General features: G+C 40.6%; 4 protein-coding genes and 1 long non-coding RNA gene across 15 annotated transcripts; 3 read left to right on the top strand and 2 right to left on the bottom strand.

The window, feature by feature from the left end:
• Positions 1-19,410: 19,410 nt before the first annotated feature.
• On the bottom strand, positions 19,411-26,056 carry LOC132001290 (uncharacterized). The gene is made up of 3 exons (XR_009399572.1): positions 25,828-26,056; positions 20,837-21,001; positions 19,411-19,864 (listed from the first exon to the last, which is right to left on the bottom strand). It is a non-coding gene; the product is annotated as an uncharacterized LOC132001290 (long non-coding RNA).
• DENND2D (DENN domain containing 2D) lies at positions 22,293-42,266 on the top strand. 3 transcript variants are annotated; one of them, XM_059375725.1, is made up of 12 exons: positions 22,293-22,666; positions 27,252-27,427; positions 28,321-28,433; positions 29,137-29,206; positions 29,926-30,003; positions 31,053-31,193; positions 32,281-32,429; positions 36,830-37,007; positions 40,243-40,284; positions 40,693-40,777; positions 41,096-41,335; positions 41,741-42,266. In XM_059375725.1, the coding sequence occupies exons 1-12, from the start codon at positions 22,609-22,611 to the stop codon at positions 41,815-41,817; spliced, it is 1,407 nt and encodes a 468-aa protein (XP_059231708.1). In that variant the 5' UTR covers positions 22,293-22,608; the 3' UTR covers positions 41,818-42,266. The 3 variants fall into 3 exon arrangements, with proteins under 3 accessions (XP_059231708.1, XP_059231706.1, XP_059231707.1); XM_059375723.1 differs by lacking the exon at positions 22,293-22,666 and adding an exon at positions 26,197-26,669; XM_059375724.1 differs by lacking the exons at positions 22,293-22,666; positions 29,926-30,003 and adding an exon at positions 26,197-26,669.
• Positions 42,267-44,275: 2,009 nt separating this feature from the next.
• Positions 44,276-80,648, bottom strand: CEPT1 (choline/ethanolamine phosphotransferase 1). Of its 3 annotated transcripts, none has more exons than XM_059375713.1 (9): positions 80,545-80,648; positions 74,043-74,451; positions 68,286-68,433; positions 66,761-66,902; positions 60,833-60,917; positions 47,240-47,371; positions 46,403-46,561; positions 45,771-45,896; positions 44,276-45,171 (listed from the first exon to the last, which is right to left on the bottom strand). In XM_059375713.1, exons 2-9 carry the CDS (start codon positions 74,379-74,381, stop codon positions 45,052-45,054), a joined length of 1,251 nt encoding a protein of 416 aa, XP_059231696.1. In that variant the 5' UTR covers positions 74,382-74,451; positions 80,545-80,648; the 3' UTR covers positions 44,276-45,051. The 3 variants fall into 3 exon arrangements, with proteins under 3 accessions (XP_059231696.1, XP_059231695.1, XP_059231697.1); XM_059375712.1 differs by lacking the exon at positions 60,833-60,917 and adding an exon at positions 54,056-54,140; XM_059375714.1 differs by lacking the exons at positions 60,833-60,917; positions 80,545-80,648 and adding exons at positions 54,056-54,140; positions 80,424-80,538.
• A 68-nt stretch (positions 80,649-80,716) lies between these two features.
• On the top strand, positions 80,717-101,891 carry DRAM2 (DNA damage regulated autophagy modulator 2). 7 transcript variants are annotated; one of them, XM_059375715.1, is made up of 11 exons: positions 80,718-80,820; positions 81,919-82,043; positions 83,109-83,178; positions 85,848-85,942; positions 87,170-87,314; positions 91,664-91,731; positions 93,044-93,183; positions 98,791-98,968; positions 99,480-99,562; positions 100,910-101,002; positions 101,519-101,891. In XM_059375715.1, exons 5-11 carry the CDS (start codon positions 87,184-87,186, stop codon positions 101,624-101,626), a joined length of 801 nt encoding a protein of 266 aa, XP_059231698.1. In that variant the 5' UTR covers positions 80,718-80,820; positions 81,919-82,043; positions 83,109-83,178; positions 85,848-85,942; positions 87,170-87,183; the 3' UTR covers positions 101,627-101,891. The 7 variants fall into 7 exon arrangements, with proteins under 7 accessions (XP_059231701.1, XP_059231698.1, XP_059231700.1 ...); XM_059375717.1 differs by having other exon boundaries at positions 80,722-80,820; positions 81,922-82,043; XM_059375720.1 differs by having other exon boundaries at positions 80,724-80,820; positions 87,230-87,314.
• An 18,802-nt stretch (positions 101,892-120,693) lies between these two features.
• Positions 120,694-121,617, top strand: LOC132000635 (cell division control protein 42 homolog). The gene has a single exon (XM_059374262.1). The coding sequence runs from the start codon at positions 120,790-120,792 to the stop codon at positions 121,411-121,413; it is 624 nt and encodes a 207-aa protein (XP_059230245.1). The 5' UTR covers positions 120,694-120,789; the 3' UTR covers positions 121,414-121,617.
• The last annotated feature ends 6,441 nt before the right edge of the window (positions 121,618-128,058 follow it).

Below are 128,058 nucleotides of genomic sequence, written 5' to 3'. Positions count from 1 at the left end.
CTTTCTTGTTTCTTGAGAAAGGCAGTCCTGAGAGGAAAATATATAGCAGTACAAGCCTTTCTCAAGAAACAAGAAAGGTCTCAGGTACACAACCTAACCCTACACCTAAAGGAGCTGGAGAAAGAACAAGAGAGAAACCCTAAACCCAGCAGGAGAAGAGAAATCATAATGATCAAAGCAGAAATCAATGAAATAGAAACAACAACAACAACAACAACAAACAATAGAACAAATAAATGAAACTAGGAGCTGGTTCTTTGAAAGAATTAATAAAATTGATAAACCCAAGGACCCAAATAAATAAAATCATGAATGAAAGAGGAGAGATCACAACTAACACCAAAGAAATACAGACAATTATAAGAACATACTATGAGCAACACTACGCCAACAAATTTGATTATCTGGAAGAAATGGATGCATTCCTAGAGAAATATGAACTACCACAACTGAGCCAGGAAGAAATAGAAAACCTGAACAGACCCATAACCAGTAAGGATATTGAAACGGTCATCAAAAATCTCTAAACAAACAAAAGCCCAGGGCCAGACGGCTTCCCGGGGGAATTCTACCAAACATTTAAAGAAGAACTAATTCCTATTCTCCTGAAACTTCCAAAAAATAGAAAAGGAAGGAAAACTTCCAAACTCATTTTATGAGGCCAGCATCACCTTGATCCCCAAATCAGACAAGGATCCCATCAAAAAAGAGAACTACAGACCAATATCTTAGATGAACACAGATGTGAAAATTCTCTCCAAAATACTAGCCAATAGGATTCAACAGTACATTAAAAGGATTATTTACCACGACCAAGTGGGATTTATGCCAGGGCTGCAAGGTTGGTTCAACATCCGCAAATCAATCAATGTGATACAACACTTTAATAAAGAACAAGAACCATATGATACTCTCAATAGATGCTGGAAAAGAATTTGACAAAGTACAGCATCCCTTCCTGATCAAAACTTATCAAAGTGTAGGGAGAGAGGGCACATACCTCAATATTATCAAAGCCATCTATGAAAAACCCACTGCAAATATCATTCTCAATGGAGAAAAACTGAAAGCTTTTCCACTAAGGTCAGGAACACGGCAGGGATATCCATTATCACCTCTGCTATTCAACATAGTACTAGAAGTCCTAGCCTCAGCAATCAGACAACAAAAGGAAATTAAATTGGCAAAGAAAAAGTCAAACTATCACTCTTTGCAGATGATATGATAGTATATGAGTAAAACCCAAAAGACTCCACTCCAAAACTGCTAGAACTTTTACAGGAATTCAGTAAAGTGTCAGGATATAAAATCAATGCACAGAAATCAGTTGCATTTCTCTACACCAACAACAAGACAGAAGAAAGAGAAATTAAGGAGTCCATCCCATTTACAATTGCACCCAAAACCACAAGATACCTAGGAATAAACCTAACCAAAGAGGCAAAGAATCTATACTCAGAAAACTATAAAGTACTCATGAAAGAAATTGAGGAAGACACAAAGAAATGAAAAAATGTTCCATGCTTCTGGATTGGAAGAATAAATATTGTGAAAATGTCTATGCTATCTAAAGTAATCTACACATTTAATGCAATTCCTATCAAAATACCATCCATTTTTTTCAAAGAAATGGAACAAAAAAATCCTAAAATTTATATGGAACCAGAAAAGACCTCGAATAGCCAAAGGAATATTGAAAAAGAAAGCCAAAGTGGGTGGCATCACAATTCCGGACTTCAAGCTCTATTACAAAGCTGTCATCATCAAGACAGCATGGTACTGGCACAAATACAGACACATGGATCAATGGAATAGAATAGAGAGCCCAGAAATAGACCCTCAACTCTATGGTCAACTAATCTTCGACAAAGCAGAAAAGAATGTCCAATTTAAAAAAGACAGCCTCTTCAACAAATGGTGTTGGCAAAATTGGACAGCCACATGCAGAAGAATGAAATTGGACCATTTCCTTACACCATACACAAAAATAGACTCAAAATGGATGAAAGACCTCAATGTGAGAAAGGAATCCATCAAAATCCTTGAGGAGAACACAGGCAGCAACCTCTTCGACCTCAGCCACAGCAACATCTTCCTAAGACCATCACCAAAGGCAAGGGAAGCAAGGGCAAAAATGAACTATTGGGATTTCATCCAGATCAAAAGCTTTTGCACAGCAAAGGAAACAGTTAACAAAATCAAAAGACAACTGACAGAATGGGAGAAGATATTTGCAAACGACATATCAGATAAAAGGCTAGTGTCCAAAATCTATAAAGAACTTAGCAAACTCAACACCCAAAGAATAATCCAATCAAGAAATGGGCAGAAGACATGAACAGACATTTCTTCAAAGAAGACATCCAGATGGCCAACAGACACATGAAAAAGTGCTCCATATCACTCGGCATCATGGATATACAAATCAAAACCACAATGAGATATCACCTCACACCAGTCAGAATGGCTAAAATTAACAAGTCAGGAAATGACAGATGCTAGCGAGGATGCAGAGAAAGGGGAACCCTCCTACACTGTTGGTGGGAATGCAAGCTGGTGCAACCACTCTGGAAAACAGCATGGAGGTTCCTCAAAATGTTGAAAATAGAACTACCCTATGACCCAGCAATTGCACTACTGGGAATTTTTCCTAAAGATACAAACGTAGTGATCCGAAGGGGCATGTGCACCCAAATGTTTATAGCAGCAATGTCCACAATAGCCAAACTATGAAAAGAACCTAGATGTCCATCAACAGATGAATGGATAAAGAAGATGTGGTATATATACACAATGGAATACTATGCAGCCATCAAAAGAAATGAAACCTTACCATTTGCAATGATGTGGATGGAACTAGAGGGTATCATGCGAAATTAGTCAATCAGAGAAAGACAACTATCATATGATCTCCCTGATATGAGGAAGTGGAGATGCAACATGCGGGGTTAAGGGGGTAAGAGAAGAATAAATGAAAGAAGATGGGAATGGGAGGGAGACAAACCATAAGTGACTCTTAATCTTACAAAACAAACTGAGGGTTGCTGGGGGAAGGGGGGTTGAGAGAAGGGGGGTGGGGTTATGGACATTGGGGAGGGTATGTGCTATGGTGAGTGCTGTGAAGTGTGTAAACCTGGCAATTCACAGACCTGTACCCCTGGGGATAAAAATATATGTTTATAAAAATAAATAAAAAATGAAAAAAAATAAAGTTTAACTTATATTAAAACTTAAGTTTGAGCAGTTAAAGTGTGTATTTTTGGCCAATACTATTGCTACTCTCAGTGGCCCGCCCATTCCTATCAGATTGTCCATCTTTTTTTATTACTTTTTAGGAATTATCTCTGTATTACATGTATTGATCTTTTTCTCTCATGTTTCTTTCACTTTTTCCCATTTTTTCCCTTCATATTTTGTTTATATTGTGTTTGTGCAGTTACAAAAATATTTTTATCAAGTCCAAACTGTCAGTCTTCATGTATGACTTCTGATGGAACCTGGAAAGGACAGGGGCAGGAGCCATGCAAGATGCAAGAGGAAGGGGTCCCCTGGGTGGCTTAAATGGTTAAGCATCTGCCTCTGGCTCAGGTCATGATCTCAGACTTCACAGATGGCTGAGTGCTGAGTGTGTTTCTAACTTTTCTTCTGCACCCTGGCAATGTCCAGACCCTCTTTCCAATCCTATCTCAAAGCTTTCTTTCTTTCTTCCTTTTTTTAAAGTTTTAATTAAAATTCCAGTTAGTGAACATACAGTGTATAATTAATTTCAGGGGAACAATATAGTGATTCAACACTTCCATACAACACCTGGTGCTCATCAGAAGTATATTTCTTAGTCCTCATCACCTGTTTCACCCCCACCCCCCTACATCTCCTCTGGTAACCAGTTTGTTCTCTATAGTGTTGGGGTCGATTCCACGTTAAAACATGTTAACCCCCTAGGGCCTGCCTGGGCCTACTTAGGCATAGTGACTCCATGTTGCCTAGATAGACATTTTGTTGTCTAGAAAAGTTACTGCTCTCCGTTCCAGGTAACTGTTACTAAAACACAACACATAAAACAAGGTAACTGTTACTAAAACACACACCTAAAACAAAGCCATTTTGTTGTTTAATAAACGCCTCAACAGTTACTAGTATTGGTTCCAGGTAACCGTTACTAAAACACACAGGTAGGAGACATCCAATCAGCCAAAGCCACATATGCAGATGTCTGCGATTGTGCCCTATAAAAACTAGCCTGGAAGACCAAGGGGCGTCACTCTCTTCGGAGGCGGCCCTGGCTGGTCAGTCTGACTTCTAATGCTTGGCATAGAATAAAGCTTTACATAACTTTCACTTTGTCTCAGCCTCATTTCCCTGGCCAGTCAGCCTAACTTCTAATGCTTGGCATAGGCTTTGTGTAACTTTGTCTCAGTCTCGTTCCTTTGATAACGGACCCAACAATATAGCTAAGTCTGTTTCTTGGTTTGCCCCTCTATTTCTTCTCCCCTTTGCTTTTTTGTTTCTTAAATTCCACATATATGTGAAATCATATGAGAGAGAGGGGGGAGGCAGGCTCCCTGCTGAGCAGAGAGCCTGATGCAGGGCTCGATCCTAGGACCCTGAGATCCTGACCTGAGCTGAAGGCAGAGGCTTAACCCACTGAGCCACCCAGGTGCCCCTGACATTTTAATTTAAATATCCACATGTGGCAAGAGGATACTGTTTTGAAACCTTGGGTTACTCTGAGGTCTCAGAATCAGAATTTAGGGATGCCTGGGTGGTTCAGTGGGTTAAGCCTCTGCCTTCAGCTCAGTCATGAGCCTTTCTGCCTGTCTCTCTGCCTACTTGTGATCTCTGTCTGTCAAATAAATAAATAAAATCTGTAAGAAAAAGAAAAAGAAAAAAAAACACAGAAGAAAGGAGCAGAGGATTGAATCCCAGCCACAGCACAGTCCCAATGGGATGAGACTGGTGAATGGAATGAGGGGGCCCTCTGGCAGGGATCAGACCCCATTCCTCTGGAAAGTGAGCTTTGGTAAGAGAAATAAGTCAGCTGAAGAAAGACAAATCCCACAGATTTCACTTATATGTGGATTTTAAGAAACAAAAGAGCAAAGGGGAAAAGAAATAGAGAGGCAAACCAAGAAACAGACTTGACTATAGAAAACAAACTGTGGTTACCAGAGGGGACGTGGGTGAGGGGCTGGGTGAAACAGGTGATGGGGGCTAAGGAATGTTGTATGGAAGTGTCAAATCACTATATTGTTCCCCTGAAATTAACCATACACTGTATGCTCACTAACTAGAATTTTAATTAAAACTTCAAAAAAGAAAGAAAGAAAGCTAGCTTTGAGATAGGATTGGAAAGAGGGTCTGGGCATTGCCAGGGTGCAGAAGAAAAGTTAGAAACATACTCAGCACTCAACCATCTGTGAAGTCTTGGGGGCGGGAATGGTCTCCCTGGGCAGACACGGGGAGCAAGAGTGGCCAACAGGCCTTTAGGGGCATCACAGCAACTGAGAAATGTCAGATGGCCAGAAATGTGAGGATATCCATTTTTTGTTAATAAGGTCAGATTTAAATGCCAGTTCTGAATCACCTTGATTTACAGGGGCCTCAGAAGGCAAGATCTAGCTCTGAAACACCAGGGAAGACTTGGATCCCTAAAAGTGGGGGAAAATTTACTTATTAACCCAAGATTTGGTCAGAAACCATATGCTTTAATGATTTGCTTGAGGAGGAAATTCAGAAGTTTGTTCTGTCAAAGCAGCGAATAAAAATGGAAGATGGCAGTTTATTAGTCAGTGAGGCAACAGAGGCACTTCCACTGTCCAGACAGAAACCTGGCTGGAGGGACCCTCCCACCCCTACCCCCCAGCCTGTGAACCAACCCCTGCCAGAACTGGGAGACAGCCTCCCCTACCAGAGGCCAGGGGAAGCATCGCCCTCTAGTGGTGGCTGGCAGGTGCTCAACACCTGGTAGGCTCCTGTGAGGGTACTGTCACCCCCAGCCTCTCAGTCTTTTCTTGGGACAGGGATTGTCTCCGAAAGGTTGGAAGGATTAATAGGGAGAGAGGAATGAATATATTACCTGGCTCACTGCGGAAATACGTACCCAAAAGAAGGAGGGCGTAGGGGAAGAACAACAGGAAAAGTTGAAGGGGAAAATGCAGAAAAAAGAGGAAGGAACACTCTGTTCTAAATATGGCAAGATGGGTTTTCCTTGCTTGACCCAACACGCATGCATTCCTAAGGCTTGGCACCTCCCCGTGTTGCTTCCTGGGACCTGTTTCAGGCCTAAATTTGGTATAACAGAAAGGGGCATATTGTTTATGTGCCTCTAGGCAGAGGAAGGGATGGGCTTTTTCCACATATGTCAGCCTTGGAAACACATGGGAAGCATGCTGAGAAAGGCTGGTCTACAAGACAGAGTACTGGGAGGAAGAGAGGAGAGAGCAGCTTCTGAAAGAAGTATCTGTTCCTTGGTGAGAAGAATGTACTTGCGAGGCCCCCAGATAGCCCAACTGAAAGACCCCACCCAAATAGAACTATGGAGGAACCAACCAAAGGAGATGCCCACCTTGTCTGAGAACCCCTTCTGCATAAGAAGTCACTATCCCACCTGAACTAAAAATCTCTTGTACATCCTTCTGGACACTATGTGTGGGAATGAGCTATACAGTAAAGTAGTTGAATAATGGACAATAACCTTTCTCCCTTCCCGAGGATTTCAAGGTCAAGGCTGCTTCTTGCACCCACCATTTTGTCAGTACGTGTGCTACAGACAAAATAGGATCTCAGTAGGTCATTGTTAAATAAACAAGCATATGAACAAATGAATAGGTGCTTCATCTGTGCTCTTCCAGCCAGCTGGCCCCTGGGCCCCAGTAGGGCCATCACTGCTGGTAGTTCATTGTTGATGAATGGATAAATGAATGAGTGACCTCTTGGGACCCCAGATTTGGTGGTTGCCAGATTGGCGGTAAGCTGAAAGATGTTGCATAAAGTCTTGTTTAGGTTGAACCACCTGTGAGAACTTCGCTCAGATACAGGATGTGGGCTGAAAGTTTCTCATGTTCCTACTTTCAAGGTGGGGGTTGGGCACTGAAAGTGCCGCTGCTTTGCCAGTGGGGCCAGTGCAGGGGCTGCCAGATGGGCAGAACTGAGAGCTGGGGGAGGAAGGAGAAAAGGGTGGATGTAAACAGCAGCTAGAGATGAGAAGGAGGCCACTGGCAGGGGCTCATGCTGTGGAAAAAGGGGCCAGGACCCTGGAAGGACCCTGAGATTTTTGCTCATCACCTACCCACACACCACCTGCCCCGACACCTCACAGACAGAGGCTAGGGAAGGTCTTTACAGAATGGGGGTGATAGGGTTACCTTTTTCTGTGGGATCTTTTGTGGAGATCAAATGTGATCACATGTGGGCAGCATAGTGTTTTGGCTCAGAATGTACACTCAATACATATCTGATATTTTTTTCCAGTACATTCTGGAGGTTCACTTCAATTTTCCATCACATTCATAAAGAAGGAAGGTGGAAAGTTATGAGGAGCCCACACCTGTTGAATCAGGGTGAAGGTCCTAGGGTGTTACCACCCATCACCTAACCTTGAGGCCATGGCTGCAGGAAATGTGGACTGTATGGCACACCGGTGGTTCCTGGAGTCATGGGTTGGGTTCTCTGGAAACAGATGTGGAGCCAGAACTTGGGTGCAGATCATTCACCTGGAATTGTCACCTGGGAATGGCTGGAGAGGAGGCAGAAGTGGGCAGAGGGAGAAGCTAAGTCATGATGCAGCCCTGACAAAGCTTTGGCCCACCTGGCCAGGAGCTCTGGAACAAGCGCTGCCCATCAGAGTGGTCCTGCTTTAGACTAAAATGCCTGAGGCTTATACGTCCACCTCATTCAGTCCTCTAGTAAGTGTATGACCTTTGGAAAAAGGATGTCTGCCTCAGAGAGGACCCTGAGGAAACCAGCAGCCAAGGCACCCCTGCGGCTGGGCAGCAAGTCCCTGGAACAAGTCTTTTGGGAGAAAAAAGACCTTTTGTGACCCTTATCCCCTCCTCGCCTGACACACAGAAGCAGATGTCTTCTACTCTAATTTTTTTTTTTTTACTTTAATTATTTTTTGATGAATCCTATTTGCTTAAGTGTTGCTGGTCACAACACAATTTCACAGACATGGTCTCATCTTGTTGCAAGCTGGTAAGAGGGGCCTTGGGGAGAAATCTGAGGCAGATGTCAAAGTGGGGAGAATCAGAAAGCTCATCCCACTGGCTCGAGATGGAGTGGGTCTCGGTATTTTTAAATGGTCTGATGCGGTGAGCTTGAAAGACCTTTCCTAGCTAGTCTGAAAGAAGGTAGGGGAAGGTGTTGGAGGGGAGTCAGTATAGCAAATGTTAGAACACAGGAATTGGGGGGGAGGGGGTACTCAGAGGAGCTAAGCCGGGAAAAGGTGATATGGTTTGAGCATAAAGGTCAGTCTAAGAGCACAAAACACCTGGGCCCTACTCCTAGCTCCTGCAACAGCTTTGTCTTTAGGCAAATTATTTCCCTACTCTGAGTTTCACTTCCTCTGCAACATGCCCATGGACTCACACTCAACTTGGTATCCTAGAAACTAGCACAGAGGCCGAAATATTCATTTAATGCACACTTAAGAAGTTTTTGTGGTCATATGGAAGTTCCTCAAAGAGTTAAAAATAGAACTACCCTACAACCCAGCAATTATTCTACTAGGTATTTACCCAGAGGACACAAAAATACAAATTCTGAGGGATACATGCATTCTGATGTTTATATTTATAGCAGGATTATCAACCATAGCCAAACGAGTGAAAGAGCCCAAGTGTGCGTTGACTGATAAATGGATAGAGAAGATGTGGTGTATATATACGGTGGAATATTAGTCATCAGAAAGAATGAAATCTTGCCATTTGCAATGACGGGGATGGAGCTAGAGAGTATTATGCTATGGGAAATAAGTCAGTCAGAGAAAGACAAATACCATACGATTTCACGTATATGTGGAATTTAAGAAACAAACCAGATGAACATAGGGGAAGGGGTGGGGGGAGAGAATGAGGGAAGCAAACCATAAGAGACTCTTAACTACAAAAAGCAAACTTAGGGGCGCCTGGGTGGCTCAGTGGGTTAAGCCGCTGCCTTCGGCTCAGGTCATGATCTCAGGCTCCTGGGATCGAGTCCCGCATCGGGCTCTCTGCTCGGCAGGGAGCCTGCTTCCCTCTCTTTCTCTCTCTGCCTGCCTCTCCATCTACTTGTGATTTCTCTCTGTCAAATAAATAAATAAAATCTAAAAAAAAAAAAAAAAAAAAAAAAAGCAAACTTAGGATTGATGGAGGTAGGTGGGTGGGGGATGGGCTAAATGGGGGATGGGGATTAAGGAGGGCACTTATGATGAGCATCAGGTGTGATATGGAAGTGAGGAATCCCTAAATCCCACTCCTGAAACTAATGTTAGCATATCATGCTAACTAACTAGAATTTAAGTAAAAACTTGAAGAAACAAAACATGAGATATTCTCTCTTACACAGACTGAACACATATTTGCTTTTGGGGGCTGCTGCACAGGAAGGACCTGGGGACCCCACTCTGGTACTCTGGGTCTCTCTGCTCCTCATAACTTTTTAATTCACTTGAGCTCCATCCATCTCCCAAAGAGCTGTTGCCAGCTTCATCTCCATCTTCAGCATCATTAATCATTTCATCTGATGGCAAAAATGGCAAAATGAAATAAAAAATGAAGAATTTGTTAAAAAAAAAAAGTAGTGTTTTTGGACATTTCCAGTTATGACTGAGTAATTCTCATGCCGTCAACTAGAAATCTAGATTCAATCTATGAAACCGTGTTTTCAGATGTTAGACAACACCTAACGCCAGACTGTGAATTCCGAGCGAGTTCACAGGTGGAGAGTGTTGGTTGGACCGGCTAGGAAATTCAATCGGGATCTCAGAAGGTGCAATGCTTAGTAAAGGACACATTGGCCCTTAAAGAAAGTGCTAGCTCTTCCCCGACAAACTTAAACAAGAGCTGCAAAATGCTTGAGTCAATCAGTAAGTGAAGGAACCATCTGCCCACACACACACTGAACAATTGACAACTTAACAGTGTTCGGCATCTAATGTTGATTATTAGATATGCCAAAAAAAAAACCCAGGAAATGTGACTCAGAACCAAGGGGAAAAGTTCTGTCTAGAAACAGGCCCAGAAGTGACAGAGATTACCACACAAGGACCATGCAGCTGCTATTATAACTACGTTCAGGGATGTAAAGGGAAACATGACTACGATGAAGAGAGAAACCCAAAAAAAAGGAAGCTCAGGAGCTGAAAAATGAAATACTCAAGGTGAAAAACTCACTGGATGGGCATAGAAGTAGATGAGATGCTGAAGAAAAAAACAGCAATAGAATTTCAAAGCAGAATGATGGAAACTAAACAAAATGACAAAAAAGAAAAAAAAACGGAGCTAGATCACACCAGGTCACTTTCAGGATTTTGGCTTCTCCTCTGGGTAACCTGGACACCACTGGACAGTTGTGATGATGGAAGTGATACCATCTGATTTGCTTTTGAATGGGATCTCTCTGCTGCTGTGTGGAGAACAGACTGCAGAAGGGAAGGTTAGTCGGGCCATGGCCTATTGAGTGAATGCTAGTAATATTCTGAGTGAGAAATGATGGCGGTTTAATCCAGGTTAATATCAGTGCAATGAGAAATGGTTGAAATCTGGGATATGTTTTGTAGGATCTGTTGTTTTTGTTGTTGTTTTAAGTAAGCTGTATGCCCCTTGTGGAGCATCCAACTCATGACCCCAAGACCAAGTGTCCCATGCTCTACCGACTGAGCCAGTCAGGCACCCCAGGGATATATTTTGATGGTAGAACAGAAAGGATTTTTTCATGCACTGAATTTATTTCATTTTATTTTATTTTATTTTATTTTTTTTGTATTATGTTCAGTTAGCCACTGTATACTACACCATTAGTTTTTGATGTGGTGGTCAATGATTCATTAGTTGCATATAACACGCAGTGCTCATCACAACATGTGCCCTCCTTAATACCCATCACCGGGCTACCCCATCATGCACTGGATATAGAAAGTAGAGTGACGTTAACTTGTATACACTGAGCCACTAACCATTTCTTAAGAGCAATAACCATGTATCATTTAGGACTGTATTTAGGTATGTATAACACAAATCCCAATGACATAAACAAATGGAGATGTATTCATTTTACATGACTTGTTAGACCAACGTTGGTCCACTACTCAAGGTTACCATCAATATCTCAGGCTCTTGCTATCTTTCTATGAAACCATATTTTGACAGATTGTATCTTTGCCCTTGTTCTTGTGCCTCATGGTTCCAAGGTGGCTGCTGTACTTCCAGGCATAGTATCAGTATTCCAGGAAAGAAGAAATGACAAAGGGACAAAAGGGACACTGCCAGTGGAGTTGGTCTCTTTTTAACCCAAGAAAGAAAAAGCTTTCCTGGAAGCCACATCCAGCAAACTTCCCCTTTTATTTCATTGGGTCATGAGGCCAAACTTTGGAGAATGAGATTCTATTTGTGGTCTAGGCCAATTGCAACTCATTCTTTATGGCCAGAGCAGGAGGTCTTCTTTCCCTAGAGTCAAAAGATTGTCGCTGATAGCTAAACACTTGAGGTTCTGTTAGAGTGAAAGGGGCACACTTCAGGAAGAATGTTAGATTAGTGACTGACAATTTCTATCATTGATGGATTGCTTTTTGCAATTTTGTTACAAAACAACTTTCCCCCCTTCCTGTGTTTGGCAAGTGTGTGTGATAAACATACATGGCTACCATGTATTTCGGCATGATGGCGTAGTGACTTTGAAAGACTTCACAAATAAGCTGCTTGAAAGAAAAACGAGAGAGACGTGTAGAGGGACAAGGTGGGTGTGATTGGTCTCAGATTGTTAAAAAAACAAACCTGTGAGAGGAGCAATGCACCGGAGATCAGGAGATCTGTGAAGTAGAAGAGGGTAGGCCCATTTGGCTGTCAGTTTGTTCATCTCATTCATTGTAGGTTCTCTTGGGAAACTCAGAAGTGCAGAGTGCAGAACTAGTATAGTGTAGTGTAGAACTAGAGGGGACATGAATGTTCTGTTAACACTGGAGGCAGAATCCCTTTTAGAAAACTTCTGCTGTTGTCGTCAACAATGCTCTTACCTAGCACTCAATTCTGAAAAGTTAGGTTCCAGGATCCGGCTTAGAGAGCAGCATATGACACAAAGAAAGCAAAGTTGCTTTGCCATATATAGAAGAGTTTTGAGTTTTGGGTGGCCACAGAAGAGGAGGGTGAAGGGATCTTGGGAATCGAAAAGGGAAGGGGAAAATGGGATGGATGGGAGAGAAAGTTCCATGACCCTCAGCCAGCAGGCATTATACCCTGTCCCCATTTTACAGGGAAGGAGTCCTGTAGCTTTCACGTGGTAGAGCCAGGGTTTCCACACAGAAATTCAAAAGCCTGAAAAAAAAAAAAAAAAAAAAAAAAAAAACCAACCACAGAATCAAACAAAAGCCTGTTTCTGTCTCTACCTGCAGCCCGCCCCAGTCAGCCTGAAGGAGCTCCGGTCTGAGCTGGAGGCAGTTGGCTGGTCATTCACAAACCCTCAGGGGTCTCCATCTAAGGAAAGGCTTTGTGGCAAAGGCTTCAGTCATGAACTCCAGGGTCAGATGCTCTGGCAGGAAGCTCTACGACAACCTTGGGGGAACAGGCAGTTTCCTCTGGTTAGTGCTGTGGGTGATGGTTTCACCTTCTTCCCTAGAGCAAGCTGGTAAACAACCTTGGCCCCACCTTCCACCCCCAGGTCTCCCGGCCTCTGTCACTAGGGCAACTGATACTTTCAATTTCCGGATAAGCCAAGGACTGGTATCTGAGCCCCCCATAAAATAAGTACCAATCTGAATTTGGTTTCCTTTGTTGTTTTTGTTTTTGTTTTTCTTATATATCACAAAAAAAAAATGATAAAGCAAACTAAAGCAGCTTTAGTTTTCATAGCCCTATTCACCCTGGGAACCTGATGCTCATGGTCTCCCACATATTCACACCTTGATTGCGGCTCAGACCTCCCACCTCTCTTGTGGTCCAGTGGGGGCCAAGGTCTGCAACGTTCACTTCCTCTCGGCGGCAACCTCGCTAGTGAGCCCTATTACACACCCCACCAAAGTACGCGGCATAACATTACTGAGATACTCCACTTGTTCGAAACATTTTCACAACTCAAGGCTCCCCTGGGCTTTGCAAGACGCCCATAGGTTATGTTGGGTGTGAAAACTCTCAGAGCTGAGATGGTGCCTCCTTGAAGCCAAGTTCAGGTCTGCAATCCTGGGCCGCATGCCCGGGACACAGGGGATGCTCAGCAAAGGACGTCTGCAGGGAGAGGTGTTAGACTGACAGGTAAAGCGAGCTGAGAAGAGGAGAAATGGTGAAGTGGGCTTGGACCTTCTCAGCTCTCATTGGGTCTGGTAAGGACACCTGTCGATGCTGAGGCTGACCCTGACTATTGAGTCAGCGTCTAATTTCAAGAGCACAAGCTCCCAAGGGCCCCGAGTTTGAGTGGCTGTGTTCAGTAGAGTCTGGTTCCCAAACATGCGTGAACTTGGTGCCTGTAGTTGAACAGACCCGTGGGCACCTGCGTGAGTGTGTCTATCAGTCCATACACACGTCTATGTGCCTCATCTCTTTAACTATGACCAAGACGTAAGATGAGATGATCTTCTCTGCAGGAGCAAAAGGGGAGAAGAGAGCCGTCTCTGAGACGCAGGTGGGGATTCACGCTTGTGACGGTGATGCCGGTCCTGCCCCTAGCCCCTCTACGCAACCAGCTTTCTCTCTTCCCTCCAAGTCCGGCCCACTGTGACTTTCCCCCTCCCTCCCCCCTTTCTTCACATGCTTGTCTTTCAAAGCCTTTCATCATTTCCTTAGCTTCTCCCACAGAGACCACAGTCACGGTTTTTCAGCACAGCTCCTTCCTGGGCTGGGCAGGAGCAGGGGAGGGGAATTGTGGGGACACGGAGGTCATAACTTCCTGGGCTTTGTAATTAGAGTGAACGTGGACGGCTGGGTGTTGATGTCGTTAATAAGTTAAGGAAACGATATTTACTGATTTCCATGTTCTAGAGTTGTACTAAGTGATCGCTGCTCTCTGTTGCCTTTGCTTATTAAGTGAAATAAGAGGAAAAAAAACAGAAGATAGTTATTCATTAGATTGAAGACAGACTTGGATAAAGCCATCTCAGGTTCTGATCCCGACAGCCGCTAACTAATCGTGTGGTGACAAGATTTCCCCACCACCCCCACCACCCCCACACACCACCCTCCACCCCACCCCCTGCCCCTGTCAGGAAGCCCAGGGATGGGCAGACTCTCATTTTATCAAGGCGGGGATTTTCCTATTGTCTCTACTGTGCCCACTGAGGGCCCAGCACAAGACAGGGACAGCCTGGATCATAGGAATGCCTGAGATACTGTCCCTCCCGACATTCTACAATTCTAGGCTTCTTTTGCCAATAAGTGACCAGAATATGGTGGTTAATGAGACAAGTGAGATGCAGGGGGACAGGGACGGTATGGAATTCAAGCTGGCAGTAGAAATATTTCACTGCAATTCAGACAAGGAGAAGAGTTGGTATTCAAATTAGTCCATTAAAATTCATGTAGAAAACTTGGTAAAAGTGTTATAAAAGGTTACCATTCAAGATATCAAAACAGTGATAGGAGATGCACTATATTCTGAGACAGGCATAGGATTGAGAAGACTTTATGACTCTAAGAAGGGTTCAGCTTATCAGGGTAGGGCTTTTCTAGAAGGATCTTGGAATTATTGTGCAAGACTTGTTTCCCCACCCAGAGTCTCAAACCAAACCCTGACTCTGAAATGTCACTTACTGTCCGTGACACTGAGGTGGTTTTTTAGTCAGTCAGATGAGAAAAAAATGTAGCTCTGGGAAATTGTACAAAGAAGCAGAGAGACAATAAAGAAATGAATACAGGATCAGTACCTTCATAAATTGTGTTCATTCAGGTAAAGTAATTTGTCTTTGCGATGCTGCGTTGGTTATGCTCTGTCTGCTAACCACATTTAGCAGGCTGATATGTTTGATTTCTAAGACTTGCCCACCTGCTTGGAAAGATTGTGTTTATTGGGTCAGAAGTTTGGAAGCATTGGAGAACATCAGGTATTTCTCACTTCTAATTGTAGGTGGAAATGTCTAATGATCTTTGATGAATTATAAGCCTTCCCCGATCTTTAAGTCCCCTTCTTTCCTTCTACAGTGGTGGGTGGTGGGCTCATTTCCCCAGCTTTACAGAGCTATATGTCTGCTTTATCTCTGGAGGTATCATGTATATATCAGGACTTCCAGCAGCTGTGACACCTTATGATGAGCCTCTGTCTCATGTAGGAAACAACAACGACAAAACAAAACAAAACAAACAAACAAGCAAGCAAACAAAAAACAAACAAACAAAAAACACACAAAGCCCCTCCTCAAATAGTATGGGGGAATCTGTCAGAGTGGAAGACAGGGCACTTTGGGAGCAGTGAGCAGACTAGCCTGACTGTAATCACACAGGGTATCTGAGAGCATTGTAGAAAACTTTGAGTACTGGACTTTCACAGAAGAGTCCACAGGAACTGCTGATATACTCAAGGCAGACCCCCCCCCACCCCTCCTCTGCCCCTAAGAACCTAGAGATAAGATTTTCATCTGAATGTGAAAGAAAGGTGCACTTTCCCTGCTTTGTGACTTTGGGCAAGTTTCTTAACATCTCTGAGCCTGTTTCTTCATCTATAAAGCAGGGATAGTAAATAAATAAATAAATAAAGCAGGGATAATAATACCTAACACAAAGGATTATTAGTAAAGCTGATTTGAAGTAATGTTTATAAAATGCTTAGCGTAGTGCTTGCACATAGGAAGAGTTCAATCCACAAGAGTTGTCTGTTGCTGTTGAATAAATGGCCAGAAGAACTGAGAAATTCCTAAGTGTAATCAAGTGGTTAACATTATAGCTCAGTTCAACAAATGTGTGTTGTGTGTGTTAATGTTGTAGTCATACAATAATTTATTGGAATTGTTGGAATTTTTATTCCAACAGCTGGAAATTTATTCGTATTTGTTCAGCAAATACTATTGTGCAATTGCTTATAAGAAACCTGAATAGTGCCAGAAAGATACTTTCAAATTCTACTCATTCTATTTGTTCTTTTTCTTCTGAATGTATTCTGCATTTTTAAAAAAAAAAAATGTTTTTTTTAAAGTAAATAGATATTGCAAAGTGAAAGAAGCCAATCTGAAAAGTCTACAGAGTGTATGATTCCAATTCTCTGAAACTCTGGAAAAGGCAAAACTATGGAGACAGTAAAAGGATTGATGGCAGCAAAGGATTTCAAGGGAGGGAAGGAGGAATGAGTAGTAGGTAGGGCACAGGGGAGTTTTAGGCAATGAAAACATTCCACCTGATACTACCCACAGAATGTATGGGACTAACAGTGAATTCCAAAGTAAACTATGGACTTCAGTTAATAATGGTGTATGGATACTGGCTTACCAATTGTAACAAATGTAGCACACAAAGGCAAGATGTTAACAATAGGGAAAATTGTGTGAAGGTGAAGGTGAGGCAATATACAGGAATTCTCTGCCATGTACTTTTCTTTCAATTTTAATATACCTGAAATTTTAAAATGTGCCTATTTTTAAGTAAATAGAAATTTCTGATTTCATTTTATCTCCCAGTCCTAACTCCTCAAGGTTACACTTTATTTCTCTGGCTGGAATGTATGTTTCTCCTTCATTTCCCTAAAATAGCTGTGTGTTTCTCTTAATCCCAGTACCTCTGCATTAATATACCTTTCCCATAGGAATGGAAACTGTAAGGACAGGGACCATGCTTTATTCATCTTTATGAGATCATGTCAGTTTTCTGTTCAGACCTCCTAATGGCTCCCCATTCCAAGTGCTTTACATGTATTGACTCGTTAAATCTTTAAAACAACCCTAGGAAGTAGGTGTGATTCTTATTCCCACCAGATAGGAGATAAACCTCATCACAGAGAGGTTAAGAAACATGTCCAATTTAATAAAGCTAGTCACTGGCAGAGCTGAGATACTACCCTAGGTAGTCTGACTCCAGAATATGCAGGAAAGTACCAGAAAACTCCCCAATTTTTTTTGTACAGTAGACTACACACATTTTTGGGTGGTATAATCATTTTAGGGTGCCTCAATTATGTCTTCTAATTCTAAGAAATTTATCTATTTTAGAGAGAGAAAGAGGGTGGGGGCAGATAGAGGGAGAGACAGAATCTGAAGCAGATTTCCCACTGAGTAAGGAGACTGACAAGGGGCTTGGTGATCCCATGACCCTGAGATCATGACCTGAGCAGAAATCAAGAGCCTGATGCTTAGCCAACCAAACCACCCAGGAGCCCCACTCAATTACATCCTTTTAAAAATGCAATAATAGAATGGTAGGAAAAAAAGAAGAAACACCTTGCACAGTGATTTTTTTTTATAATTTTTGCAAATTACATGCATGTGTCTTTGTGTTAGATGCCATGTTAGATGCATTTAGAAAGCTCACTGCTGTAATCTGTGAGGAGAACTGTTCCTTTGGGTAACAAGAAGCCCAGAGTTGAAGCACCTGCAGGCTCCTGCCAGTTGCACCAGGCACCTGCCCTTTTACTCAGAGAGCATGTTGGCCCCGTTCTGCGCAGGCCCTGGCTTCATTTCAGCCACTCCTGTCATATCCAAACCTAGTGATGTCTAGAAGCAGAAAAACACCATCCCTTCTAGAGGAACCTGTCCCAGACGTCCCCAGCAGATCGCCCCTTGACCAGAATAGATGTCTCCTTACTGGTCAGAGCTGAGTCGCTTGCCCACTATAAATGAAGCTCGAGAAAGGAGACTGGGACTTCTTTGATCAGATTCTGCCCACGTGATACAACTCTGCCAGCAAAGATAAAAGGCAGAATGGATGTTATGCAACCTAAGTGTTCGCCCTGAGTAGAACCCAGAAGAACAAAAATATTTCAAGTAATTCCCTGTCTCTTTAGAGGTGGAAGTTAAGGGCAGACTATCCTTTGATTCATCCATTCATTTATTCCCTCAAATATTTACTGATTACCGTGTGTGCACCTGGGACATGGAGTTAAGCAAAAGCGACACAATTGATGCTTCTTGGGGAAAACTTTAGAAAAGGAGAGAATAGTTGAATAATCTCAGAAATATATGTGTAACTACAAATTGTTACAAGTGCTTGTGCAGAAACAAAGGCAATAGTGTGAACTGAGGCTGTAACAGGATCTGATTTACAAGCGGGAGGGTCAAGGTTTGGTCAAGGTTATGCAAATGGAGAGCGCAAGCTCTTGTCTGAAAGAGAGAGATTGAGAACTTTGGCTCTAGAAGCTCTTTACTATAATATAAAAGGTCATCTTTGTTTCCATTATTCAGATGTCCTTTACAAATCCTGGCCACCATGGCTTTTTCCTGGTAGATGTATCGGTTATTGTCCAAGTCATTTATCACAGGAGATCAGAAGCCCAAACTCCAAGATGGTCTGAAGGCTAGATGGCTAAGCTTCTGTTTACCTCAAGCTCTGAAGAGGAATTGTACAGGACTATCAATAATATTATTCTGTATCAGCCCATCCTTTGGAGTGGTCTTTGATTTTGTTTTTGTTCTGGTGACTTTGTGCCAAGGGGCAAGATCGATCACGTCCTGTGTATGGGCCTGCACTCTCCCCTGAAGGTAATAAACATTGTCATTGTCGGTCATTCTAGAAGAACTGAGTATGAGGCAGGGCTGGACTCCAGAGCATTTCTGTTGCACTCAGGTCATCTGGCCTCTGGAGCATGGGGAGGGGTGGGTGGAGCTGAGGGCAGGCAGAGAAGTATCCAGGAGAGGACCCTGGTGTGGACCCCAAGAGCAGTGATACTTGGCTTCTAAGTTCCCACTTTGGCAATATACTTATCACATCACTAAGCCTTCAGCAAAGTCTTAACAAAACTTCTTTCCTGATCTTAACAGTCACTGTATGGAACTGGAGGTAGGATCAATCTCAATCCCCAGGTTGGGCAAAATGGCACAGGGAGAACAGAGGAAAATGGACATAACTGTGGAAAGAGAGGGCAGTAGTTTGGATCCCTATGACGATGACAAGCAGCTACCAGAATTGGTCTGTAGAACATGTAAATACTTCTTAAGGGTTTCTCAGGACTCCCTGGAAACAGGAGCCTGGTAAAAGATAGTAAGTACTTCTGCCATGAAAGGAGACAGAGTGTAGGCTATGGTGATTTGGGGCATGAGGTTTGGACATTTGGATTACAACGTGTTCTTTCTAGTGCTCGCAACCCCCACGGCAAGGTGATTTTATTATCTCAGAGGAGAGTGAGGCTCAGGGAAATGCCAGCCTCAGGCTTTGGGGCAAGTAAGCGACAGGTAGGGCTGAGTCCAATGTCAGTCCATTCTGCCATGCTACCTCCCTGAATAAAACTCCCTTGGGAACTTCCTTTCAAGACTTCCAAGAAAGGCTCAAGTCATTTTCTTTTTTTTTGTTGTTTTAAGATTTTATTTACTTATTTGACAGACAGACATCACAAGTAGGCAGAGTGGCAGGCAGGGAGAGAGGGGGAGGCAGGCTCCCTGCTGAGCAGAGAGCTGAATGCGGGGCTCGATCCCAGGACCCTGGGATCATGACCTGAGCGAAGGCAGAGGCTTTAAACCCACTGAGCCACCCAGGTGACCCATGTCATTTTCTTTCTGCTCCATGACCAGACTCTGGGAGAGTAACCTGTGGAATAATGTGGGAAATGGCAGCTACAGGAAGAAAAGAAGAGAAAAACTTTTAGCAGAAACTGAGGTGTCTTGTTCTATCCTCTAACTTCTCACTTTCTCATCTACAAAGCAGTCAGCATCCTACCCATTCTCATATCCTGCTTTCCCCTTCACATAAAGTTCTCTTTTCCCTTTTGAAGCCAATCTTGTACCGAGGCCGTCTCCCCTCCTCTTAGACTTTGATCCACCTGCCATTCTCTTTACTTTACTTCCCTGTTTGTTCCCATCCCTAGGCTTATATAAACACCTTCTTATCTTTTCCATTTTAACCCAACATTTCAATTAACTTTCCTAGTGTTGTCTGTACTTCCTCATTCTCACCTGGCTTATCCCTTCATTTATGTCACCCTAGGTCCTCATGAGTATTTTAAGAATCCTTTAAAATTATACTCATATAGGGGCACCTGGGTGGCTCGGTCTGTTGAGTAGCCAACTCTTTCGGCTCAGGTCATGATCTTGAGGTCGTGGGATCCCACCCCATATTGAGTTCTTCGCTCAGTACAGTCTGGTTCAGATCCTTTCTCCCTCTCCCTCCAGCTCAGACACACACACACACACACACACACACACACACACACTCTCAAATAAATAAATAAAATCTTTTAAAAAATGAATAAGATTAAATTAAACTCATATGCGTATAGAAAAACACATAAACATGTACAATGCAAAGAATGATCACATAGTGAACACATCTGTGTATCTGCCACTAGGTAAAGCCTTAGGACATTCCCAGCACCCCAGAAGCCCTATGTTGTTCTTCCAATCATTCCTTCCTCCTTCCTTCATAAATCTACCATCATCCTGGTTTCTCATACCATTAATTTGTTTTGCTTGTTTTTAACTTCATGTAGATGGAACCTTACATTATGTGCTGTTCTGTGTCTGGTCCTCTGGCTCAACATCACGTGTGTGTGATGTAACCATGTTGCAGGCAGCAGGGGTTTTACTTACATTTTCATTGCTGTATAGTACTCCATTGTAAGATTATTCCACAGTCCATACATTTCACTGTTTAGGGACATTCGAGATTATTTCCAGTTTGAGGCTATTTCAGATCAGATTTCCATGAACATCCATGCATGCCTTTTTAGTGTGAACGTGCCCGTATTTCTTCCTCTGTTTTTAAAGGAAGGAAGTAGTTTGGTTAGCACCACCATAAAATAGGTTGGGAAAATTAAGGCACAATAATATTCAACCAACTGGACAAGTTGATCATGAACAATCACAATACTTACACAGAGAAGCACAGGATGCCAGGGAAGCCAAGAGAAGATACTCAGGGAAGAGATGTGTCCTTGCGTGAGGGTGTAACACACAGAGAACAGAGAACAGAAACTGACCATGTAATTAAGTACAAAATTGCATAGGCCCAGAGTACAGACAACTTTTAGAACCTCCTGGCAAAGACTAGACAGTTTAATACCAGGGCTGGATTCTCCACTCCTGCTCACCCACCCTGTCTATGACAGAAGAGGTACCTGGAGGCCACTCATGGGAGAGGGAAAGGAGCTGTAAGTCCGAGGGTCATTTCTATAGATCCCAGACATATTTCTGGCTGTGTCTTCTGCCCTTTGCCTCCCACCCTAAAACTGAGACTAAAACCTCTGTGAATGGAGACACCTCGGATGGACTTTGCATGCATCCCACCCTTCCTACCCTACAGAGGCCCACCTGGGAGGGAGAAGAGAGCCGGCAGATGGCCCACTAGCCAGTGGGGTTTATCAGATGCAAATTTTTATGTCTGACCACGGAAGCCTGAAGTCTCTGTGTGTTTGGAAGCCAATGAATATAAGGGTTGAGGAGGAACTGAAAGGCTGTATGGGATTTGGGATTAGACCCCGAGTGCAGACAGCTGCCACTGACATCATCATTATCATCCATCATCATCATGGTCACCACCACCACCATCATCATCCCTTACATTCCTATCACAGAAGAGTCTACAAAGAACTTTCTGTTCCTCAGCTTTCACATCTCTGTGGGGGCCGCAGGGCAGGAATTACCCCCACTTTGCTGATTTGCCAGAGAACGCTCCGGAGGGAAGGCAGGGTCAGAACTCGCGAAGCGCCTCTCCTGTCCCTTCTTGGGAGCCCAAAGGGCAGCCGTTGGCTCGATGGCTCGCTGCTTCTTACGGAAGTGAAACAGGGAAAAGAGGGAAGGACACGTGCCCTGCGGTGCAAGGACTCAGAACGCAAAAGTGCTGGAACTGGCCAGAGGCTAAAGCGGCTGCAGGGTGGGGAGAGATGAAAGGTGGAAGCCTGTGCTGACTCCGAGAATTCTGTGCGCTCTGAGGTAAGTCCGGAGCCACCTGGAAGAGGCACGGGTGCCCAGAGGGGTGCCCAGTGGGCACTTTCAGCCCGTCCTCGGAGGTAGGGCGCGACCGCGTCGCACCCGCGCGTTTGGGGACTGCGGGCTCCGGCAAGTCGAACTTCCCGGGGTGCCCCACGGAGGGTGGGAGTGCGGTGGCGCCGCCTCCTCGCGGACGCGCGTCGAGCGCCCTCTGTCACCCACGCCACCCCACCCCGCCGGGGGCCCGAAGGCAGAGCCGGCCCGCCCAGGTGCGCCGGGGGTTGGCCCGCAGTCCGGAAGGTGCGCCGCCTCGTCCCGGGCCTGTGCCCTCGGCCTCCCCCCGCGTGAAAGCGAAAGTGCCGGGCCCGCGAAGGGCGAGCTTTGGGGGCGGGGCCGGCGCGGACCCGGGACCGGCGCCGGGCACTCGCCGGGCCATGGACGGGCTCGGCCGCCGCCTCCGAGCCAGCCTGAGACTGAAGCGCGGCCGCGGGGGTTAGTGCTGGGCTGGGGCGCGGGGGCGGCACCGACGTCGGAGGCCCGGCCACTAGGCTGGCGGGGCTGGGGGCGGGGGGAGCTGGGCGCGGGGGGGCGGCTCCGCCGGCAGTCCGAGGGCCACTAGGAGCGCAGCCTTGGCGCCAGGTGAGCGGGAGGGGGGACACAGGTGCAAGGGACGGGGCCAGGTGGCCGCGAGGTCGGAGGTCTGAAGAGCGGCCGGGCCCGTGGGGGCGAGGGGGAGGTGGCGGGCCAAAGGAAGCCTTTGTGGGGCCCCGGGGCCACGTGTCCTTCCAGCCAGGAAGCTTGTGGTGCAACCGCAGTGTGCTCGAGGCGCCCTCCGGGAGCCCCCGCCTCAGTCCCGCCCCGCCCCGCCGCTGGGCTCGACAGGAACTCGGCTCCCCGACGTGAACACCCCCACCTGCGGGTGGCGGCGGGGCCGGGGAGAGCGTGGCCCCCAGCAGACTGGGGACAGACCTGCTTTGCTGCTGCCTTAGAGTGTGTTACCCAGACAGGGCGCACCTCCTGTGGCTCCTGACACCCGCCACCACCCCCCTTCTGCCCCCCCCCCCCCAGGTGAGGGGAAAATAATTACAGGGTTGTGGGGTTTCAATCAGAAGTCACTGTTCGATCCCTTTCTTCTTAGCAGGGGCACTGGCTTTGCAAGAACGCCATTAGTTGTTCATTCATGTTTTTAATTCATTCAACAAACATTTATTTCGATTTGCTAGTAGCCCGTCTTGTGGCTGGGCAGCAGGAACCCTTAGATACTTGCCCAGAGGTCCCACCGACTGAGGAGAAAGTAGCCAACTAGAGAGTAAATTGGGGCCATTCCAAGCTGTCTAACATTGGCAGTCAAAAAGTTGAGTGAGAACCCTTCCTACTCCAGGCCTGGGAAACAGGGAGATCTGGGAATGAGATCAGTGCCCCTTCTACCATCACTCCTGCACCCCCCCCCCCCGCCCCACCCCCACAGACCTTGCTGTTCACCCTAAACACAGGCTTCCAGTATCTGGTCCCTTTCAAGGCAAAGAGGTCAGAGACCAGAGTGGGGACCCACTCTGGCACCCCTAGTTTCCTCTTTTCTATGGAGACTTACTGGTCTGCTCTTACTGGGCACCCTTAACTCTCAAGAAATCCATGTGAATGGAAGAGTTCTGCTTTTTGCAGCCACGAAGAGACATTCCAGTTGTTTCCACACACCTCAGCCCCCAAACTGGGCTGATGATTGCAGCTGAAGCAGCTACCTGGGCATGGGAGTAGCTGTGAGATGAGCAGCCTGTATTACCTGTTCTGAGGTCAGCCACCTGTCAGGCCAGGAGAGTATGCCCTTTTCATCTTCCATACCATCCTCCACCTTTCTAAGGAGTTCCCCGTCTTCTTTTGCCCTTTTGTCCTCAGGGCAATTGTGTGATAAGAGGTGGTGTGTGTGTGTGTGTGTGTGTGTGTGTACATGCATGTGTAAGTCATCCTGGTGGGAAGACGTGGCAGTGGGGGTGGTCCTGAGTTGGGAGCTGCTGAGCTAGAAAAGGAAAAGCCAGCTTTCCAAATAAAAGTTCCAGAAAGTTCCCTCACCTATATTCTAGCTGGTTCTGTAACTTTACTCGGGTGCCTGTGGGAGGAGTTTCCTGGTGCAGGAACAAGTGTAACCAGACTCCTGACTTCCCTGGAAAGGGTGGCTCCCTCCTCAACTGAAAAACTCAGGACAGTAATTTCATTCCAGGGCTCTGGGGATTAAATGAGATGGCCTATATTAATAGGGTAGAGTGTTTTCTTTTCTGCTTTTCTCTTGTGTTGATAAACCTCTTTGAAAGGAAGAAGAAAGCAATCCTTTTCTGGATTTCTTGGGTTGCAGCCCAAAAGTTTAATAACTTCTTTTGTTTGATTTTACGTGTTTTGCTGTTCTCCAGGCTCTCCTGATAATGCAGGAGGAAATGGGCTGAAAATGCAACCCCTAAACCCAGGGTTTAGGGAAAGGAATAATTTCCTGAGGTTCTGGAATGATCAGTGAAAAGATTTGGGTTCTCAAAGACTTTTGCAAACAGGAGGCACCCCACATTGGTGGGATGTTTGGTGTGTACTGCATCCAGAAGGTGGGAACATAGACATGGACCTCTCCTAATTCCTACTCCAAACAGACTCTGTTAATAGTCCCTAAATAGCCCCTGAATTATTCTGTGCCTGAGTTTCCCCATCTGTATCAGGACAATACTTGTTCCTCAGACAGGTGGTGAGGATTGTGAACAAGTCTGCACATTTTGAGTAAGACGTAGCGACAATTCTGAGTGTTCTGGGTCATTGTCCTCACCATTACAGCTTTTGTGACATCCTTATTTACGGTAATTGGGCTTCTCCCCAGGAGTCATGTCTGGATCCCCAAGTATTGGCTCTTACTAGTCCCACAAAAGCCTGGTCTGGAGCTCTTAAGAACGAGACAGCCATCTCCCCATATTCCAGCAACCCACTTTCTGCTGGAAGTCTGCTAATTCTTTGCTGAAGCACAGACAGGGCCACCAAACCCTTTTGCCTCCTGGCTCTTAGCCCACAGATTTGCTCATTCGGAAGTTTATGTGAGACTCCCAGGTGACTTAGTGCTATTTTTCTTTTTTTCCCAGCCTCCAGACACAGCGTTGAGATACCACTAGAGCTCAAGGGGCCAGTTGCTCTGCTCTTAGCTGACCTGACCCAACAGGGAGAAAAGACTGAGCAGGACTGGGGGTGGGGCCAGGATCACCTCGTAGCTTTCCACTGTCAAGGAGTTAGCCTCAGGCTGCTGATGCAACCAGTCCCCTACTGTGGGCCACGGGGTGGGGGTGGGGGGAATGTCCTGACTCAGTGCTTCCTATCTGGGAGGAGGCATTCTTTGCTGGAGCCCTGGAGTGGGTCCCGTGAGAGAAGTCAGTCTTCGGATATATTGCAGGGGGATGCCTGGGCAACTCAGAGGGTTAAGCATCTGCCTTCAGCTCAGGACATGATCCCAGGGTACTGAGATGGAGTCCTTCAGCGGGGAGCCTGCTTCTCCTTCTCCCTCTCCCATTCCCCCTGATTGTGCTCTCTGTCAAATAAATAAAATCTTAAAAAGAAAAAAAAAAGAAAAAGGATATATCATAGGTGGTAAGAGATGCACCATTGTAGATCATCCTGACATACCAGGAACTCACCAGCTCAGAGATGGATTTGCTCTCTTTTTTACGTCCAGGAGAGGAGGGTTTTAAGGTTTGGATCGATTTCCACAACTCTTTTGCTAGAAAAAATTTTCCATGGAAGAAATTAATGAGCCGAGTCTATTTATCTTAATCAGGAGAGGCAGTGGCATGCTGGCTGTGGGAAAGGTTTGGTATCGTGCGCTTGCTTGCAGTCCTGAAGTTCTGGAAGCTTCCATGTGCAGCAGGGGGGCCTCGCAGGGTTTTTTGGCCATAGTGAATCAAGTTGAGATGTGAAAGGTCAGGAATCAAAGTTACAGGAATACAAAAATCCCTGTCCTGGGGCTGGAGAGGTTCCGGTGCCCAGTCTGCTGCTGCTGCGCATTCCTCACTGTCCCGAGGTTGTCCATAAACCCACGGCACAGTCCGCAGCACAGGATTCAAAGCCCTTAGCCCAGAAACAGCTGGGCCTTAGAGGTGTTTGCTCATGACCTTTTTTCTTGCCACACCCCGGGGCTCTTGGGAGGAGCTGAGGTCAGAGCAGCAGTGCCAGGATGCTGCCTCTGTCAACGCGGGCGTTCAGCTGCCTTCCTGGGTCCCGTCACATCCTTCTTGCTCAATCATTGGGTGCTCAGCATGGAAGCCTCTCTCCTCTCTCTGGAAGGCAGCGCCTGGCGTGGCTTCATGGAGTTGTGGCTGGAGACGGAAGCGGCAGCCACTCCTTAGACTTTCTGTAGCCAGCCTGTGTCCTGAGGAAGGGGAGACGCTCCATGCCCCCTGCAGGCTGGAGGAGATGGAAGGACAAGTGATAGGCGGGATGCTCAGGCTCTTCCACAGCCGGCTGCCTCGACTCCGAGCAGGTCTGGACTGGACTGCCCACTTCCTGTTTTCTAGGGTGACCCTCTCCCACGGGGCTGTTTCCTCCTTGAAATGCTTCTTCCTTCTCTTCCACATAAAGTCTCTATAGCCTGACCTCCACTTGGTCCCCCATGTGCGTAGGCCAGGATGCTTCCCCTATTAGATTGCAGAGCCGGTCATGCCAGCCATAGGGGCCAGTGTGGCCACAGACACATGGCCCTAGGACCTGCTCTGATTCAGTTCCATCTCTACCCAGTCTTTCCTGCTTCGGGTCTTGCCCTGGGCGCCTTTGAATGGGCCCAGTCTCTGCCTCCACAGTGGCTCCCCAGTACATTTCCTTGGCTTCCAAATCAGCGGTTTCTGTTCTCCTCTTGGCTCCCTGTGCTTTCAGAAATCTCCCAGGGCAGGCATGAAAACCATCCGGGTGGCTCTCCCCGTGCTCCGGGCACTAAGTCATTGGGCAGGCTCCGGGCATCTCGGCGTCGGCATGGTGGCCTTGAGGGGCGAGGCTCTCTGGAACCACACAGATCCCTTGGGGCACGGGCCACTGAAATACCAAGTGGGCCTTGGTGTCTTGCTTTCAGGATCTCTTCAGGATAATCCAAGGGACCCTGTAAAGGAGCCAGAAAGGCCCCAGGAGCACTGTCTGCCCACCTTCGCTGGAGGGCAACACTTCTTTGAATACCTCCTCGTGGTTTCCCTCAAAAAAAAGAGTTCCGGGCCTGACTATGAGCCCACCATCACCTACCAGTTTCCCAAGGTAAGGATGGAAGGAGGAGGCAGGGTGAGGCAGGATTTGGGTGTTTGGGAGGCGGTGGGGGGAGGGATGCCCTCTTCCCCACTCCACCCTGCCAGGGCTTGAGTCTGGAGCCGCCCTATGCTCGGTGCTCCCGTTTCCTTCAGGCCCTGCCCCGTTTCCTGTTATCACTCACAGAATCTAGGTCTGGCTTCTTTGTGAGGAACTGACCTGGGCTCCCTGGCAGAGAAACGAGGCTGGTTCTTCTGCCCCTTTTGGGGGGCCTCCTCATTCTTCTAAATTCTGTCCTCAGCCACCTTTCTCTGTAGAGAGGCCTGCCTTCCCCCAGACCTCCTGGCCAGCATCCCCTCTCTGGGGTGGGTGGGAAGGAGAGGGTGGGGCCAGCTCTCCGCTGGTGGGCAGGCTCGGTCTGCGGCTGCAGCCCAAACACCAGGCTCCTTCTAGTCTGCTCTGGGGGTAGGGTCAAGGGTGGGGATGGGGCGTCCTTCTTGTGCACCCTGACGGTTCGACAGCTGAACGAGTCACTACTCTGCTCTGCTGTGGTCGCTCTTCCACGTGGCCCTCCCAGGAGGCCAGGCAGCCTCTGGGCCTTTCTGTGTTCAGTGAAGCCCCGGCTCCCTTCCTGCCTATGTGGGTCCTTAGGGTCCTGATATCTAACTTGGGCTCATGTAGATTTGGCCTAGGAGGGGCTGTTTCAGCCTTGGGGTGCATCCAGTGCCAGAATGTAGTTTCTGTGGGGAGGGCTGGTTAGAGGCACACTCTGAGCCACCATGCCAGCAGGAAGGCTTATCGTCAAACTGCCCTAGATCCACAAAAGAAGCCTGCCAGCCATGAGGCCCTCTCTGCTGGCCGGCCATGACCTCCACAATTCCCTGGTCTCTTGCTCTTCCTTCTAGAGGGAGAACCTGCTTCGGGGACAACAGGAAGAGGAGGAGCGGCTGCTCGGGGCCATCCCCTTGTTCTGCTTCCCAGATGGCAATGAGTGGGCCTCACTCACAGAGTATCCCAGGTAACTGCTCAGGCCTCGGACCGAGGAATCTGGGACAGGGGGAGAAGAGAGAGGTGCGAGCTCCCTGGGCCCTGTGGCTCCCTCCCTCGCTGTATACGCCAGTTTCTCACCAGCTTCCCTCCTGAAGGGGAGGGACTGGAGTCGACTCACTTATAAACATCTTGCCTGGAGTCCCCCAGGGCCAACGATCTGGGCCAACCACGTTGACCCATCTGTCACCTGTGTCCAGAGAAGGGCAAGAATGTCTCACCTGTCCTGGGAATGACGGTTGCCACGGTTCACTGCTTCTGGCCAAAGCTGGACTTTATGCAAGGCCTTTGGCTTCTGAGAAGGCAGTGTGGCAAAGTCCTCCTCAGCATCAGCCCTGGGATTTGGCTGCCTGAGTTTGGAGTTTGCCTCAAAACATTTGAGTCGAATGACTTTGGATAAGAACGACCTTCTCAGCCTCGACGCCTTTGTCCTTAAAGTGGGGATAACAACTGAATCCACCTCAACGAATTGTTTTGGGAATGAAATGAGGGGGCATGTTTAGAGCTAGCTACCGATATGCACTTAATAAATTATTGATGTGATTATTACTCTCATGATTCATCAGCAGCTTCCGCTGCCCTCCTGACCCCCCTCAGCATCTGTCTGAGGCCAACCGCCTTCCTCTCTTAGGATCTGGTGAGTAAATGCAAACCATGTGTCTTCTCTTCCTCAGGGAGACCTTCTCCTTCGTCCTGACCAACGTGGATGGGAGCAGGAAGATCGGCTACTGCAGGCGCCTCTTGGTCTGTGCCACTCAGAACTGCCCCCTCCTCTCTGCAGCCCACTGCGCTCCACAGCTGGGCTTGCTCGAGCTTCAGCTGCAAAAGCCTCGGCTCCCTGGCAATGGCGGTTGCCTGGAGAGTCCCGTCCAGCGCCTGCTGTCACGTTAGCGCCCTCTATACCCCTGCAGTACGGGGACGCAGGGCCCTCCTTGCCAACCCACGGGACCTTTGCTGGCCCGTCTGTGGTCTCCGCTGTCCCCAGGCTTCCAATAGCTCATCCTGTGGGAGGTTTCCACCAGATCCTCTCTCTAGCCTCCGTACCCAGGCCTAGCTGCCTTGGCCCCTGGAGCCTCCTGGAGCAGAGACCAGAATTCAATGATACTTGGGTCTCCAGAGGCTTCTCCATGTCCCTTGTACAGTACTGTTGCCTCTAGCCTGTCCCTCATCTCCACAGCATGCTTGCTCCCTCTCTCTGCAGACCCCAAATGGTGCTGGCACTGATGGCAGCAGTGTTTGGCTCCTTCCAAGCCATTAGCTTTTGACTTTGGGGGCTGCTCTGGCCTTCCTGCTGCCCACGCCTTGTACAGAACCTCTGCCCGGCCACGTCTTTCTCCCTCTGACCCCACTTCCCCCTCTGAGTCCCCCAGCCCCCACCTCTGGGCTTGCGCCCCATCAGCCCCAGTAGGGAGAAGCCCTGGGGAAGGCGGTGGCCCTGAGGGAGCCTCTCTGTCCCTCCCCAGCCCACCGGCCGTGGCCCTCGCCTCCCCAAGGTGTACTGCATCATCAGCTGCATTGGCTGCTTCGGCCTGTTCTCCAAGGTACAGGTGCAGCGGGATTCCCCGGGGCCTGCAGGGCCTGTTCGGCTCCAGGGTCTGCCTGGCTGCCTGACCTGTCTGTGCTCCCTGGGCCCCAAGCGGAGCTTTGCCCTCAGCACGGGCGGGCAAACCAAGGCAGAGAGGAGCTTGGGCTCGACTTGATTTCGGAGAAAAGTGGGCACTGAACCCAGGGGACTGTCCCCCCTGCCCTGCAGAGAGCCCAGGCCCCGCCTCGGGTCAGAGAAGAAAGCAGGGGAGCAGGACAGCAGGGAGGGCCCTAGGTTAGGAGGCAGGAGTTTCCCATTCCTCATCTGGCAAAGGTGTGTGACGTCCCTCACTTCCCTGACTCGTGGTCGGGCGTGAGACTCGAATGAAGTGACAGGAGAAACGCGGAACACTGAGCAAATATGAAGACAGTTACTATACGGAGTCATAACATGCTTTTCGGAGACTCGCTCTGACTCCTCCAAGGGCAGAGGTCTCTAGGGCTTCTCCTGCCAGAGTAACTGGAGTGCCTGGACACCTGAGGAGGTCCTGAGAAGGGACAGGGAGTGTCTTGGTGGCCACAAAAGAACTTCAGTGTGCTTTATCTCCAGCAGGCCCTTGGGAGGATGAGTGTGGGACACGGTCGGCCTTTGCTTGCTGGAGTGCTCCTCCATACAGGATTCTGAGGGATGGAGTCTGCCCAGGTTTCCAGGCTCCCACTGCATCCAGCTTGACTGGACATGGTGCTGTCATGGATGACGGCTTACCCTGGGAGGACTCCGGCGGGGGGTGGGGGGGAGGCAGTTTACATGAGGCGCTAGGAGGAATGGGGACTGGTGAAGAGGATAAGAGGAAGAAGGCGGCAGGTCTCTTGCAGCAGGTCAACAGCAGCCTGGGTTCTGCCAGGGAGGAGAGGGGAGCAGTTGGCGGAGGGGTCTGGAAGGTCCTCAAGGATTGGCTGGACCAGGGCAGGGGTGGGGTTGGTGGGGTAGTGGAGGGGGGAAGGCCTCTGCCACCTCCCAGTGGCTGCCTTTGAGCCTTGCCTCCCAAGGTCCCCTGCCTTGCAGATCCTGGATGAGGTGGAGAAGAGGGACCAGATCTCCATGGCGGTGATTTACCCCTTCATGCAGGGCCTCCGAGAGGCGGCCTTCCCTGCTCCTGGGAAGACTGTCACTCTGAAGAGCTTCATCCCCGACTCGGGCACGGAGGTGGGTTACTGAGGGTGTGAGCCCCTCTGTGGCTGGAGAGGGCAGCCTCTGGGGGGTGCCACTCTTTTAGTCCTGCCGTCCAGCCGGTTAGCACAGACAGACTGAGCCAGGCGGGGACAGGGGCCCGACGGGACTTGTTGACAGAGCTGAAAATCAAACCCATGGTTTCTGATCCTCCCAAGCACCTCCTTACTGTTCAAGTCACCGAGACTTGTATTTATAGCGACACACGTAAGCTGAGTTTCCTGGCACTAGAATGGATGCTGCCTGCAGCCCCCAAATTGCCACTTGTCCCCAATCCCCATCATCTTCCCGTGGGTGTCCAGTGTCTCTATCTGATGGCCTCCATCTGTCTTCTTGTCATCCATCCCCACCCCTGCGTCCCTACCCATGCCTCATGGCGATGCTACCGTTGCAGGCACTAAGCCCACTGAGGCCGCAAGTAGGACATTGGTGTAAGCATCCCAGGCCTGACCCTGGGGACTGTGGAAGATCGGTGTGTCCCTCTGAACTTTGGCTCCCCCACATAAAAATAAGGGGCGAGGCTTTTCCCTTTCTCCAAAAATAAGCATAACCCACGTACTGCTTGCCATGCTCCAAGCGGTACTATTTTCTGGATGGAAAGTGGTGAGTACAATGAATGAGATTCCTGACCTCCTGGAGCTGAAAGTCTAGTGGGGGAGACGGATGTTAAATGTTCAACACACAAATGAAGTACAGAATTTATAAAGGTGTGACAGTGGTGAAAGGGAAGAAGCGGGATGCTGCCTGGGTACATGATGGGAAACACGCATCGAATTAGGGGGGCCTCTGAGACGGAGGGGGAGACCAGAAGAGTGACCCGGGGGGCCCAAGCTGGGAAGGCCCTCAAGCAGAAAGTGTGTGCAATGGAGGGGGGCTCACAGCCAGCCTGTGGGCCAGGCTGGGGATGGGTCAGCATAGCCCTGAGCTTGAGGGAAAGGAGGGGAGGGGCAGGATCCGATGTAGGCAGGTGGGGAGAAAGGAGCGGAGGCTGGTGGAGGCCCAGAACTCAAGACCTTGCGATTGTTCAGCGTGGTGATGCCTCCTCTCTCCAATTCCCCTGCAGTTTATCTCTCTGACTCGGCCCCTGGACTCCCACCTAGAACACGTGGATTTTCGTTCTTTGCTGACGTGTCTCAGTGTTGAGCAGATCCTTCAGATCTTTGCATCTGCGGTGTTGGAGAGAAGAATCATCTTTCTGGCAGAAGGTCTCAGGTGGGTCCAGCTGCTGAGCAGCTCTCCTGGGCTGCCTGGCATTCCTGGGTTCAGGGGACAGGCCGAGGGCTCTCTGAGGGAATCAGGCTGTAGGACCTGTGGGTTCACCCTTCTGCCTCCAGGTCTGATTTTGTACTAAGCCTTGTAGAGAAACACCTGTTGCAATTCCCCTGCTTCTGCCTCCAAACTTGACTGCTTCCTGCGCCTGAAGAAAGTTCCAGATTTATCTCTGAGCAGGGCCCGGAGTATTCCTGGGACAGCTGAGCTGGAGACCAGTCAGAGCAGGTGCAGATGTGATGGCTTAGGGAGGGCACAGGACAGGGTGAGAAGGCTTATATGTATGGAGGTAAAGCCTGTCATCCTTAAGGGCAAACACATCTCATCCATCCATTATTCACTCATTCAACAAACATTTATTGTGTGTCAACTGTCTGCCAGATGTCAAACATCAGGGAGATGCAGACAAACTTGACCTGGTCTTTGACCTTAGGGTATGTAGTATTCTATAGTGGTTGAAAGCAGAGGTGTTGAAATCAGCAGAACAGGGTTCCAATCCGATATATTCTTCTACCTTAGCTATGTGCTTCCCCTTAGGTCAGTTTCTTCACTTCTTGAAGTCATGATCTCATCTGTAAAATCAAGATCACGATCGTACCTTCCTCATAAGGCTGTGTCGAGGGTTAAACGAAATAGGGCACACATCAGGTACCTACTACCACACATACTAGTAAGAGCTAGCTGGGATTTTTTTTGGGGGGGGGGGCTGTTCTTTATTTTTACTTATTTCATGTATTTTTATTTTTTAATTACTTTCTATTAAGTATAGTTGACATCCAGTGTTATATTAATTTCAGGTGTATAACATATTGATTCAACAATTCTATACATTGGGGCATCTGGGTGGCTCAGTAGGTTGGGCCTCTGGCTTCAGCTCAGATCATGATCTCAGGGTCCTGGGATCCAGCCCTGCATTGGGCTCTCTGCTCAGTGGGGAGCCTGCTTCTCCCCCTGCCCCTACCTGCCTCTCTGCCTACTTGTGATCCCTCTATCAAATAAATAAATAAATAAAATCTTTTTAAAAAAGCATTTCTAGACATTATGCAATGCTTACCAAGATAAGTGTAGTCAGCACCTGTCACCATACAATATTATTATAATATTATTGACTGTATTTCCCATGCTATACTTTTCATCTCCATGACTTCTTTGTTTCATAACTAGAAGTCTGTACCTCTTAATGCCCATCATGTATTTTGCCTGCCCTTCTTCACACCTCCTTTCTGGAAACCACCAGTTTGTTCCCTGTAGGTATGAGTCGGTTTCTCCTTTTGTTTGTCTTGTTTTGTTTTTTAAATTCCACATAGAAGTGAAATCACATGGCATTTGTCTTTCTCTGTCTGACTTATTTCACTTGGCATGATATCCTGGAGGTCCACCCATGCTGGTATGAATGGCAAGATCTCATTATTTCATATAATGTATAATAGTCACTGTACGTACTTCTTTATCAATTCATCAGTCGGTCGCACTTAGGTTGTTTTCGTATTTTGGCTATTGTGAATAGTGCGGTCATGAACATGGGTGTACATATAGCTTTTCCAAGTAGTGTTTTTGTTTTCTTCAGGTAAGCACCCAGCAGAATTACTGGGTTGTATGGTATTTTAATTTGTAATTTTTTTGAGGAACCTCCATACTGTTTTCCACAGTGGCTGCACCAGTCTGCATTCCCACCAACAGTGCACGAGTGTTCCTTTCCTCCACATCCTCGCCAACACTTGTTATGTCTTGTCTTTTTGAGTCTAGCCATTCTGACTGGAGTGAAGTGATATCTCATTGTAGTTTTGATTTGCATTTCCCTGACTATCTGTGGTGTGGGTCATCTTTTCGTGTTAGGCCATCCGCATGTCTTCTTTAGAAAAATGTCTGCTTAGGTCCTCTGCCCATTTCTTTTTTAGAATTTAGGACTACTACATGAACACTTTTTATTTTTATTTTTATTTTATTTAAATTTTTATTTTATTTTTCATTTCATTTTATTTTATTTTTCAGTGTTCCAAGATTCATTGTTTATGCATCACACCCAGTGCTCCATGCAATACGCGACCTCCTTAATACCCACCACCAGGCTCACCTAACCGCCCACCCCCTTCCTGCCACAAACCCTCAGTTTGTTTCTCAGAGTCCACAGCCTCTCCTGGTTCCTCTCCTCCTCCGATTTCCCCCAATTCACTTTTCCTTTCCTTCTCTTAATGTCCTCCATGTTATTCCTTATGCTCCACAAGTAAGTGAAACCATATGATAATTGACTCACTCTGCTTGATTTATTTCACTCAGCATAATCTCTTCCAATCCTGTCCATGTTGATACAAAAGTTGGGTATTCATCTTTTCTGATGGAGGCGTAATATTCCATTGTATATATGGACCATATATTCTTTATCCAATTGTCTGTTGAAGGGCATCTTGGTTCTTTCCACAGTTTGGCAACTGTGTCCATTGCTGCTATGAACATTGGGGTGCATAAGGCCCTTCTTTTCACTACATCTGTATCTTTGGGGTAAATACCCAGTAGTGCAATTGCAGAGTCATAGGGTAGCTCTATTTTTAATTTCTTAAGGAATCTCCACACTGTACTCTGCCCATTTCTTAATCACCTGATGGTGATGATTCGTGGTGCTGAGTGGTAGGAGTTCATATATTGTGGATATGAACCCTTTATCAGATTAGATCATCTACACATGTTCTCCCATTCAGTAGGCTGCTCTTTCATTTTATTTATGGTTTTCTTTGCTGTGCAAAAGCTAGCTGCTATCCTTAATATTAAGTTCTCTGTTGACTATATCTCTGGGCATAGTCAAAGAAGGATACTGTCATGTCTTGGTCTCTGCCTCTTCGGGGCTTCAAATGTGAGAATCCTTGGGGAGACATGTGACAGAATGGTGGAGAAAAATAACATGGAAAGAGTGGGAGGCTGACCTTCTGTGGCTGTGTGGGAAGGAGAAAGCCAGTGAGATTGGGCTGACATCCCTGGTTCTGTCTTTTAGGGAAGAAGAAGAAAAGGATGTTAGGGACTCAAAAGTTAGGCCAGAGGGTCAGGTGGATATCATGGGTTTTAGAGGAAAGGAAGTCTGGGCAGGGAGTAAGGGCTGTGGGTTGAACCTTTTGCAAAATCAGTGATAACCAAAAAGGCACTAGTTGTGAGCCAAATCCTTAAGGGAAGTGGTGTAATCTTTTGCTCTGGAAACAGTGCTTCCACTTTCAACCCTGTAGAAAAATGAGAAGGTTCTGTTGTGGCTAGAGCTGGGGTTCCTGCCTTTCCCCTGAGATGAGTGTTCAAGAAGTGAAGGTGATTCCAGGTGCCAGCTAATCTGGATCCAGGCCCAGGCCGGCAGGATTTGTCTCTCGGGTGCTCACTTTCTCCAGGGAGATCCCGAGACTCCCCAGTTCCTTCCCACACTGCGTTTGTCAGGGCCCCGAAGCCCAGGCAGGGAGGGGACTTCCAGGCAGCCTCAGCCTTGGCTGGACCCTCAGAAACCCAATCTTTCTAACTCAGGAAGTACGAGCTCCATACCAAGAACTGAAACAGGTTTCAGCATCCGTGTTTTTATTGGCCTTGGTTTGAGGCTTGTTTGGAGGAACGAAGAGCCATCCATGAAGAGGCTGTGGAGAGGACAGAGAGCGGGGCTGGGTGTGTGTGCTGGAGGGCGGGGTGAGGAGTCCGCCTGAGCCATGACCGAGGCCGTAATCACACAGGGAATGCTTTACTGGAAGGGTGGAGGGCTCACCTCTCTGGGACTTTCCGGCGGGCAGTCGCCGGGCAAAGGTTCCTGGAATCTAGGAATTTCCCAGACTAGCTCAGGCACCGACCTGTTCACTTGAAATAACCTCGAGGGGCCAGAGGGAGCTGTGAGACTTACAGGCTGGGGGTGAGGGTGGAGAGCCTCCAGGAGGAAATGGGGCTTGGCCTCTCTGCTCTGCTCCACTGTTTACATGTTTGTCTCCTTAACTACACTGTGAGTTTGTCAAGCCGGGTCAGTGCCTTGGACTTCCTGGTATCCACATCCTTAGCGCCGGGGCGAGCCTATAGATGGGCTCACCCAGTGATCTGCCCGAGTGAAGGCATTTCCTCTTTCCTCCTCTTTGGGGCCACTAGTTTTGTGCTGCGGGGGTGAGAGAGAAGACTAATGGGGAAAAGAAAGATCAGAGAGAGAGAATCCCTGTCTTTGATGAGAGGAGCCTCAGCCTCTTCTGGCTTCTGTCCCTCCCCTCCCAGCTACTCAACAACCTGCACTGCTCCCAGACTCGCTTCTACGGTCTGTGGGGAAGGGGCTGTGGGCGCTGCACAGGGGTGGAGGCGCGGGCAGGCCTCCGTGACTCATGTTCTCTGTGCCCTGTCCCTAGCACCCTGTCTCAGTGCATCCATGCTGCTGCCGCACTACTCTACCCCTTCAGCTGGGCACACACCTACATCCCCGTTGTCCCTGAGAGACTCCTGGACACTGTCTGCTGCCCCACCCCCTTCATGGTCGGAGTCCAAATGCGCTTCCAGCAGCAGGTCATGGAGAGCCCCATGGAAGAGGTACGGTGTGGGAAGGAGGGGGCGTGACTCCAGGACCACTGGCGTTGGACCTGGGCTCTCTGTGGCTAAGGGCGGCGTCACTCGGAGCAAGTTGCTTCACCTCCTTAAGCCTGAGCTGCTTATCTGAGAAATGGGGACAGTGGTTTTCAAGTGCTAGCTAGGGATTAGAGGGGACATAACATACAGAAAGCTCATAGCCTGGAGCCTAACATAATTGATGCTCAGTAAGCGGCTGCTTCCTCCTGCTGAGCGGTTTCCTTTTGGGTGTAAGAGGCAGCTCATGCAAGGGTCATCCAGCTGTCCTAGGTCAGTTACCAAAGGGCAGGGTCTGGGCTGTCCCGTCTCTCATCTGAACGGACAGGCACAGCTGGTCTATACAACACACAGCCCATTAGAATTCATTCGCATTCCTTGCAAGTGAGCTAATGTAGCCCTCCTACAAACTATGAGTCTTGAAAAATGCAGATTTATGTAGCAAGAGTTACCTTTTTTTAATTTTAATTTTAATTTATTTTAGAAGGGGTGTGTGTGCACGCAAGTGGTGGTGGGGCAGGGGATGCACAGAGGGAGAGGGAGAGAATCTTAAGCAGAATGTGTAGTCCAATGTGGGGCTTGATCTCACAAACCTGAGCATGATCTGAACTGAAATCAAGTCAGATGCTTAACAGGCTGCGCCACCCACGTAACCCAGGTTATTTTTCTGACTACCTCAGTGTTCACTCAGCCAATGAGAATATAGGTCCATATCCCACTTGATTTTGTCATCTTATTTCTTTGCAATGCCCTGGACACACCAGAAGTGTCAGTTGTGAAAATGGGCATTGGTAGCATAAAACTATCTCCAGTGTTGGAAAGACAACTCAAAACGTGCACTCTAGTTTCAGTTGTCAGTAGCCACTTTCCGAAGATCAACTTACTATATACTCTCAAGCTAAGAGGATTCCTTAGGTCTATCTGCATCGTTACCCTGTGCAAAGGGCTGACCAAAGGAAGAGGTGGGATCTCGTCTTAAGCTACTGAAGAGGCAGGAACCAGCCCTGGTGGGAGGACTCCTTCTACTTCCATAAGAAATAAGGGAGGTCCAGAGAACTCAGTTGACATATTCTAGGCCCCACAGGCAATGAGGGAACCTAGCACCCCAGGGAGAACCAAAGCCCTTCTTATACAAAATATTGCTGGGAAGTAAAGAAGCAGGCTGTTTCCCTTCCTGCTTCCTTGGCCTTCCCAGCCCTCCTCAGAAGTGCTGAGTAGACGAGCCCTTTGAGGGAGTCTTTGCCATGTGACTAACTGGGTCAGAGTATCAGCCCCATGTTTGGCAATGACTTAGAATGTCCCAACCCTAGGAGTTATGAAACTTGCTGACGATGCAGTTCTAGCTCCTCCCCTGACAGCCAGGCAGGAAGACACCCCAAGGCCAGCCAGACTGCAGCTCCTGCTATCCAAGAGCCTTGGCCCATTTTAGTCCTCAGCAGCCGCTCTGTGAAATGGGCAGGGGATGAGGAACGGGGGAGGGCCAGGGCCCACTGTGGCTGTGGGGGGATTCTCTGCCCACCAAAGCTCTGGAAGGGATTACTCGACAGACAGTAATAACGGCAAATACTAGAAAGATTTGGGGGAACTTCACAAAAAAATTCTTCATGCACATTCTTAGCTCCCTGAAATGAAGAGCCTTCCCTGATTAAAGAAAGGCATCCCAGCCTGTGTATTCAAAGTGGTCTCAGGCCTGAACTAGTTCAGCTTTTCTCCCCTGATGATGAATGATTACACTGCCTGCGCTCTCTTTTGGCACACTTTCCAGTTGCTCTTTTCCTTTATTTGGAAGAAGGGAGCATAGAAGGAGCATTCACCGTACTGACAAGACCAGAGTCTAAAGGAAAAGACAGGATCTGCAGGCATTTAAATGGCCAGCCCAGGCTTTGGGGGATCCTGGTAAACTGTGGAGCACAGACCTTCCTAAGGGAGGCAGCTGCCCTCCGTTCCATCTGAACGCGGTCCTTTAGAAACGTCGTCAACCAACCAGTGTTAGAGCCACTGACTTTTCAGAAGCACCTAAAGCAAACTTGATGTGAAATTTTCCAATTTAAATATTGGAAACCAACTCCAATTATTTAAAAGCACTCTGAGGTTTCGAGAAACAGATCAGCAGGTTGGAATCTAACCAGCAGGATGCCAATTTATAGTGTCAGGTCTAGACGGAGGGCCCCTCGGCAGTGATGAACTCAAAGGCCAGCCCTGTGCTCGCCTTTCGCACAGCCCACAGACACACAGTCTCCTCACTGCCTTTCCTTCCCTGTTCCTGTTGCCCTTGGCACATTTCCTTCTCTTCCTATTTCCTGCGGGAAGGCCCAAAGATCCCAGGGAGTTTTTAAAGTAGGATTCCCAGGCAAGTACATCAAGTTGTTGCAAGCATTAAAAAAAAAAACAAAAATCATGGGGCACCTGGTGGCTCAGTGGGTTAAAGCCTCTGCCTTCAGCTCAGATCATGATCCCAGAGTCCTGGGATTGATGAGCCCCACATCGGGCTCTCTGCTCAGCAGGGAGCCTGCTCCCGCCAACCCCCCCCCCCCCCGCCACTCTCTGTGCTTGCCTCTCTGCCTACTTGTGATCGCTGTCTGTCAAATAAATAAAAACAAAATCTTAAAAAAAAAAAAAATCAAAAAGTGTTCGGTGCTGGCCGAAATCTGACCAAGACGGCAGGGAGCTGAAGGCGTGGGGAGGACAGGGATGCGGTATCTAGAACAGCTCCATCTACGCTCGGAAACCAGTTCTACTATTTGTAGGAACTTGGGCGACTTCTTTGCTTCATCTGCAAGATGGGGATAGTGGGAAGGATTGAACGAGAGAAAATCCTTCCTGTGGGAAGGATTGAACGAGAGAAAATGTGCAAAGCCTATCATGTGTGCCATATGCTAACCGTGCCATATATAGAAGCCATTCCTAGGATCATTAAGGGAGTTTCATTAAGGGAGTGACTGGCTGTGGTTTCCCCAGTTGTATTCCCTCCTACCGTAGCACTCCTCCTCCCCGTTCCTACACCCTCCTACCTTTTCCCAGGAAGGCGACTGGGGGTTTCCAAGGACGGTGAGAAAGGAGGGTATCAGGCGGGAAGGGAGAATTGCTGGTCTTGTTGCCACCTGGGCTGACAGGTGCAGCCACAGGCAAAAATGCAGATGCTAAGTGCTCCTGGGGTCTCTGATGGGAAGAGAGAAAGCCATTCGTTCTGTGTTTATTTCAGGTCCTGTTGGTGAATCTTTGTGAAGGAACCTTCTTAATGTCGGTAAGTGTCTGGGCTCCGGCACCCTGCAGGCCCGCCCCCAACTCCATCGCTCCAGTCCCTCCCATGCTCCACTTACTCGCACAAACTTGAAGTGCTTTTCCTGGGTGAGAACCCGTGCTGACAAGACCTCTCTGGAGGAGTCCTTGGCAAAGACGGCTCTACTACCAGGCAATCGGTTTGGGTGCTTCTAGATCAGGGATGTAAATCGTGTGCCACAGGGATGCAGGGGAAACTTGCTGATGTTTACAGTCCGATGGAAAGCCAAGAAGCAGCTTCTGTTGCTTCTCTCCCACGTGGCCAACTTGGGGTGGAGTTGGGGTGTAAGTTCCATGCCCCCCTCAGGCTTGTACAAACACTGCACCTCCTCCCAGTCTGCTTGACTTCTGAGTCTGAGCTCTTCTCTCCTAGGTTGGGGATGAAAAAGAGATCCTTCCGCCTAAGCTTCAGGATGACATTTTGGACTCCCTTGGTCAGACGACCCATGAGCCATGGAGTAAGTCCTGGGTCCCCCCTATTTTGGGTTTCTCCACAGAACCTGAGGGCGGGATTCCCAACCATCCCAGCCAGAACAAAAATGGACTCACTCAGCAGTCCTGGACTGGTCCCAGGGGCCTAGATTCTAGGGCAAGTATGAGTGTGAGATTTTATTCTTCCCAAGCAATGGCAGAGAACCTGTACCCCGTCTCCCATTTTAATCAGTAATCATGAGCCCGAACCCAGCTGCCTCCCTGGGAGCTTTCTGCCTGCCTTGGAAGCCACCTGGAGGCAGGAGTGGGTGGTTCTTCTGAGACGGCCTCTGTGTGTCCTGCAGCTTCAGAACAGCTCAATGAGCATGTTTCGGGCCCGTTTGTGCAGTTCTTTGTCAAGACGGTGGGACACTATGCTTCCTACATCAAGCGGGAGGCAAATGGGCAAGGCCACTTCCAAGAACGGGCCTTCTATAAGGCTCTGAACTCCAAGGCCATCCGCCGATTTGTGAAGAAGTTTGTGAAGACACAGCTCTTCTCCCTTTTCATCCAGGAAGCGGAGAAGAGCCAGACTCCTTCTGCAGGTATACGGTGACAGGTCCCTATCATTCAAAGCCCAGGGAGGGTCCAGGTCAGGTGTGGCCCTGGCTCTGGAGGCCTACAGAAGAGTCTTATCGGTGGGGTTGGACTGAAATAACCTAAAGCCTCAGAAAATGCCTCTGGGATGCCATTTTGTGGAAGTTGCTCTTTGTTTTAATCTGGAGCCAACTGCTATTAATTTGAAAAAAAAAAATCCTATTTGTAGCCCCAGTTTTGGGCCAAACTGAATACCCCGCTCTCCAGGGGCCCATGAGGACATGGGGATCCTGACAGGAATGCGGCAGGGGAGCACGGGGAGCAGGGAGGTTATTTCTGATTCTTACCCCTGAGTTTATCATCGTCCACGTGGCCAGGCGACATACCTCTAACACCTGTATCTGAACCTGCAGGCTACTTCCAACGGAAGATACTTGAATATGAGGAACAGAAGAAACACAAGAAATCAAGGGAAAAGACTGTGAAATAAGAGCTGTGGTCAACAGGAGGGACTGGACTCACAGGCCAGTTTTGGACTTTTGGCGCCTGCCAGCACGGTGGGACTGGCGAAGCACGCCACCTCCAGAATCCACAGCCTTCTTCTGAGTCCTGGTAACCAAGTCTTGCTTTGAGCTGGCATCTTGGGTTTGGGATCCCTGGAATCAGTTTCTCTGGACTCTGGAAGGCTCCAAGCTCTGTGCTCACAGGGCCGGGCTCCAAGGGGCATGGCCTGCATGGGAGATGCGGAGCAGCAGACGATAGTAGCACAGGGTTGGCGAGCCTCCGAAGTTGCTGTGACGGTCCTCTTCCAGGAACCACTATTACTAAATCCTCAACACGGAGAGCAGTTGTGGCCCAAAGGCTCAGTCTCTCCACATAAAAAAGAAGTCTGTGGGCATGTGAAGCTAAGAATAAAGATGAATATCTCCTTGTTGTTTATGTGTTATCTTTGGCTTTCCCTCTGGGGGCTGTGGAGAACCGGGAGTATGAGGCTGCAGATGTGAGAGTCAACTGGACTGGGAGTGGGGGACCTAGGCATAGTGACCCAGAACTCTGGAGCTGTGTGTGGAGTGGGAGAACTAGGGGGTCAGCAGCTGAGCTTCTAATAGGAAGGTGGTAGAAAGAGCTGGTAGAAAGAGCTACAGCACTGGGACAGGGCAACAGTTCTTCGTTCCAGTCAGGTGTGCCTTCCAGAACCTGGGAGGAAAGCCTGCTGGCCAGGGAAGCATCTGTGGTCTAGAGCAACTTAAGGGTAAGACATTTCAGCTTCCAGAAGCCAGGGAAGAGCTCTACATTGCCTCCATAGATAGGTCTGTCTGCCCATCACTTCCGGTTTGGAGCCTTCAGTTGTAGACATTCAGCTTCCTACCTGGTTATTTTGAGAAGCCTGGTTCAACTCCTCAGCTGAAGGTAGGGGGATTGTTTCTCTGCCATTTTTCTCCTTCCAGAGAAGAGTATTATAAGCTTAAGAGTCCAAAGGAGTTTAGTGGTCACCTCAACCATCTTCCCTCCATACTTTTTTTTTTTTTTTTTAAAGATTCTATTTGAGAGAGCAAGCGAGCGTGGCAGGGTGTGGGACAAGCAGATTTGGCACTGGGCACAGAGCCTGATGTGGGGCTCAATCCCATGACTCTGAAGATCATGACATGAGCTGAAATTAAGAGTCACCATGGCTTAACTGACTGAGCCACCCACGTGCCCTTCCCTCTATACTTCTAATGACAGCTTCTGTTTCAATACCGTGAGGGATGGGAAACTTTTAGAAACCTCTTGTCTTTCAGAACTTTCATCTTTTTTTTTTTTTTTTAATGTTTTAAAAAATTTTATTTATTTATTTATTTATTTGACAGATGGAAATCACAAGTGGGCAGAGAACCAGGCAGAGAGAGAGGAGGAAGCAGGCTCCCCGTTGAGTAGAGAGCCTGATGCGAGGCTCGATTTCAGGACCCTGGGATCATGACCTGAGCCAAAAGCAGAGGCTTTAACTCACTGAGCCACCCAGGTGCCCCAGAACTTTCAACTTTTTAATGTGTGATGTGCCCTGGCATTTTCCTGCATGCACTTCTCTATCCCAGATGCTGGAGAAGTTGCTAGCAAGCAAAAATAGAGAGAGGTTTCTCTTTACTTCAACACTATAGCCAAGAAATTGAAGGTTTCACTGTTACTGCTACTCAAGATTACATGGGATTAATGGAGACATAAAAAGTGCGAGAAAGCAGAGTTCTGCCTATCAGCTGAGGCAGTACAGCTACTGTTCACCCAGGATCATGGCAACAGTATAAACAAACAGCAGTAAGAAGATAATCTTGTTTTAGCCAATATTTTCTTTTCTGCTGTCCCCCTCCATTCAAGCAACTTTACTATCTACATACCATGGAAACAGATCTGGATTATAATTAATGAAGATATCTGGTTCTCATTTCAAACTATAGTATACTGAGGAGCCAGAACAGGAGTACAACTTTTCAATAACTGCCCAGAGAGGCCTAAGCCTCTCAAAAATTTGGGAGAAAGGCCTGAGATTCCTAAAAGACATAATCTTAGGGTGCCTAGGTGGCTCAGTTGGTTAAGCATCTGCCTTCAGCTCAGGTCATGATCTTTGGGTCCTGGGATCAAGCCCCGAGTCGGGCTCCCTGCTCAGTAGGAAGCCTGCTTCTGCCTCTCCCTCTTCTGTTCCCCCTTGCTTGTGCTCTCTCTTCTAAACAAACAAATAAACAAACAATAAATAAATCTTTAAAAATAAATACATAAAAATAAATGATATAGCCTTTAAAAAAAAAGCCATAATCTAAAGGGTGACAAGTACAACAACAACAACAAAAAAACTTGTCAAGAGGGAAAATGAACACAGTTCTCCTATGTTTCATTTTTTTGTTTTCTGTTTTTTAGTTTTCCTAGGTTTTGAGTTAAACAACTTCAACAAAATAGAAAGATCGCAGGACACATAATGACAAAGCAGCTGACCGAATTTCCTTATTTATTAAAGAAGAGAAATAAATTTTGCTTGAATTTTAAAAAATGACATCAAAACTTAGTTATCTTTCCACTGAATAAAATTGAGAAAAAGGCTGGCTTTCAGGTCATATATTTATTTAAAAAAATAAAATGGATCAACAAAGTTACCACATTATTCTGCATGCTAACAGGATTTCCCAAGCCCATGAGAGATACCATTTCTTGAGCAATAAAATAATGACTTCCTCAACAATGTAAAGATAGGAAACCTTTCAATCCAAATTCAAGGTCTTTATCACTAATTCCATCTCACAAGCTCGTGGGATATGTGCCATAAGCTGAGCTCCTTAGTTAAAGAAAGCCTGAGAAGACACTAAACAAGGACGTCACTAAAAGATGATGATTTGTTAAAATTATAAAGCAACCATCTTTTGGCCTGCAAATATTCTACATTAGAAATCTCCACCACTGGGGATCTGCTCCCCAGGACAATTTTATTCTGAATCCAGGATAATTACAAACACATGGCAAATTTTCCTGCATGCTTCCTTGGGCCAAACCCTGTATGACAACATGTACAATTACAGGACAGGACTTGAAATTCCCATTCTCACACAGGATAGTTAAGGAGTGTTACTGATAACGAAAAGTTATACATCATTGATTATTATAAATTATATTTGTTCTTATCCACCCCATTCTCCTCAATATGTTTGGATTCTTTCCTGCAGAAAAAACAAGGTTCCTATATAACACCGAGTTAACATCATTAATGATGATTAGAATGAGCTGCAGAGACCTTGATTCTGAAGACATGTATGTGCAGGTGAGACGCAATCTGATTGCAAACACTGACACAGTAGCGGATCAAATCAAAGAAAGAGAAGACCTGGAAAGAAGAGACACTGTTAGATTCTCGGGACCTTCTTAGGCCTTCCCTAAGCTTCCTGAAAGTAAAAAGGATGGGCTTCTCTGACTTTCTTCCCTTCTTTTCAGATTAGACTTCAACTCCATATGATTTAATAATTTCATTTTCTCAAGGGTTTTTCCTTTACACTAAGGATCATTAAACTCTTTCTCAGAGAGACAGTAAATATTTAAGGCTTTGTCTTCATTTCAACTGCTCAACTTTGCCATGCTAGCTCGAAAGCAGCCACAGACAATACAGAAATGAATGGCCATGGCTGTGTTCCAATAAAACTTTATTTACAGAAACAGGTCACTGGCCCACAAGATGTAATTTGTCAGTTCCTGCTTGAGTCAGAAATCTGGAGTTTCTGAGCACTGACGAAGGCAGGACTAATAAGAATAATGAAAAAAATGGCTCAAAGATGAAGCCACAAGGCACTCTTGCCAAGTCCCCTAATTGTGGTTTTTCTGGCATACCAAATCATGATAATTATATGATCTATCTTTCAGGACTGGCTGACAGAAACAAGAAAACAAGTGGCTTCCAAATCATGAAATAGGACACAGTATAATACTTACCAGGGCAATCCAAAGTACAATATATTCATCAATAAAGCTGTTGAAATATTGGTCCAGAAACAAAAGTGCTGGGCCTATGAAAGCTGTGTCGAGCAAATGCATTTCACTTTTAGTCATGTGAGCCACCTGCAAATGAAAGAGAAACCATGATGCAGGTGCTTTCATGCTAGAGCAACTGTGTGCTACACAGTAAATCAGGTTTGTGCTCAAATCACAAGTTTCAAGAATTATTCAGCAATACTTAATAGAAAGTTGCATTTCCAAAACTATAAAACTGACAAGAAGTATGGGTAAGAGCTATACACCAAAGGGACAGCCCAAGCAGCGAAGCCCCCCAAAAGATGTGTTTCATAAAGAGCCTTGAGTGTACAGACTAAGATTGGAGAAGGCACATAAACTAAAGCACCAAATTAAGCTGCAGTAGAAAGAAGTGCTGCGGAGGTCCATGCAGAGGTCCAGGCGGAGGTCCACGGAGCTTCTGATAATGTCAAGCTGTAGCTTCAAGGAGAAAAATGGCTCCCATGTTGATGGAGGAGAGCAAACTTCAGAACAGAATGGAATAAAAACTAGGGCCATAAAACCAAACCAAGATGAATATTAAAAACAAAACAAATAAAAACTCTAGTGCTTACCACAAGCTTATTAGTGATCTTAGCAGATACAAAACCGAATGTCAGTATATAAAGACAGGGATGCTTTTCAAAAAGCTGAACTGCTGATTTCTTATAGATCATTGCAGCAAGGGTAATCACTGATCCAATATGGAGAAAAGGAGAGAGGACGCTTGTTCCCTGTGCAGAGTAAAGAGAGGGGAGGGATTAACAACACTCAATACTGTCAGATACTACTTGGATCTGCTTAAGGCAGATCAGCTCAAATTTTTAAGAACCTCATGGTGCCTGCCAGCCAGCAGTATCTGTAACTGAATACCAGACCAGCTAATGAAGAAAGCAGCAGCAGGGTTAGGCACAAACTGAGGATTTTACTTACACTGCCAGGTTTATTTTACAAAGCAGATCATAGTTCTCTTTACTTTTAAATTTATTTTGAGAGAGCACAAGTGGGGAAGCGGCAGAGGGAGACAGAGAGAGAAATATCAAGCCGACTCCATGCCGAGTGTGGAACCTGATGTAGGACTCGACCCCAGGACCCCCAGATCATGACCTGAGCTGAAACTAAGAGCCAGGGGCTCAATTGACTGAGCCACCCAGGTGCCCCCAATCATACTTTTAAACATATGTATGTGTATAAATGCGCGTGTGTCTGTGTGTGCATACACAAAGAAATGCATGTAGGTGTATAAACATATGCATGTATAGATAAAACTGAGAAGTTTTAGATATCACTTTTATTTAAGACTAAGCAGAAACTCTAAATTAACTAGTATTTTATACAATTCAAATGAAAAAGCAATTACAAAACTAAGTCCTGGTATAAAACAATTGCTGGAAATCTTAAGATGTACTCACTGCTATTGTTGATCCATTTTTTCCAACACCACCTGTGAAGATTACACGGAAGTAATTTGTACAGGAAAATATTGTCCCTGCTACAGTACAAAGTGCAGGAAAAATTTTCATTTGAATATTCAGCACTGGAATCTTTAATGGGTAGAGAGAGAGAACAATTAAAATCTTTACAAGTTAAAATAAGAAAAATACAACAGATGTTTGATTCATAATGCCAAATATCCTCCATTCCCTCCAGTTTAGCAAATACTTAAATTAATGAACATTTCCCTCTTTCCATTATAAACGATATAACCAAGAGAAGAGGCTATATAGAAATTAATCTCACTTCTGACACCAACTTTTAAAAATTACTGATTCAACTTCATTAATTTGTGCCACAAGCTAAGCAGAGTTCAACTAAATCCCAGAAGTCTGGCAACAGTGGAACAGACTGTCTTCTGGACTTTGTATAAATGAAGTGTACTTTGCCTTTTTCTCTGTACATTTTTGGAATTCTGAATTCAAATCTGAAGTTTGTTATGAATTGTTATGGGAGAGAAAGTGTGGAGCATAAAAGACTAGTAATAGTTGCAACTAGATTTTTAAAAAATCTGCAAACTTAGGTGCCTCGTTGACACAGTAGGTAGCGCTCAGTCTCATAAAAAACCTGCAAACTAGGGAATGGAAGATGAAGGTTGTACGATTGTACTCGGAAGAGTTCCCAACTCCCAACTGTTAGGATACAAGCAGCTTGAAAATGCAGAGGGCAGCCAAGAGACATTCATATACAGGGCAAAAAAGACGTCAAGCACATCAAAGCAGATACAATTGTGTATCCAAAATTTTAACATGTTAAGTTTCCTTATATAAGCAATAAGCAAATAATGTATCTTTGTAGTTTACTACAAACACGGGATTGATTTACCTAAAGTAAGGGGTGGGGTGCTGGGGGCATTGGGATAATGTATTCAATCTTGCAAACACAATCTCCACCATTTCAAATGAAATACATTTGTACTAATTTTTGAAAATCATTTAAGATTTTCTTCCTTTTTGCACTTCTCATTCCACTTTTAAGAAGGTTCACATTTTGTCCAATATGGGTTGAAAATAAAGCAACATAAAGTGATATATTCTATTAACAGAAACAAATGACCACAGCTACAAAATTCCAAAAGCCCACAGGGTTTAATAAACAATGGGTTCTTATAATGAAAACATTTTAATTAGGGCTATTTATACTTTTTAGGGATACCATTTCAAAACCAAATAGGAAATGTCACATTTCCTACTTTTTTTGGGTACATATAAAACCCAAGTAATATTGGTAGACATAAATCTTTATCTTTAGATACTCCATTTCTTCAAAACTCTGAAGAACTCAGTTTGTTTACACAGCTCTATGACCTCTTGCAAAACTGCAGCTCTAAAAAAAAATTGTAATCAGCTGTTCAAATTTCAAGCTGTAGTATGGCAGTGTTTAGTTTTCTAAAATGAAGTAGGTCAAATTAAAAATTAAGCCCAGAACATTAAGGAGTATCCTAAATGGTCTTCTTCCTTCCCTAATTCATTTCTAAACCCAACAGCCCAAAACAAAACTTGTTTACAGTAAAGGAGAAAATCAACACCAGGGATCCTTTGAGCTCCAAGAGATTTTTCTGCTCTAGTTCAGAAAACTAGAGATATTGCAATCTTAATCTGATGCACCTGGCTTAAATTTAATACCCTGGATAGTTTCCTTTTCCCTCCAGAGACAAAGGACCTGTATGGCAAAGGGGGAAATACTATACTCCCTCAGATTGCAAAAAAAGCAAAGCATTAATCCATTACAGAGGTATGCCTGTGTTAGGGCCAGGATATCACATGAGTGCCAACCCTGGTGTAGCAGTAATCTGTGCCATAATACTACTACAACTATAATTAAAATTTGGTGAAAATGCTTTCAGGTAAATGGAAACTCTTGCCTGTTGAAAGAAGAAAGAATACATAGAAGTATTAAAGAAGCCAGGCAAATTAGTAAATGGCCTGAGCCACAACATTAGCGAGTTATAGACTTAGGAGGAAGGTATCATAAGCATTCTTAGGACGCTCTCCATTTCCTTCATAGAGGATAGCTATATACACCAAACCATAAGCTCCTGAATGTAGGATTTTGTTTGCACTGATTTTTATATTCTCTCTACAGCCATGCTTATTATAAGTGCTCAATATACACTTGTTGAATGAAGATTAAGATCTCCCTTTCTCTTAACTCTCTATGCAGTCTTACTGTTATGGGAGAATATGAAGACAGATCTTACCCTCATATTAAGAAGAAAAAGGATGTTAGCTACAAGAAAATCTAAGGCAAAGTGAAGGGAAAGCTAGAATGAGAGGAATCCCAAGGCTCACCAGGCAATCCCTTAAAACTTAGCACCAACTGAACCATTTATAAAAAGCTCTAAAATTGTTGCCATTTTCACCTCCCACCCAAGATCAAGGAGGGTGGGCACATTCTATCTTTCTCAATCTTTCCTTTTCTGTCTTCCTCCTCTTGGAACTCATCTAAAGCAACCCACGGGCATCCACTCTACAGAAATAGCAAGAACGCTACATTGAAAACACCTTTATCAGAGCTCTGGGTCTTTTAGACCTTGAGTCATGGTGTCTGCTCTATAGCCAGGGGAAAAGCCTCTGGATTCATGCTGCCACATTATGTGTTTAAATAGTATCATCCAATCTAACTGATCTTAAACAGGGTTAGAGATGGAAAAGCAGTTTTAAATTCTCCGATTTACCAGATTACAATGGACGTGTTTTGGTTCAACAGTTTGGATTAATACAGATTATCAATTATTAATTTGTTAAGACAAGTTTTCTTAGGGACATAATAAAATGTTCTTATAAAGCTTTGCAAATTTCAGCAGAAATATAATGTATCACTTTGAGATTAGATACTATTAGCTGTCTTCAAAACAATGTGGCAATGACTGTAAATACTTTCAATATAAGTGATTTCCATCAAAATTCAATATAACAATGATTACAGTGTCTACCAAGTGTTTTACGAGAAATCACCATGTCTGAATTATTTAATTGTAAGGGCACTTTGTCAGTCTTTTAGTTTAAGAATGAGACACAAATAAATTATACTACATAGTAAGTCTTTAGTTCTACCTAAAGAATTCTGAAACTTCACCTGAAGTCTTTCACGACTTGCCTTAACTGGATTCCAGAAGGTATCTCACGGTTTAGTAAATATTTAATAAACTACTACATTTAAAAGAATCAAACATCAGTGAAAGTAACCATGAGGGGATTACATGTGGGTCCCTTTCAAAGTGATGAGATTCTCCTTTAAAAAAAAAAAAAGAGTGATGTGATAAAAAATAGTTTCAAGACATTCCAAAAGAATATATACTCTTTCAGGAAAGCAATACAAAAAATCCACATATGGGCTGTTGTTTTGTGTCTTGCAATGTGTTAACCTTGCACTGACTTTTGTGCATGAAAATAATTTCTTTCCTTCGAAAAAAGAAAAAAAAAAAACACAAAAAATAACCAACCAAAACCAACAGAACTAATTACAGACTTTGGTAAAAACCCACCTTCTCTGAAAAAAAAAAAAAAAAAAAAGCAGCAGCAAAAAATGGGTAATTCATAAACAGCAGATATAAATCACTTATCTTTGCAAAACAGCTGATCTTTTGGAATCAGCTATATGAAAACATTTGTACTGTTTTTGTTTGTTACCAAAAATCTGCTTCCTATCAGTAGAAGACTTTTAATGATGATTTGGAAACCAATTTCCATTTTATGCCTTCAACTTTAAAAGAGACAAAGATTTCACATTTGGGCCCGAAACCGGTATCTGTCCTCCATTCTGGAACACAAATAAGTCAGAGTATTACATGTAATCCTTCCTAAATTAACATAATGCCATTTGAAACACCACATTCAATGATGAATTATGGGCTATGTAAAAAGAAAAAAATACAATGGTCTGAGGCCAATTATGGGAATTGTACTGGTAATAGCTCAAAGTACACAATATTTTTCTGAGCCTCCAAATATCACCAGAGAAATCAGGCCCTTCCCTTTCAGCTTAATGATGGTAAAGTAGGGCCAGTAACACTAAGACAAAGGCAATCTGTCTCCCTACTGCAACCTAATCTCACTACTACTGAAACTAGATTGCTGGGCCTGGGGATTTTCAATCTTGGATCTGACAGTAACTAAGGTTACTTTTTAAAATATATAATAAAAAAGGATGATTATATTATTTAATTATCAATAAAGATAGGACAAAATATTTGATCCTTTTGAAAAAAAAATCATTCTGTTAAGTACTTTGATATAAATCCTAGTAAAATAAGGTAACAAGTGCACTTGAAGCAAATTCATTGCCAGACACCACCTAAAGAAATAGGGATATATAGGGGCTCAGTCAGTTAAGTGGCTGATTCTTAATTTTGGCTCAGGTCATAATATCAGGGTCGTGAGATCAAGCCCTGAGTTGAGCTGGTTGCTGGGCATAGTGCCTGCTTGGGATTCTCTCTGTCCATCTGTCCCCCCACAACAATAGTGCACTTTCTCTCTTTCTCCTCACACACTGTAAAAAAAAAAAAAAAAGATCCTCTCTCCCTCTGCCCCACCCCCCCATCTTACACCTTTTCTCTCTTAAAAAAAAAAGGATGTGTGTATAGCCTATAACTTTATTTGCAATGCTTTATGCATTCCCATACTGATAAGGATAATCAGGTGTATATAACCAACACTGACTTGTTTTCCAATGATCAAGCAAGAAATCAGTTTTTTGGCTATTGGTATGACAAAACTCTACAGGTAATTTATACATGTTTAAGATAAGATACTTAAAAAATTTTTGGAAGAGGGGAGATTTTGGTATAAAGCACAAAGCCTAGGAACATAATAATCAACATGGTCAAGGGATACAAAAAATTTAAGTCAACATACAACTGACCCTCAAATAACACGAGGGTTAGGAGTACTCAAACCCCATTCCAGCTCCATGCAGTTGAAAATCCGCATATAACTTTTGACTCCCCTCAAAACTGAACTACTAATAACATACTACTGACCAGAAGCCTTACTGATAACATAATAAATTAACATGTATTTTGTATATGTATTATATACTGTATTCTTACAGTAAAGGATGTTAGAGAAAAGAAAATGATATGAAGAAAATCATAAGGAAAATACATTTACTGTACTGTATAAAAGAAAATTTTTTTTTTTTGTGGGACGCCTGGGTGGCTCAGTTGATTAAGTGGCTGCCTTTGGCTCCGGTCATGATCCCAGTGTCCTGGGATGAAGTCCCACAATTGGCTCTTTGCTTAACAGGGAGCCTGCTTCTCCCTCTACCTCTGCCTGCCACTCTGCCTGCCTTTGCTCTCTCTCTCTCTCTGACAAATAAATAAAACTTTAAAAAAAAATTTTTTTTCTTATAAATGGACCCTCATAGTTCAAACCTGTGTTATTCAGGGTCAACTGTAGAGAGTAAAAATAATAAAATTCTCTGTATCTATTTATCTCTATGTATGTATGTCCATATTCTATCTATGTCCATATTCTATCCACAGAGCTCAGATTTCACTAGAATATATCTTAGATTTCACTAAAGACCCTACTGGCTTTTGAGACTAATGTGTAGGAAAGATGTGAATTTGAATGATATTATATACATAACTGGATAGTTTCAGAATTTTCCTGGTTGACTATGGATTATTTTTATTCCTTTATCTCCTCCCTCTTCACAACCCTATCCTCCCAACAAAAGGCATTAAACAATTTCTGGTGATGAGTATACAGGGAAGTATGTCAACTACACCTCCTCAAGTAGCTAATTTACCATCATAAAGTGAATCAAGTGTGGGAAAGATCTTGTTCAGTCAATTCCCTTATACCCTAAAATCAATCTGATATATATATATATTTTTTAAAGAATTGTTTGTTTGGAGTAGTACATCTTTTGGTGAGATGTCACCAAATGAACTGTAAATTCTGAAGCAGTGTTGATACTGATCAGCAATTACCTGGACCAGGGCTTACAAACGACTGTGACTCAAATCTGGAAGGAAAAGTTGCAACCGTAAGAACGGCTTTCACTGATACTAGATACACACTGTTCTAAAGGCTTTACATGCATTACTCATTTAACAAAAAAGAATAACAACGAAAAAAGTACTGTGATTGTCCTCATTTTACAGAGGAGGAAACTCAGCCACAGAGAGTTGAATAATAGATGGTGTTCACATAACAGGCAGCAGAGCCTGATTGAACTCAGGCAGTCTGGTTCCTAAGTCTTGGCCCACATATTATATATATTATGTTCCCTCTTTCAGAAATTTGTGGGAAAAAAAACCCAAAAACTGTGTATATGGGTCAGGTTGAAAATCAAAGTCCTGGCTTGTTGAAAAAATTCTATGGCACAATTTCAGTAAGCATTTGTTATTCAGCTTTAAGCATATGACAGAAAAACTAGTAGACTCATATAGCTCAGAAAGAGAGAAAAAAGTCTCACCCTGTCTTTGGTTAAGTTGTTATACCACCTGCTGTTTCCTCAGATGTAAAATGGGTCAACAAATAATAATTGAAATACCCTTCAAAAACAATAGCCAAGGAATGGACCTAATGTACGACCTAACTCCAAGTAATAAAATTCACCATGCCCTAAAGAGAAGTTTGTGTCCTACCATTGCTGTGGTTTTTCATTTTCATAAAGAGTAAAATAATTTTATATATCACCCTTTAACTGGATTATCCTATACTGGAAAACACAAGCGAAAGACAACATGCATTACATGGGATACACAATGTGAACAAAGTTACCATAGACTGCCAAAAAGGTGGTCCTCCAATCACTGCCAGCAAATGCATGATTATTATGAAGATTTGCACTTCAGTCACATCAATTCTGATTAGGTACAAAAAGCCAAAAAAGCAGAATTACTCAAAACAATTTCAAGTTAATTACTTGCAAGCTTAGCAGCATTCCTCTATCATGCACAATAGAAAAAAATCTCAAATATTGAGGAGAGGGGAAAAGGAGGTGTCAAAAATTTGTTATGAGCAAAATTAAATAAAATCCAGAGGCTTTTAATTTAATTTGATGAATTTCACAGAGCAATAAAAACCCCTCCTTTCCATAGGAAATTTCTGACTCATTGAAGTTGGGCTGAAACTATAGCTTCACCTTTCCCACCAAAAATATAAAAACAAACAGACAAAAACAAAACAAAACAAAAAAACACCAGAAACAAGAAAAAAGGGGTTGGGCAGGATATGTGTGTATTAAATTTCGAGTCTCAAGCAGAGAGGACTGCATTGTACTGCTATATAATATGAAATCTTGAAACAAGTGCTTTGTAATACCAAGTGAAGGAAATGGTGAGTTTTTACAAAAATAACATTATCACTGATATCTTACAAAATTTACTGCCCTTTAGTTATATTCAGTTAATGCCTTCCATGGAAGGGGGTTTGAAAAAAACTTTTTTTCACTCAATTCTCAATCAAATTCTTATCCTTAGGTCAACTACTCTAAGATTTCTGGAAAGAAGAACTGAAAGCAGCCAAGAATTAGTTTTGAGGTTGCTGAAAATGATCTTAGAGTCAAGAAAAGACAAACCTGGTACAAAAACAGGGCAGTAGAAATTAGAGGTCTGAAAGTCTGAAAAAAAAAAAAAGAATATGGACAAAAAGACTGAGGAGCAAAGCACAAACTGGTATTCCTTTCTTTCTATAGACTAGCACTTTGTATAATCTTGAAATCATCATTCTCAGATTACTGGATCCAAACTAAAATTCTCAGAACTTATCTTAGAGAAATGATTGCACAAAATGTTTACACAAGGTTATTTATTACAGCATTATTTATAATAGGAAAATTTTTAAAATAGCCCTCAGTGAGGAATTAGTTACAGAAACTCTGGTACTTCCATACAATGGAATATTTGGTAGTTCTTAAAAAAGGAGTGGGCAGCTCCCTACATAGTGATACTGAAAAATATCAAAGGTATATTAGGTGAAAAGGAATGCTGCAGAGTGTACAAATAGTATCTTTTTTGTGTAAAAAGGAAAATAATATTTTCTTTCTTTCTTTTTTTGCCAGCAATTACATAACAAATTTCTGGAAGGAAACATTACAAACTAAGAACAGTGGTTACCTATTCAAGAGGACAGTGTGGGAATGGACAGCTGGGAGATGAGGATGGGAAGGAGACCATACACTGCATACCTTTTTTATGTTAGTTTTAAATGAAGTGAATAATCTATTAAGGTAAATTTTTAAAAAATTAGTCTAAGAAAAATAGGTATCAACAGTAAGGGGATTCAATTCCCAGAATAGAATGAAACCCCCATTTCTAAAATTGACACTTAAAACATGTAACATGAGCTAGATATGTAAGCTTTCATGCCCATAATAAATACTAACCTGAAACCAGTCTCTCACAACTAAAAAAAATTGAGCTTTCTTTGCTTAAGAATGTCTTTTTAACAGAAGCTTATTAAGTTGCAAACAAATTGTGATGTAGTTCTCTTTAAATACACATTTATTGGGGGAAAAAATGGACTGAATTAGGCTAAAAAGAATCTGTAGAGCTGACCTGATGAATGGTGTTGCCAATAAGGGGAATTACACTCAGTAGCAGATTCAGGAGACTAAGCAGGTGTCAAAGATGATCGACTCTGTCTTGGGTGGAGAAGGGCAGACATCTTATAACATTTTGCTGGATATATGAAGTAGCCTTTTGGGAGGGGAAGGGCCAGAAGTATAGAATTACAAAATAAAAATGGAGGGAACCTCATGCAATTAATCTTTGTACCTCGGATGAATGTAAAAGAGAATAGGAAACATGAAAGATCTTTACAAAGCCCCAAATGGGATTCCTAGGTAAAATTTTATGGATTAGCTTGTTCGAAAATTTTGGAAGATAGAATTTTCAAACCCATCCAGATACTGTCATTGTATTTAGATCAACAATGCCTTAATGTTAGGAGGGAGAGTGCAGGAAAGCTTACTTACCAGTTGTAGGTAGTTAGGAATATTTTTTCCTGTTTGCTTATCTGAGTTAGAGGAATACTCAGTACTCCTGGATAAGCCCCTCCTGCTCTGAATCAGAACTGCCTATCACCACTCCTGGAGGTGTGGCTCTAATCTTGACTGTCAATCTAAAAGGTGCAGTAAGAGGCCATCCCCAGAGGCAGAAACTGAGTAAGCGTATTAGGGGACAGGAGGCAGAAGCTATTAACAATGAACAAAAAAGTCAATGATTCTATTAAGGAAAGAGCTGGTTATGTGGCAGTTAACCTTCCCACCTTTCCACTAAGAAGTTTCTTAGTGTGGGCTGAACTTATTGTAACATATATTTGGACAGGGCTCATTTCTCTCCTCTCGGCTGGGGAAGAAAGACAGTTATCCTGAAGGAAGACTGTTAAGGAAAGCCAGGAATCTGGCATTTCTGTAGTCACTTCCTTATTATTATTTTCAAAATAATAACATAGGTGATAAAATTCCCAAATGTTGGGACTACTCAAAAAACAAACAAACAAAATCATCCTCTATAACTATACCAAAAATAAGCCCTTCGAGATACAAAGAATATATGGTACAACAGCATCCAAAACACCAGAGTGATTTCTTTTACAAGACCTATGGGAAAACAGGTCTCTACAGCATTAGATTGCCACAACCTAAAAGTTTCTGAGGGGGGTAATCTGATGATAATCTACTTAATTTTCTATAACCATGAAGGTATTTGAATATCCTGAATGGTACTGCTTTAAATAATTTCTTATTTCCACTTCATTGTAGCACAGGTTATCAAAGTACAAAAGGAACTTCCCCAATTGCTGTGTAAAATCCAACTAAATTGCTACCACAAGCCAGCAATAAGCAACATTCTGATTACTGATAGCTGCCACAGAAGACAAAGGGAAAGAAGCAAGTCAGTTGTGGAGACTAAGCTCCCTCATTCTTCTGGTGGGGAGGCTCTAATATGGCACTTAAAATAACTTTGAATATTCATAATAAATCCCCTGGGCCCTACACTTCGAACAACATCTCAATGGTCTATTGAATGAAGAGGTAAAGAGATCAAGGTATCTTAAATGAATATGAGTAATTTTAACTTCTAACCAGTGAACAGAAACTCTCTAGTTGGACAGAACTCATGGGGCCTTCATCCCAACAGAAAGGCAGCCTAGATCAGTTATTACATCAGAATTACAGGTTTAAAATGTGACTCAGGGGTGTAACAACCCCAAACTACCTATGTTAACTAATTATGAAGAAAATTCCTATTTTGAGTTTTTTATTTCTCAGTGTTTAGTGAGATACCTAACAAATGCATTTGGTTTGAATCCCAACAAGACTCAGGAATAACTGAGGTATGTAAAGGGATTTAACTGACATTCTGTGAAATTCGGTAAGCATGTTAACCATCTTTTCCCAGAATGTTTTATGTATTTCCACTCTAATATCAGAAATAAGACAAGTTTATTTTTCTTGTACAGGTAACATACGCATTCAAAGATATATTTGCAGCTAATTTGCAAACATAATTTGTTTGTTAAACCACACATGGTAAGTAAATATAATTGTGTTATTATAATTTGGGTTGGCTATTACCTTGGTTAACACAGAATTTGCACTAGGGTTAAATTCATAACATCAAACAACCCCAGATTTGTACAACTTGACTTGTGAGCTATTGATTATTTAAAAAGAAGAATTTTGTTTGAAAAGACATTCACTGAGGGTGTCTGGAATCCAATTCAAGAATTAGATTGTTATTAACCACAGATTTGCAAGTATCTATAAATGGATCTGAAGTTCTAGGGAGCTTTTACATAACCAGAATACTTATTATACCAGAAACAGCATGGGTGGAGTGAAATCTTGGTAGACTGCCATGAAGAGTGGTCTAGAAGTTGATCATACTCCCTTCCAATACGTTGCTTCCTACCCTTGATAATGGACAAACTGGGTAAGGCAAGCTAAATGTTAAGTAACATTAACCAGACAAGTGAATGATAGCTATATTTTAAAATCAAGTGGTACATACAGAGAAAGTCTAAGCATCTATTTTTGAGATAAGCTGAATTATTTAAAACCGAATTATCTACCACTTGAATTATTACATGGATCTTTCACTTATTTGAGAAGAATAAAAACCACAAACAATAGTAACCCATCCAGTGGTTTTTGAATAGGAAGACAAAAACACCCAAAGGCTAAAACATAGTCAGTCCTCTAAGAGGAACTAAAATTTAGGTCTCACATTTAAGGGGACAGCAGACCCTTACATCCTTGGAAATGGAAGAATTAGGAGAGTCCTCTCACCTCTTTAGTAATAATGTTGATGGAGTTAAAGGAAGGGATCATGGACCTACTCTTCCTAGCACAATGAATTCTGGAAGAAATCTGGAAACTGTAGGGAATTACTAACACAGGTCTTAAAATTAATATAATAATAGTGGTAACAAACACTATGCACCAGGAACTATAGATAACACATTACATTTTGACTCTTAATCTTCACAACTATCCCAGGAGGTAGAACTTCTGCCACCATTTTACAGATGAGGAAATTCAGTCACACAGGTTAACTGACTTTTCCAAGAAATTGGAAGTGTTGTACCTACAATAGTGCTAAAACTCTTTAGTATGCTGATCAATTGGGGTAAAATCTGTCCTAAGTCTTTAACTTTTTATCACTAAGCAGCCCACATAGGATGATGCTTCTTACATACTAAAACAACTTTCCTTAAATTGGTAGAAAACAAAAGCAACAGAATAAGAAGTTTAAATGCTAATAAATTAACTGGAAACAAAATATAATGAAGAACTAACTCTTTCTTAAGCTTATTTCCCCCGAACTTTGTAAAAAAAAAGAAAGAAAGAAAAGAAAAGAAATACCCACAAAGAAACTATGACAGTCTCATCTCAATGATCAAATCAAAGCAACAAATATTAAAAGCAAATCTGTGCAAGTTAGCAACTGATAAAAGAGTGTATTTCCAAAAGATTTTTTAGGATATTAAAATTAAAATGCATTAGTTTCTAGAAACATTTTAATAGGAAGGCTTTATATATACAGGTACTTTGTTATCAGAAACAAACAAGATTAAAGTAATATGGTCAATACACTGAGTATTTTCATTAAGAACACTGGGGAGAAAGACCTTTGGTGAGTGTAACTAATAATAATCGTAAATGAGCCAACAAAAATGATAAATCTAGACAAATGCAGTAAGTGTAAGCTTCAGGTCTTTGAAGAAAGTACCAGAAGACAGGTTATGGGTAGAGGGGTGCTAACAGTGACACATTCTGAACTATGCACATTATTCCACCCTAGGAAGGACTCCCACAAATAATTGTGCAAATACATTGTGAACTCAAATAAAAATGGCTTTTTGTTTTGCTTCTAAATCATGCCTAGAGTACTTCTCAGTATTTTCCAAATTCTAAGCTTATTTTGTGTGTGGGGGAGGAAGATTTAGACTATCATTATTAATCTGTCCCCAAAGACGTCACTACCACTACTGATTAAATGGATTTACAATGCTACAAGATACTTTTCAGAAAAGAACTCTGCTACTAGACTTTAACTATTTCTACCACATTACTGAAACATTTTTGGGCACGGGGATTCAATATAGGAAACCTAATGCAGCCTTGTATTGCTAGAACGATCTGTAGGTGTCCACATGAACAGTTCCCCAATGTTCCGTGAATGCAAAATAAATGGAATTTAAGCTCTTTTTTTCTTGTGAATAAACCTTTCATACTGAAGTGTGAAGAATTCTTGGCTATTCTACTGGAAAACCATTTTCTAATAAATCTTTCTGAACTTTTAGAATTCTTAAGGTCAAAATTATAATTCTAATATGAGAGGAAAAGGAGAGGTTATTCACTCAGCATTAACTAAGGAAATATGTGTTTATTAAAAACAAACCAAACCTGAAAAAGGAGGGTATTCAAAAGATGGCTAAAGTAACATGAAAAGCGAAGGACACTAGTTTTAAAAGCACAACTAAGAGAAGAAAACAATAAACGATACAAATAGAAATGAGAATAGCTTCAAGCATTAATTTTCTAAAAAATGAAGATCATTGAAAACAGAAGCAGAAATGGTACTAGATTGCTTAAAGGACATATTCTAAAAGATTTAAGAGAATACACAGAATCTCTCCTACTACTGTTAAGAGTCCCCTCAACTTACTAATCTAAAGGGAAACTCTGCTTACTTTATTCTGTTTTCAAAATATAAATATCAAAAAAAAATCTATTTAATGGTGGAAAGGTATCTGTTTTAAAAAAAATACTACATAGAGCAAAAATTGTATTAGGTATAGTAGGTGAGAGAGAATTTTTTTTAGCATCAAATCACCAGAAATATTATTTTCAAAAAATTTTAATAGGGTGGATTTTTATTGCCCTATATATATTAAAATTATTTTCTATTAACCTGTTTGTCTGTGAAATACCACCAGAAGGCTTTTTATTTTTTACATTTCAATTACTCTGTGCATGACAAAGGTGCTGTCTTTATTGAGTTCACGCCACTGTTCATTGGACAGCATGAATATTCTAGCAGTTACCGTGAAGTTCCAGAACCAAGGTCCCAGGGTTCCTGTGAGAAGCTGGCATATTATAATTATGATCTGGGACTCTGTAACATCGAATCTATGCATAAGGAAACAAACATTTCAAAATAACTTTACTCAGAGCTTTTGCCAAAGAGCCTTACAGGTAGCAAAAACAGATTTAGAAGGTAGCATTACCCATATAATAACATATAAAGATTCAATGATACAATTTATACAGTACTCTTACTATCCTTATGCAAACATGTATATTTCTTACCCACACCAAAATAGTAGAAAAGTTTAAAAATTCTAATTGTAACAAACTGAATAAATGACTTGTTAAAAGGGAGCTGGTAACACCAGAACTAAAAACAGAGTCAACTCTTAATTACCTAAGTAGTGAATACTACTTGCCAAATAATCACACTATCTTTAACGTAGGTCCCGTCCGTGGCAGAACCTACCCAGACTTCTCTGGAAAGGAATGTTTTCCAGAAGTTCCAGTGCACAGTCATCTATGTGTTTGAAGAAACACTAATCTATCCCCTCCACTGCCCCACATCTCATCATACTCCTACCTGTGCTAATCTCAGTAGAATTAGCCCATGTATATGGAAAAGGTAAGGAGAAACTGTGACTACTTCAGATACAATTAGAACCCAATCAAACTGGTCAACTCCTTGTCCTGTTTCCTAATAATCTCTAGTCCAGAATTTTATCCTTTTCACTCTTTCTCTTCCCTTAATTCCAACCAGCATTATAACTCTCTACTATACTGGATTAGTTTATTAGTGGTAAAAATAAGTAAAACATCCAATTCAATCACGAATGAAGTTTTGGAACATAGATGGTGACAGAAAAAGACTAGTGGTACGGAACAGGCTTCAAATCAAAATCGTCTCATCAAAATTAAGAGCTGAGGAATGCTAAAAAAGACAGAAACTGGTCTATGATTTTACCTGATGATCCAAGAGTCCAAACTGCAATCTAGGCTTTAGGTTAATGTAAGTAGGTGTTTTAAGATATGTTCTTTAACAACTTAATAAAATTAAAATGAGCACAGTTCTAATGACTGACTCATTACCAACAGCAACAAAAAAAAATACACAGGGAAACTAAAATCTGCAAGGAAAATCTCTGATATTTCTCAGTTTATGTGATAAGTCTTTAACTTTTAAAGATAAAAATACCCTATACAGGCATTCAATAGGAAGTTTCCTAATTCTTAATCCATAAAGAGTGGATTATACAATAACAGACAGTTTGGATTATAACAGTTTTTAATTAATAGGATATCTGCAAGTATTTATTCTTTAGAGGTTTCTTTGGAAAGAAATGAACTGGATTTGTCAGATTACCAATAGAGCATAGCCTATTGACTTTTCTTATTCAACTAGAAAAGAAAAATTCAGAAGTTATCAACTTATATAGAAATAAATGTGGTAGCAGAGTTATTAGCTAATGTAAATATGAAACATTAGAAGCATGAACTGAAAAATGTAATAAATACTCTGCCTGCTGTAAGTAGTAACTACACTGGAAACAACATCTGTGAAATTAATAGACTCACAGAAGGAACCTTAGATACCATCAAACACAAAACTCTGATTTACAAATTAGGAAATTAAAGTTATAGGCCTTGCCCAAGCTTATATACAGTATTATAATTTGGAGATAACATTTGAGGCAAGATATACTGATCTAGTTCAATTCATTATAATTTTTTTTGTCTTGTGAAAAGAGTATCCTCCCCATTCCCCCAAGCTCCCCACACAATGATAATTTAAGTAAGAATTCTACTTTTCAGGGTGGAGGATTTTTTTAAGTCCAGTACTTTGCATAAATAGTTTTATCGGAGATTATTTAGAGTTTCTAAAAATTTAATTTATAAAAATGATTCCATATATATATGTAGAAATTATGGATTTTAAAATATCTAGATACACAGGGTTTAAGCCTTAAGAGAGGAAACATGTTCTCTTCCATTTAATATAATCCATAAACATTTTAAGAAATATTTTACAAATATTTACAAATGAGCTTCAGCTCTTAATTCTTATTTTTTTCCACCCACTTGTTCCTTCTGTGAAGTTCTAGTTCCTCCCCAGTCTTTCAAATTCCGGCTAGTAAATATCCTAACGAGCCCAGCTGGACCTAGAAAGGTCCCAATGAGCAATTCTCATCTAAGTCAGATCTGTACTAGCTCAGTCCAGGACTGTGAGGACAGGGGTCTGTCTAGATGTGAAAGGTAATAATATTCTCTGTAAAAGGCAGTTTCCAGCTGTGATCAGAGCAAAGTGTTGAAAGATTTAGCTCATAATTTCAGGGATAATGTATCCAAATCACATTGGCTTTCTCATAATATCTGACTTTGAAAGGAAATTACTTATAGAGGAATTAAACTATGGAGCCTATTTCTAGTCAAGATATTATAAGCAAACTTAATAGTAACTAAAAATTGTGATATTAAAAGACTAAGAAAAACAAAAATCTCTTATTTGGCAAATACAGTATGTGGTTATTAAACACACAACAACCTATATTGGTTATATATAAAAAGGAAAATCTTGTGATCTTTTTCACTTGTGTGTAAGCATCAAAATAAAACAATTAAAATAAAAATACTTTAAAATAAAGCTCCTATGGTACCTAAAGCTGCTTTCACTTTCTTCCAAAAAAGAAGTAAAAAAAAGCAAGGAATTAAAAAAAAACATTTTTAGTCAAATTCCATTTCAGAGTTTACCTTATTATTTTCTAATTAAACAAAATAAAGTTTGGACTTTCTCCTCCACACATATAAACTTCACTTCAATATTTAGCCTATTATACATCTGCCTATTCTCTTTGTTCTTGAAAAGAACATGAAATCTAAAGAGGCATTTAAAAAAAATTCTTCAGGAATATTGCTATTATTCCATATGCCATTACACTGCTATTTTGATAACTATCTCCTTAAATAAGCACTCACAGCACATTACTATGACTGTTGAGAACTGCTTTTACTTTAAAAAAGAAATAGTGCAGCTTAAATATGAATATAGGATTTCAGAAAATTGTATTCAAATTTTCCAAATGAAAATCAATTCCTCATAATCATAATATGTAATTTAATTGAGATATTAAATTCAAACTGTCCCCAATATTTCTATATATATTTTCATCACAAGGAAGCATGAGAGTCTCAGGGGGAGAGTGTCCTCCATCGAGCCCCTCTGCCTGTTACCCTAAACTCTGGTCCTGCATGTTCAACAATCTAGCTCCATGTATCCATCTCTCTTTTTTTCCCCAAATATCTTCAATCTCTTCTCTAGTCAATTTCTTCTGCATAAATACAAAACCCTCCTTCCTTTGAGCCTAAGTTTTATCTTCTAACAGATGCCTTGCTCCTTCCCATCATCACAGCCATACATTTTGTAAGTCACCTGTATTAATGTGTGCTTATTTATTCTCTTCACTTGTCATCCCCTACAATCTGGCTTTTACCCTATCTGCTACAGAGAAACGCCTCTGGAGGGCCTCACACTGCCAAATTCAGTGTAAAATTTTCTGTCCTCGTTCTGAGTCTTGGCAACATTTTGCATTGTTCTCTTTTGAAATCTCTGGCTTTTTATTCTGGTATGCCTCCTCCTCTGACTGTTCAATAATTTTCATAGGCTTCTTTCTAGGCTTGCTTTCTAAGTTTTCTAAGCTATTTTCATTCTATTTGGATGTCTAAAATCCCTCAGATACACATTCTAGGCGGAACTCTCCCTTTCAAATTGGTTCTTCTGCCGATAGGGCCTTTCTCTGCCTTCCATCCAACCACCCCTGGAGGGGAACTGGAGTTACTTCAGTCTCTGCTCCCTCATTCATTCCCCATATGCAGATAGAGATGAGGTCCTACAGTTTCTACCTCTTAAGCCTCTCTCCAACCTGTGACTTTCTCTCTGATTGTGCTGTCATCGCACTAGCTCAGGCATCAGCATTCCTCACAATAATGATGCTGATGACTCCTAAGGGTCTCCTTACCTCTGTCACAGCTCACTCTAATTCATCCTCCGATTACTGCCAGCCTGCTCTTTCCAAACTGTTGTTTTGTCATTTCCCTGGGTTAGGTCCTACTAAGGCTCCCCACAGATTCAGAACAAAAGCCCATATTTCTCGGCAGGACACAGAAGTCCTTGATTCTTTGGATCTTCTCCAGCTTTGTCTCCTGCCACTGCCCTATAAGCATCTTATGATTTAACTGCTGTTAAGACAGAACTACTCATAGTTCTCCAAATACATATTTAATTAAAGGAATACACCACAAGGGACCTTCCAGGACTGGCAAATAGGCGTGATATCAAATTGCTCCTAAAAAACACTATTCTCCCCCTACTTCCATGGTTCCTTCGTCCTCCTTCCTTCAGTACCCGTACCACAAGGTTGGCGCTGCTTTACTTGAAAGGGAGAGATCGTTATATTTCTGATAATTAATCAGAATTTCTAAGCTGGTGATCAATAAGCTTTCAAAATAAGGGCTTGAAAGTTAACTATGAGATAATAACCAATGAAACAAACTATATAAAATCTAGGTACTATAAATTCTGCTATTTTTGAAAACAGTAACATCACTAAAAACTAAAGGGTGAACCACATGTTCTTAGAAGTCTAATATTTTGTAGTTTCACCAATGCAGAGAAATGCTATGAAAACATTACTGAGATAAAGGCTATAAAAACATTGAGAAAAAAACATCTGTACATAATACTTTCAATTACTGCTTTTTTTTCTATCAGAAATCCATAGTATTTTCTGAGCACTGATCATTTTATATACTGCTAAAGAACACAGAGGCATATAATTTTCAACTGGACACACATATCTGCTATTGCACAAAGGGTATTACCTTAAGATGGGCCTTAAAAATGTTTTCTAAGCCTCCAGGACATACCTTTTAATTAATATTCAAAATATTAATAAGTATTATTACTGCTGTAAGTTAAGAATATCTTAAGTTCTATTTAAAAAGTTTAACAAAAATCATTTGAACTAAACTTGTAAGAACAGCCGAATTTCTGTGCATCCCAGCTCTTACAAAACCTAGAAAACTAAGTTTATGTGGGATCTAAAATTGAAATATCCATTCATGATTCATCTTAAAGAGACTAGGTTAAGATGTTCCATCATTTGCAATCAGAGATTTTTATTTGGATATTTCATGAAGTATTTAGTATTTTCTCAAGTTCTTTGTCTTTTAATCCTACACCAAGAAAAAAATAAGACTAACTTGAGCAGTGTAAACAGGATCTGTGATAATTAAACACCGGTTGATGAATTCCATCCTTCACCTCATTCCAAGACTAGTTTACTCATTAATATTTATAGAAAAGTACTGATCACCAGGTAGGAACCATTCATTTTGGAGTTTGAAAGCAGTTTGCTATTTCATTTTTTAAATTCTTGGGCATCTTGTTGGTGGTAGTAATCTACATGGTATGTCATGTCAGCTGAATTATCAAGAGCTTAGATTTTTATAGTCATAAAGAATATAGAAAGAATAAAATTTAATTAAACTATGATATTTAGAGATGAAAGTTGCTCTGTGCTCTCATAAACTATCTTATTTTTCCTGAAAACACATTTTCATGTGTCAAAATAAAACACAGAGTTACGGTGAATAATAGGAAAAATACAGTGAATTTACCTGAGGAAAAAATAAGTGGGTATTAGTGAGGAGGGACTCCTGCTTTTCATGTTATTGAAAAAAACAATTGGTTGGGAGGTTCTAATAGTTCCTTTAGGCAGTATGATAGAACAACAGACCATTAGGCAGCTATAATAATGAATTTTAAATTTCTTTTATTTGTTAAGCTAAAATTGTGCTTTGATCATTCCTAATATTGAAATACCTAAAAGCAACATTCACCATATCTGAAAGAGGAAACAAACAAAAAATTACCATTAATCGTTACTTACATTCCAAATCGCAATGTTCCAGAAACATATGTCTGCCAGTGTGCACAATAGAACATGAATGTCCCAGCAAAACAACAAAAAAACATCCAGTCAGGATTTGTCCCCAGCTGCACTGCAATACAAGTTCCAAGAACCACGAAAACTGCAAGAGAAAGATCACAATAAAAACTGAATAATCTGAAAAATCAACATTAACTGAGCCGGGAATGTTGTTAGATGAGGCAAAAAGAAGACATGCTATGAATGTACAATTTTCTCTCAGTTATTCAAGGTACCAGAAAAGCAGGATGTAATCTTTTACACCATAATTTCAATTTCTTCTTTCACTACACCACATACTGGAACCAAAGGTAACTATAAAAAGGTAACCAAAAGTAACTAAAATACTTGAGCATTTTTGAAGTATTCTCCCAACTCAGTAATAGTGATACTAATGAACAGTAAAAATTCACAGACCAGAGTTAAAAAAACAAAAAAAGAAAAAGAAAAAGAAAAAGAAAACCACCCCCTGTGCCTTAGTTTCCTCATTTGTAACATGATGATAATAACCAGATAAAATGTATCAGTATTATAAGGGATTTCAAATAGTGCCTGAAACAGAGTAAACACTACATAACTGTTGAAAACAAAAAAAAACAAAAAAACCTTAAGACCTACATAATTCACAAAAGGACTTTTTTAAAAAAGATTTTATTTGTTTATTTGACAGAAAGATCACAAGTAGACAGAGAGGCAGGCAGAGAGAAGTAGAAGCAGGCTCTCCGCTAAGCAGAGAGCCCACTGTGGGGCTAGATCCCAGGACCCTGAAATCATGACCTGAGCCGAAGGCAGAGACTTTAACCCACTGAGCCACTCGGGTGCCCCAGGACTGACTTTTTTTAGATTCATAGCTATTCCAAGTCTGCAACATAATCTTAAACGTCCACAGAATATCCATTTAAATATAAATACCACAGATTTCCTAGTCTCCCACTATTGTACTCATCTATAATTTATGAGACTTTTGATGATGACAATTATGCCCTAAGATTTTAAAAACAAGAGGTACCAAAAGAATACTACTTAGGTTTAAAAATGACTTCAGGAGGTGCCTGGGTGGCTCAGTGGGTTAAGCCTCTGCCTTCAGCTCAGGTCATGATCTCAGGGTCCTGGGATTGAGTCCCGCATTGGGCTCTCTGCTCGGCAGGGAGCCTGCTTCCCCCACTCTCTCTCTGCCTGCCTCTCTGCCTACTTGTGGTCTTTCTCTCTCTCTCTGTCAAATAAATAAATAAAATCTTTAAAATAAATAAATAAATAAAATAAAAATGACTTCAGTAGAAATTAACATAATTTCTAAATTTCCCCTTATAGCCAATAATGAACAAATATTAACTGTATTTATAGTCTTTTGAAAACATTAAAAGTAGATATAAATCACTTATTCTGATAACTATCAAAACACCATAAACCTCTTATTCATTCCAATTTTTTTTCACATTAATTTTATCACTATTAATCATTAACATTAAAAAAAAATCAACAATACCTGTTGATAGTGAATCACAACCATGATCAAAAAGTTCTCCCAAAGGAGAACTGCTATTGGTTCTTCTTGCCTGTTTCCCATCTATAGCGTCCAAAGACTGGTAAATGAAAAGGCCACATGCACAAGCAATATATGCCCACAGAGGAGCCTATGAAACAAAAAGTTAGAAACACAAGAGTTATAAAGACATTCGTTACTATGTTTCGCTGATCTATTTTTACTCACAGGTATTTTATCTTTACTCTCCAGAGAAGAACTGCTGGTTGGAAGCTATAGGAAAGAATGCCAGGGCTATGTAATGGAAAACTTTTTGGGACAATTGGAACTATAAGAGAATCAAATTCTTTGCTTTGTAGGGGTGCTCAAGCAGATGCTGGATAACTACTACCATGTAGGTTATATAAGAGATCACACTAGGTGACCTCCATAACACTCTTCCTAACATTTAGACTCTAAGAGTCAACTAAAAAAATTATCTAGTGTAGTTGTTTCTAAACCGTATATTTCAAGATGGTTCCAGCCCTTAATTTTGTTAATACATACTGTGAATATTCAAGAAGGGGGACACAATATGCTGCCATTTTCCAAATTTATTTGAGCATGTAACGTATTTTTCAACACACCTCTTCAACCTCTTCCTAGAATAACACTAGGAAAATGATGATCTAGTACACAGAATGTTTAGAATATTATTTTTCAAACATTTTTGGACACATTTTCAAGGAACCAATTCCTCTTTTCCCAGACAGAAATCGAACCACTAATACTGGATTTAAATGTGTTAAAAAAGGAGAACTTCTATTTGACATCTTTTTAAGAATGTATAAGAGTGTTTTATATCACTTTTCACTATTTTCCGATGCCCAAGCCAGGAAAAAATTTCTATAATCACAGAGTATTTTCTCGGTATTGGTTATCAAGTTAAGCTGAGTGTTAAATGTCACAGCAGCATATTAAAACTACTCAGAGCTGCAAATAATATTTATATTCTGCATTGCAAAGAAGTTTCTCTCAAAATCTTATTTAGTTCTCCGTATTAAAGGTAAGGATCTTCTCTTAAACATTTTCTTAAAGTCGCATGTTTTAGAACACTGAAGCTGTCAAAAGGACCATAGCATAAACCAGAGTTACAAACCCTGAAAGCAATCACTGTGATTGTGTAATCATACTTTATGTGCAAGCTCACTGTACTGATAAATCTCAACTGACTAAGAACCCCACCTTCTAGACTTTGAGGCTACTACTTCTTGCTCCTAAAGGAATCTAGTAACTCTCTAGAGCTGCTCTGTCCTACACAGTAGCCATTAGTCATATTAGCTTAGATTATTAGATATATTTTTATTACTTTATTTTCAGTTTAGATTATTAGATATATTTGGATTAGTTATTTTAGTGTAGATTCACTAAAATTAAATAAAACTAAAGACTCCGCTCCTCAGCTACACTAGGCACATTTCAAATGCTCAACAGCCAGATGTGGCTCTGCGTACCACACCAGACCACAAAGACACAGACAGAACATAACCAGCATCACTGAAATTTCTATTGGACAGTACTGCTTAATAGGACTAGAAAGCTAGGGACTTTTTGGGGTCTAAACTCTGGATTTTAATGGGGGCAAAGTGTTAGTCTGAAACAGAGACAACTTCAACCATCAGTATACACACAATCCTAGGAAATGGTAAAAAAGTAATTACATATATATGAGAAAGCAAAGTCTTGTGTCTTCTGATCGTTCTTTCCTCCTGTGAATCTGCAGAATACTAAAACTAATATTTATATATTTCTTCATTGTTCCCATTGTTTACAACTCAGATTTGTTTTAGGAAGCAAGCTTTCTCGCGGAGCCTGGGTGGCTCAGTTGGTCAAGTGTCTGCCTTTGACTTAGGTCATGATCTCACGGTTCTGGGACTGGATCCAGTCCCGCATTGGGCTCCTCTGCTCAGTGGGAGTCTACTTCTCCCTCTCCCTCTGCATACTGCTCTCTGCCTACTTGTGCATGGGCACTCCCTGTCTCTCTTTCAAATAAATAAGCAAAATCTTAAAAGAAAAAGAAGAAGGAGGAGGAGGAGGCAGCTTTCTCACTCAGGAATAAGCAATGGTTTTAGCTGGTTTAAGAGCCTGAGAGATACACTGCATCAATAAAGGACACATTTATCATTCAGAAAACCATCACACCCTGATAGGCAGGAAGAGAACAATTAGCATAGGAAAATAATCTTATCACAATCAGGCAATAAACTGACTTGCAAAATCTTGCAGAGATGTTCTCATATGAGTCAACTCAGGTGAAAAAATTCTAAGAAACATGGTTTTAGGGAGCTTTTGAAACAGAACTGTGGGGTTTACATACATACAAATGTGTACATATACTGAGCAAGAATGTTTCTTTTCTTTTTCCTGGGAGGACATATCAAAAACTTGTTTACATTATGTACAAAAAAGAGGAATCAGAGGTAAGAGTGTAAAGAAAAGTCAGGTAAAAAAGATTTTACTGTTTTTATACCATTCTGTTTGAATTTTTCCAATATGTAATGTTTCCCCTTTCTTTTTCAATGTCAGTAGGAGTTAACTGGGCAATAAGATTATGTATGCACAATGTGCCACTTTAATTTTCTTTCCAATCTTGTATATTAAAAGGAAAAAAATCTAAGAAATTTCTTAGCAAGTTAGATAAAAAACATTAAATATAGCAATATAAAACAGTAACAAATGAATGTTAATACAAAAAACTCCGTCTCATCATATTCCAAAAAGTTTTATTTAAACTTGATGGGAGCTCCTATTAGTAACAGCACATAGCTCAATTCTGGTTTTCCTGTTTATAAGATAGCTAACACTAATTTCTTTCATCTATCTTATGTGGCAAAGATATGTCAAACATATGTAAAATTAACAAGCTGCAAGATAAATTCTAAATTAACTTATGAAACTAAGACCAAAGTTACTAGCTGATGAGATTTAAATACTTAGTCTCAGAATTAGATCACGAGGATATTTTGGTATCCATAAAAAAAGGGCTAAGTCTACATTTCTATCTTAGAAATATGAAAAATAAGGGCTGATTTTCCTTTCTTATCTACTGTAAAGTTATTTTCTAAGAAGAATGGCAAACTCCACTGAAACCATTACGATGACATTCTTTTCTAGGAGAAAGACTGGTATCTGAAACTATTAAGAAAATATCAGTAACATAAAAAATATATGGAAACCTCACAATACCTGGAGACATGAAATTTAATATTCACCCACTGGGACAAGGCCCAAAGGAATTAGACCTAAAATGAATGAGAATGTCCCTGGGTAATGGAACTCTTTTGACTTATGGAACTCTTTGACTCCAAAACAGTTATTTAAAAAAAAAAAATATATAAGAAATCAATAAGGACTTATATAATTTGTGATTCCATATATATGTATTTTTAGAGGAAATCAGGAATAAGAGGAAGGTTGTAGGGAAGAACAGGTTACATACTTAATGTTCTTGACCAATGAAATATTAACCATTTATTGAACTTTGTATGTTAGGTACTCTAAATGGATAATTTTATTTCTCTTAATACTACAAAACAAAATTTCAAAGGATAAATAAACTGTGTCTTAGAAAATTCACATAATAGGGCACCAGGGTGGCTCGGTGGGTTAAAGCCTCTGCCTTTCGCTCAGGCCCTGATCCCAGGGTCCCGGGATCGAGCCCTACATCAGGCTCTGTGCTCCGCAGGGAGCCTGCTTCCTCCTCTCTCTCTGCCTACCTGTGATCTCTGTCTGTCAAATAAATAAATAAAATCATTAAAAAAATTAACATAATTTACTGAAGATCACAGAGATAATAAGAACATACCATGGAAGATAGCTATGACCTATTTTAATGCACTGTGATCCAAAGCCTAACTAGGATTTCTACTGTGCAGCTATAAAGCATCCAGGCATAGCCTTTGTGGGACACTACCTTCCCTAGCAGAGCACGAAACAGTGGCTCAGTCATGTTCTACCTTGATTCCTCCTAGCAGCAATTCTAAAAAGTTCTCTGTGATTAGAATAGTTTCCATTCTGGAAGTTTCTTCAAAGATTTAAAGTAATTCGAGGATTACTGTAAAAATTCCAAATCACTTAAGCACAGAGGCTAAAGAAAAGTATTATAGGGAACATGGTACCTGATACACTCTGGGGTATTCAATAAATAACTATTAGTGGCTGAGCTATCTTTGAACTCGCTCTCAGTCCCTGATCCCCATCATGAAAATAGTTTAGGATTGTGGGAAAAACTTCCTTTGGAATCAACACACCTTCCTGTTGTTCTGCTGTATCTCTAAGGATGTGTGTGATCTGGACCAAGTTCGTCTGAAGTGACTATCAGGTCCTCAAGTAAGCCACAGATACAATAGTCCAAAGGACATGTTATGATAAAGAATCCCAGGACACATTTAAACAATCACACTGGCATTTAAGTTTCCTGATTGATATAAAGGAAGATAGTTAAGAAAATGATAAAAATTAGAAATATATTCATACAATCTGTATGGACAGGATTTGTATAGTAAAAGAGGAATTAAAATAAAAGTATTCAAGGGTGAGGAAGAAATGAACATCTGGAAGAAAACAACAAAAAAGTCAACGTGTTTTAGAGGTAACTGTGATGTTCAATAGCTATTTACTTTAAGAGCGCTATGAGGAAACAAATTAATTGATGATAACCAAAAGGAATAGAGAGTTGGAGGGCGATAATTTTATCACAAAGAACAAATCATCTGAAAAGACTACTTAAATGATTACTTACAGCTTAAAACAAGATAAGGACTATTGTGACCATTACAATTTCTTATGATTCAGAGTCACCTCTGACCCCTTTAGTTGAGGATCACCTTCTATCTTCTTGGTTACCTGGGACTGACCACTTGGATTAATAAAGGCACAATAAATGTTTCTGATTCTCTTCCATTTACCTTACTGTTTAGCTCCCTTCTTATCAAGGAGATTTTAAAACCAAAGAGATAAACATTAATTTACTTATTCTGATGAACAGTTCTAGTTTCAGTTTGGTTTTAAGTAACAGGTACAGAAGGAAAAGAGGGACCAGCAGTAGACTTTTACTTAAGGCGGCCCAGGGAGAAAGTCTTTGTCAGCAATAACTACTCTCCTTCTTAACAGCAGCTGTTGCATAATACAGAACAGGAAATGCATTCTATTGACTTTTTCTTGTATGTCTTTTGCTTTGTTAGTATAACAGAAATATGCCTGAGATCTATCAGTCACAAATATTTATAGGAAGAGAAAAGGGATATTCAAGTAATTCTTAACAGGAATGGAGAGGAAACCACTTTTGATAAAACTGATTTACAGGCGTGCCATCTCACTACTTTTTCTCTCTGGTCATCTTAAACTTTTCTAAGATTTCATTCAGCTATTAAAAAATACTTTAAAAATTCAGTCATTTTTTAAAACTTTTTTTGTATTGAGATTTACTGATTTTAAAAGGACTGTCTTAACATGTTAATCCCTGATAACATTAATTTACTTACTAGAATCAGACTGTACCTTTTGCTTCTGGTTTTCATAAACAGAGGGTATAAAGCAGACTGTAGTTATAACTTTATTAATAGCATGTGTGATACAATAATACAATAATAAAAAAATTTTAAAACAGTTGATAAACAATTGTCGAATCATCTTTTCTTTAGCTAAAATGACCTAAAAATCCCAAGTACAGAGTTTTTTGTATATAACAAATGCTCCTAACTGTTAAGAAATCCATCTTACCTGCTCTGTAGCTGTGGGACAGTAGAAGACTAACAAAACGGTTGTACAGATGTTTATTGACAATCCAATGATGGTGATGAGATTTGGGGCAATCCAGGAGGGAACTCTTCCAACTAGCCATTCCCAATACCCCTGCATTAAGGGCTCCAGCAGGGACCGTCCAGCACTCTGATATCTATGTTCTTCTAGCCGCTTTAGTTGGTGTCTTGATAATGGTGGTGTAGGTAACTGAAACAATTTATTTAATACACAACCTGGAGTACTCATATGCCCGAAGCCCACAGGGGACTCCGGGTGAGAATCTCCACATCGTTTCCTTGTTGATCGATGCCCACTCATGGATCTTGGCTGTCTTATGTGAAGAGAATAATTTATTTTGTTTCACGACTTTTTTGCAGCTGGTCTTTACCTGAAAAAAGAGAAAAAGACACATCTGTCAGCCACCATTTATATCAATGTCAGTAGTAAATTAAAAAGAAAAAAAAACTGGTAACAGTAATATGTATCAAACAGATCAGAACACCAGGGATCTGCTTTTAGTTCTTGTTCTTATTAATGGTATAAGCCAAAACAAGTCCTATAACTTCACCCTCAGGTGAAAAATATTAAGGGATTTTAACAGTAATATGCTTCCTGATATCTTATAGCTTGTGTGACTTCAAAGCTCTTGCCTTTTTTTTTTTCCTATCTCACACTGATTTCAGTAATATAAAGGGACAAATCTTAGAAATGACTTAGTCATTTCACATATATGGACACTGAGATCCACAGACATCCCCAAAGACAGCTAGCAAATTAGTATTAATATCAGAGGAATGACTTGAATAATATGGGTTTTAAATCAGATTTTAATTTAATGTTAATAGCTAACACTAGGCACCTACTACACACTAATGCTTCAAGCATTTCACATTTTAAAAAAAAGATTTTATTTATTTATTTGACAAAGAGAGACACACAGAGAGAGGGAACACAAACCAAGGGTGCAGGAGAGGGATAAGCTGGCTTCCCACCTAGCAGGGAGCCCGATATGGGCCTTGATCCCAGGACCCTGGGATCATGACCCGAGTGGAAGGCAGCTACTTAACGACTGAGACACCCAGGCACCCAATAACATCATTATAAGTTACTAAGCAACATAAGAAAATGACAAGTATATTTTCAAGATTAAAGGGTAGTTCTATATATTCATCAGACTGCATGCAAAATGTAGTATTAATACTCAAAAATTAGTATGGTGACTTCAAATGTTTGAAGTGGGGAGTGCCTAGAAGAGGGTGGTAAAAATGGAAATGTGAAAGTCAAATCTCTAAGAAATTTCTATGTAGAACGAGAATCAAAGGAAAGCACTTAGGAATTAGATATGAAAGGTGAAGGAGAAGAAAACACAAATCAAGAGACTAAAAAAGAGAAGTTAGGGGGAAAAAACAGTTATTTTGGCTTGGAAGGCGATGGAAGGGGATCTGGGGATAGAGGTTAGAAAAATATAAAAGTAGCTTTTAAGTAGGTATGTTTTAGACAAGATCAAACACCTGGAGTTTAAGCAAGAGATGAAAATTTCAAGTTATCAACTCTGGATGCTAAAGTCTAGTGTTTGTTTGTTTGTTTGTTTTTGAAAGAAAAGTTCTTAAAGGGATTAAGTAGAAAGAAAAAAGGAAAATAATAAGAACTTGTGGGAAACTTGGTTATAGAGCAGAAGAAAGGGAAGCCATAAGAGGATTAGGGGGGGGGGGGGGGGAGGAATCATCTCAATAGAACTGAAAGGGTAGTGGCATCAAACCAAGAGAGGTGTACTTTGATATTCTGGTAGAAAGCTATCCAGCACACAATATGAAATTCCCAGAAATGTTCCACTATGAGAATACAGAATGTGATACAAGAAGTAGGACATTTCAACAATGGACCCGGTATCAAACATGCCTAAGACTACTTCTCTCTTTTCCCATATACATCAAGTTCTAAAATTTCAGTGTCACCAAGGATCTAGAGTGACAACCAAAATATCGATCATGTGTCTCAATAATTGGTTCAGAAAATAGTTTTTTAATTATCAACTGCCTTAAATAAATTTTCAAAAATCTTAAAAGAATCACCAGTGCCACGATTTACCTAAAGTGTGAGATAAAAATACTGAAATAATTTTCAAACCAAAGCAAATTATTTCAAAGAATTCTGCCACTCACTCAACTATATCACAAAACAACTGATTAATGTCAAACAACTGGTTACAAAATCATTTTAGAGAAAGTGACAGACATAACCACCCAAAACTTAATTTTGTAGTAGTCAAATTTTCTGTAGTTAAATTAAAGGACACAGCTTCACATTTGGTGAGCTATAATAAACCAGCTTTTACAGAATTCAACTTAAACGTGGGAATAAAAAGTTTATTCATCTCAATTTGTACTTTACTATTGTAGTATTCACTTATCCTACTGTAAAAATGAAGTGACATATTGAGGGTGTTGGCTTCCTTTTGGCACTCAACAACTACAAGCAACTGATCCTAATGGTTTTAAGTTTGAGCATTTGGCAGGATTATATGATAAACTGATACCTTCCTTCTGAGTGTTTTCCCCCTCTGACCTAGATTATTATTATTTTTTTTTACCTTTTAATTCTCTCTTAGAAAAGTCTACAGTTTGACAAACCTTAATAGATCCAGCCATTACTTATTTCATACATGAAAAAAAAGCCAGTGAGTTTTTAACTATTTCAATTTGGCAACATTGTTTCTGTGAAGCTACTAGCAACAAGATTGCAAATATAAATTCAGGTACATGTAGCCCAACCTACAGATATCCACTTTGGGTTTTAAATCAGATTTTAAATCGCCTTCAATACATGCCTATAGACATAGACACAGAGGGTGTTATCACTGCTATAGGTCCATCTCCACTCTTCTTCATCTGATTACATCTGAGACCCAGAGGCTACTGCAATTCAAACCATCTCAGGAAAAAACAGGAGCTTCTGAATTTTAGCAAAGGAAAAGCAAGCATATCTCAAGGGAGTGCAACAGGGTAGGTGACTATTATAGGAAGAGTGAACTTTATGTAGAAAAAGGGAAACGTGATGTGGGATGGGAATATGCAGTGGAGGAGCAAATAGTATAAAAATTATTCTAGCCACTTGAGATTTTTTTACCTAGTCAGGCTTATGCCGAAAAGCGTGAAGAGAAAATGTCCTTTTGTTGCCATACTACAAGGACCTAAAACAATTAATGTAAGGAGTTAAAATTTATTGCTGGCTAGCCTAGAAACCACCAGTCACAAGTTTTTATGAGAAAATGAATTCTAAGTTCCAAATGCATTCAGCCAACATTGAGTGCGGTAAGCAAGATAGACATCCTCCTGGTTCCCATGTCCAGCTGGAAAATAACTAAAAACAGGTAAACAAGCAAATAGCATTACACACTGTAATGGGTGCTATGAGGAAAATAAAGTGTGGAGCCAGAAAATAGTTAGGGGTGCACATTTTAGATAAGGTGGTAGGAATCTATGAAGAAGTAACATTTATATCAGATTCAGAGAATGAAAAGGACCTAGTCCAAGTAAAGGTAACAGGCCCTGAAGCAAGAAAGAGCTTGTCTTGATCAGGTGCCTTTGAGATCACTAAGGCTGGACAGCAACAAATCAGATGGAAGAGTGACATAAATAAAGTTTGAAAAGCCAGACAATGCATTTTATAGACCATGATAAAGAACTGAGATTTTCTTTTGATGTTTTGAAAAGTCATCAATGAGCTTATAAAAATTTCTATAATTTTGGTAGCACAACCTACTTATTAACTGAGGATGTGTTTTCAGAAATCGTAATAGTAAAAGTGAGTATTTTAGCTGAAAAACTTCCCATCACCTGGAATTTATTTTAGTATAATACTGTTCACAGGTCTATAGCTATTGTAACCTTTCCACTTATTATCAGCAAATTCCCCTTCTCTGTTATAACCTGGCTCTACTGCAATACTCATTTTATAGCACTTAATACATTGGGTTTTTCTGTTTGTTGTATTGTTTCTGGTCTTCTCCCCACATTGGTCTATAAGCTCCAGGAATGCATAGGCCATGCCTGTCTAACATTCTTTTCCCACACTCTCATACCATACCTAACATTAAGTAGGTAATCAGGACTTATTTGTGGAACAAGGAACAAAAATGGCTCATTATTATTTAATGAGCACCTAGTTCTTCTAGACCCTGAAGAAACAGAGACTGAAATATGGCCATCCACGATCCCAAGAAACTTAAAGGGGGTGGGGAGGAGAGTCTTATAAACAGCTAAGTTATAGTGTGCTGTGAACAAACTGTTGTGGGAGTCCAGAGAAGGGGGGTACATATGGTATAACAAAAAAATTTTCTTTGTGCAGGCATGAATATTTATGTGAAAAGCCCAACAAAGGTACAAAAATATAATCAGAGCTATTTAGTGAATACCTTACTAAAATTACACACAAATTGTGAAGCTAAATCTATGACATAGAACATCTGTGCTTATAGCAGCTGAGGAAAATGGCATGCTGCCTACATTATTCCTGTGTTTAGCTTTGGGGAACATCTGACAAGTATCCCACTAAAAAAGGCATCTCCAACTGCTCAGCAGAGCATAAGGTAATCTTACACAATATCCAACCTGTAGTATGAAATTCCAGAATTCCCATCCCCCACGTCTAAGGGTGCCAAGTTTTAAACTCCACCGATTCAGCAGTGTGTTTACAGTCCTTTCACGGGAATTGGTGATTACACAGTTCTTTCCAACCTTTATGGCACTAATAAAGAAAATTACTAATGGCCAACACTATTTGGAAGGCAGAACAAATTACAAAATGTTTTTTTAAGAAAGGGAAACTAATAGGATCACAGGATTACATTCAGCATTATTTAACAAGTGGTACATAGAACAAGTTAGCAAAAACAAAAGCCTTTTCAGCAGTCTCGGAAGCAAAAACAGTACTGTGTAATACAATTTAGATCTACTGTTTTGAAGAGAAATCTTGCATTCCTTAAAAAAAAAAAAAAAAAAAAAAAAAGGAAATAACTTCCCCCAGAAAAAAAAGAAGAAGAAAAGCAAAAGCCTGGTATTTTATAGATTATTTTCGTATTCCCCTAAAAAAGACAGCACAGCATGACCCTCAAAAGAACATCACCTGCACTTTTAGCCAACTTAAAGAACAACTCTACTGCTGCCTAGAAAACAAACTGACTATGCAATAAAATGTAATTTGGCTTATGGCAAAGTTTAGAGTTACAGATATCAAACATTTAAGTGTTTATAATGTAAATTTGAAGAGATTGGGTGTGGGAAAGGAAGGAGAATAAATTTATGAAATCATAGTTGTAAATATTCAGAACAGTCTTTTAATTGGACAAGAAATAAAGACGCCTCTAGTGGAACAGGTTAATACAAGAGGCAGATTTGTCACACTTATTTCTCTAATGGAAGCATTGCGCAGACAAGTTGTACAAGGGACTCTGAATAGTTTTTCTCACCACAGAACAGATAAGCAGCAAAATAAATGCTTTTAGGACTTCAATCGCTGGAACTTTATGTGACTGCCAATGTTCCAAAGTAGTAAAACTAAATATCCTTACCACAGTCTAACTTGTGGTGTTAGTCAATTAAATACACACAATGAACACAATTCTATCCTACTAGTTCGAGTGCAGAAACTGAATCTTTATTCTCTGCCCACATACAAGATAAGACATTAATATTTGCTGAAAGATAACTATGAGTTTGCCTATCATAATATGGATTCATTAATAAACTAAGAGACCTCAAACAAAACTATATATTCGATACCAATGATCCAAAACAGCTAAGTGACATAACGCCAAGCACCAAATTGGAGAAGACAAGTTAAACACAGCTAATTGTAAAGACCCCATCCATCCAGTGTTCCTGGGAACACCTGCAAACACTAGCAACCCTCCTGTCCTTTCTCCTTCCAAGAATACTGCTGAAACAAACCCCAGCTATTTATAAGTAAATATACGCTAGTATTTCTAGAAAAGTTGCTGAACAAGAAGCGTGGCCCAGCCATACGAGCACCGCATTCCAAAAGGCAGGCCACCCCGTCACCGAATGCAACACTGTTTGGGGACCTGGAAGCACCTGAGCAGGAGGGTGTGGACCCGACATGGCACGGTCGGTTCCACGCGAGCAGCGTCCCCACCCGCCCTGCCCGGGCCGAGGTTCTCCGCGCCACGACTCCCAACTCCTATACTCAGCAGTCCCCGGACTCCCGCGCTAGCACTTCGTCACCTCAGTCTCTCCACCTGGGGCCAGAGGGGCAAGCGCCCCTCGCCCTCCCCACAACCCCGCGCGCGAGGCCAGCCGGCGCGAGGAAGCGCTGCGTTCGCCTCGCCGAGTCCATACACACCTATATTCCAATGCCCCACCCCAGAGCATGCAGCGCTCTCTCCACGCCTCTCGAGAGTCGTGCCCCCCAACACGTCCGTCACACCCGGCCATCTTCCCAAGGCCGAGCCCCGCAGCCTTACCCCGACCCCCGAGAGCACACCGCTAGAAATAAGCCCTCCGCCTCCAGACGACTGAGTGACTCCGATCGGCGGCAGCCCGTTCGCGACACTTTCGCGTTGCCGTAAAGGGATACAGGGTCGGAACGAGCGGCGGCGCGGGCGCGCTCCTCGGGGCGGTAAGCGCGCCCCAGGCCTGGCCCGGCTGCTCGGGAGCGCGCCCTAGGGTCCCGCCCTGTCTCGGTCCCGCCTGCCGGCTTCGAACGCTGCGGCTGTCCCTGGCGGGGTCATCCACACAAGGTAGGCCAAAAAGGGCATGAAGGCGGGCCCCAGCCCCCTGTAGGGGTGTGGGTCAGAGAATGGGATCGGGCAGGTTTGGCAAGTGGAAGCCGCCCGGAGCTTCACCCCAGTGGCCCGCGCGCGAGTCGCTTGCGGGCTGGCTCTGCCTCCCGGGACCACACTGCGAAACGCGGGAGAGGGACCCGCTGGTGGCCGGAGCGCAGGCGGGCTCCTGGGGACCTGAGGGACGGGGGCGGGGGCGGGCTGGGCTCAGGTGCCCTTGCTTCATCTTTGCCTCTCCATTCTCGGTGTCTCCGGGTTCCTCTCCCCTCCTACCCCCGCGCGGGCCGAGTCAGGCTCCGCCTTCCGCATCTTTTCCTGGCCGCAGGCACAACCCGGCCGAGATCAGAGTCCCCGGGCTTTGCGCCCCTGGAAGAAGGCAGCCGTGTAAATAATGCCTTGGTTTTCTTTTAAGCGGCTACGGAGAACCCTCATCCCAGTCCCACAAAAACTGCGGTTGGGTACCGTTCCAGTTTTCACTCCTAGGCTCAGATTCCTTGGTGGGGGGGGGGGGGGGGTAGGTTTGAAATTGAGATCTGTGGTGTGACCTTGTGTTTATCTGAAGCTCCTCTACCACGCGGAGTTCTGGTCTACTGGGCGCACGTGAGGGGTGTGTGGGCCCAATACCGAAAGGTAGATGGCTGGTCCCTTATAGCCTCACACTGTTCGTTCTTTACATTAGGATACATTTGAAAACCAGTAAACACACCGGGGAAATACTTTTTCCAGTTCTCCCAAATTTTAATTTATAAATCAGTACCCAAATGCAGTTTTGTAATTATTGTGGCATCATCAGATTCTCTTCCCACCCCCTTTTCTCCCCTTGTAATTTTTGATCAAACTTATTTAAAAAAAGTTACTTAATTTTCTAGACTCTTTGGGATTTAACAGTTAAGAGAATATCACATTTGTCAGAGGCCAGCTTAGAGTTTAGAAAAATAACTGTCTTCTCTTACGCTTTGCTTTGGGCCTGGTGGTTTTGTGGACTTTTAAAAAAGAGTTTAAGACTATCTCTCTTTACTTGGAATATCCAGAATTTACTTTCTTATTGTTTCTTAGCAGTCACCGCTTAGAGGAGACAGTAAAAGGAATTAATCTTATTACCAGTGGCTTTCAAATATTTGAGAAATTTAAGAATTGTGACTGCAGTTCTGATTCATGGATCTTCAAAGAAAGCAGAGAAGGTAGGTGAGAGAGCTGGGATAATTCATTAAGCACTCTTACTTCTAGATGGAGGTTATTCTTTCATATTTTCAAAGGCTTCTTAAATCATTAACCGTTAAAATTTTAACTTTGCTTGCTTGGCAGTTAACCAGCCACACTTCTAGCTTTCCACTGTGAAAATGCATGGGCAAAAGTAGTCTTCCTCACTAAGTCAGGGCGCTTAAGTTTTTCAGTTGTCCTTAGGAGACTGGTAAATCATTTCAAGCCTTGCTTGTCTTCTAAACTGTTAGTTTAACCAAGAACCCTCAAAGCCTGAGGAGATGTGAAACCCATGATTCACTCTAGTAAAGAATTAAGTGTTGTTCCCATCCTTGTGGCTAGAATTGACAAATCAGCTATCATTGTTATATTGTATGCTTTCTCTGTTCTATTCGAAGGAACAACCCTTTGAGATAGCTACTTTACAAATCAGAATACTGTAACTAAGAGAAGCTTAGTAACTTTCCAAAAATCATACAGCTGGGACTTGATAAAGCTAGGATTTGCACTTGGATAAAGCCCATCTCACAACTGTATTCTTCCCTTTGCATAACACGGACTAGTTAATGTTTTATTTTGCTTAATAATAAACTATCCTTTCCTCATTTTTGTCTTTCCTTCCATAGGAGGAAATTCAGTGTTTTTCCTTTTATTTTATCTTTTTGATGTCAGTGAAAGGTGTGTGTCTAATGTGAGAAAGGATAGGAAAATTGATATCCTAGATTTGAAATATTATTTAATTTCTGATGGTACAATATCATTATAAAACACACTAGTACACTTAACCCGATCAGCACCAGGTACTGTATGGAAGTTTTGAATCACTGTTTACACACCTGAAACTAATATAACCTTGTATGTTCACCAAACTAAATTTAAAATATAAAAATTAAACACATGTATTGACTCTTTTTAAAAAAAATAACTTATTAATAATTCTATAACATAGTGTCCTACCCATGGACAAATATTGGCGCATTGAATTGAAATTGTACATGTTTAAAAGAATGTGGTTTGAAACATTTTCTTATTTTCTTTGTATGTAGATTTAAGGATTTACAAAGGTGCAGGTTTGTGCAGATTTGAAGACCAGTATCTTACGAGCTTGTAAAACAGGTAATTTATCTTTTACAGTCTAAAAGAGAAACAGCCATTTATTGATCATCTGTGACAATGTTTTACATATATTAACTCATTTAGTTCTTGCATGAACCTCTGTGAAGCGGGTATTATTTTAGACCATTTAACAGTTAGTACTAAAAGCTACCACTTATTATGTTTCAGTAGTGTGTTTCTTTACTTGTGCTGTGTCAGTGCAGTCCCTGTAAGAGCTACTCAGCATTGTCCAGTAGAACTTTCCCATGATAATGGAAATGTGCTCTATGTTCACTATCCTTTGGGGTAGCCACTAGACACATGGGGCTTTTGAGCACTTGACATGTGCCTAGTATGACTGAAAGACTGAATTTTTAAGTTTTATTTTAGTCCATTGAAATTTTAATTTTTTTAAAAAAGATTTTATTTATCTATTTGACAGAGATAACAAGTAGGTGGAGAGATAGGCAGAGAGAGGAGGAAGCAGGCTCCCTGCTGAGCAGAGAGCCTGATGCGGGGCTTGATCCCAGGACCCTGGGTTCATGACCCAAGCCAAAGGAAGAGGCTTAACCCACTGAGCCACCCAGGCACCCCTGACATTTTAATTTAAATAGCCACATGTGGCAAGAGGATACTGTCTTGGAACCTTGGGTTACTCGTGAGATCTCAGAATCTGGATAACCTGGAAAAATGACAATACTCTTGACTGAAATAGAAAAGTCATGAATCTTTTTGGGGTTTAAGAATCAATTGGGTTTTGGCTGTGTGTTCATTCAGAAAATATTTTGTGATTAACATGGGGAAGGCCCTCTGCTATGGTTAGGGAAGTGGAGTCTCTCCTCAAGGATTTTATCCACTTAAGACCCTTTACTTATTTGTCATAGTGTAGAAGACAATAGCCACAAGAGATGTGCAAATCGAGTATTCTCAGAAGAAGGAGTGCTTATTTCTGGATGCAGAGAGATTAAGGAAGGTTGCTGTGGAAGATCATATTTGAGCTTGATTTTAAAGAATAAGGACTTGTGCATACAAAAATGGTTAAAGAAAGGGGGGTTATGCTTCTAGCAAAGGGATGGACACAATGTTTTAGAAATCCCTTTTGCCAGAACACCTAAATGCTGAATAAACTATATTAGCCTTTTAAATACACTGTAGGCCTGTAGAACAGAAAGGGAAATCCCCAGGGCTAAAAGGTCAAAGAGAGAATAGAAACCAGAGTAGTAAACTAGCAGTGTGTCTTTTGGTTTGGCTGATAGCAGAAAGAAAGCACAATTAAGGACTAGTAATAGGCTCCTCTTGCTCCCCACCCAAGGTAGAGAGAATTCAAAGCCCTTTGACCTTTCAGGTATACAATTCCAAGAGGCACCATTCACATGGTAGTTTGTATAAATGTGTTTCAGGGGATGATTTTGTTCATAAAAGTTAAAATGTAAATATTTCTACTTGAAATTGTACAACCCATGGCATTGGAGAACCACCTTTCCCCAGATTCAGCCAGGATTCTCAAAAAACTACTCAGTGAAAGGTAGGCTAGGAAAAATATCTCCTTCCTGGCAAGGGGGATCACAAAGAAATTTGTTCATTTTCACCCAGGTCCAGGTGGGTGAGTAAAGCTACTTCTTGAGAACTTGAAACTGCAGGGTTTGCCAACATTCAGATTCAAGGTTCAAATTTACTTATCTACATGGTCTAAAAAACCCGGAAAAAAGTTGGCCCAGGTTGGTAATGCGCCAGACTGTCTGGCAAAAATAGATATAGACCCACCCTCTTTGAAAGAGACCCATTCTCTTTCAAAGAGAATAAAGGAGAAGAAATAAAGATTTTAGAAATAATTTAAAATTTGTAGAAATTGAGAATTATTATCCCAGAAACTTATGCTGGGGAAAACACTATAGGAATGTGGCAAGGAATTATCACGTTTAACTAGACTGATGAAGAAAATTGTTAGAATGTTAAAGACTAAAAAGGAAAAAAAAAACAGAAAGGAGGAGATTTTGATAATTCAAGGAGGAAATTACTCATATCGAGTCTATAATGGTGACTTTAGGGAAAAAGGAAAAGAAACTTAACTTAGCAAGACTTAAATGTATATATTTAGCAACAAGTCAGATGATCAGAGTAAATGATGAGTACAAGTCAAAAGTGGCTGAGATTTCATTATTTGGAAGAAGCTGAGCACATTGGAGGATTATGCAGGTAAGAGTTGTTCTTACAGGGGCGCCTGGGTGGCTTTGTGGGTTAAGCCTCTGCCTTTGGCTCAGGTCATGAATGATCCCAGGGTCCTAGGATCCAGCCCCACATCAGGTTCTCTGCTCAGCAGGGAGCCTGCTTCCTCTTCTCTCTCTGCCTGCCTCTCTGCCTACTTGTGATCTCTGTCAAATAAATAAATAAGCTCTTAAAAAAAAAAGTTATTCTTACAAAGTTCATGGGAAATATTTAATTTCTGTCCATCAAACTATGAGAAGATACTCCTCTAAACATGGTATTTTCATATGCATAGCAATAATTTCTTATAACTTGAGGGTATTTCTGTATTTATTTTTAAAAATTAAGTACCTTCAGATACGTTAGTATCAAGTAATCATTAGTGAATTCGGAAACAACATCCTCAGTCTGGAATTTAAGAGAGAAAGTGGTGATGTGTGATATGTGTGTATTTAGGTACTCTTTTTCTTTTCCCCCTCATGCAGGAGCTGGAAATATAATGGTGAACAAAATGGTTGGTTCCTGCTCTGTCAGAAGTTAAGGTTTAGTGAGGAAGATAAAACCAAGCAAACAAGCAACAGTTAAGTGAGATGAATGTCTTGGTCGGGGAAGTCAAGGGTGTTCTTGGAAACAAAGCAGGGACATTCAGCTGAAGCTGTAAGAGTTAGTACTTGAAAATATATAGGAGTAGAGATGTCTGGATGGCTCAGTCGGTTGGGCATCTGCCTTCGGCTGGAGTCATGGTCCCACATCAGGCTCCCTGCTCAGCAGGGAGTCTGCTTCTCTCTGTCTGCTGCTCCCTCTGCTTGTGCTGTCTCTTTCTCTCTCTCTCTCTGACAAATAAAATAAAATAAATTAGAAAAAAAAGAAAATATGTAGGAGTTAGCAGGTGGTAGTGAGGCTGAAGGGTGATAGCATGGTGGTCTGTTACCCAGTCAGAACAGTGTACATGAAGGTCTGCGAGTGTACAAGAGAGCATAACAGATTTGAACATCGGAAAGAAGTTTCCTATAGCCATATAGCACAGTGATTGGTGCTGGAACAGAAATGCTTTAGTTCAAATTCTGAGTCCCAGCCCTGTGACCTTGGACAATGCTCTTAACCTCTGTAATTCTGTTGTGAGAAGTAAATGAGATCATTTATTTAAGGTGATTAGTAATGTGCTGACACAGAGTAGACACTGTGTTTGCATTTGTAATGATGATGAAAGCTAGAGCAAGGAATTGGGAACAAAGAAGTAGCCAGAGATGAATTACCAAAAGTTAAGTAGAGATCAGACAATGCAAAGACCCTGTAGATTGAGTTAAGGAGGAAAGACAATTTATAAGGGCACAGGGAGGCCCTGAAATATTCTTTATAGGAGAACAGGTAGATTGATATTTCAGAATTTTAGAATGATCACTCTGGCTTTAGGGTGGAGTCTAGATTGATCATGGTCCATACTACACTAGAACCATTTGGGAGATTATAATAATAATTGGGCCAAGAAATGGTATTTTCGGTAGAGTAGTGGCAGTGAAGGGTAGATTTGAAGGAAACTTAGAAGGTTGAATAAACAATGCTTACTACTTGATTATGTGTGGAAACCTGAGGGAGGAAGAATGTTTCTGGATATGGCAAGTGGGTGAAGTTTGGTTCCATTTACAGAGAAACTGAAAGCAAGCAGGTGTTAGTAGATGGTGTGGGGAATGATATCAGAAGTGGAAAGCTCATGGTGATAAGTATAAGATAGTGGGAGTGGATGGCTAAAGTAGAAGAGATAAAATACTTGTGAATAATTTTCTCTAATTTGCTTTTTCTACCTCAGAAGACCTGTTTGAAATGTGGTGGTTTCAACAAGGTCTCAGTTTCCTCCCTTCTGCCCTAGTAATTTGGACAGCTGCTGCTTTCATATTTTCATACATTACGGCCATAACACTTCACCATGTTGACCCTGCTCTGCCTTATATCAGGTCAGTGAAATGTATTTTTTTATAGGAGATTGTTTATGTATCATTCACATTTTAACAGTGAAGCGAACATTCCATGTTAACATTTTAAAATTCAGGTTTTATGTTCGACATTATAACAACACAAAGAGTCTAAAAAGGAAGTTGTATTTGGTTCTTTCCATGTGATAGAGAAAGGTGGAGACAGGGATATGATTCACTTAGTGAATTAGTGAATTAAGACACTTTAAGTGTCTTGTCTCCCAAATAAATATTTGAGGTTGTCTCAGAAGATAGAAGTAGAATTACTCTCCCTTTAAAATTCAAAAATGCTGCAAACAACAGTAGTAGTATTAAAAGATAATGGTAATGACAACTATTTATTGATCTACTTGCTATGTACAAGGTTATGTTCTAAGCATTCTTCAGATGATAAATAATTGAATCCTTACAACTACCCTATGAAGTAAAAATTGTTACCCCCATTTAAGATAGAAGGAAATAAGTTATTTGTTCAAGGATTCATGACTCAATAAGAGGTGGAACCAAAATGCGGTTTGGGCAGTTTAACTCTAGAGACCTTGCTTTTAATCTTTATGACATATTGTCTAGGTCTTTCTGACACATTAAGTATCAAAATTTATCAGTAATATTTTTGAAATTTCAAGACTAATAATGATATAAGTATGGGTACTCAGTTGCTTGTGCTATGTTTGTAGCTCTCTTTTCCCAGTTATAAAGACAATATATACTTATCCTAACAAATTTTAAATAATACTAGACTGATTATAAAAGTAAAAAGTGAAAGTCTGTTTCAGCCCCTCTCCTGCTCCTGCCTGTCCAGAGGTAATTAATGGTTTGGTTGGTTTCCTTCCATAGTTTGTTTTGTTGTTATAGTTGTTTCATTTATTTATTTGTTTATATATAAAAATGACCTCTCCAATGTAGAAAATAGTGAATTTTTAAAGGGTGATGAACCAGAGGCTAAATTTATCTTTTTTTTTTTTTAATTTTTTTTTTAAGATTTTATTTATTTGTCAGAGAGAGAGAGGGGGAGAGAGTGAGCACAGGCAGACAGAATGGCAGGCAGAGGCAGAGGGAGAAGCAGGCTCCCTGCCGAGAAAGGAGCCTGATGTGGGACTCGATCCCAGGACGCTGGGATCATGACCTGAGCCGAAGGCAGCTGCTTAACCAACTGAGCCACCCAGGGGTCCCTAAATTTATCTTTTTAGAAGTATCAAGAAGAGGGGCGCCTGGGTGGTTCAGTGGGTTGGGCCTCACCTTCAGCTCGGGTCATGATCTCAGGGTCCTGGGATCAAGCCCCGCATGGGGCTCTCTGCTCAGCAGGCATCCTGCTTTCCCCTCTCTCTGCCTGCCTCTCTGCCTACTTGTGATCTCTGTCAAATAAATAAATAAAATCTTAAAAAAAAAAGTATCAAGAAGAGATCAGAATCTTACTATCTACATTTGTTTCCACAGTGGTATGGTATGGAGCAAAAGATAGCAACAAATTGGGTACACTTTGGGAAGATGTACAAAAACCAAAGATATTTTAGAATTGAAGGTTCCGATTCTAGGAATAATTTGTTGAATAATCACCACTGATCATAGCATGCTGCTACAGAAACAAGTAGCTTAAGGAGACAGTTCATTCTTCCGTAACTTTTTAGAGAACATACATCAGTAATTTCTGAGTGCCTTTCAGCATTTTTATTTCCCCTTTAAGAACTTGTCTGCTTTCACTTTAAAAAGCTTTTAATCATTTAAGAGGCCTTTGGGTTCTTTTTCAGAGTTTCAGTTCTCTGATGGTACTGCATGTGATTTTCTGACAGTACCCTAGACACTTCCTTTTCTGTCCCTGTTCTACCCTTTTATTTTTCTGCTACTGACCTAAGTATTATTACCCTGGGAGCTTTCTCCGATGTTCTAATACATTTAAACTCAGTACTTAATTTTACTTCTCGGGCTCATTTCCTTCATCTGAAGATTGATTAAGTTAGTCTAGATGCTCTGCAAAGTTCCTCTCAGTTCACGGACCCCATCTAAAAGGTTTAATTGTTAACAGTCCCAAAAGACATAACCAAATGTAAATTTCTACACTAAAGACAATTTCACAGCAAGTATGTTTCAGGTGTTCTCTTAGTTTGTTCAGGTAGTGGATGCCTGCGTAGAATGCAGGAGATGAGTACTGGGGGAAGAGAACAAATTAGAATATCTATGTATATTTTAAAATCTTGTTATTTGAGCTTAACTAATAAATACATATATTTTGAAGTTACACAATCAGACTTTTTAATTTTTTTTGCTTTTTGATGGTGTGTGATCAAAATAGTTTGATGATCACTGGGTTGGAGTGCTGTATGATGAGGTGATGGACTTGGCTGATTTTACTCGTAGTCCAGTTTGTATCAGACTGTTCCAGAGCCGAGGCAGGAGCACACTTAGCCAGCCATCTTGGAAATGCATGCTTTTGTTTCCTTACAGGGTGTTTCTAAACTGTAGCATCTCTTGAAATACAACTATTAAAATTTTAGGAAATCAGAAATTTTTTGATTATAGGAATGTATATACATTATTTTTTAAAAATTGGAAGGTAGAAGAAACAAGCAGCTAAACCATAATTCTCACTACCTGAAGATGATCAAAGTAACAGAATCTTTTGTTTCTAAAGATACATCTTAGAGTTGGAGCAATCCTTATATGTGTTACTTCACTTTCCCTAAACTAACCCAAATTTCACCAAACACTATTGATTCCTTACCAGATGTGACTTTCCCTCTCTTTTTGATTCCAATTAGATTGGGTTAGCTGAGATCCTTATTATCTCTTTCCCTTAGTACTTCAGTTTGTGGCCAAAGACTTTGTCTTTTTCATCTTTACTGTAGTTTGAGGGAAGGGAAAGGAACATTTAATGGGTGTTTCTCCTGTGTCTGCTGCTGTGCTAGATTTTCACATGTATTGTCACTTTCATTTCCTCATGTTGCAGATGAGGCTGGAGGAAATTAATAGCCCCATTTTGCAGACAAGGAACAGTCATAGAAAGATAAGAGAGCATACCCAAATTTGCACAGTAAATGGTAGGTGTTGATCTGGATCTGTGTTTGCCCTGAAGCACAAGCGTGTAAGCTGATACATTGTAATACATTGTGATCAGCAATTTTAACAGAAGTCTGGACAGGTGCTCTGTGATTTCTCATTCTGCTAGAGGAGTTGGCCAAGGCTCTGGAGGGCAGGGAAAAAGTGGTCTCATGTGGAAGCTACAAGATGGGAAGGGCTTTGTCTCTTTTACTAACCACTGTACTCCTGTTCCTAAAATACTGTCGGGCACATAATAGGTGGTTGGTAAATGTTTTTGAAATTAACAGGACATGATTAGGTATTAATTGAGTTATAGACAGGGTCAACAACAGATGACAAAAGCAGAGTTGTGAAAGGATCTGTAGTGTTTCGAGAACATCCAGGTGAGACAGAGGAACACACCTGACCAACTGATGGAAATCAGTAACACAGCCCTAATGTACCCAGGGTAGGTATTTTTTGTTATTTTTTAAAAAAGATTTTTATTAATTTATTTGAGAGAGAGAGAATGATCAGGGAAGTGGGGCAGAGGGAGAGAGAAGCAGGCTCCCTACTGAGCATGGAGCCTGATATGGGCCTCAATCCCTGGACCCTACAATCATGACCTGAGCCAAAGGCAGCTGCCTAACTGCCTGAACCACCGGGTGCCCACGTTTGTTTGTTTTTAATCAAGTTCTGTTGATTTCTGTTATCTGAAAAAGAAGTAATCTTGGGGTGCCTTGGTGGTTCAGTCAGTTAACTGGCTGCCTTTGGCTCAGGTCATGATCGCAGGGTCTTGAGATCAAGCCCCGAATCTGGCTCCCTGCACAGTGGAGAGCCTGCTACCCCCACTCTCTCTGCCTGCCGTTCTGCCTACTCGTGATCTCTCTCTCTCTTTCTGCCAAATAAATAAATAAAATCTTTTGAAAAAAAAGTAATTTCAAGTGGTAGGAGAAAGAAGTGAATTAGGGCTACTGGGTGGCTCAGTTGGCTAAGCGTCTGCCTTAAGGGTCCTGGAATGGAGACCCACATCAGGCTTCCTGCTCAGCAGGGAACCTGCTTCTCCTTCTCCCTCTGCCATTCCCCCTGCTTGTGCTCTCTGTCAAATAAATAAAATCTTTTAAAAAAAGAAAAGTGAACTAGATAAATACTGTGAGTTCCAACTGTCATGTTCTCATAAAATTATATGAGTTGAACTTAGGAATGTGTAAAAAGATACAGGATTTGAAGTAATCCATTATTTCTTACTCCTTAGAAAAAAATACACATGTATATTTAGTGTGAGAAATCCACATACCTTCTTTTTTTTCTTTCAGTGATACTGGTACAGTAGCTCCAGAAAAATGCTTGTTTGGGGCAATGTTAAATATTGCTGCAGTTTTGTGTAAGTAATGGAAATTGTTTTAAAAATCAAAATTAATAGCAAAATTGCCCTTTCCTTCTTTAAACACTTGTGTTACTTGTTTTACTTTCTGATTATACCTGAGGGAATGTTATCACTAAATTATTGATCCCAGATATGTTCCTTTTCAAAGAAAGGCAGTTTCTAAAAATACTAAATTATAGAAATAAACCTTAAAAAATATCTATAAGGCTATTTGACTACTCATCCAAATAGAAGTTGTAAAGTATGACCAAATAGTTTTTGAGACCTTAAGTGGATTTCTTAAGTGACCAGTAGAGGACAGAAAGCTTATAAACACACTGACTACAACTAAGACCAACTAAATTCATTTAGGATAAACAATTTATAAGTTTAAGAGTAGTGGTAGAACTGCGTTTTGATTTTTGAACGATGTTGTAACGACAAAGGACTGGAATTCTACTGTAATTTACATTCCTGTTCATTATTTATTTTTTGAATCAAACTTGTATTAATGATTAACTAAAATATTTTTTTCATCAATTGTGATTATTTTAAATATTTGCACTTTTCCATATGGTATTTACTATCTCCTTGGTTCAAAAATTGAAGTCAAGGAAATAAATGATTCAGTGCGTAGAAGTTGATCTTATGACTAAAATTTTCAAAAACATGTCAACAAAAGCATATCTCTGTTTCATTTTCTATGCTTTCAAATTATTTGGCAATACTTTTGCAATGGGAAATTTTACTTGATTTGACCCTTTGCTGATAACAACTATCGTAAAATTGGTGTTTTTGTTCCGTGTAATTGACTGCTATATCTGATTGAACCAAGTTACAATAATTTGAAATAAAATGAAATGGGAGTGAGGCAAATCACCTTTTGTTGTTTCTTTTTTTCTTTTTTTTTTTCTTGGTTGGTTGATTTTTGTTTTGTTTTGTTTTTCTGCCAGTACCCGTTTTATCCATATTTTAGCAACAATTACTATAAATGTTAATGCTAATCATCTAGAAAATTTTGTTTTATATAACACTTATCATTAGAGATTTTCAGAAAACATCAAACTTATCTCTTAAATTTTGTCCTAAATATTTGTAAATGTGAGGCCCATGAGAGTGCCCTTCAGTCACACAGAGATATTACTAGTTCCATAATGCAACCTTAAAGGTTCTTAAAATCAACAGCTATTTCTGTTTTTTGGTTTTTCTCTTCTCTCAAATTAACTTTGAAAGGAAGATTTATGTTAGGTGACCTTTGTTAACTCTTTGTTGGCAACTTTATTCCCTGGTTACTTATTACTTTGCTGTCTTTTGGGTTATCTCTTCCCAGGCATTGCAACCATTTATGTTCGTTACAAGCAAGTTCATGCCCTGAATCCTGAAGAGAGTCGTATCATCAAATTAAACAAGGCTGGCCTTGTACTTGGATTACTGAGTTGTTTTGGACTTTCTGTTGTGGCAAACTTCCAGGTTTGTATTTTAGCCCAGCATAAGTATTTTCCTGAGGTACATAAATTAATACATGTTCAAAAGGAAACCTGAAACATTCAGTTACACACTGTTATTGTTTCTTTGCCTTAACAAAGTAGAATCCCCTGCCTTTAGATCATTTGACCTTCTTAGGGTTCACTACTTTCACAATTAGAAAAATTCATTCTCAGTAAACTCCTGAAAACCTATAAATTATTCTGACCTTTTAATCATTCACAGGGCTCTATTAGACTCTTCATTACTACTTAGTTGGAGATTACTCCAAGACCAGAGAGAATTGATATAAATTGTAAGTGACACAATTATAGATTTGAACTTTGAAAAAATATATATGGCTAGGGGCACCTGCTTGGCTCATCTGGTAGAGCGTGCAACTCTTGATCTCGGGGTTGTGAGTTCGAGTCCCGTGTTGGGTGTAGAGATTACTTAAAAGTAAAGCTCTTTGGGGAAAAAAAAATATGCTAACAAACTACACTCATTTACCTATTTTATATTCTTGTTTAGATGTTCCCATTGATCACCTCTATTTCTAGAGGTGCTCAGCCCCTCATATGAGGAGGTAAAGGAAGTATATGGAGCTTTTCACCTTTTTCTCAGGGAATTCTTGAAATAGCAGGTTAACTTTCACAAAATTTGCAAACTCTTCACATTCCTTTCAACTGACATTCTTTCCGATGAGTCTTTGGTAATACCAGCTATGTCCTGGGCATATGGGTGTTTTTTGCTTAATGGCTCTGCAGTCTTCAGAGTTTCAATTTAGACATCTAATAACTATTTATACACCCTCATACAAATACACATATAGAGGCATATTCATGCATCCACTGCAGGTATTTTTGCCTGATAGATGGCTTTCCTCCCACAGTGATTTAAGGCACAGACATCTTTGAGCTCTCGCATTCCCTAAGTCCTTACTGCCTTCTGCATCCAGCCAACTGGAACAAAGAGAATATGCAGAAATCACACCTGCTTCTTAACAACCTTGACCTGACAGCGACTCACATCATCCTACTAACATTTGCTAGACAAAACAAGAGGGACTGGGAAGTGAAGTCATGCTGAGCATCAGTTCCTGAGACAACTCCATACTGTGGAAGGGACACAGGACTTTTGGTGGCTAGCTAGCTAGCGGTCTTTGCCACAAATAGGATTCTGTCTTCACTAATCACTTTCTGAAGCTCAGTGTTAAAAATATGTTTTGGGGAAATTTTAGTATATGGATAGTGATTCTTTGTTCCAGTTGTCCCTTTACCAATTTAACAGTATCTCTCATCCCTGTGTGGTAAGAATGGATCCCAAAGTGACCTCCACACGTAAGATGCTACCTATGTTAATAATTAATACTTGTTTATGCAATCCAGTAAATTCCAATGGGAGTTCCTAGTTGTGGCCTGTGCACTCTGCCTTTCTGCCTTTTTCTCATTTACATATAAAAATGGTTTATATACTTTTATTGCTATGTTCCTTTTAGCTTTAATTCTAATTCACCTTCACCACAGGGGTCCCTGGGCTTTTTAATTTTGAATCAAATTCCTTTTTTTTCTCTTGATCACATCCCTTTTCATGTAGCTTTGCACCTGTTGAATTTCCTTCACATCCTTCACTGATGGCTTCATTGCTGGGCCCTATTTATAAGCAGATTCTGTAACAGTACCACAATATCCTTCCTTGTATAAACTTTTAGTGCTTAAGTGGTGAGCGCATTGCCCCTGTCTCTCCCCACTTCTGTGTTGCAGAGTTTGACTTGGAAGAGACTCTAGCACTGTTTTAAAGTAGGGACTTGTTGGTTTTACCCCTTAAACATTTCTTGAAAACATCTGCTTCTCTGCATTTCCATCTCTGCTTGCTCTCCCTACCATCTCTTCAACCAGTTCAGATTTCATTATCTTTCATACCCTGGTCTAGTACCATAGCCGTCTAAATGCTTCCTCTGCCTTCACTCTTACCTCCCTTTCATCTTAATATTGCAGCCAGTGTAATCTTTTGTAATTATATGTACATCTCACTCTGTTTCCCTGTACCCTGTTTAAAGTTGTACAGCTCCAAGCTTCCATGAAAAGAGATGTAATCAAGAGAGAAAAAGGAATTTGATGAACCGCCAAGCTTCTTAATTAATTCAAAGGTCTTGCATGATCTACTTCTCCAGCCTCGTTCTTCGTCATTCCCCTTCTTAATATCCTCCCTTGTACATAACACTGGACTTTCTTTATTCCTTAAATAAGACAAGTTTATTTCACTCCATTTCACGTTTCTTTTGTTGGACATTTCACTACCCCATACCTAAATAGATCTAGGTGTCTTCAGGTTTTCCGTGCAGACCTCTTCCTCAGAGAGATCTTCTCTGTGACTAGACTTGTTCGCATGTAGAGTTTTCTTTTTTTGTATTCTTTGTGTTCTCTTAGCCTCTGGAAACAAATTCTTCACAGCACTTACTATAGTCTAATTTTTTTATCTGTGGTTTTAAAAATTTTTTAGTTGATGTGTTTCTCCATTAATTATAAGCACAATGGTTGTGTTCATCGCTGTATATTCATCACCTAACGTAGTACTTCAAACAAAGATGTTCTCATTGTTTAGTGACTTATTAAAGAGGCTAAAGGGACTAAGCAGGATGAATAAAAATTCTTTTGCTACTGCTGTGGTTGTCGGTGCTTAAAGAGACCTCATGTGATTTGGAAAACTCTGACTTAAAAAATGCAGATTTCATTTCTTTGAAAACAACTCTGTATAATAATATTCAGTAAACACAAACACATGATAAGCATCCTCAGTGCCTACTTAGAGGTATTTTTCCCTTCGAAGGACATTTATCTTTGAGGAAAGTTGGAAAGAATAAGTAAGCAGAAATCTGTATTAATTTCGTAGGGCTGCCATAACAAAATACCATAAATTGAGTGACTTACAGTAACAGAAATTTATTCTTTAAAGTTCAGGAGGCCAGAAGTCTGAAACTAAGGTGTTAGAAGGGATAGTTCCCTTTTGGGGACACATGCCTCTTCTCTAGTTTCCAATAGTTACCAGCCATCCTTGGTATTGCGTGGCTTATGGCAACAAAACTCCATAATGTGTGCCTCTGTTGTCACATGCCATTCTTTCTTCCTATAAACTTTATCTTCAAGGAGACTTCAGAGAGAGGATAAGGCTAAGAAAGCAGAAGATTAGTTCCTAAGTTTCATTAACTGCTTATAGGTAAAGATTACAGACCATTCATTGTATACTTTTTAAGTTCTTTATCAGACATTTGCTCCTGACCACACATATTGCTGTAATTTTTCTTGTCTTTGTCAAAGGATAAGTTTTTGTCTTTGCTTTGTGAAAAGATATATTTTTAAAGAGAATAAAATAATGACTTTTGTACATGTTATTTAACTTAGTAATTAATGAGGGAAATAGTAGGTAGTACAAATCAGCTGAAAAGAGAAGTCAAGGTACCACAGGTTTGTAGTCAAATAAGGAATGCTAAAACAAATTTATGATGTAAAACTGGTCATTATTCACAGTGATAATTAATAACATTCAAAAAGACACAATTGCATTTGTATAGTTATGGGTTATTTGCATTTCTATCAGTTTTCTACAAATTAACTTCTGTCTCTACACATAACTTCTATCATTAAGGAAGTTTTCAGAGCCGAGTAAAACTGACATTCGTGTAGAACCAGTGCCAGAGGCTTTAACATTCCACTGGAGTACTCTCTGGCCTATTTCAAGATCTTTTGCTGTTTCCCTGGTCTCTAAAGTAACAAAACTGAATGTCCAAGCAGAAGTACTGCCAGTTAAAACCAGTTTTAAATGCCTTTATTTTTAATCATAAAAATACGGTAATAAGTGCCCTCCATTCTTTGCTTTTACTTTTTTTTTTAATTTTAAAAGATTTTATTTATTTATTTGACAGAGATCACAAGTAGGCTGAGAGGTAGGCAGAGAGAGAGGAGGAAGCAGGCTCCCTGCTGAGCAGAGAGCCTGATGTGGGGCTCGATCCCAGGACCCTGAGATCATGACCTGAGCTGAAGACAGAGGCTTAACCCACTGAGCCACCCAGGCACCCCTGTTTTTACTTTTTAATTCACAGGATTTTGTTGTTGGAACTATGTACTGATCACAGTGGGCATCAATCAGGCTATATCAGTATTTAGCTTCATCAATTTATATGATAATTTTTTTTAAGATTTTATTTATTTATTTGACATAGAGAGAGAGAGATCTCAAGTAAGCAGAGAGGCAGGCAAAGAGAGAGGGGGAAGCAGTCTCCCTGCTGAGCAGAGAGCCCGATGTGGGGCTTGATCCTAGGACCCTGAGATTATGACCTGAGCAGAAGGCAGAGGCTTAACTTACTGAGCCATCCAGGTGCCCTATATGAGAATATTTTTAAAGGGGAAATTTATCCATATTCCTGCTTGTGGCCCTAAAATTGTTAATTTTGTTTTTGCCTATATTTTTCTAGCCTTTAATCATATCTATAGATAAATTCTCAGAAGAAGATAGTACCATTTTGTATTATGTTTTATGGGTACTGAAGTTTTTTTTTTTTATTGTTACCCAAAGTGGTAATAGCAATGCATTCTTTTCTCTTTCCAGCACTCGTAACTTATTGCCAGTTAGAACACCATAAACCAAATCAAAATAGCCCTTCTTCTCCAAAAGAAAACCAATGGCTTTGGCAAAAACATGATTACCTTTTACTTACTATAGCTTCAACTAAGAAAACTGGGTGCTATGTTTGTGAATTAGCACAGTCAGTTGTGAAAGAAGGGACCCAAGTCCTAACCTTTCCCCTGTTGTTACCCCGTCCTACACTCTGCCAGGTGCTCTGCAGTGCCTTCTCAACCAAGCGAAATACAGGCTGCATCAGCTTCGAAAACTAGAGCAGTTCAACCAAAAACATTTGTAGAATTTTTGGAGAGCTACCGTTGTCACTTTTAAGCAGAGGGTACATGTAGTAAAAAGTAAAATGTAAATGGGTACTGATAAAAAGGAGGAAAATATTGGAATTTACGGTAATCTCATGTATAATTTATCCAAAACCAATCAATGAGAACCAAGAGAGAATGCTTTAATTTTCTGAGCCTTGAAATTGCACGCAGATTTAAATTAGATTTAAGTTGAAACCCTCCCTGCAGCTTCCCAACCAGCCTGATCCTCCTTTGCCATGCACTATCCTTTTTCTATAACCCTTATTACCATCTAACAAACGGACTTCGCTTATTTCTAAAGTTTGCCACTTACTGTTTTTGCTTCTTCACTTGAATGTAAATTCTGAGGGCCAGATTTTTGTCTGTTTTGTCCACTAATGTATCTGAGTACTTAGAACAGTGCTTGACATAGAAGAGGTACCCAAATAAACATATTCATGAGTAAATGAATAATCCTTGCCTTGTTTTCAGTCGTGACTACTGATTTAACTGGAATCTTCTGGCTTTTGTGGAGTACTCTGGGAGAGAATTGCTTCAGGAAGTAATCTCTGGAATTCATAGTGTTTTTCCATTCAGCGACTGTTTTTTTGAGATCACTAACCTGTGCTTTTAAATATTGTGTTGGCCATATGTTTTGAGCTTCTTTTATTTATTTCTTCTTTCTACCTCTCAGAAAACAGCCTTTTTTATTGTACACGTATGTGGAGCTGTGCTCACCTTTGGCATGGGCTCGTTATACATGTTCGTTCAGACCATCCTTTCCTACCAAATGCAGCCCAAAATTCATGGCAAACAGGTCTTCTGGATCAGACTACTGGTGGTTATCTGGTGTGGAGTAAGTGCATTTAGCAGTATCCTTTGCTGTAAAACGTAGCTGTACTTGGAAAGGAATTAAATAACAGAATATAAGTGAACACTGTTCGCATATTGTGAGGAGGCATTTTTTGGGGGGGAGATTCTTGGGTTACTAACCCTAAATTAAAGGACGAGATTCAAATTTGACATAGGATCTCAGTAATTGAGCTGGGAACAAAGATAAAATTCAGCCCGATCATACTCACTTCAGAGATGTGAAGGATGAGTTAATGCTCTCCCGAGAACAATTATTTAGCAGAATCTTTGGCTAGTACTGCTGATTTACTGAGCGAAGAGGGATTGACTATGCAAACCATTTCATAGTAATCCTCTGGGTACATTTTAATCTTCACTACTACTATATAATATCGAGTCTTTAAGAAAATGGGTTTGGACCTTGGAAATGAATGAATAATCCTTGTGGAACTTTAAAGTGATTTTTATTTTGAATCTAATTTAAACGTACAGGTTTTCTCTGAGATTCTCCTTGACTTACTTTTTGTATAGTGCTGACTTGCTCATCACTTTTGTACAGTGGGAATTTTGGCACAGATATTGTACAGAAACTCCATTGGAACCCTGAGGACAGAGTAAGATCTTGGAATCTATAAAACATACTTTTATATTAAAGATGACTATTTTGGTTGATTTTGATGTATTTTTCATGTCATCACTAAAAATACTACTTTTCTAGAGTAATCATTTTGTTAAATTAGGATTATTTTCTGTGTCTGATAGAGTTTGTGTAGCACTACACAAACAGTTGAGACAGTAATTGAGACAGTATTTTCTGTCTCAATTCAACAATGAACATTTTCAAGACACAAGGAGAATTGTGATGGCGAAGAGTTTTCTCAGAAATTGACTCCTCCAAATATGGATGTAGTGTACAACATACCCAACTGAGCTCTTTTATTATTGGAATACTTGTTTCCTGAATTACCATCTAGAAGTTTATTATTACGTACTCTTTATTTAGGTTCCAGTATAATGCATATCTGAATGGAGATAACATCTTTGACCCTGAGGGAAAAAAGAGGAGGGACATATACTAACTAGATGACAAAATTAAGTTCATCTGTTTTCACAAACCTCTCAGTGGCATTTCATTTTGAATTATTTTTAAAGAATTAGCCCTGGATAGGACATGTTTGTAAGAATAAAAGAGTGAAATAATTTGCTAGTTTCCCTCAGTTATAATCTATATATTATTTAATGCTTTATTTTTAGTGTAAAAATAACACTAAATTTATTATGAGTATTTTTTACTGAAACATTTTTAGTGACATTTAATGAATCTTATGGCTGTGGGAAAAGCGGTGACTTCCCAAGTATAGAGTAGAGGTTCTCCTGTTCTTAGTTCTTCAGATGGAAATTTTATTCCCTCTAGATGAAGTTACGACAGCTAGATCATTTAGGAAGACTTTCCTAATGCCTTTCTTCAATTCTTGAGATATGTTCATCATCATTAGCCATCAGGGAAATTCAAATCAAAACCACATTGAGATCTGTTCAATACATTAGGATTGTTTTGTTTTGTTTTTTGTTTTTCTCTCCAGAAGGTTTGGATATGGAATTATTTATAAAAGATAAATAGAATTAAGTTTTTAAACAAATGTTATTTTAGACAGTTTTATATTTACAGAAATATTGTAAAAACAGTGCAGAGGGTTCTTTGTTATCAGTATATTCTGTACACACACTTTTTATTAATATCTTTAGTATGGCATGTTGGTTACAATTAATAAACTCACATGTATATAGTTTTTGACAAAAGGCCATAGTATATTAATATGTCCTTAGTGTTTATCTCATGTCCTTTGAATTTCAGAAGACAGATTGGTTTGCAGATTTTATGGTTCTTTTATTTGAGAGAAATTCTAGATCACTCAAGTGAAATTTCAAAAAATTATTCTTTTTTTCCATTGTCACTCAAGGGTTACGTGCTTCACATGATTACCACTGCAGCAGAATGGTCTATGTCTTTCTCCTTCTTTGGTTTTTTCCTGACTTATATCCGTGATTTTCAGGTAAGAAAACACAACATTATATTTATGTAAACTTCCCTCAGGTGGAATAAAAGAAGATGCTATAGTCAAGTCTCCAACATTTTTGAAAATTAACTTCATAAGCAGCGATGCCATAAGAAGAGCTGCTCAGGTAAATCATTTCTGTGTTTGGGAAAACAGTGTGTTGTTAGTAAGGGGTTCATCGTTGAAAATCAGATTGTAAAACAGGTCAATTTCGTCAACTCTGCCTACGTTTATGTAGGCCAACCTCAACATTTCGTTTCACCAATTCCTTTTAGAAACCAAAGAAAAATGAAGAGCTTCTGAGTAGAAAAGCTTGGTTTTCCTAACTCTGTTGGTACTACAGATGATACCTTTGGCAGTACAACATCTGTTCAGTCTTTTTACTCATTGGAATAGATTTACATCTCCAATCCCAAAAATATTCTTCAGAACATTTTGAAGATGGAAAGTTGAAGACGTTGAAGATGTCTTTAAGGAACAAACGCCTATGTATAATTTTCTTTTCTGTTACAGAAAATTTCTTTACGAGTGGAAGCCAATTTACATGGATTAACCCTCTATGACACTGCTCCTTGCCCTGTTAACAATGAGCGAACGCGACTACTTTCCAGAGATTTATGATGAAGGGATAAAATACATCTGTGATGATTACGATTCTCAGGGATTTGGGGGAAATGTTCATGAAAGTTCCTTATTCTGCTTTGAAATTTTTAACCAGTTAATCAAGGCTGACAGTGATATTGATGATTACTGATAATCAAGAGACACGAATAAAGCCATTTGATAAGTTATTTTCAAGGATATCTTCAAGAAGACCCTGTAAAAACATTTATGTCTATACATTCTTTTTAATCCCAGAAAATAAAACCAAAGGACTACAACAACACTGTAGTTTTTTTTCTAATTTATTTGAGAGAAACAAGATGTGCACCAAGCAATCTACAAAATCCAGCCTTTCATATTTTCTAAATCACTGTAAACCATGTTTTGCTTGGAACACTCTTCTAAGAGACATTTTCCAAGGACCCCGGATAATCATTATTACTCAACAGCTCCTTTAGAATTGGATTTGAAGTAATAGTTTAACCATTTCAATACATTTCTTACAGTCTTTATAAATTTTTTTTTTGGAATCCACTTACTAATGGGAGCAGAACTGAATTCAAGTGCTTTCATTGCTTAAGTTTTGCACAAGTGCTTCTGTAGGTATGGACTTGATTCCTGCCACAAGGCCAAATACTATGCCAAGTGGTCTGTCACAGTTTCATGAAGCTTAGTCTCTGAAAAGAGATTTTAATTACTATTGCATGAGAGAAGTAGCTGTAGGCAGATTTACTTCAATTGTGTTTTACATAAAACAAAGGTTAGTGTTCATACGTAAGGCTGAGCAATTAGTGAATAACAGTAGATATGATTAATATAAGTAACCACAAACTGTAGTCAGGAGCTTCTTAGATTTTCATTTATAGCAAATTATAATTATTTATAAAAGTAGTCTTGAGTGGGCAGATATTAAGTCTTTTGAGCAGGGTGTGATCTCTGTAGAACCCAGATTCTAAAGGACAAAATCAGTCCCAAAAAAAACAAGGCACAAAATAATTTTGATACCTGTATCCATCAAAGCTGTCTTTTTCCTCTCTCTCTGTCATGCAAATGATCATATAGCTTCTACTTGGATCCCTATCTGGGCAGATAAAGGATGGTTTACAAATCCCAGATAAAATTCATATTCAAATTATTCATCCAGGAGGTGCTCAGTGACTGGTTCTCAAAGGATCTTTGAAGATTAACGAGGTTTATCATTTTAGAAGAAAAGGTTCTGTAGCCAAAATAAAAAATGGTGAGAACAAGTTTAAAGCACAAAGAAGGAGCACTTTTAAAGGAACAATGGATATATGGTGGAACCAGATCTTAATTAGGAATAAGTTGCTAGATATAAGACTGTGTAAATAATATTTCTGAAGACTTATGAGCCCATAAGACAAAATGGAATAAAATACTGTTTACATACATCATGCAGCAGTGAACATGGGAGATATTTCACTAAATACTGATTCATTGAAATCTGGCATCACTAGAAGAAAACGTGGATACAAACCATGAAAAATTTGTCATGCCTCTGAGAATTATGGTGTAGCCTCACCTGAGAAACAGCATTCAGTGCTGACTCCTGTACATCAGGAAGTTGAAATTCAAGTTGTGAAGGACAACAGTGTAGTGAGAGAGGGATTGATAGAATCAAAGTTTACAAATTATATATGGGGAGGATGGCATAGGGAGAAACTTGGATTTACAGGTCCATACTAGAATATTGGGCTTAAAAATATGCACTAACACATTAAAGAAATTATTTTAAAACAAAAATGTTACTTTGATAGTATTTTAATTCCATCCTTTAACCTTAACCCTTAGAGGCTGAAAGAGGCTGAAAATACAAAGTTCAAAGGGGGATTATAAGCAGAGATTTTTGAATGTGTGTTTATCCTTCACTTATGGCTGAAGTAACGGGAAGGTAATGACCCCCTCCCTCAAAATATGCCTTGCCTCCACCACCAGTACAGTAGCTTGGATAAACAGATAAGATATTCCTTTTCAATTCAATCAACACTTTTTTATTGAATGTTTATCCTTAAAAAAAGAAGGTCTTAAGCTGACAAAATTAGTAAGTTCTATGAACTGAGTGTATCTATTCCTTTTTTGACCTGAATATACAGCAAGACTATATTTCCCAACTTCCCTTTCAATTAAGTATGAGCATGAGACTGAATTTTAGGCAGTGAAATGTAAATTAAATGGATGTTCATTATTTTATTAAGATTCTGAGAAATGGTAATGTTCTTATCCAGTTTTTTCTCCTTACACTAAAAGGATATTGATGACAAGATTTTAGGAGATGGCAAAAATCACATGATAAAATGAACCTGAACTAGTCCACTTCTAATTTTAGATTTTAGAAATCAAACGAGATCTTTTATAATTTAGGAGCTCCATTTTTATCCATATCCCAGTTACTTAAATTATATTGTATGTTGCCAGAATAGTGCCATATATTGTAAGTGTTCACTGGATTTGTGAAAGAGAAAGGGAACTTTTCTTATCTCTTCAATGTCCTGTATAGACTCACTGTGAAATGAAGTTCAGTAAACATTGGCTTATTAATAACTTTGTAAATTCATGATGTATGTCTTACTTCTTTTCAACCAGCCAGATTGCTACTTTTAGTAAACTATTCATTTACTAGGATGATAAGAACATATAACAGAACTAAAATAAAGAATAAAATATTTCTGAGACATTGTAAGTGTAAGCAACTGGGTCCTCCAAAAGGTGTGGTAATTTGAGAGAAGTCACCTACTGAGGAAGCCCGAGTAGAATACAAAGAGAATACTTCAGGAAATCTAAAATATGCTATTGAAATGTAGTGCAGAGAACAAGTCCCCATGTTTGGATATCAGGCAGTTTAGCTAAAAAGCACAAAGATTCCACTAGGATCTCATCAGTGCTCAGATCCAAATCTCCACTGAAAGGCAACTCTTTTCATTTAAAATATTTGAAGCAAGTGCTAAAGTTAAACTAAATCAGCTGCAGAGCTCATCTCTACCTCAACTGCGGGTGAGATTAACTCAGTTTCCCACTCTAAGAGCCTGACAAAGGAACAGCCATGCCCTTTTGTGGCAGTAACTATTATTTATTTTCATTTTAGTTTTTATTGTTCTTTTATGGGAAATACCAGCACACAGCAAGAAATTTTAAGACCCGGAGAGAAGCAAAAAGTTTGATCCAGAGAGCAGACAGTCAACAGAAGCAAACTCAGATTCCCCAGATGTTACAGTTATCAGAGGTAGATTAACTATGATAAAAATGCTGAAGGAAGTAGTAAAAAGGGTGGTAAACATGAAGAGACGGGGAATTTTAGCAGAGACATGTAAATTGCGGGAAATAAAAAAAGAATTCTAGAATTGAATATGATAGGATTACACATAGAAGAACTGATTTTTTAAACTTGGAAGACAGGACAATTGAAAATAAAAAGAAAAAGGGAGTGAAAATAAAATGTATAGAGTATTTGAGTTTTGTAGGCAAAATCAAATGGCCTTGAATCTCATAACTGAGTTTCTGAAGGTGAAGATAAAGAATGATACAGAAGAAATGTTTGAAGACATGATATTGACTGAGAACTTATACACAGTTGTTGGAAATTAACACAGAAAAACAAAAGTGAGATTTTGAAAATTATAAAAATTGATAAACACCTATCAAGATTAATATACTGGCTTGAGTAATATTTTCCAAAAGGTCATGTCCATCTAAAACTTCAGAATGTGACCTTATTTGGAAATAGGATATTTGCAGAAATAATTAGTTCTGAGGTCATATTAAATCCAGTGATTTGGTATCCTTATAAGAAGACCATAGAGACAGAGAAACAGTAGGCCAGGTGAAAACAAAGGCAGAGATTGCAGTAATGCATCCTCAAACCAAAGAATGCCAGCAACCAGAAACTATTAAGAGGTAAGGAATAATCCTCTCCTAGAGCCTTTAAAAGGAGCCTTGATTTTCTATTTCAGTCCTCCAGAAATCCGAGAGAAATCTCTGGTTTCGAGCCACTCAGTTTATGGTAATTTGTTATGACAGCATAGGAAACAAAACAAACAAAAACCTGATCAAGTGAAAAAGAGAAAATACAAATACTAATATAAAGAACGAAAAGGAAGGTATCACTACATAGCTTGTTGGACATTAAAGATAATAGCATATTATGGAAAACTTTATGCCATTAAGTTCAACTACTCAGATGAAATGGACAAATTGCCTTTTAACCCATAGCTTGTGAAAAATACAAGAAGAAAATAAATCTAAAAATATTTCCATATTTATTAAAATATTGAATTTGCAATTACATATTATTCCAATAAGAAAACTTCCAAACCCTGATTAATTCATTGGTGAATTTTGTTAAATATATTAGTTAAAAATGACACTGGATTTTAAAAAAGCAAACACTGAATTCTACATAAACTCTTTAAAGAAATAAAGAGGACTCACCTTGTTTTATGAGGCCAGCATAATTCTAGTAACAAAACTTGACAAATATGAGAAAAGAGAAAAGATTAATATCCCTCATGAATACAGATGCAAAAATATTTAAAATAGTAGGAAACAGAAGTTAACAATGAAAAAAAAATGATATAGCATGACCAAGGTGGGTTTATCCCCGCAATATAATTCACCAACTTAACATAAAGGGGAAATGACAGTAATGAGAATAGTTTGACAAAATTAAACACTGAAGTTCAAAAACTCCCAGCAAACCAAAAATAGAAGAGAATTTTTACCATTCGATAAGGACATCAATGCAAATCTAACAGCTAATATCATGTTTAGTGATTTCATATTAAATCCTTTTCCCCTGGAATGGAAAGGAGGCAAAAAATATCTGTCCTTGCCCCTTGTATTCAACATTGCAATAGAAACCCTACCTTCTAGGTAAGAAAAAGAAATAAAAAAGATTAAGAGAAACAAAACGAAAGTATTTGTGTATTTACAAAGTTATATGAAATTTTCAAAATTACTAATTTTACATGAATAAGTGAATTTAGAAAAGTTACAGGGTACAAGTTCATTAATGATAAACTGCAATTCTATATTAATAATGAAGACTTGAAAACTGAAATAATATGATCTAAGCATAAAATAGTCATATCTAGGAAGAAATCTAATTACATATGTATGAGAACTTTATACTGAAAGGTAAAAAAGTTGCTGTGAATAATTTAAAAATGCCTAAATAAATGGAAAGTTATGTTGCATTCCTATGTTGGAAGACTCAGTATTGTTAAGATGCTAATCTCTACTTGATCTATGGATTCAGTGTAACCCCTAAAAAACCCCAGCAGGATAGTTTGAGGAAATTGACAAGCTGATTATACAATTTGGAAATTTATAACATCTAGAATAGCAAAACCAATCTTTTTCTTTTTAATTAATTAATTTATTTTCAGCATAACAGTATTCATTATTTTTTCACCACACCCAGTGCTCCATGCAATCCGTGCCCTCTATAATACCCACCACCTGGTACCCCAACCTCCCACCCCCCCGCCACTTCAAATCCCTCAGATTGTTTTTTCAGAGTCCATAGTCTCTCATGAGCAAAACCAATCTTAAAAAAAATTGGAGGACTAACATTACACTATCCAACTTCAAATTGTATTCTATTTTTTTTTTTAAAGATTTTATTTATTTATTTGACAGAGAGAAATTACAAGTACACTGAGAGGCAGGCAGAGAGAGAGAGAAGGAAGCAGGCTCCCCACTGAGCAGAGAGCCCGACGCGGGACTCGATCCCAGGACCCTGAGATCATGACCCGAGCCGAAGGCAGCGGCTTAACCCACTGAGCCACCCAGGCGCCCTCAAATTGTATTCTAATTAAAATAAGGCAATATAGTATTGGCATATGGATAGCTAAGTATACCTTGGAACATAATGGAGTCCTAAGTTAGACCACACATTACATAGTCAATTGGTTTTCAACCAGAGTCAAGAAAATTAAACAAGAAAAGGAAAGTTTTCAGAGCGCTCAGGTCATGATCCCAGGGTCCTTGGACCGAGCCCCACGTGGGGCTCTCTGCTCAGCAGGGAGCCTGCTTACCTGCTACACACCCCCCCCACCTGCCTCTCTGCCTACTTGTGATCTCTATCAAATAAATAAAATCTTAAAAAAAGGAAAGGAAAGTCTTCAACAAGTGATTTGTGATTTTACAAACTACACCATCCAAATGGAAAACAGTGACCTCAACCTTTACCTAGTTCTAAATAGACATTTTGAGGTATTTCATGGACTTAGAGAAAAAGCCCAAACCATTAAGGTTCTAGATGAAAACCTTTGAGGATATATTTGCAACACTGGGAAAGGCAAAATTTCCCTAGAAATAAAAAAGAAAATGATACAGAGGACTTTTTCAAAATTTAACATTTCTGTTCTTCAAAAGATACCTAAGAATCTAAACAGGCAGACCACACACTGGGTGAACATATTCACAGTATGTACATTTTACAAAGAATGTTTTTGCAGAATATATAAACATGAACAAATAAAAAATAAAATGAACCATCCAGATTTTTTCATATGTGCAAAGTACTTAAACAGATACTTCACAAAAGATATATGAATGGACAAACTGCACATGAAAAGACACACAACATGGAGTAATAGAAATAAGGGCCAGAATCAGGTCATCCCCACTGGTGACTTACACAACAAATTTATTTTTTATTACAGTTCTGGAGGCTACAGGTCCATGATCAAAATGTCAGCGTGTTTGTTTTCCTCTGAGGCATCCATTTGGCTTCCAAATAATTGCCTTCTTGCTGTGTCTTCACACATGTCCTCGTGTGCATTCACATGTGTCTCTTAATGTGCCCAAATTTCCTTATAAGGATACTAATCAGATTAGATTAGAGGCCACCCTAATGGCTTCATTGTAACTCAATTACCTCTTCAAAGCCCTGTCTCCTGAGACAGTTTTATTCTGAGGAACTAGGGATTAAAACCTCATCATACGAATTTTGGGAATACACAACCCAATACCTAACAGTCCACCCTCTGGACCACCAAAATTCATGTACTTATATGCAAAATACATTCATCATCAAAACACCCCATCATCATCTAATTTCATCCTGCTAATTTCATCATCAACTCTAAATCTTAAATCTCAACTAAGTATCATCTAAATCAAATGACTTGAAGTATGTATGATTCATCCTCAGGCAAAATTCTCCAGTTGTGAAACTATGAAAGCTATATAAGTTATCTACTTCCAAAATACAATGATGGAAGAGACATAGGTTAGACATTTCCATTTCAAAAGGGAAAAATTAGAATGAAGAAAGGAGTCATGGTCCCATGTAAGTTCAAAACCTAGGAGGGAACATTTGACTAGATTTTAAGATTGGAGACTAATCCTCTTTAGCTCAGTGCTGTGTCTTCCAGGCCCATTGAGGAGTAATCCCACCTTCTTAGCCTGCTAGGGTAATAGTGTGTTCTCCCTGAGTCCCTGGGGCAGTCTTTACAGCCCTGGGCAGCAATCTGGCCTACTGAAAACCAGGAGATGGCTCTGACCTCTGGAATCAAAGGAAACAAAGGCTCCAAGAGGAAACAAAGCCTTGACCTGTGGACCTGTGCCTTATGATCCCATAGTAGCTAACAGACTTACCAATCTCTGAATACCTTCAGGGTCATTGTTCCCTTTTCTTGAAGTATAAAATATGTTCACAGATGGATAGTTCTGAGATCTAGTTCTGTAGTATCCCAGAAGTCTGATAGCCTGCCTCTATATCTTTCCCATCTCTGTCCCCTTCAGTCCAAACTAGCAATATTCTACTAGTATAAGCCCCATCCCTCTATTCCTAGCTACTGTTGAGACAGCTGATTGGATCTATGAGTAACATCCTGTCTTAGTCCTTCAGGCTGCTGTAACAATACTAAATTTGGTTTATAAATAACACATTATATCTCACAGCTCTTCAGACAGCTCCAGTCAATCAAAGTGCCAGCAGTTTTTGGTGTCTGGTGAGGGCCCTCTTCCTGGTTAATGTTTTTTTTTTTTTCCCTCCTGTATTCTTACATGGAAGAAGGAAAAAGGGAGCTCTCTTGGGTCTCATTTTTAGAAGGGCAGTACTCCCATTATGAGGGCTCTATCCTCATGAACTAATCACCTTTCAAAGGCCCTACCTCTAAATACCATATTGGGGAATAGGTTCAACATTTGAATTTTGAGGGATACAAACACTCTTTATCAGATGAGTACTTAGCCATACCCTTAGTGTTATCTCAAAACATGGTTTCTTGATTTTTGTAAAATGACTGGGCTGGAAATAATCCAAATTATCAAGTTTAGGGGAGGAGCAGGAAATGGAGAGAGAATTTCAAGCTGGCTCCACACTCAGCACAGAGCCTGTATGGGGCTTGATGTCACAAACACTGAGATCATGATCCGAGCTGAAATCAAGTCAGAAGCTTCACTTACTGAGCCCCCAGGTGCCTGACAGCTTCATCTTTTTTCCCCTCTTGTTTATTTTATTATTTTATTTTACTCTATTTTATTTTATAAATTCAATGAATTAACATATAATGTATTATTAGTTTCAGAGGTAGAGTTCAGTGATTCATCAGTTGTATATAATACCCAGTGCTCATTACATCATGTGCCTTACTTATTAATGCCTGTCACCTAGTTACCTACCCCATCAGCCCACCTCCCTCCCCTCTGGCAACCCTGTTTGTTTCCAAATGTTAAGAGTCTCATGGTTTGTCTCCCTCTGATTTCATCTTATTTTTCCCTCCCTCCCTCTATGCTCCTCTGCATTTTTTTTCTTTTTGTTTTCTTTAAATTCTACATATGACCACTCCATCGTCCATTATCTTTCTCTGGTATTTTACCATAAGTAGTAAGTAAGAGCAGGCCACTTTAGCAGCATTTTGCTTAGAAATCTGACTTAGGGGGGGCACCTGGGTGGGCTCAGTGGGTTAAGCCTCTGCCTTCAGCTCAGGTCATGATCTCGGGGTCCTGGGATCGAGTCCCACATCAGGCTTTCTGCTCAGCAGGGAGCCTGCTTCCTCCTCTCTCTGCCTGCTTCTCTGCCTACTTGTGATCTCTGTCTGTCAAATAAATAAATAAAATATTTTTTAAAAATCTCACTTAGGGGTGCGTGGATGGCTTAGTTAAACATCCAACTCTTGATCTCAGCTCAGGTCTTGATCTCAGGGTTGTGAGTTTGAGCTCTACATTGGGCTCCACCCTGGGCTTGCAGCCTACTTAAAAGAGAGAGAGATAGAGAGATCCCTTAGTTAGATATTCGATTTCATCACCTACAAATTCTACCTTCCACAAAACACTAGAAAACAATCTAGACAAGTTCTTTGTCACTTTTTAACAAGGATCACCTTTCCTCCAGTACACAACACATTTCTCATTTCCACTGAAGGCCTCCTTAGAAGCACCTTTAAGATCCATATAACTGCCAATTGTGTCTTCAAAACAGTGTAGGCTTTTTCTAACATGCACTTCAGAGGTCTTTCAGTCTCCAGTCATTAATTAGTTCCAAAGTCACTTCTTTAGATATTTGTTATAGCAACTTCCCACTTTTTAGGATTACAACCTGTATAATTTTGTTAGGGCTTTCTTAACAGAATTCCACAGACTGACATCACGCAGAATACCTTCTTTGACCACAATGGGATGGCATTAGGAATTAATAACAGAAGGAAAACTAGAAAATTTACAAATTTCTGGAAATTTAACAGCATAATTTTTGTAAAAAATGGGTCAAAAGAAATCACAAGGACAATTTGAAAAATGTAGGGATGAAGGAAAACAAAGAAAAAAAACACCAAAACTTGAAGGACACAGGAAAAGAAGTGCTAAAGGAGAAATTTATAGTCATAAATGCTTACATTATAAAATGTAATAAAGTACATTATTACAAAGTACTTCAACAACCTAATTTATAATTTAATGAACTAGAAAAAGAAAATAAAGTAGCAAAAAGGACATAATAGAGATTAGAGATTAGCAAAATAGGAAGCTAATAGAGAAAATCAATTAAAAAAGAAAGTTGGTGTTTCAAAAAAGTCTGCAAATTAATAAGCCATTACCTGGATGGACAAAGAAAAAGGGGAGAAGATTCAAATTACTAAAATCAAAAATGGAAGTGGGAACATTCCAATTGATTCTACAGAAAATAGGATTGAGTCTACAGCCATACAACCCTGAATGCACTCAATCTCGAAGCTAAGCAGGTTCAGGCCTAGCTAGTACTTGGATGGAAGAAATAAACAGGATTGTGAGTACTATGAATAATTCAATGCCAACAAACTAAATAACCTATATAAAATGAACAAGTTCCTAGAAATTCAAAATGCACCCAAACTAAATAATGAAGAAATAGAAAATCTGAATAGACCAAAACTCCTAAGGAGAGTGTATCAGTAATAAAAACATTTTCAAAAAAGAATACCCCTGGACCTGATGGATTCATGGTTCTGCCAAGCACTTAAAGAAAATCTAATACCAACCTTTCCAAAAAGTGAAGGGTACACTTCCTAACTTATTCTAAAGGGCAGCATTACCCTTAACACCAAAGAAACTACAAGAAAACTATAAACCACTATCCATTATGAACACCAATGCAAAAATTCTCAACAAAATACAAAGAAGCAGAATTTGGCAGCATATTTGAATGATTACACAACCTGAGTATTAAAATTTATTCTTGGAATGCAAAGATGGTTCAACATACAAAAATTGATCAATGTCAGGGCACCTGGGTGGCTTAGTCAGTTAAGTGCCTGACCTTGATTTCAGCTCAGGTCATGATCTCAGGGTCGTGAAATCAAGCCCGGGGTCGGGCTGCATGCTCAGTGGGAGTCTGCCTGGGATTCTCTATCTGTCTTTCTCTCTCTCTCTCTCTCTCTCTCTCTCACCCTCACCCTCCATCCTTCCCACCCCTTTAAAAAATATGCTAAAAGTAAACAATCTGAAAAGGAAATTAAAGCAATTTTATTTAAAATGGCATGAAAAAGAATTTAAAAATTGGGAATTAACTTAATCAAGGTGGTAGACAACTTGTATAATGAAAACTACAAAACACTGCTGAAAGGAGACGAATAAATGGAAACACATACTATGTTCCTGGATTGGAAGATTTCATAGTGTAAAAATGTGAGTACTACACAACGTTATCTACAGATTTAATGTGATCCTTAACAAATCTGCGATGACTTTCTTTTCAGAAACAGAAAAACGTATCCTATAATTCATGTGGAATCTCTTGACCCTGTATAATCAAAAGAATTCTGAAAAATAAAAAAGCTGGAGGAATCATACTTCCTGATTATAAAACTTATTATGGAGTTACAGGAACCAAAATAGTGTGGGTTGGCATAAATGCAGAATTATAGATCTATAAATAGATGGAGAATCCAGAAATAAATCTTTATTATATAAAGATAGACATGGCCAAAGGATTTTTTTCCCAATGTTTTATTTAAATTCCAGCTAGGTTAAATACAGTGCAATACTAGTTTCAGGTGTACAATTTAGTGATTTATCAGTCACATACAATACTGGGTGCTCATCATGACAACTGCCCTCCATATTACACATCACCTACTTAACCTATCTCCCCACCAACCTCCCCTCCAGCAACCCTCAGTTTGTTCTCTGTAGTCAAGAGTCTTTGCTGGTATGCCTCTCTCTCCCCACCCACCCCACCAATGTTCATCTGTTTTGTTTCTTAAATTATGCATATGAGTGAAATCATACAGTATTTGTCTCTCTCTGACTGACTTATTTCACTTGGCATAATATTCTCCTGCTCTATCCATGTTCTCACAAATAGCAAGATTTCATTCCTTTTATGGCTGAGTAATATTCCATTCTTTCTCTCTCTCTCTCTCTCTGTGTGTGTGTGTGTGTGTGTGTGTGTGTGTATACACAACACATCTTCTTTATCCATCCATTGATGGACATCTGGCCTCTTTCCATAATTTCACTATTGTTGATAATGCTGCTGTAAACATCAGGGTGCATGTGCCCCTTTGAATCACTATTTTTTGTTCACTTTGGGTAAATACCTACTAGTGCAATTTCTGGGTCTTTGGGTAGCTCTATTTTAAGTTTTTGAGGAACGTCCATACTGTTTTCCATGGTGTCTGCACCAGTTTGCATTCTTACTAACAGGGTGAGAGGGTTATCCTTTCTTTGCAACCTCATGAACACCTCTTGTTTCCTGAGCTGTTAATTTTAGAGATTCTGATCAGTGTGAGGTGGCATCCCATTGTGGTTTTCATTTGTATTTCTCTGACGAAGAGTGATGTTGAGCATTTTTTCATTTGTCTGTTAGTCATTTGTATGTCTTGTTTGGAGAAATGTCCACTTATGTCTTCTGTATTTCTTTTTTTTTCCAATTTTTAAAAAAAAATTATTTTCAGTGTTCCAGAATTCATTGTTTATGCACCACACCCAGTGCTCCATGCAATATGTGCCCTCCATAATACCCACCACAAGGCTCACCCAAACTCCCACCCCTCTCCCCTCCAAAACCTTCAGTTAGTTCCTCAGAGTCCACAGTCTCTCATGGTTCATCTCCCCCTCCAATTTCCCCCAACTCCCATCTCCACTCCATCCCCCCATGTCCTGCGTGTTATTTCTTATGCTCCACAAATAAGCAAAACCATATGATAATTGACTCTTTCTGCTTGACTTATTTCACTCAGCTTAATCTCTTCCAGTCCCGTCTATGTTGATACAAAAAGTTGGGTATTCATCCTTTCTGATGAAGGCATAATACTCCATAGTATATATGAACCACATCTTCTTTCTCCATTTGTCTGATGAAGGTCATCTTGGTTCTTTCCACGGTTTGGTGACTGTGGCCATTGCTGCTATGATCACTGGGGTACAGATGGCCCTTCTTTTCACTACATCTGTATCTTTGGGGTAAATACCCAGTAGTGCAATTGCAAGGTCATAGAGTAGCTCTATTTTTAATTTCTAAAGGAATCTCTACCCTGTTTTTCAAAGTGGCTGCACCAACTTGCATTCCCACCAACAGTGTAAGAGGGTTCCCCTTTCTCCATATCCTCTCCAACACTTGTTGTTTACTGTCATGTTAGTTTTGGCCATTCTAACTGGTGTAAGGTGGTATCTCAATGTAGTTTTGATCTGAATCTCCCTGACGGCTAGTGATGATGAACATTTTTTTCATATGTTTGTTAGCCATTTGTATGTCTTCTTTGGAGAAGTGTCTGTTCATGTCTTTTGCCCATTTTTGACATGTTTATCTGTTTTGTGTGTGTTGAGTTTAAGGAGTTCTTTATATAACCTGGATATCAGCCCTTTGTCTATATGGTCATTTTATTCATGTTTTCTGCATTTCTTGAATGGATTTGTGCGTGTGTGTGTGTGTGTGGTGTTGAATTTGGTAAATTCTTTTTTTTAAATTAATTTTTTATTTTTTCAGCATAGCAGTATTCATTATTTTTGCACCACACCCAGTGCTCCATGCAATCCATGCCCTCTCCAATACCCAGCACCTGGTTCCCCCAACCTCCCACCCCCCACCCCTTCAAAACCCTCCGATTGTTTTTCAGAGTCCACAGGCTCTCATGGTTCACGTCTCCTTCCAATTTCCCTCAACTCCCTTCTCCTCTCTAACTCCCCTTGTCCTCCATGCTATTTGTTATGCTCCACAAATAAGTGAAACCATATGATAATTGACTCTCTCTGCTTGACTGATTTCACTCAGCATAATCTCTTCCAGTCCCGTCCATGTTGCTACAAAAGTTGGGTATTCATCCTTTCTGATGGAGGCATAATACTACATAGTGCATATGGACCACATCTTCCTTATCCATCTGTCCATTGAAGGGCATCTTGGTTCTTTCCACAGTTTGACGACCGTAACCATTGCTGCTATAAACATTGGGGTACAGATGGCCCTTCTTTTCACTACATCTGTATCTTTGGGGTAAATACCCAGTAGTGCAATGGCAGGATCATAGGGAAGTTCTATTTTTAATTTCTTGAGGAATCTCCACACTGTTCTCCAAAGAGGCTGCACCAACTTGCATTCCCACCAACAGTGTAAGAGGGTTCCCCTTTCTCCACATCCTCTCCAAAACATGTTGTTTCCGGTCTCACTAATTTTGGCCATTCTAACTGGTGTAAGGTGGTATCTCAATGTGGTTTTAATTTGAATCTCCCTGATGGCTAGTGATGATGAACATTTTTTCATGTGTCTGATAGCCATTTATATGTCTTCATTGGAGACATTTTTTGATATGATTGTCTGTTTTGTGTGTGTTGAGTTTGAGGAGTTCTTTATAGATCCTGGCTATCAACCTTTTGTCTGTACTGTGATTTGCAAATATCTTCTCCCGTTCCATGGGTTGCCTCTTTTTTTTTTTTTTTTTTTTTTTCTTTTTTTTTTTATTTTTATCTCCTTTTCCTTTGGTTTCTTTTTTTTTTTTTTTTTTTTTTTGACCGTTTCCTTTGCTGTGCAGAAGCTTTAGATATTCATGAAGTCCCAAAAGTTCATTTTCGCTTTTGTTTCCTTTGCCTTTGGAGACATATCTTGAAAGAAGTTGCTGTGGCTGATATCGAAGAGGTTACTGCCTATGTTCTCCTCTAGGATTCTGATGGATTCCTGTCTCATGTTGAGATCTTTTATCCATTTTGAGTTTATCTTTGTGTACGGTGTAAGAGAATGGTCGAGTTTCATTCTTCTATATATAGCTGTCCAGTTATTCCAGCACCATTTATTGAAGAGACTTTTTCCACTGCATATTTTTTCCTGTTTTGTCGAAGATTAATTGACCGTCGAGTTGAGGGTCTATATCTGGACTCTCTACTCTGTTTCACTGATCTATGTGTCTGTTTTTATGCCAGTACCATGCTGTCTTGGCGATCACGGCTTTGTAGTAAAGCTTGAAATCAGGTAACGTGATGCCCCCAGTTTTCTTTTTGTTTTTCAACATTTCCTTAGGGATTCAGTGTCTCTTCTGATTCCATACAAACTTTAGGATTATTTGCTCCAGCTCTTTGAAAAATACTGGTGGAACTTTGATCGGAATGGCATTAAAAGTATAGATTGCTCAAGGCAGTATAGACATTTTAACAATGTTTATTCTTCTGATCCAAGAGCATGGAATGGTCTTCCATCTTTTTCAATTGCTTTTATGAGTGTTCTATAGTTCCTCAAGTACAGTTCCTTTCCTCTTTGGTTAGGTTTATTCCCAGGTATCTTATTGTTCTTGGTGTTATAGTAAAAGGTATTGATTCTCTAATTTCCCTTTCTGTATTTTCATTGTTAGTGTATAAGAAACTATCATATGATCTCCCTGATATGAGGAAGTGGTGATGCAACATGGGGGCTTAAGTGGGTACGAGAAGAATAAATGAAAGAAGATGGGATTGAGAGGGAGACAAACCATAAGTGACTCTTAATCTCACAAAACAAACTGAGGGTTGCTGGGGGGAGGGGGTTTGGGAGAAGGGGGTGGTATTATGGACATTGGGGAGGGTATGTGTTTTGGTGAGTGCTGTGAAGTGTGTAAACCTGGTGATTCACAGACCTGTACCCCTGGGGATAAAAATATATGTTTATAAAAAATTAAAAAATTATATTAAAAAAAAAAGAAAGCCACTGATTTCTGTACATTGACTTTGTATCCTGCCACGTTACTGAATTGCTGTATGAGTTCTAGTACTTTGGGGGTGGAATCTTTTGGGTTTTCCGTGTAAAGAATCATGTCATCTGTGAAGAGAGAGAGTTTGACTTCTTCATTGCCAATTTGGATACCTTTTATTTCTCTTCATAGTCTGATTGCTGTTGCTAGGACTTCTAATACTATGTTGAACAAGAGTGGTGAGAGTGGGCATCCTTATCGTGTTCCTGATCTCAATGGGAAGGCTTCAGGCTTTTTCCCATTGAGGATGATATTTGCTGTGGGTCCTTCATAGATAGATTTTATGAAGTTCAGGAATGTTCCCTCTATCCCTATACTTTGAAGCGTTTTAATCAGGAACGGATGCTAGATTTTGTCAAATGCTTTTTCTGCATCAATTGAGAGGACCATGTGGTTCTTCTCTCTTCTCATATTAATTTGTTCTATCACATTGATTCATTTGCGAATGTTGAAACATCTTTGTAGCCCAGGGATGAATCCAACCTGGTCATGGTGGATAATCTTTTTAATGTGCTGTTGGATCCTGTTTGCTAGGATCTTTTTGAGAATCTTAGCATTCATATTCATCAGTGATATTGGTCTGAAATTCCCCTTTCTGGTAGAGTCTTTGCCTGGTTTGGGGATCAGGGTAATGCTGGCTTCATAGAAAGAGTCTGGAAGTTTTCCTTCTGCTTCAATTTTTTCAAACAGCTTCAGGAGAATAGGTGTTATTTCTTCTTTGAAAGTTTGGTAGAATTCCCCAGGGAATCCATCAGGTCCTGGGCTCTTGTTTTTTGGGAGGTTTTTGATCACTGCTTCAATCTCATTACTAAATATCAGTCTATTCAGGTTGTCAATTTCTTCCTGGTTCAATTTTGGGAGTTTATAGTTTTCCAGGAATGCATCCATTTCATCTAGGTTGCTTAGCTTACTGGCATATAACTGTTGATAGTAACTTCTCATGATTGTTTCTACTTCCTTGGTGTTCATTGTGATCTCTCCCTTTTCATTCATAATTTTATTAATTTGGGCTTTCTATCTTTTCTTTTGGATTAGTGTGGCTAATGGTTTATTGATCTTATTGATTCTTTCAAAAAACCAGCTTCTAGTTTCATTGATACATTCTACTGTATCTCTGATTTCTACCTCATTGATCTCTGCTCTAATCTTGATGATTTCCTTTCTTATGTGTGGAGTTGGTTTGATTTGTTGTTGATTCTCCAGTTCTTTAAGGTGTAGAGACAGCTGGTGTATTCTGGACTTTTCAATTTTTTTGAGGGAGGCTTGGATGGCTATGTATTTCCCCCTTAGGACCACCTTTGCTGTATCCCATAGGTTTTGGACCGAAGTGTCTTCATTCTCATTGGTTTCCATGAATTGTTTCAGTTCTTCTTTGATCTCCTGGTTGATCCAAGCATTCTTAAGCAAGGTGGCCTTTAGCTTCCATGTGTTAGATTTCCTTTGAAACTTTTCCTTGTGATTGAGCTCCAGTTTCAAAGCATTGTGATCTGAGAATATGCAGGGAATAATCTCAGCCTTTTGGTATCAGTTGAGTCCTGATTTATGACCCAGTACGTGGTCTGTTCTGGAGAAGGTTCCAGGTGCACTTGAGAAGAATGAGTATTCTGTTGTTTTAGGGTGGAATGTTCCGTATATATCTATGAGGTCCATCTGGTCCAGTGTGTCATTCAATGCTCTTGTTTCTTTATTGAATTTCTGCTTCAGTGATCTGTCTATTTCTGAGAGAGGCATGTTAAGATCTCCTACTATTAATGTATTCATATCAAAATGACTCTTTATTTTGATTAACAGTTTTCTTATGTGATTGGCTGTTCCCATATTGGGGGCATAGATATTTACAATTGCTATCCATCTTGGTGGATAGACCCTTTAAGAATGATGTATTGTCCTTCTGTATCTCTGACTACAGTCTTTAGTTTAAAATCTAATTTGTCTGATATGAGAGTTGCTACCCCAGCCTTCTTTTGAGGCCCATTGGCATGAAAGATGCTTCTCCATCCCTTCACTTTCAGTCTGGGTGTATCTTTAGGTTCAAAATTGGTCTCTTGTAGACAACATATGGATGGCTCCTGTCGTTTTATGCAATCTGTAACCCTGTGTCATTTTGTGGGCGCATTTAGGCCATTCACATTGAGAGTGATTATTGATAGATACATTTTTATTGACATCGTGTTACCTTTGAAGTCTTTCTGTAGATTGTCTCTATATTTCTGTTCAATGCTATTCTTAAGATTTTTCCTCTTTTATAGTACCCCCCTTAATATTTCCTGCAGTGTCGGCTTGGTGGTTGCGTAGTCTTTTAAGCCTTGCTGATCTTGGAAACTCTTTATCTCTCCATCCATTTTGAATGTCAGTCTTGCTGGATAAAGTATTCTTGGCTGCATGTTCTTCTCATTTAGTGCCCTGAATATATCTTTCCAGCCCTTTCTGGCTTTCCAGGTCTCTGTGGACAGGTCTGACGTTATTCTGATGGGCTTTCCTCTGTAAGTAAGGAGCCTCTTTGTCCTAGCGGCTTTCAAGAGATTATATCTACAATTATGATTCCTCAATTTGACTATCAGGAGCCTTGTTGTTTTTCTGGAATCTATAATCTTGGGTGGAGACCATTAGGCCTCTAGTACATGAACGCTGTTTCCATTCCCGAGATTGGGAAAATTTTCATGAAGAACTTGTTCCACTATCTCTTCTAGACTTCTTTCTTTCTCCTCCCATTCAGGGATTCCAATAATTCTGACGTTGGAATGTTTCATGTCATCATTTATTTCCCTGATTCTGTTTTCGTGGCTTTTAAGCTGTTTGTTCCAGGCTTTCTCCTGATCCTTTCTCTCTGTTTGTCCTCCAGATCACTAATTCTATCTTCTGTCTCAGTTACTCTCGCTTTGAGAGAATTTAGATTAGATTGGAACTCATTGAGAGCTTTGTGAACCTCATCCCTGGTAGCTTTCAGCTCAGCCCTAACATTGTGAACATCTTCCCTGGTCGCTCTCAGCTCAGCCCTAATCAATTCCGTTTGGTCATCCATGGCTTTCTCCAACCTAGGTATTGCCTGGATAATTGTTAGCTTGAATTCTCTATACGACATATTGTCTATGTTGATAGCCATTATCTCTGTTGCAGAAGGCCCATCCTCTGTATTTTTCTTCTGTTGGGCATTACTCTTCCTAGTCATTTTGGTGAGAGATGACTGAATGGACGTAGCTGGATATATCGACCGTGATGCAGTCAAGGTGGACCCTGGAACACTTCTGAGTAATCAGGATTCCCCACCCAAACAAGAGAAAAAAGAAAAGAAAAAGAAAAAAGAGAAAGAGAGAAAGAGACAGGAAAAAAAAAAGGGAAGATAAAAGAGAAGGTTCAACCCCAATGGGCCCCAAGGTGAGATTTAGGAAGTATACAAACAAAAACAGACAAACAAAAAGACTGATAAAAGTATATGACTAGAGGCAGTGCTGCCAACGCCCTGGGGGAGAAGCTGAGGTCATCACTGAATTTTGAAGTATTTTAAGTGGATACAAAACTGTTTCAGCAATGCAGACAATTAAGTGTATTGTTGTGGGCGATGGTGCCGTTGGTAAAACATGTCTCCTGATATCCTACACAACAAACAAATTTCCATCTGAGTATGTACCGACTGTTTTTGACAACTATGCAGTCCCTGTTATGATTGGTGGAGAGCCATATACTCTTGGACTTTTTGATACTGCAGGGCAAGAGGATTGTGACAGATTACGACCGCTGAGTTATCCACAAACAGATGTATTTCTAGTCTGTTTTTCAGTCGTCTCTCCATCCTCATTTGAAAATGTGAAGGAAAAGTGGGTTCCTGAGATAACTCACTATTGTCCAAAGACTCCTTTCTTGCTTGTTGGGACCCAAATTGATCTCCGAGATGAACCCTCTATGATTGAGAAACTTGCCAAGAACAAACAGAAGCCTATCACTCCAGAGACTGCTGAAAAGCTGGCCCGTGACCTGAAGGCGGTCAAGTATGTGGAGTGTTCTGCACTCACACAGAGAGGCCTAAAGAATGTATTTGACGAAGCAATATTGCTGCCCTGGAGCCTCCCAAACCGAAGAAGAGCTGCAGGTGTGTGCTTCTATGAACGTGTCTCCAGAGCCCTTTCCGCACAGCTGGTGTCAGCATCATACTAAAAGCAATGTTAAATCAAACTAAAGATTAAAGATTAAAATTCGTTTTTGCAATAATGACAATAATGGCCCTGCACCTACCCACATGCACTCCTGTGAGACAAGGCCCGTAGGTATGGTCCCCTTCCCCCTCTCAGTACTAGTTAATTTGAGTAATTGTGTATTGTCAGAAAAGTGATTAGTACTAGTTTTTGTTTTGTTGTTTCAAAAAAAAATTTTTTTTTTTTTGTTTAAAAGCAAGGCATGCTTGTGATGACTCTGTAACAGACTAATTTGGGTTGTTGAAGCTGCTCCCAGGCTCCATCCACTCTGGAGAACGATCTGGGACATTTAGGGTTTTTTGTTTTTGTTTTTGTTTTTGCGGGGGTGGGGTGGGGTGCGGGGAGTGTGTGTTGGGTTTGTTTTTATTTAGTTATGTTTTTAAAATTCATTAACCATCGGATAGCCCTTAAAGGGAGGAGGACTGATTGATTCCACATTCCAATTCCTAGATCTAGTTTAGAAAACTTGTTCCCCACCTGGTGCTCTTAGGAAGGAGTATAGTAAATGCCTCATTTAATAACATACTCCTTTTTGAAAGTTGCCTTTTCTCTCCACCCTTGAGTAGGTCCAGTATTTGATGAAACTCATGAAAGTGGGTGGAACCTCTCTTGCCCCTCCTCTTTTCTAGGATGCACTATATATGTGACTGTGACTTTCAAGGAAATTTGTTTGCCATGTGCTGATTTTTTTTTGAAGTTAATTTCTAACTTCTTTCACTGATAAATGAAGAAAAGTATTGCACCTTTTGAAATACACCAAATGGATTGAGTACGTAATTAAAAAACTTTTTTTTCCCCCTGTCAAAAAAAAAGTATATGACAGGAAAAAAAAATATATATATATAAGCAAATAAAGGAAGAACCTCATCAAAAAGAACACCAAGTGTAAGATTTATATACTATCAGGACAAACACAGAAACACTGGTGGAAGAAAAAGATGGGAGAGTGGTTATAAATTCTCAGTGTGGGAGAGGAAGGTGGTTTTGATTCTTCCTGGATGTATCTTGATTTCTTTGTTAAAGGACTCAACTTTCCTAAGATAAAGGGGGATTAAAAACTGGTTTACCTATAGGGGTAGCATTGATTGGGGAAAGGGAATTACCTTGAAGTTTAACTCTATATGAATATTAGAAAATAAAAATAAAAAAGGAATAAACTCGATTAAACTAGACTAAAATTTAAAAAAATTTAAAAAATCGAAATGCAAAAGAAAAACACAGGTGTATGAATCAAAAAAATTCAGGTTAGAAGGTTATTATGGAATTTGATGTACTGGACATCTCACTGTGATGGTAAATAGGTTAAAAAATTATCTATCTATCTATCTATCTATCATCCATCTATTTATATCTATCTATCTATCTGAACCAGAATAGTGGGAACGAGTTAAAAATAAAAGTTGTCCTATGAAGTAGAGGTGGTTGTTCTCTTTTCTTTCTTTTTTCTTTTTTTCTTGTTGGTTTTCTGGGGGAGGGGCCTGCCACGTGGGTTTTCAGTCAATGATGTTCCCTGAGTTAAGTCCTCCCTTCCCCCTCAAGGGGGTGGGCTCTGATGAAACCGATTTTTTCAGACTTGTTCTCTGGAGGTTTTTATGTTATTTCACTTTTTTTCTTCTCCTTGCCTTGACCGCTTTTTGATGGTTTTTGTAAGTTTAGAGGAAAGCAAACTGCACCCTGACCTCCCTCTGAGAGAGAAGCCTCAGTCTGGCTGCAGAGCCCCAATAAATTCCCTCTTGGCTGCTGGCAGACCAGGTCCCGAGTCGAGGTCCCTGGGGATGCAGGATCTTCTGTTTGTACCCAAAAACATGGCAGCTGTGGCTGTCTGGGCAGTTCCAGACTGCCAAAGAGGTTCCAAGCAGCAATCGCATGCTGAGATTTTCCCGGGTGGCCCAGGCTGGGAGTGCCTGGTTTTTATGGGTCTAAGAGTGCCAGGCTTGCACGCACCTCTCTCAGGGGAGTGTGTGGGGTGCGCGCACACCTTTCAGGCTCTGGTGGAATGGCGGGAGTCTGAGAGCACCAGGCTGGGCCTTTGAGCACCACTCTCAGGGGAGTGTGTGGGGCACGCGCGCGTGTCTCGGGCACTGGTGGAATGGCGCAGGTCTAAGAGCAGGGGGTGGGGGGGGGGGGGAGTGCACGTCTCAGGCTCTGTAGCACCTGCCCTCTGGCTCTGGAGCCTCTGCCTTCTGGCAAGGCTCCCAGCCCCTCACAGGAGCCGGACCCCCACGTGTTCACGGGCGCGCTGGTGGCTCAGGACCAAGACCTGGTTTCTCCACAGCACTCTCTAGCTGGCTCAGCATCAGGGGAGGCTGTCCTGGGTCTGGGGACTTAAGCCCCTGTCCCTAGCTGCCCCGATTCCTGCAATTTCCCCCTTTGGTCCTTTGCTCTCTTTGAGTGCTTTCAACCAGACTCCAAGTTAATGCTGGTCCCCAGAGGCAGGGCACTCTCAGGTTGGGGTATTACTTTCCAATCAGTTGTCTCTGGTGGCTTCCTCCCCCTTTTGTTTATCTTCCGATATCAGTCCGAAGTTCCCACTCTGCTTTACCTGCCCACTGGCGTCTTCTGCCCCTATAGAGATCCAGACATGTATAATTCTGATCTCAAGCTGTTTTCATGGGTGATCGGAATTCTTTGGCAGGTAATCAGCTCACTTTAGGGTACAGGTTGAAAAGGCGCCTTCTCCTACTTCCCTGCCATCTTGTCTCCCCCGAATTTGGTAAATTCTTTATAGTCTTTGGATACTAGCCCTTTATCTGGCATGTCATTTACAAATATCTTCTCCCATTTCGTAGGTTATCCTTTAGCTTTGCTGATTGTTTCTTTTGTTGTGTGAAGCTTTTTGTCTTGATGAAGTCCCAGTAGTTTTTTGCTTTCCTTTCCTTGCTTCTGAAGACGTGTCTAGTAAGAAGTTTCTGTGGTCTAGGTCAAAGAGATTGCTTCATGTGTTCTCTCAGATTTTGATGGATTCCTCTCTCACATTTAGGTCTTTCATCTATTTTGAATTTAGTTTTGTGTATGGTATAAGAAAGTGGTCCAGTTTCATTCTTCTGCCTGTGGCCATCCAATTTTCCCAACACAATTTGTTGAAGAGACTGTCTTTTTTCCATTGGATATTCTTGCCTGCTTTGTTGAAGATGAGTTGAGGGTCCCTTTCAGGGTTCTCTACTCTGTGTACATTGATTTATATGTCTGTTTTTGTATCAGTACCATGCTGTCTTGTTGATTATAGCTTTGTAATACAGCTTAAAGTCCAGAATTGTGATCTCTTCAGCTTTGCTTTGCTTTTATAACATTACTTTGGCTATTTGGGGTCTTTTCTGGTTCCATGCAAATTTTAAAATTGTTTGTTCCAGCTCTGTACAAACTGGTGTTTTGTTAGTGATTGCATTGAATGTGTAGATTGCTTTAGGTACTAAAGACATTTTAACAATATTTCTTCTTCCAATCCATGAGCATGGAATGTTTTCGCATTTCTCTGTTTCTTCCCCAATTTCTTTTCTAAGTGTTCTATAGTTTTCAGAATACAGATCATTTACATATTTGGTTAGGTTTATTCCTAGGTATCTTATGGTTTTTAGTGCAATTATAAATTGGATCATTCCTTGATTTCTCTTTCTGCTTCTTCATTATTAGTGTATAGAAAAGAAAGAAATTTATGTACATTCATGTTATATCCTGTGACTTTGCTGAATTCCTGTATCACTTCTAGCATTTTTTTTTTTGTAGAGTCTTTCAGATTTTCTATATGGAGTATCGTTTCATCTGTAAGTAGTGAAATTTTGACTTCTTCCTTGCCTTTTATTTCTTCTTCTTGTCTGATTACTGAGGCTAGGACTTCCAGTACTATGTTAAATAACAGTGGTGAGAGTGGACATCCTTGTTATGTTCCTGAACTTAGGGGAAAAGCTTTCAGTGTTTCCCCATTGAGGATGATATTAACTCTGGGCTTTTTTGTATCTGGCCTTTATTATGTTGTGGTATGTTCCCTCTAACCCTACTTTGTCACATGTTTTTTTCTGCATCTATTGAAATGATCATATGGCTTTTATCCTTTCATTGATTTATGTGGTGTATCATGCTTTATGACTATTGAACCACACTTGAAGCCCAGAAATAAATCCCACTTCACTGTGGTGTGTAGTTATTTTAATTTACTGTTGGATTAGATTTACTAGCATTTTATTGAGAATTTTTGCATCCATGTTCATCAGGGATATTGGCCTGTAGTTCTGTATATTAGTGGAGTCTTTGGTTTTGGAATCAGGGTAATGCTGTCCTCATAGAATGAATTTGGATTTTCCTTCCATTTCTATTTTTGAAATAGTTTGAGAAGAACAGGTATTAAGTCTTCTTTAAATGTTTGGTAGAAATATCCTTTGAAGCCATCTGGCTCTGGGCTTTTGTTTGGAGATTTTTGATTACTGATTCGATCTTTTTTGCTTCTTATCAGTCTGCCAAAGTTTCTATTTCTTTCTATTTCCCTTTTGATAATTTATATGTTCTAGGAATTTATCCATCTCTTTCAGTTTGTCCAACTTGTTGGCATATGGTTTCTCATAAAATTATCTTAAAATTATTTATATTTCTATATAGTTTGTTGTTGTTAATTTAAATTCAATTAGCCACCATATGGTACATCATTAGTTATTGATGTAGTGTTCATGGTTGTAGTTTCTTCTCTCTAATTGGTGATTTGATTTATTTGGGCCCTTTCTCTTTTTGATAAGTTTGGCTAGGAGATTACTAATTTTATTAATTCTTTCAAAGAACCAGCTCCTAATTTCATTGATCTTTTCTACTGGTGTTTTTGTTTCTATATCATTTGTTTTCATTTTCATTTGTTTCCCTGTAATTTTTTATTTCTTCTTTGACGTCCTGGTTGACCCATTCATTGCTTAGTAGCGTGTTATGTAACCTCCATGTATTCGTGGTCTTTCCAAATTTTTTCTTGTGGTTGACTTCAAATTTCATAGCATGCTAGTCAGAAAATATTCATGATATGATCTCAATCTTTTTATATTTGTTGAGGCCTCATTTGTGAACTAGTATGCAGTCTATTCTGGAGAATCTCCCATGTGCACTTGAAAATAAAGTATATTTTGCTGCTTTAGAATGAGGTGTTCTGAATATACCTATTAAGTCCATCTGGTCCAGTGTGTCATTTAAAGCCATTGTTTCTTATTGACTTTCTGCTTAATCTGTCCATTGCTTTAAGTGGGGTCTTAAAATCCCCTACCATTATTGTATTATTATTATTAATGAATTTCTTTAAGTTTGTTATTAATTGATTTATATATTCAGGTGCTCCCAAGTTGGGGGCATAATTATTTACAATTATTAGATCTTGTTGGATAGTCCCCTTTATTATGATGTAATATCCTTCTTCATCTCTTGTCAGTCTTTGCTTTAAAACCCAGTTTGTCTGATATAAGTATTGCTACTCCAGGTGAATGTCCATTTGCATGATACATATTTCTCCATTCCGTCATTTTTTTTTTTGAGATTGTATTTATTTGTCAGAGAGAGAGAGAGAGCACAAACAGGAGTAACAGCAGGCAAAGAAAGATGTGTGCTCCCCATTGGGCAGGACACCCAATGTGGGACTTGATCCCAGGACACCGGGATCATAACCTGAGCTGAAGGCAAAGCAACCCATGCATCCCTCCATTCTCTCGCTTTCAATCTGCAAGTGTCTTTAGGTCTAAAATGAATCTCTTAGAGACAGCATGTAGATGGGTCTTTTTTTTTTTTTTTAAATCCATTCTGATATCCTGTGTCATTTGATTGGAGCACTTACTACTTTTACTTTCAGAGTAATTATTAATAGATATATTTTGTGCCATTTTATTACTTGTTTTGTTGTTGTTTCTGGAGATTTTCTCTGTTCTTTTCTAGTCTTTGTCACTTTTGGTTTTTCCTTTCTACTTAAAATTCTCCTGTAGAGTTATTCCTAGAAAATATATTGTAAACCCTAAGGAGTGATTGTGGAAGCAGCTGAAATGTCAGCAGTGTTCCTGTTCTTGGGCTGTTGAACACAATGGCCTGCTAGGAACAGGATCCCATGATCTCCTGGCACAAGGCATAGGTTAAGAGAATATATTGTAAACCCTAATGAGTGACTGTGGAAGCAGGTGAAACATCAGCACAATTCCTATTTTTGGGCTGTTGAACATAATGACCTGGTAGGAGCAGGATCCTATGATCCCCAGGGGCAAGGCATAGGTTCGGAGCTATGAAAGAATGTGACCCTCAGTCCCCCCCTTCTGCACCTGGTGATTGGTAGCCCAAACATGCCGCTTCTCCTTTATCCCGTGACTGACTCCCTGCATGCCTACACGTAGGGGAAGATACAAGACTGCTTCAAGATATTTGCCATCCCTTTGTACTCCTTTGTCACACTTGGAGGCACCTGTCTTTGCTGATAAGTAAATAAGTAAGTAAGTAAGTAAATAAATAAATAAATAAAAAGCTATTGCAGGATTCAACTGCTGCTGCTCTCTTTTGCAGAGGCACTCCTGCATGGCTCCTCAGATTGGTGTTTGAAAACTTTATTTCAGTGAGTGATGACAATCTCCTTTAATATTTCTTGTAGGGCTGGTTTAGTGGTCAT

Source organism: Mustela nigripes, chromosome 14 (genome assembly GCF_022355385.1).
Source record: "Mustela nigripes isolate SB6536 chromosome 14, MUSNIG.SB6536, whole genome shotgun sequence".
In the NCBI taxonomy this organism is placed as follows: domain Eukaryota; kingdom Metazoa; phylum Chordata; class Mammalia; order Carnivora; family Mustelidae; genus Mustela; species Mustela nigripes.
The sequence above is the reverse complement of the archived record's forward strand: the minus strand, read 5'-3'. Positions and strand labels throughout refer to the sequence as shown.

What these genes read in the sequence shown, in the direction of transcription:
- LOC132000635 (XM_059374262.1), top strand. Translation starts at nt 120,790, where the DNA reads ATGCAGACAATTAAGTGTATTGTTGTGGGCGATGGTGCCGTTGGTAAA.
- CEPT1 (XM_059375713.1), bottom strand. Translation starts at nt 74,381, where the DNA reads ATGAGTGGGCATCGATCAACAAGGAAACGATGTGGAGATTCTCACCCG. An exon ending in GGAACATTGCGATTTGGAAT is followed by an intron (nt 60,918 to 66,760) that starts GTAAGTAACGAT and finishes CCTTATGCATAG; the next exon opens with ATTCGATGTTACAGAGTCCC. An exon ending in AGATCACTAATAAGCTTGTG is followed by an intron (nt 45,897 to 46,402) that starts GTAAGCACTAGA and finishes TTTCATTTGCAG; the next exon opens with GTGGCTCACATGACTAAAAG.
- DRAM2 (XM_059375718.1), top strand. Translation starts at nt 87,184, where the DNA reads ATGTGGTGGTTTCAACAAGGTCTCAGTTTCCTCCCTTCTGCCCTAGTA. An exon ending in AAATATTGCTGCAGTTTTGT is followed by an intron (nt 91,732 to 93,043) that starts GTAAGTAATGGA and finishes ATCTCTTCCCAG; the next exon opens with GCATTGCAACCATTTATGTT. An exon ending in ATTGGAACCCTGAGGACAGA is followed by an intron (nt 99,563 to 100,909) that starts GTAAGATCTTGG and finishes TTGTCACTCAAG; the next exon opens with GGTTACGTGCTTCACATGAT.
- DENND2D (XM_059375723.1), top strand. Translation starts at nt 26,297, where the DNA reads ATGACCTTTTTTCTTGCCACACCCCGGGGCTCTTGGGAGGAGCTGAGG. An exon ending in GCTGCCTCGACTCCGAGCAG is followed by an intron (nt 26,670 to 27,251) that starts GTCTGGACTGGA and finishes TCTTGCTTTCAG; the next exon opens with GATCTCTTCAGGATAATCCA. An exon ending in GCTACTGCAGGCGCCTCTTG is followed by an intron (nt 29,207 to 29,925) that starts GTCTGTGCCACT and finishes GTCCCTCCCCAG; the next exon opens with CCCACCGGCCGTGGCCCTCG.